The sequence below is a fragment of the Neolamprologus multifasciatus genome, chromosome 19, assembly GCF_963576455.1.
Source record: "Neolamprologus multifasciatus chromosome 19, fNeoMul1.2, whole genome shotgun sequence".
NCBI lineage: Eukaryota > Metazoa > Chordata > Actinopteri > Cichliformes > Cichlidae > Neolamprologus > Neolamprologus multifasciatus.
In genome coordinates, this window is record NC_140457.1 from 27,041,791 (window position 1) to 27,185,969 (window position 144,179).

At 40.2% G+C, this 144,179-nt stretch overlaps 6 protein-coding genes, 1 long non-coding RNA gene and 1 pseudogene across 11 annotated transcripts; 6 read left to right on the plus strand and 2 right to left on the minus strand.

Moving 5' to 3' along the window:
* Positions 1–1,322: 1,322 nt before the first annotated feature.
* heatr5a (HEAT repeat containing 5a) lies at positions 1,323–46,763 on the minus strand. 3 transcript variants are annotated; one of them, XM_085144173.1, is made up of 43 exons: positions 46,601–46,763; positions 40,922–41,027; positions 33,511–33,730; positions 33,210–33,421; positions 32,080–32,188; positions 31,050–31,199; positions 30,671–30,842; positions 29,652–29,812; positions 29,328–29,577; positions 28,243–28,398; positions 26,691–26,941; positions 26,367–26,478; positions 25,272–25,424; positions 24,892–24,991; positions 24,669–24,778; positions 22,936–23,105; positions 22,670–22,833; positions 22,091–22,196; positions 20,140–20,330; positions 19,185–19,344; positions 18,227–18,416; positions 17,968–18,137; positions 15,400–15,426; positions 13,968–14,112; positions 13,394–13,576; positions 12,819–13,058; positions 12,561–12,739; positions 12,305–12,373; positions 11,991–12,170; positions 11,328–11,562; positions 10,690–10,794; positions 10,459–10,593; positions 10,237–10,364; positions 9,696–9,843; positions 8,634–8,807; positions 8,289–8,390; positions 7,937–8,020; positions 7,347–7,523; positions 6,896–7,047; positions 5,236–5,343; positions 4,921–5,023; positions 4,119–4,272; positions 1,323–3,618 (listed from the first exon to the last, which is right to left on the minus strand). In XM_085144173.1, exons 3-43 carry the CDS (start codon positions 33,634–33,636, stop codon positions 3,459–3,461), a joined length of 6,201 nt encoding a protein of 2,066 aa, XP_085000299.1. In that variant the 5' UTR covers positions 33,637–33,730; positions 40,922–41,027; positions 46,601–46,763; the 3' UTR covers positions 1,323–3,458. The 3 variants fall into 3 exon arrangements, with proteins under 3 accessions (XP_085000299.1, XP_085000298.1, XP_085000300.1); XM_085144172.1 differs by lacking the exon at positions 40,922–41,027; XM_085144174.1 differs by lacking the exons at positions 15,400–15,426; positions 40,922–41,027.
* Positions 46,764–52,165: 5,402 nt separating this feature from the next.
* hikeshi (heat shock protein nuclear import factor hikeshi) lies at positions 52,166–53,850 on the plus strand. Its single transcript, XM_085144177.1, has one exon. The coding sequence runs from the start codon at positions 52,437–52,439 to the stop codon at positions 53,031–53,033; it is 597 nt and encodes a 198-aa protein (XP_085000303.1). The 5' UTR covers positions 52,166–52,436; the 3' UTR covers positions 53,034–53,850.
* A 9,866-nt stretch (positions 53,851–63,716) lies between these two features.
* On the plus strand, positions 63,717–67,356 carry LOC146496738 (uncharacterized). Its single transcript, XR_014871275.1, has 3 exons — positions 63,717–63,832; positions 63,990–65,520; positions 65,556–67,356. It is a non-coding gene; the product is annotated as an uncharacterized LOC146496738 (long non-coding RNA).
* A 2,298-nt stretch (positions 67,357–69,654) lies between these two features.
* LOC146496739 (uncharacterized) lies at positions 69,655–76,172 on the plus strand. Of its 2 annotated transcripts, none has more exons than XM_085144176.1 (15): positions 69,655–72,127; positions 72,369–72,432; positions 72,635–72,860; positions 72,973–73,048; positions 73,171–73,454; positions 73,537–73,572; positions 73,680–73,753; positions 73,856–73,933; positions 74,202–74,407; positions 74,489–74,588; positions 74,686–74,848; positions 74,951–75,057; positions 75,148–75,292; positions 75,430–75,556; positions 75,702–76,172. In XM_085144176.1, the coding sequence occupies exons 2-15, from the start codon at positions 72,425–72,427 to the stop codon at positions 76,037–76,039; spliced, it is 1,968 nt and encodes a 655-aa protein (XP_085000302.1). In that variant the 5' UTR covers positions 69,655–72,127; positions 72,369–72,424; the 3' UTR covers positions 76,040–76,172. The 2 variants fall into 2 exon arrangements, with proteins under 2 accessions (XP_085000302.1, XP_085000301.1); XM_085144175.1 differs by having other exon boundaries at positions 69,656–72,127; positions 72,293–72,432.
* Positions 76,173–76,219: 47 nt separating this feature from the next.
* Positions 76,220–79,811, minus strand: LOC146496740 (uncharacterized). The gene is made up of 7 exons (XM_085144178.1): positions 79,291–79,811; positions 78,420–79,096; positions 77,879–77,924; positions 77,435–77,526; positions 77,239–77,345; positions 76,872–77,149; positions 76,220–76,485 (listed from the first exon to the last, which is right to left on the minus strand). Exons 1-7 carry the CDS (start codon positions 79,339–79,341, stop codon positions 76,279–76,281), a joined length of 1,458 nt encoding a protein of 485 aa, XP_085000304.1. The 5' UTR covers positions 79,342–79,811; the 3' UTR covers positions 76,220–76,278.
* A 1,332-nt stretch (positions 79,812–81,143) lies between these two features.
* LOC146496741 (uncharacterized) lies at positions 81,144–88,682 on the plus strand. The gene is made up of 2 exons (XM_085144119.1): positions 81,144–86,937; positions 87,515–88,682. The coding sequence occupies exon 1, from the start codon at positions 81,426–81,428 to the stop codon at positions 82,245–82,247; it is 822 nt and encodes a 273-aa protein (XP_085000245.1). The 5' UTR covers positions 81,144–81,425; the 3' UTR covers positions 82,248–86,937; positions 87,515–88,682.
* Positions 88,683–114,721: 26,039 nt separating this feature from the next.
* On the plus strand, positions 114,722–117,038 carry LOC146496742 (G2/M phase-specific E3 ubiquitin-protein ligase-like; annotated as a pseudogene). Its single transcript, XR_014871289.1, has 5 exons — positions 114,722–115,203; positions 115,319–115,497; positions 115,776–115,945; positions 116,488–116,702; positions 116,802–117,038. The product of XR_014871289.1 is annotated as a G2/M phase-specific E3 ubiquitin-protein ligase-like (transcript).
* A 16,480-nt stretch (positions 117,039–133,518) lies between these two features.
* On the plus strand, positions 133,519–143,962 carry LOC146496743 (protein NLRC3-like). Its single transcript, XM_085143547.1, has 6 exons — positions 133,519–133,706; positions 133,791–133,895; positions 136,954–137,032; positions 141,126–141,381; positions 141,481–143,287; positions 143,734–143,962. Exons 1-6 carry the CDS (start codon positions 133,618–133,620, stop codon positions 143,945–143,947), a joined length of 2,550 nt encoding a protein of 849 aa, XP_084999673.1. The 5' UTR covers positions 133,519–133,617; the 3' UTR covers positions 143,948–143,962.
* The last annotated feature ends 217 nt before the right edge of the window (positions 143,963–144,179 follow it).

Sequence of the window (144,179 nt, forward strand, 5' to 3'; positions counted from 1 at the left end):
GAGCCAACAGGGCTACGCTACCTTTGGCTGCTCCAGCTACAGGGGCCTGGCTAGCTACGGGTTTTTCAAGGGTGCGAAGCCGGTTCAAAAAGTGATTGCAGGAATTTAAGCTGTTAAAATTACTTGTTGACCTAAATTCTGTCAAAAACAGATCAATCATATCTCTCAGGAAGAATGTCAAGTAATTTGGAGCCAGTAAAAGCATTCCTATCATAAAATAGCTGCTGCAACCAGTTTTTGTCAAAGAGACCAATTTATCCTGGTACAATGTGCCACTGACATTAAAACTAGATGATAGTAGTTCTATAAAATTATTTGAAGTGACAAAAAAGGACTGGACTAACGACAATATAGGTACAAATATGCAGAGTCATGAAGATACTTCAAAAACAGGTATTCTTTTTAATTTGATCTACAATCCCTTCATGAATCATGTTCACTAGAGTGTATTTACTAATATTAGTAAAGACAGTAGACGTTAAAAACACATAATGACATCAGAAATCACTTTTTGGCCCAACACTGGGTCTCCAGAGCTCCAGAGAGGAGTTACTAAACACACTGAGCAGGAAAGTGCAGGAGGGAAAGATGAAGAGGCCATGCTGCAGGTAAATCAAATAAGACATTATCAGTAAGTTGTTAATTAAATGGGCTACACAAAAAGCGGTAAAGAGAGCCAACTTGAAAGAGAATCACCTTTGAGTTAACTTTTTATTTCAAAGCTGCGCTATTACACTTTACACAGAGCCACTTTAATGTCATCTGATATTTGCTGTGCTGTTTTTAACCACATTTAGTAAATCGTAATTGTTTTTGGTTCTTTTGTAAATTGACTTGTTATATGTGTAATATTACTTTATATTTTGGTTTAAATGTATCATGTAGAAAATTCCAGTATTTATTTTCAGATGTTTTTACCTTTTTTAAAATATGCGTTTGGTCATATTTGGTCACATTTTATGCATTGCACTATGTACATTCTACTTGTTCTGTCTGCTGGGTTTAGTTTATCTATTGGAAAAGCAATGGTATTTCTTAACCGTAAGATATATTGCCTTACTACTACCGTACTTTGAACTCTGATGATTAGGATGTAGATCTTGAAATGCACCTTCTTTAACAGTTATTTCTGCTGGTAGGGTCAGGGTGATTGAATTATGCTGTGGTCCTTTTACCAAATGTCTGAGCTGTACTCAAATTTAGATTGAATTCATGACTCAGTTCTTTGGAGGACATGATCATTTGGAAGGTTTACATTTACCATCTTTAAACCGTTCATAGTCAGTTTTCTAAACCATAAAAACCTGAAGAAAACAAAGAGATGAATTTAAAGAGTTTATTTGTACATGTTCAGAACATTTAACTGTACCTACTTGTTCATTCAGTTCACACCTGTACACTGCACAAAGGAGATGGCCAGGACAGAGACAAACACTCAATCTCTGCTGCCTTGTACACTTATTGCTGGTCAGTACTTTAGTGTTACCCATCATCATTCAAGAAAATCATGTTAAGAGGACAACATTTACATTTACAAAGTCAAGACTTTTTTCTTTTTAAACAAACTGATGAGATTTAGGTTTAAGTAACCAGTCAATGCTTTTTACTGTAGATAACAACACACTCAAAAAAACATTAATCTGTTAGTGTAGTGTTGTTAAAGGGGCAGTTAACCTCAAAAATCACAAGTATGTGTTTTCCTGTGGTCTGCAGTGCTGTTTCCTCATCTAGATTGCTTAGATTTGGAAATATCTACTGTAGATGTGTCTGCTTTCGCTTGAATAAAATGTATGTGGTGCTCAGAGCAGCAGAAAAATGACATGTGATCAATCCTAGCACAATGTCTTTGAAAAAAAATCATGAATGGGTTCATAAAAAATCAAATGAAAAAATAACAAAGTGAAATTGGCAAGTGTGCAAAACTTATACTTGGAAAAAAAAATAAACCTCAAGCAACTGAATGTTGCCTTTTAGGACATGCACGCTAATTGCTGTTGGTAGTTTTAAAACACCAGGTAGTGGCTTTAATGGTAAAGCAAACACACGGGCAAATAGAAAGGGATACTAACAATATACAGGAGCAGTTATGTCACTTTTTCTTATTGTCCCAGTCTTGACGATAGAGATTGGATTGAGGTCATATGCAAGAGGTGAAAAATTTAACTCAAAAGACTGAACTGATGACCCAGGTATCCCAGGGCTGATCAGTTAAAGTCCCACCTTTATGATGGCATGCTGTGACTTAATTCAAATTAATGCTTAATAACCCAAGAAGTTGCAATACAGCAACACTTAATACAAAATGAATTGTAGTAAACCTTTAATACGCTTTGATCATTAAGATTTAGCTCATAATTCTTATTTATAAAACTTTATAGTACAAATAATTGTTCCCGTGGCAACACCTCAAGAAAGCAAATCTGATCACAGCAGTGTAATGTTCACAGTTCAGCTGTGGGTTTAACAGCCTATCATTGATGGTTTAGGACATAAGAGCGGCGTAAGGCACTATTAACCTGATGTGCGCAACTTATGTTGATTGTTTTTATAAATGATCTGACGAATGAAATCTGGGCAGGATTTATCTCCTCTCCTTTCAGAATGTATCCTCTACTAAAGGGGATAATAAAGGAAGCACCAAGGCATCTTCCCTTTAGCTCTAAAAGCTCTTATTATAGCTGTTCATGTTACTTAGTCAGGAACTGAGGAAAATCTGACTACTTGACATTTCTCGTGTGTGACTCTGGGTCTCCTACCTGTTGGATACACCCAAAACAGCTCATTCAGGAAGCATCTAGGAGGCGTCCGTGTCACATGCCAGGACCAATGAAACTGGTTCCTTCTCTTGTTTGCACACAGCTCTATCTGAATACAATTTAATCACATTCCCTTCTTTTCAAGGTGAATAAAGCTCAGTCGGTTTCACACAAAAAAAAGACTCTTTTTGATATTGTTAGCCATCATGTTGATCATTCACCAAATTACTGACACCGGCATCAGTTCGTTTTGAAGCTGAGTTTGAACTCTTCAAGTTCATTCCCGTAGATATGAACTGAAGCTCATGTGTCCTGGGGAGGAGTCAGTCTGTGATTTGATCATCAGGAATGTATGACGTATGTATGATGCACAGTTCGTGTGATATAATATGCCAACCTGGCAGAATTGATTTTTTCAAATGATATAATAAAGGTAAGCGTCAATGTGAGGTGGCATGCAGTGTGCTGGAGAAAGTAAAAGAAAAAAAAAAATCGAAATTAGATCTAGTTTTTTTTTTCTTTTTTCCAAAATGAGACAGGAAGTGAACTCACAGAATTTTTTTTGGTCTGCTATCACTCTTTCAATATGGTGTACCACAGAACCAGTCAGAATGTCCCTCAGAACAATCAAAGTACCACAGTGTGTTAGTGACGTTAAACTCCAGAGACAGTCTCTGTGTGGCAGATCTAAGCTTGGCTGCCTCACAGGAACTTTGTTTTGAGCGTGATGCTGGGAGAGGACTTCCCAGTGCTGTGGGCAGCTGGGTTAGCACTGCTAGCTTTAATATTTAAACTCTCCTGATTTCCTTTGATGGCAGCTTGAAGACGAGACTTCAGGTGAGGCGATGTTGTGATGAGTGACCTGTAGGAGGAAGGAAAATATATAACCACCTGCTTCATATTCACTGATCCTTTGTCTTTTGAAAACATTAAAAGCAGCATGACAAAACATGGCTTTGCTCTGCATGACATGATTTAATTACTGATGGAGACTGCCAATCTCTCCTTCATAGGTAGGGTGAAACTACAGTGGAAATGATTTTGAACTATATGAAAATCATCAAAAAGTTCCTGGAGATCAATAAAATCCTAAAACCTCAGAGAGGAGTCATACAATGCTTTTTCCTACAGCCTATAATCACATTATTGTAAACTTTTTTCTTACCGAGGAGAAGAGCAGGAAAATAAAATACTCATGAATCCCAGAAATCAACATGTAATCTACATACAAAAACAAATTATGAAAGAGCTAAAAAGGTTGATTGTACAGTTCAGTCCACTGAGAGCAGCAGGAGCGTTTCATACAAACCAAACCAGACCAGACCCGTATGCAACAAATTAACTGCACACATCACTACCAACCTGAAGACAGCTGGGTGCTGAGGGCCAAAGCACATCAGATCCTTGAGGGCCGAATCATGAAGAGACCTGGATGGCAGGGGAGCAGAGCTAAGGGCATTTTCATCCAGGAGAAAGGAGATGAGGAGGGGCAGCAAGACTGCCACCAGCTGAGGACCTGAAGGGAAAAATACACAAAACATGGGAACAAGCTTCAGATGGGGGAGAATGTTTTATCTGTTAAATATCTCAGAAAAAGCTGGATGGACTTGTACCTTTGCTCAAGGAAGCAAGAACAGCTGAAATCACTGACCTTTAAACAAAATAATTGAATGTAACTAGAATTTATCTACTTGTGTATAACATTTTAGTGTTTTTTTTTGTTTTATTGGCTTGACTGTAGTCACAAGGTCTCGTTTACGTTGTCTTTCCTGCTGGCAGCGTGCTCAGTCATACTTGGACAGGGAGTATCAACCCAGAGTGTTTAAACCAGTAATTTAGTCACCTTTAAGTTCTCACAGCAGACACATTCATCTCTCACTCACACCTACAGCCAAATTTGAATCACTGGTTAACCAAACTAACATTTCACAGCTTCTCACTTCAGTGCGTGGTTGTGAAGGGCTGCATGCTGGTTAATCAGGAAAGAAAGGAGAACACATCAGATATGCGAGCAGTAAATACTGAGAAGGATTAGCACATTTAGAGCACAAATCAGGCTGCTGCACTCCACCACTATCCTCCTTTGGACAGAGAGCCTTGCTTTACCTTCTTCCATTCTATCATCTCCTGACTCCACCATGTCTCTGCTACAGACTCTACTCACACTGTGATTCATCAGCTGCCTGGATCAAAGCCTCCATCGCTCGGATCCCCTCCAAGACTCCAAGCAGCTCCTGTGGAGTTTGAGGACGACTCCGCTCCACCTTCTGAGGAGAAAGCAGACAAATATATGCTGAAATCACCTGAACAATGCCTTCTACTGATCATATAGGTTTTTATTTCATTTTCCCTTAGTGTACATGCAAGCATCAGTACAGAACGAAAATTAAACATATTACAAAAAATAATATATATATATTATTAATGAACATAAAGTAACTCAGATACTCATGTATGGTAAATAAGTTTGGTTGGATACCTGGAGGAATCGAATCAATGTCGGACCAAGGGCCTGGATGTATGGGATGGCCACACCGGGCTGAGCCTGAAACACTGTCGTTAGCAGCTGACAACAGTGACTCACAACCTAGAGCAGAGAAGGGAGGAAACACTGTCACAGTCAAACCCCACACTTACTCAAATATCGACTTAGAGGAACATAACTGTCCTTAATCCAGAGTTTTACTGGTCTGGAAGAATATGGCGTACCCCAAACTGTCTAGATTAAGGATGTCAAACTCATTTACATTGTGGGCCCACATTGACTTGAAGAGGGCCAGACCAGTGAAACTATTTTATCTCGCTGTAAAGACGTTTTCCTACATATTTAATCCCTGAGATATTCTAATATAAGAGTTTTATTACATGATAAAGGAATGCCACTATAGTGAATGAAAAATCTGTAGGGACAACTCTTTGATGTCATAAAATTTAAGCACAAGGTGTAAAACTTTGGTAGCTCATTTCCCTAAATGTCCTCTAATCACGAAACACAGTTTTGTTAACTTGCAGAAAATGTCCTGTTTTAATGTGGACCCACTTTAAAAACAAAAACATAACAAACAAACAAAAAAAAGTCTACATTTAATTGTGAAACCTTTCTGCTGCTTAATTCTTTATCTAACCCTTAATTACTTCAGTGCCGTGTGAAACTGGATTTGGGAGAGTTGGGAAATTATAAGGAGCAAAAACTGTGAAACATATTAAATTAAATTACAGCTAAAAGTTTGAAATTTATGCCCCACATTTTTCAAAGCTGTCCAGTGGACTGGATGGAGTTTCTGCTGGGCCAATTGTGGTCCCCGGGCCTTGTGTTTGACACCACTGGGGCGATCGTGGCTCAAGAGTTGGCAGTTCGAATTGTAATTGGAAGGTTGTCGGTTCGAGACCCGGCTCCGACAGTCTCGGTCGTTGTGTCCTTGGGCAAGACACTTCACGTTTCCTACTGGTGGTGGTCAGAGGGCCTGGTGGTGCCAGTGTCCGGCGGCCTCGTCTCTGTCAGTGCGCCCCAGGGTGGCTGTGGCTACAATGTAGCTGCCATCACCTGTGTGTGAATGTGTGTGTGAATGGGTGGATGACTGGATGTGTAAAGCGCTTTGGGGTCCTTAGGGACTAGTAAAGCGCTATACAAATACAGGCCATTTACCATTTACCACTGGTCTAGTTAATGGCAACAGAAATATGTGGCGGAAAAACACTTTGAGGCACAAACTGTATATGAAAGATGGTCATTGCCACACTGTATACATTGTTCCTTTTAAAGAAAACAAACAAAAAGCACTGATTCTCGAAACACAAGGTTGAAATGACTGAAACTGCAGAATGCTGCATGCTCAGTTCATAATGATTTCTCTGTCACAAGTTGTTAGTAAATGAGCAAACCCTACTTTATGCTACTCTCCGAGTCTGAAACAGACCTGAATTAACTTCACGGTGTATTCAGTAAAACTTGAAATTAGTGACTGAGCTCACAAAGTCAACAGGAAAGTGTTTACTAAGGTTAACAGCAAAGGTGCCGAGGGCTGTTTTTATATAGACCTCTATACTACCTGAGGTCTTGCAGACACTCTCTGGCTTTTAGAATGTCCATCTTCTAAGAGTGGTCATGGTCAGAATATAGCCTAACTATCAGATATTACCAGAGGGTCTTTGGAGTCTATGCTGGTGGTGAAGCGCTGCAGACAGAGCTTGTGCAGAGGCTCAATGGTACAGACATCAGGACCAGCAGATAGCAGGAAGACGGTCAGAGCGGTGAGGAGGCTGACCTGGTCTACAACACAGCTGGAAGGCCCTGAAATTACACAAAGAAACAATTTCAGGCATTCTCTTCAGTGTTTGGTAGTTTAGCATTTTTCTGCCAGCGGCTGTAATTTTTAATCAGTCAGTGTGGAGTCTACAGTTCTCTCCATCACCTCTCTGGCCATAGGGAGTACTGCTAATGAGGACTTTATTATTAGCACAGAAATACCTTACAGCTTTATTGCATAGTGCCTGTAGGTATATGGGTGGCAAATTGAAGATTTTTTTAGAAGCACTTGCTAAAACTACAGAGAGCTGCACGTTTGTAAGTTACATTCACACTGTACGTACCACTGTCCCAAAATGTTAGAAGTGTATTTAGAGCTGATTGCAGCAGCAGGTTCCAGGATCCTCGACTTTTCTCTTGTCGGCTCATGGGTGAAGTCAAGACGGACTTCAGAGCCTGAATAGCCGCCTGGATGACCACACTCAGACAAGCCCCACCCGCCGATTCAACTGCTGAAGCACCTGTAAGCAAGTTTAACATCATCATTGATGTCAAACATGATCACTGAGTGGACAAAATACTTATACATTTTACTGAAGTCCATTTCTAAACTTGCAGAAACACAATTTATTGTTATTTTCAGCTCTGACAGTTTGGCTTTGAAGGAGAGAAGATGTGCTTATTTAAAAACTGAATGAGATGCTGTTAACGTCCACCCAATTAATCCTGACTCTCTTTTAGTTTTGTTTTTGGTATCCACCATTCCTAAGAAAAATGTCACTTCAGCAGTTTAATTATCTACTTTATGTTTATAAAATGGTCTTGGTATAGATGTTTTTACTTTGTTACTTCACAGTTAGTATAACACCCACCTTAGCCACATTAATAACATAAATTATTTATGGACATTACAGTCTAAATTATTTGTCTTAACCTGTTTGCGCGCTGGGCTGGTGGACCAACTCTCTCAGGACTCCCAGCAGCAAGTAGAGGACAGTGGGGAGAATGGACACACTGCCTGCAAAGAGGACAGACAGCCATCAAACCAACAACAGACCAATAAAAGGAGATGCATCGCATGTGTGTCCATTTGCATAGATATTTGGCTAGACAAACTGAAGGATTATGGGTATGCAACCTTTGCAGATGAGCTCTCCACCAAAAAACCAACACACAGCCCAGAGCTCTTCAGTAGTAAGTAGCTAAAACTCAAGGGCTCTAATACAACCATGCCAGTCCCTTTATTGTTGTGTTAGCATGAGAAAATGGGTGATTCATGCTCTCACCTTCAGGAGAGCAGATGGACGGCAGCTCAGAAAGCACACACAGAGCTGATGCTACCAGACGACAGTCGCTGTCTGTCAGAGTCCACGCTGAGCCTCCAGGACCTAAATGCACACCCCAAAAATACTGATAGGTTTATATGTGCAGACACTTTTATCAGCAAGAATGAAGGAATGCTATTTTGGATTTTTTTTTTTTTAAATTTTGTTTGTTTTAGACAGTAGCTACAAAAATCTTTGTTTTGTGCTTGTCTAGCCAATCATACACCACTGACAGAGAGTATCTGAAATGAAGTTTCCTTCTCCCCTCTCTGCAGCAGCCCTCCCTGTTCCCATCCATCTCCTTACCAGTTGGACTAGTTCCAGCCAGTTTGGGGCTCAGCTGTGGGATTTTCCGGACCAGTACACAGAGGCAGAGCTCCAGGGCACCAAAAACCAGTGAGTGACCAGGAACCAAACCACCAGTGTCTCGCCCCTCCCCAAACTCTGGAAGTGTTTCCTTCTCTGCTGCGCCATCATCCACTAAGAAACATTAAAGTTAAATAGTATGAAAGGAGCATTTAAATTATTCTGTTTGGCAACAATCTAGATAGGTTCAGACATATACAAACTGGATCTAAAAATTACAGATTACAATTATTAGAACTGTTGAGACCTGATGAGAAAGATTCAATGTAGCTGAAAGTTCCAGAAAAAGATAAAACGTGAAGCTTGCGTTACGATTTTGTTGAGATCGGAAAGGAATTTTTGCCATCTGGTGGCAAAAATGGTTTATTGCTTCCCTTGGTTGAGAAGCTGGTTTTTCTCCTCTAAGAGGATTTATTGAACACAAAAGAAATGATACATAAACGAGTGAGGTATCTCACTATTGGAAGCACTTTCTGGCTTGACTACTACTACCATATCTTACTAAGACAGACCAATCATTTCAAGGACACGGGATCCCCTGATCCCCTTTATAACAGCCCCTGAACAAGACCAGGCATTCTCTGTGTGTTTCTTCCACATCCCAAGGAGGGCATCGCTTATTTTAAAGAGAAAACAGAGTGATGTATCTCCCCTGTGCAAAGACAGTGACTTTGGCTGGCTGTGGAGCAGACAAGCTAGCTCTACCATCCAGTGCCTGCTGGGCCAGTAAAGAGCAATCAAAATTAGAGACTGGTGCTGGTGTCAGTTCCATGTAATTTATATGTGCGAGACAGACTATTTAAAAGTAGTCAGGGGACCCTGTGTCCTTGAAGTAACTGATCTAACTTACATAGATGTGGTAGTAGTAGAGTTGGTGTGGTTAGTCACACCAGAAAGCGCTTCCCGTACTGAGATACCACGTGAGGTTTCAAAAAGAAGCAGCAGAATAATCTTTTTAGAATCAGAATACTTTATTAATCCCTAAGGAAATTTTGTGTTTACCTTCAGCACTGTGGCGTTTCTCCCTGATGTGCTCATGAGCAGCAGCTACAATTCGCTGCAATAAATCCAACACAGCGAGCTGAACTGATACAGACTCTCTGGTTACCATGAGTCTGTGGAGGACGCTGAGTAGCTCCACGCTCAGAGCCTAAACAGACAAAGAAAGTCAGCACTCGACCAATGCAGTTTATTATTAGGAGTTAAATGAGCTTTGAATGACCCTTTCTAGGTGAGCGCATGTAGAGTGAAGCAGTAAACCATGCAACACAGAGAGAGATGACAGCCATTAATATTAATTGAGGTTTTAGGTTTTTGTTGTGCCAGCTAAAAAAACAACAACTATTATTTACACTACCCTATATTGCATTTAACTGTACAGAAGAGTCATAACTTCACGTCATTATTCACTGGGAAATAAATACCGCACATATAGAATTGCCAGTCAAATTCAATCCTGTACAATTTAGTTTGGATTCTAGTGTCGAAAGGCTAATGTTTCAAATCGTGTTTACTGTGAAAACTAGTAAAAGCTGTGCCTCACCTGGTCATTTCCAATCTTTGCTCGGGGCCACGAAACTTCCAGCAGCACCTGCAGAGCTCTCAGACAGGAGGTGATGTTCTCCATCTGGTCCTCTGAATGTGGAGAACAGAGAAACTCCACGCTGATCCCTGAATGCGAGACCAACATGATCAAAGTCAATACAATAGGACAGAATTTAATACATAAACACATTTTACTCAGCAGTTATAACCAGTTTGTTACCAAGTATGAGGTGCAATCTGTCAGTATTAATGTCTTCCGGACTCTTGGCTCCACCCACAGAGCTTCTGTTTCCCATGGAGGTAGGTGTTGCTGGTCTAGATAGGTTAGCAGGTGCTTCATCTGACATCACGAAACCTGCACACACACGTAAAGTAACAGATACTTTTACATGTATCTGCTTATTACAATGAAAGAACAGCGGAATTAAGAGTGAGTAGGAGGAATACTAACCTGTGCTGTGGAGCCAGAGGGAGGTGGCATGGAGGATGGGAGCCCAGGACGATGTGTAATGACGTCTTGCTTGGCTGACAGTCTCTGCTGTGTAGAAGGAACCTCCTGCATGAGAAAGAGGGAGAGGAAAAAAATAAAGAAACACCATATCTCTCAAAATAAAATCATCTAATCACAGCTGTGGTCCTGATTCCTTTATTAGGGGAGAAAAGCTATCTATACCTGGCCCTATATGAAAAAAAGAGTTTATATCAGGACTATGAATAGCAACTCCCCTAACAAAAATGCACAACATGTAACTGAATACATCAGCTCAGTAAAAGGAAGTTACTTTGTGTCAAACACAACACCAGGAAATAGGCTTTTGCGATATCATGACATTCAACAACCCCCAGCAAAGCTCAATACTTTGCAAAACATGGAAGAAAACTAGGGGTGAAAATTAAAAAAAAACTTGTCCAAATGTACAAACAACTGGGTTATGGTTAACAAGGTTATCACGTTTTGATGTTACAATACAGTAGTTATTACTTTTTTAAAACACTGTTTGCCTGGAATATGTGCTGTAGATATGAAATATACTTCTTAGTGAAAAATTATTCGAAATTTCCAAATTTGTGCTGGAAATTCTCTCCCACCTGTTGCAGGTAGCTGTGATGAGTACTCCTGTGGGAGGGTCAGTAGTGCATAGTCCTGTAGTGCTGCCAGCCATAGACGGCTCAGTGTCGATAGCTCTGATTGGACCAACTTCAGAAGGCCCGCCCCTCCTGACTCAGAGCCTGAGCTGTCACTGGCCAGAGAGGAGACCGATGGGTCAGCTGGTCTATGAGAGCTTTCTTTTTGTTTGCTCCTCTGAACAGCTACAATGTAAACCTGACAGAAATGAAGAAAACCACAGAAAATTGCAGCAATAATCTAATTTATTTTCTGTAGAAATATTTACGATTGATACACAATACTCATTATCTAGATAATATCTTGCCAAAAACAAGATGTTGGAGACATTTGGTGCTTAGGGCTGTTATTAAAAACACTATCAAGTCATTCTGCCTAACACGCAACAAGTTGTTACCAGGAGAATATTGAGGTAAGTGCTATTCGAAACATTATCCCGAGCTGTATCATCAAGAATATTTTAGACACACGAATGGACGTTTGGATTCAAGTCTTTGCGCTACTATCGCTGCAGAAAAAAGCAAAACAAAAAGAGAAGTATTTTTGTCTGCAATAAAACATTTCAATAATGATGTAAGATGACGAGAAGATCTAAAAATGAACGACTAAAAAGGGTAAATACTCACCTCAGCCCAGGCTTTGAGAACAGCCAGTGTCTCCATGGCAGCAGCAGCCTCATTGTACAGCTGGCTTGATGCTTCCCTTCCACTCTGGACCTTAGCCAATGAGGAGACAAGGAGCTGGTGGACACGTCGCAGGTCACGGAGGTCACTGACTACACCACTAGCGATCCATGCACTACACACCTGTAGAGGAAAAGGCAGCATTAAAGGTAACACTTTACATCTCTGTTCATTAGCTGACGACCTGCAGGGCAGACAGAATGACCCGAGCAGCGCAGCAGTGAGGATTATGAAAATGATTACTGACAACTGTTCACCTGGCAGGCTTTGGCAGTAATGTCAGGAGGAGCATCAGCGGTGAAGGCGGGTCTGAGAGCAGCTCCAACCTGCAAACACACAAATGAAAATACTACACGACTCTGACACAGCAGATTCTGTAGCATCTTTTCAAATAGAAAAAAAGTCAGGATTTTCAGGAGCCTGTTTACCCCTGTGTAGTGTCACCTCTTCTTTTAGTAACTTGCTGTTGATGGCAACTAAAATCAACAGTTCATATGAGTTACTGATCCTTACATTAGCCTGGTACTGCTCCAGGATCACATGACCAGGAAACTCTGGTTCTGGAATGGCTGAGAACTGTCTGATGATAACCAGGAGTGTTTGAAGTCCTGCTAGTCGCAGCTCATCACTGTGATCTGTTGATGCCATAAACGCCATGCGTACCAGGTCGCCAAGATGGAGGACCAGGAAATCTGAGAGAAACGGGTGAGAGATCAACGAGGTCTAAGACATCCAGAAACATAAACCGAGCAAATCCCTGTCAGGTCTTACCAGTGGAGTCATGCAGGCGTCGTTCCTGAGCAAGAGCCATGTCAAAGTGAGCTGGGTCGGCAGTCTCGCACTGTGCTATGATGCGACACACACACTCCATGGCGAAACAACGTGTGGCTGAGTGCAGCGCTGTGAATGGGCCACCAGACTCAGACCGGGCTCTGAAGGCAGAGGAGTCATCATCTTTGCCAGGGTCTGCGTCTTCATCCTCCTGTTTCGACTCCAATGGGGCACGACCATCTTTAACACAGATTTTTAACGTCACAGACGCTAGCAGTGACCCATTAACTCATAATCACCAGGTATTATCTTAATCCTCAGTAGTTGTCAAACAAACTGCTAGCTTTGCCAGCTTTTTTCATTCTACACATACAAAGCAAGCATCAATGAAATATTTCTTTTTCAGCTGACCCCAGATTCCATAAAATAAAATTCTGTCCTTTAAAAAAAAAAACCAACAACTTATTCTTTATATAATTTAAGCCCTTTAACTTTTAGTCTGAAAACAGAAATGTAAACTTGAGCTTTTGGGTACTCAAAGAAACAGCTACAGGCTGCCAACCCCCTGAGCCCACCTGTAGTTGCAGACAGGACATCTTTGCAGAGCTTCAGCCAGTGGGCCAGTTTGCTGCTGGTGGCACTAGCTGCCATCATATGAACCAGAGTCTCTTGAATGTCCTTCCTCAGACTGAAGTCTGACTCCCGGTCCAGCAGAATGAACAGAGCACCTTCGAGACCGACCTCTTTTATAGTGACATCTGCTCAGACAGATCGAAAGGATTAGGTGAGCAAGGATGTAGAAGAGAGGTGCGCTGCAATAAACTGCTCATATGCTACAAACAGAAGCAAGTAACTGTGTGTAAGTGAAATTTAATGATAAAACAAAATCAAGCAAATTTCACTGCACAAACAGAGCTTCACAAGCAATGAAACACACATCAATAAAAACGTGAACAGAAGTCAGACAACAACAGTGAGCTGAAGGGCCAGAGAATAAAGTTGGTGAAAAAGAAAACACACTCATTCATTTATTATCAATCCAAACAAAAAAAATGGACTGGCAACACTAACAAAGTGAAAAATGCAGTCCTGTTAAAAAAGGAGGCTGATAATAATCATAGTTTCAATAAAATGTCTGTTTCTTCTCACCAAGTTGCGTGTTGTCTCGTCTTGGGAGCTCTTTGACCAGAGCAATGGCATGCTCAGAGACCTCCAGCGCTTCCCGCTGGACAAGCTGGCGCAAACACGCCACCACGGCCCGGCGCAAACATAGGAACGAGCTGCACAGGTTTGCCTGAAACACAAACACACAGTTCACACACACAACAACTCTACCTGACGCTGTACTTTTTCATCAGGGGAAAGCATGCTGTTAAAGACAGTGTTTCATCCAGGAGTTGTTTCCACCAAATCTTCAAGGTCCGCAGCTGCGGACCTTAAAAACAGCCCATCAATATGGAACAGTATTCACTCAAATAATAACGTTTACAAGTTCCTAAAACTGAGTTTGAGTGGAATACTTTTTTTTTTTTTTAAAAGTCTGGCTAACAGCACAAAAAACAAAACCGGTATATTTTTGGGTTTAATATTCACATTAAAAATTCTACAATTATAGAATATTGTGCTTTTAATCAAACTTTGTTGTATGAACAAACAAAAACAATCTACAAATTAATAGTACACTAGAACTAGAACACTTTCTCCAGAGGAAACACTGTGGGGGATAAAAAACAATGGACGAACTTTTTGTCAGAACTGCACTTGAGGCTGTTAATGTGTTAGCTGAAAAGCAAACAAAGTGAGAGTAAATAGTAAATTAAGAATAAACACTCAAAGAATAAGAAAAAAACTTAATTACTACTGTAAAACAGGGAAAAAGGTTAAAATTCTGCAAAACAGAAAACTGAGCTGACAGGATTCATTCCAACAGAATGGTGTGTTCATAAGTGACGGGGAGCTGTGTTAAAACAGAGTGTCAGTGACACAGTGACTCTGGGCGATACGGGCATCTTTTTTGAGATCACATTTAAAACTGTTATTCATAACAAATTTCTGAGCTAGCATACCCTGAAAAATGCAACTGTAAAAGTAGTACAAATAGGCACTATACAACTACTATACTACTGTGTTAACAGCCTGAGGTGTGTCTAAAAATCTCACTACGCCTTCCTAAGATATGTTTCAATACCTAGCTGATGTATAGATATTTCCACTAACAGTTAAGCAGATGGTGATGTTTGTGGAAAATCAATTTTGTGGTTCTTCCTGGATGCAAAAATGTCAGCTAAGGAAGAACAGCCAAGTCTGAATCTGCTAATCAGGATCCTGATTAAACAAAGACACAAAAGCAATCATTTTGTGCTTAAATAAAGAAATAATATAAAAATAATCTAAAATCTTTCCTATCTGTCTAAGTTCTCAGGATATTTATTGTGAAAGGAACTTTGTGTGAAGAGTATTTATATCGCCCAGACCAAGGTCACAGCAACAGAAAAGTCACAATGAAAAAAAGAAAAAGAGATTACAAAGCTAAAACTGAGAGACAGCAGCTGCGGACCTTGGGAAAAAAAAAATAACCTACCAATACGGAATAATCCAACAAGATCTCCTGTAAGACAGAATGATCAAAAACAACACACACTATAAATCTGGACGAACTCTAATTTCGACACAGCAGAGAAACATGGCACGAAATGCAGTATGCAGAGATGAAATATGAATCCAGTCGAGTTTGGACAAGTTGTGTCTGTCAAACAGGAAGCATGATGATGTTTAACAACATTTTATCAAAACTGAACCCATCAAAACACTTATTCAGTCTTTCACCCTCTGTACCCTATAACAGCCATGACCGTGTATAAAACCCTTTTTGTACTCAATGCCCCTCTGCGATTAATAAAGTCTCTCTGATAGAATAGAATAGAGAACAGAATAGAATAATCCTTTAAATTGTCCCACAAGGGGAAATTTGGTTGTAACAGCAGCAAGAAAAACACATACACAACATACACATGCACATTTTTTTTACACATTTATATCAAGGACAATAGTTACCAAAAACAGAGTTCTGTATAGTTATTAATGTTAAATAAAATTAAATACAGATAAGAGGCCCAGGTTGTAGTGTGAATCGGTTGATAAGATGTAAACATCTATGTTTTTTGGGAGCTATATTGATTGTACAGTCTGACAGCTGCAGGAAGGAAGGACCTGCAGAAATGCTCCTTCATGCATCTAGGAGCATGGATAAAGTCTCTCTCTGAAACACCATATTTTAACATATTTTAATAATAAACATCCAGTGACAAATCAGGAAAAAAAATCTGAATATTTGTCAAATATTTTGCAATTATTTGTTCTTTTTACCCCGAGTCACCTCAAATGGGCTGGCATTCATCAGCCTATCAGTCCACTGTTTACCTCAGCTGTCAATATGCTGGGTTTTCACATCTATTTACTCTGGAGGAGGGTGTAAAGCTACATTTGTGAAAGCAATCTGATTTGTGGCAATGACTCAATTAACCTCACTTCTGCCCCATGACAGCGACACTGATGGTGTAATTATGTAATCAAACTGTTTATCATAGGGAAAGTGTCATTTTTAGAACATTTGAGCCTAATGTTAGCTAGTTAGCTTATAAATAGCTGCTACTTTTACACCCAGTACTTTGTCAGCTATCTTCTGATGGGTCACATGTTTTATCTGCTGACAGTAACTAACTGTGACAATATAGTAGTAATAAATAAGTATGTTTATGCACATTTTCTTATGTTAGAGTCTTGATTTAAGTTCAGGACATGAGGCTTGAGGTGAGAAGGAAGAGGAGGAGATGGAAATGATGCAGGAGAGGGTAGTGGTGGATGAGGCAGATGAAGAGAAGGAAATGATAATGAGAAATACAGTGGTGTAATTATTAAGTGGAAAAAAATCCTAACCTTAATGTTCCTGAGTGAAAAACTGATTGCCCTCTAAACCCAATAACTGACTGGGCTACCCTGGAGCCAGCAAAAACTGCTATCAAGCCTTTGTGATAACTGGCTTCTACAGCTGTGGAGGGATTTAGAGCCACTCATCTTTGCAGAACCGCTGTAATTCAGCCACATTGGAGGGTTTTCGAGCATAAACCCCCTTTTTAAAGTCATGCCACAGCATCTCAATTGGATTCAGGTCAAGATTTTGAGTAGGCCAATCCAAAGTTGTCTTTTTGTTTTCCTTAAGCCATTCAGAGGCAGACTTGCTGGTGTGTTTTGATTTCATTGTCCTGCTGAGGAACCCAAGTGTACTTCAACTTGAAATCACTATTTCACACAGAGTAGATTTGGATTTTTTCCCCCTTAACAATAAACACCATTTAGAATCTGCGTGTTGTGTTGACTTGTGTTATTTTTGACTAATATTAACATTTTAGTGTGACAAACATACAAAAAGAGTTATTTGTGACTGAGGCTTTACAGAAGTAGAGTTTTAAGCTTTGGTGTTTACAATATCAATGAATAATCATAAGGTGAGATTTAAAAAATGTACCTTCTTTGCCAGAAAATGTGATAAATGTCAACCTTTTTGGTCCTTGTTTTCTTTTGTAAATACAAAAAAAGGTTTCTTGACCAGTGTTTCCCAACCACTATGTGCCGTGAGAAATGAGTAGGTATGCCTAGAAAGATTATCTGGTTCCAACTGATTAGTACTCTAAATCACCAGCGTGAGTAATAGGCAGAACAATTACATTCTCTTCCACTAGAAAGCAGTCCAACTACCTGCTATAATTAAATAGAATGCCAACTGCCAGTAAAACAGTCATGCTGTGAGTGAGACAACGCGGCACGTAATAGCAATAGATAAATATTTGAAAAGAATCTGACCTGGGTCCTGGAGAAAATCCTGACCCAGATGAAGGCCCTAGCATGAGTAGTGGTCAGAAGAAAGCAAAAAGGGTATCCTGGGGACAAACCAAAACCAATTCTGCTATGCCTGGTGCATAGGGAAAAATGATCAATATGCTTTTTGTGACCTTTTTGTTTGGTGGTGTGCCGTGTAATTTTTCTAACGTGAAATATGCAGCGTGGCTCCAAAAGGTTGGGAAACACGGTTCTAGACAGCTTATAGAAAAGAAAAAGCTATAGAAAGCCATGCCTCCTCAGGTGTACTTACACAGAGTGCAGGTACAAGGCTGGTCAGGTTGACGTGTGGAGGTGAGAACATGTGCAGCTGTTGCAAACAGGAAATGGCCCTGGCCTGAACAAGACAGTCTGGACTGTCTTGCATCACTCCACATGCAACCAGACAGCTGGAGCGCAGACCAGACACTGCTGCGCCATTACCTGGAGTCAAAAACACAAATCCCTTACACATCCCTAAAACATTCTCTAATTTTGAAACTGTCCTTGGGAATGACAAAGGGGTTCCATACCCTGCAGGTCTGGGCCCAAACAGGTGATCAGGCAATGCAGGCAGCGTCCTAGGCTGTAGTGCACCTCAGGGTGGGTGGGTGGAGTGGAGAGCAGCAGCCGGAGCACAAGAGTGAACGACGGTTCCGCATGGGTTCTATAAAGACCACCTGACAGGTCGACCACCAGAGAAAGACTGTGGAGAGACCAGGTCTGGACACAGAGATACACAAAAGGTATGACCAGCAAGAAGGAAAAATAAATAAATAAAAAACCCCAAACAGAAACCTGGTCCAGTCTTAACTTTCTCAGCTTAAATCCTTTATACCTTGAGACTTGAACAAATCAAATGAAGCACCCTTTGCAGAGCAGAAGGAATGCACATCAAGTTGCCTATTAGCCAACCCTTCTCCTGATTTAAGCAACAGTTGGGTGGGGCTTTTGTGCTCACACCTAGAGCTTAGACTTTAGCTTAGCTTGTTATTCTCCAATGTAAACGTGGTTCTTATATTATTTACATTTGTACATATAGAATCAAACATACAGATATTCCCCCACTTGTCCCTAAGCAAGTTGCAGATTATACCAGATACTGCACTTAAAGTCTACCTCTAATTCCAAGTCACTTAAAACAAAGCAATGACTTGCCAATCTCATAAACCAAGATTTTCTTTACAGGAACATAAAGAACATATCAAATGTTTAAAATGAGACATTTTACTATTTCATAATAAACATTTGATATTTCCTAACGTCTATTGTAAAAAAAATGGGTTTATCAGATTTGCAAGTCATTGCATTTTGGTTTTATTTACACAGCCTGCCGACTTTTTCAGAATTGGTGTTGCAGAAATGTAAGCAGTAAAGAAATAGTGCACTTTAGCTTGAAGGTTCCTGTAATGTGGTTTGGTGGAAAACTGAAGCATAATGAAATAATTTACAGACAGATAGATTTAGAAGTGCGTAAGGGTAAGCGTGTACCTGGACCTCGGGTGAGGTGCTGTCCTGGCTCAAGGTGAACAGGACTCCCAGACAGGTGGACAGGTGTTGAGGTGAGCTGATTCCTCCAGTGTAGCGGTATAGCGCCCCCAGAGCCAGGGCATAGCCACTGCGTGATGCCGCATCTCGAGCAGTCTTCAGCCTGCAGACACGATCAACAAAGTCAGCTCTGATATTAACCAACATTATATTCATGAAAAACGTCCAACTGTATTTGTTCTAGTCTCCAGGGACTGCTTTTAATTCATTTAACACAGCCAATATCCAATGCTAGAGTATGAAAGAAAAACTACAAGTTTTGGTAAGGTACAGGTTAGTGGTCATTTAGTGGCCTATTCTGCTCTTGCATGATTTGAAAAAAAAACCCAAACAAACAAAAAACATTTACTGCGTCTATGGTCGATGTTGACATTAAACAGGGTCGTACAGGAGATTAACTGAGGTGTTGCACATAGATAAACATTTACTATTGAAGACTGAAAATCATGCAATAAGATTAGTGAAGTCCAGGAACAAAAATGTGAAATTGGGACACTAAAATCCCACAGCTGCAGTTTTCTTTTTTTAAACAAGAGACATCAACTGTCATCATTTCCTGTCTTGAACACAGTGTGATATCTTTGGGACTCATAGCCACAGCTATGTGAAATTTGTTTTGAACTATTTCTGGCTTATTATGCAACTTCTGTTTGTTTCAGTATATTTTTGTATCATGACCTATTTTGTTTATGCTGTTGCTCTTTTAAAGAGAGCACAGATCCAGATCAGTTTCCTGGACGTTTTTGCCTTTCCCCTGCATTCTGTGGCAAGAACTCCTAAACGAACCAACTAACTAAAAAACTTGAATTTTGGAAAGACTACTATAACTATTTTCATCAGTGTGATGAAGACAAGTGTAAGAAGTGCTACACAAAGCTATGATTTAACATCTGCCCACCTATCAAAGCAGAGCAGGGAGATAGAGACAGTGAACCCTGGATCTCCAACCACTTGAACCAGTCGGGCTAGACCTTCAGCAGCCAGGCAGCGTAGCAGAGGACTGGTGCTTTCCAGTGCCCCCAACAGGAGCGACAATGCTGGGGGCCGGATCTCCTCAGGCCCCAGAGAGCCCCGATTGCTACCTTGATGCTGAGGAGAGTTTAGTTATGGTTATTTCGTGATAAAGTCATGAATTGTGAAAGGTTTATGTTTTCCATAGACTGGAGCAAAGTTATGCTTAAAAAAAAATTTGTGATGCACAATTACTTTTTTTTTTTTTTTTTTAAATGGACATCTTGGTGATGTGATGTTAAAAAAATGAGACTTCTAACAGTCTGTAAAGTAAGTATTGTCTCTCTAAATGTCACTCTCCAGCAGGGGTGTCAAACTCCAGGCCTCGAGGGCAGGTTTTAGATGCGTCCTTGATCCCACGCAGCTGATTTAAATGGCTAAATTACCTCCTCAACATGTTTTGAAGTTCTCCAGAGGCCTGGTAATGAACTAATCCTTTGATTCAGGTGTGTTGACCCAGGGTGATATCTAAAACCTGCAGGACACCGGCCCTCGAGGCCTGGAGTTTGACCCCCCTGCTCTACAGTCTCTTGAATTTTCTACAAAGAGATGCTGTGACCCCTGTGGTTGGCCCTGAGAGCTTTGCCTCAATACCCCTCTACCCTGTCTGTGTTGGCAGACCACTCCAGCTTGTGATCCAGTTGAACTCCCAGATACTTGTAGGATGTGACTATTTCGACATCAGTCCCACCAATGCAGACAGGGTCAGGATCTGTTCCTGCCAAAGTCTACCACCAGCTCCTTTGTTTTGGCCACATTCAGCTGCAGGTGATTCACCTCACACCACCACCTCATGAAGCAATCAATCAGTCCTCTGTACTCCTCTTTCCATCCCATGTCCACACTTCCAATAATGTCTGTGTCGTCAGAGAATTTCTGGAGGAGACAGGTTTCTGTAATATACTTTAAGTCGGCCGTATAGATGGTGACGAGGAAAGGGGACAGAACACTTACCTGGGGTGTTCCTATGTTGCTGTTCAGACTGTCAGACACAGTCTGTTAGATGATCAATGTCACTGCCATGTGGTTCATACAGGGCATTCCAGTTGATGGCTTCCAAAGCCCCACAAAGTGTCTCCCTAGCCCCCTGAGACCACCTCTTCACAGTTTTTACAGTCACTGACGTCCGCTGAACCACTGGCCTATATGCTGCTATGAGCAGTACAAGGTTGTGATCTGACCTGCCCAGTGGAGGAAGGGCAGTGGAGGTGTAGGCATCTCTGACAGTAGTAAAAAATAGGTCCAGTGTTCTATTGTCTCTTGTGGTGCATTTGACAGACAAACATCTTGTTCTCAAATTATCGCAATCACCGGATTCTTAGAAAAACGTACTCTGACCCTCAGGGCGAATTCACTGAGATTTAAACTTGTCTGAGATTTTTAGTAAATGTACCTTGTATTAATTTAAATTGATCAATTTAAAAATCCAAGGTGACTTCCTACTTGAGTTATCACATTCACAAACTTAGGTGTCCACGCCACCTGCCCATCAGCCTTTTAGAACTGAGCGGTAAAAAAAAATCAACAGTAATAGCGAACACAGTTAACCAGCTAACTACACAATATGCATCTTGGTCCTGACAGTGGTATGCTGATCTCTTGGGTACTATACAACACGCATGCATATTGTATAGTGCACTATTACGGAGCATAGAAAGTGCTAGTGCTAGTGTAGTGTGCATCTCACCACTGCCTTGCAAATGCAAGATTGCACATGAAGTGTAAGGATGAGCACAAAAGATTAAAAACAGAATAATGGCAACTGTTCACTTAAACATCAGGGTTTTCATTAAAACCGGTTTTCTGGAAGATACACAGGGGTTAAGCAGATGCAGTACCTTGAGCAGACTGCAGAGGGCAGCACAAAGGTGAGTCTGGATAGTCTGCTGGCGTTGACCCTTTAGCTGGTTCACTGTTTCCACAAACTGCTCCAGTATCTTCACCCTGACACACAGGACTCATTATTCCACAGCTTTCTAAGCTTGGCTTAGAAAGCTTATCTATCTGGCAGAGCTGCACCAAACTGTAGCCCTAACTGAGAACAAAAACCTGCATCTCAGATTAGGACTGTGTCCCTCTAAAGAGTACAAACTTGTTGTAATGTTCAAAGAGAAAGCTGTGAGGGTTAAACTATTATAGCTCTCACCCCCTGGGGGAAGTTTTAGATATAACTGTATAAGTGTTCGTCACTGATGTAGTGGTGCTTATAATGCCAAGACTTTCTTCAAATATAAAGAAAGAAAATAAATAAGAATTGTAAAATGTGCAGAAGTGCTGCCTTTATTGAGGCAGCTTAAATTTTTTTTGCTGTGGTTTGTTATTACAACAACATTAAGTATGCAAATGAACAGCTAAATAAATACACAATGTCCTTCTCGTGTCAGTCTGTGCTGGTTAGGCTGTCAGAGGTCGCTTACCTCTGAGCAGAGATTATGTGAGGGAACACGGCTCCAAAGAGATGGATGGAAGTGGTAGCCAGAGCGACAGGGGATGGAAGAGGAGCGGGAGCTTCGTAGCCCCTCTCACACAGACTGAAGGGGTCATTGTCCAATGATCCTCCTCCCACACTGCTACTGTGGAGCTGCAACATAAAAATAAAGCAGTCTTTCTGATTCTAATCCTCAGGCTTGTCAAGTTTCTCCCCCTTTGAGCCATCACTGTTAAGAGCTGGGCTGAAGCTCACCTGTTCTTCGATGTATCTGTGGTCAGTGTCATGGAGGGCAGGGCCAGCCAGTGGTAGGTCGTCACGATGACAGAGGGGAGGCAGCAGAGAAAGCTCTGAACATGTCTGATTCAGGTTGTCCTGACCTGACACATCAGACACCAGCTGATTCATCACCAGCCCAAAACTCTCTGTAGTCGGAGAAGAAAACCGACTCACATCAACTACTGCTGCAATCTTTAGCTACCCATTAGTGTCTACAGGAACTGTTAGATATTGAAGTTCTGCAGATATGTCAAGTGACAATAAACACTGGACAGTGTGCCTATAAACACTGTCCAGGTACTCTGTTGTTTTCTCATTTTTGCCAAACTTTTACTTTCAGTAATCAGAGCTCAAAGGTTCAGCTTCAAAGTAAAAATTGCACCTTTGAAGGAAACTTCCATTTACAGTTACAGAACACCAAAAAACAATATTCCTGAAGATATTCCTTCACCTTTTACCAGATACATTCAGTGGGGCAATTTAGAATAATGCTGCAATGGCAAAAATGAGCAGATGTGAGTGGAACGTTGTGTCAGTAATATAACAATATGCTGTTGTTGTTTTTTTTAAGACACTACCAGCCAACCCATTTGAATTCTAACAACCCTGTTCCCCAAATAGTTGGGACATAAATAAAAACAGAATGTAATGATTTGCAATATTTTATTCACAACAGAACACAGAAAATGTATCAAATGTTTTAACTGTGAAAAGAAAAAGAAAAAAAACAAAGTAATGTAACTTTGAATTTGATGACAGCAACACTTGTCAAAAAAAGTTGGAACAGTGTCACTGTGTAGCATCCTGTCTTATTTTATGCCCAGTGGTAAACCACTGGGCATAAACATCTGGAAACGGATGAGACCAGCTGCTAGACTTTTGGGAGAAAAATGTTGCCCCATTCTTGACTGCCACAGGATTCTAACTGATCAATAGACCGAGTCTTGTTTATTATATTATTTAATTCAAAATGTTCCAGATGTTTATAACTGGTCAAACATCTGTACTACAGGCAGGCATTTCTTCAGACTCTGTGAATCTTTAAATATTATGAGCTTTATTATGCTGTAATCTTTTGCTACCTATCACTGTCTACAGGAGGTTATACAGATATGTGACCCAAGTTTTTGCAATTTTGCATCGAGGAACATTCCAATGAAATAATTCAAGATTTGTAGATTTCTCAGTTTAAACATTTGAAATGTTTTCTATTGCATCCTCTTTTTTTTAAATTAACATTTTACAAAGTAGGGACTGTTTTCCAACATGGGATTGTGAGAGCAGAGCAAATATGTGTGTCAAAGATGTGTCAAAGACAAAGCAGATCAAAGGAACAAATAATGTACTAACAAAAATAAATAAGTAAGCACACTTTTTATGCTTGTGTTTCTCAGAGTTTAGGGTACATAAGTTACCATGAAAGAAGAATCGATATGTTTTTGATATACAGGTACATACATCCACATAAAAATATATATAACTGAAATAATCAATATTTTTTTGTAGCTTTGTCTATGGGGTTATTCATGGATACAAAAAAAGAAGAAAAATTGTGATAATAAAAGGCAGAAACAAGAGACTTTAATCAAAGAAAAGGAAAGAAGGCAACGAGATACAAAAAGAGGACAACGGGCAAAAAGATGTAAGTCAAAGGAAATGAAAAGAAGAAAGAAAATAAGTGCAAAACAGTATCAGAGGTGAAGCATTACCCTGGTAAGTTTGTGGATGCAGTAGAGCAAGCAGCTCGTATACTCTCAGCCTGTAGACGATGGACCAGCTCTTAACTGAATTGCCATAAGACCTGAATAGAGCAGGCAACCTGGAGACATAAATAAATGGATACTAAGACTATATAACTGAAAATGACATTAAATAAAATTTTTAACATACATTTAAACAATTCTATACAATTAAAACCAACAAGGCACTAACTTGGTAAGCAGAGCCACAGCACAGGTTAATGGTGTGAGTAGACGGCTGATGACTTCATCAGTCACAAGCTCTCTACAGTGCTGCAGCAGGTTCTTCATCGCTGTTCAGACACACAGTTGAGAGAAATTGTAACTTTCTTTCTTTCTTAATTTTACACACACACACACACACACACACACCTACCTTATGGGGACATCTAATTGACATGCTTTACCTAGCCCCTTACCTTAACACTAACAATGAAAAATGAATGCCTAACCCTAACCCCTCCCTAACCATAACCCAAATTTAACCCTGTCACTGAAACCACATTTGGAGTCTCAAAAATGCCTTCCAACTTGTGGAGACACAGATTTCTGTTTGGCAGTGAGTGTACCAACCACTGAGTGCTCCAGAACGTCCTTCGAGTGTAATCTGCCACGTGAAGTAGTCCCCACGTCGGAGCTCCATCTCCTGCTCACGAAGTGAAGCAGGAAACACACATTTCCACAGTAGAAGCAGGCGGGGCAGATGGTGCTCCACCACAGCTGGACCTATAAACACAGATTAATACACAAGGCACTGAAGTCAAAACCTGACACCTTCTGTCTTTTTGGAACTAGTTTTTGGAATAATTATGCACCAAGGTCAACAAATTCCTATCAAATCTTTCATCTCTCCAGATACAAGCTCTCCAATCTACCACAGGGCCTCCTCGGAACACCTCAATGTAGAGGAGCAGCAGCTCTGAGCCCATTCTAAATAACTGAATTCCTTACTGTGTTGCTAAAGGAAAGCCCATCCACCCCTCAGAGAACGCTCATTGCTTGTATCTGAGATCTCATTCTTTGGAACTAACAATATAAAAAAAAAAAAAAAAGTGCTAATACAGTTTGACGGATTTATTGCATTTCTCACCTGAACATTTGAACCACTTTTATAATTAAAAAAAAAAATCATTACACTTATCCGTTTTAATTTAAGAATGTTCTGCTGGTCAGTTACAATAAATTGGAGATTTGGAGCAACAGAGAGAAAAAGCAGGAAGTGGAAGTAATTATTAGGCATGTTTGTCTCACCATCCACTTCCCTGCCTACTTTGCTGGTGCATCAACAGCAAACTACAACCTATAAAAATTTAACAGTCAACAGCTGATGGTAGAAACAGGTTACTGAATAAACTCTCTGGTGTGACAAGGGATTTAATCAAATAAAATGTTAGTTCAAAGTTTAATATTATATTGTTATATTAGAAAAGAGGAGATTTTATTGTGGTACTAGATGAAATGATGTCAGTCATGGGGACCTGTATACCATGAATTTCTTACAGGGAAAGCAAAACCTTTCAAATACTAATATCCCCTAAAGAAGCTGCAATCGGTAAAGGCATGCTTCTACTCCATCTCAAACACAATGGTAATAAAGATGTTTGCAGATCTTCACAGTTTCCTCTGGTATGGTGCAAGAAGATTGAGAGTGTAGTTCAGCAGTTTTACCCAGCGTGATTAAAGAGGAGATGAGCAGCCAGCCAGCCTGAGTCCTCTGGAGAGAAATCTGACTGTTCTGAGAGGCTGAACGGAGGAGGTCTTCTGCCAGATCCAACACCATCTACACACATAGATACACAACATAAATAATAACAAAGTGGAGCTGTCAAACAAACTCATAAACAGGATTTCAGCAATAAAAGTAGTAGCCATGAAACTCTTTCAAAATAAATTGACAAAAGCTTCAAATCACTCTAAGAGATGTGGTAATGCAATACTGAAGATGTGTATGGCAAAATGTTCAGTGTAATAATGTGGTGCCAGTGTACACACCTTGTCCTTGGTGTGTGGAATTCCAAGTGGGCAGTGCTGCACTGCTGCCACCAGGGCAGCAATAGCAGCTCCATACCCAGCTACAGCGTCGGGTGAGGACTTCAGTGCCACTAGACGTTCGACGCAACAGTCCAGGAGGAGAGAGCAGTGAGACGGCATAGCCATGGCAATGCAGCGCAGGCACCAAGCAGCAGCCAGCCTGGCCAAGGTGGCTGGGTGAAGGAGGACAGAGATCACCGTGTCCAGGAGGGCTGGATGCATGAGTGGGAGAGAGAGTCAGTCATACGCTGGGATTTTGCAGGACTTACGTCCACCTTTGTGAATACATTTGTAAATCACATTTCTTACATCACAACAAGTATTTTATTTGCCAGCTACTCTGAAAAGTAATCAGCTGCAGTGAGATGGATGTACTCCAACTTCACCATCTTAAGCTGCGATGGTATTAGGTTCTTCTCTGCAGGTTCAGTGGGCTCAGGGTATAGTGCAGTGGAAATGCTCCCAAAAGATATGTTAGAGACATTAGCCAATATAAAAAACACTGCTGTGCTTTGTTCTATCTCCAGTATGACCATCTCAAAGTCTTGGGAACATTTCCAGCTAGAAGAGGAGCACCGCTCATCAGCAATGTACAACTGGAGTTAGTATCCACCTCACAGCAGTGTGGAAGATGTTGCATAATATGTGATGCATAGAGACACAGAGGTGGTTACAAAGAAAGAAACAAAGACAAAGATAGAAATATCTAAATTAAAACTGCAAGCAGTGATAAGAGGGCTTTTGCACTTTGGTGCACACCCTGGCATGCAGTGGTGGAGCTGTGTTGCGATCCACCTTTGCTATAACTGAGCCTGGGAACTCATTGTTGTGGGCAGACTGATGGTCTGCTATGGCCACTAAATGGTGGTGGAGAATACCCACTAATTATGCATCCGCTCCTATATATCATGAACAGAACTACCAATGAATTTTATATACATGGGATGATAAGATGTTCATTAAAGTACAATAGAAATGTTTAATTTTTACTGTGACACATCATCAGTGTTTGAAGTTTATTCATGGTATCACGGACACGCCCTTCAAAAAAAACTCTTAAATCCCAGGAGGAGTTTGAAAAAGTACAAGTGGTGGGAAATGCAAAAGAGATGTCAAAATCAACTATTAAATTCAAAATGGGGGACTTATGGCTGGTCGGGTTTAGGACATCAATCCAAAATTTTTGTGTGTCTTAGGATGTTACATGGGTGTGCCAAATTTCGTACATGTATGTGAACGACAGAGGTGGAGTTAATTGTTTGCAAATTTATAGGCGCTATGGAAGCATTCTGCACTGCACATATCTAAGACCAATAAAATACACAAGTTTTCACAAGACCTGATGTGTGTGCAAAAATTTTTAATGGGGTTTTGAGCATGGTTAAACTGTCAACAGGGTGACTCGTTTCCCTGAATAACAATAAACGGAGCAGATACAATAAGCCTTTTGCACTGTCAGTGCTCAGGCCCTAATGAGTGTCTTTAACACTATAGAAAAACACATCTTGCAGACCTGTGGTAGTGTCTGTGAGGAGGGGGGCCACAGAAGATCCCAATCCCTGAACCAATGCTCCCATTTCCAGCAGGCAGCAAACCAACACGTGCTGACTGGCTGAGACATCTGCAGACGAGACTTTGGTCTCCACGTTCCTGTCAGTCAGAGCAGCATCTAAACACACATCATCAAAAACATGCATACTTTTACTAACACTTAATAAATAATGACAGTGTAAATCAAATGGCTTCAGAAGCCAGTTACACCAAATATGGATATGGACGTTATTTCCTTTTTTTTAAAAAGCACATTTTACTAAATAAATCTGGCAAAACAATACCCCAGCAACCCCAGCCCCATTTTCACCTATATAAGGTGATTCCTGTGCATCCTACAGGAATTTACAAGTTGATAATAACTTCACTGAAAAATTTGATAGGTGGTGTGTCATAAAAGCTCAGATTCTCCAACATTCAGAAATGAAGGTCAAGATTATCACTGTAAGACCGTCAACGTTGGGGGGAAAAAGTGTTGCTGTTACTTTGTTCTAGCTACTGGCTGTAATTTGGAATACAGTTGTTCTCACATCAGGTTTCAGGGGTGTTGCTCCCAAGAGACAGTTGTATTTGTTTGAGTAACACAGTGAACTTAGCTCCACATTTGGCCTAAACGTACCACAAGGTTGTTATTTCTAATACTTTTCATTATCAAAATGGAAAATATTCATAATATTTGGATGATTCTTCAGCTTCAAATGTTCAAAAATAGTGGGAAAAAAGAGTTACTCCCAAAAGTCAAAATAAATTCTAGAGTTCAGAAAAAAATAAGGTAACAAATCTGATACAGCAAAAATTCACATCTGAGAAGCTAGTACCTGTAAAATTGTTGATATTCATATGCAGTAGCTTTAGTAGCTTTAATTGGCACAAATGATATTTTCCTATATGCATAATAATTTAGCATTATTTCCATAATGTTCCTTCAGGAGCTATTCTAGCAATCATAACATGCTGTTATTGAGTGAATTATATATATATTTTTAATACATTTGTCTATATACACAGAAGACAGCCATATACAGAATTTCCTTTCACCAAGCTCACCAACTGCTCGTTTCTGTGTGGCCACAGCGAGACAGAGCTGTTTTACAGCGTTGATCTGGGCCTTCTCTCCCAGCAGAGACCCCAGAGTGCTCCTCAGGATAAAAGAGACACAGCGGCGGGTCACTGCAGCATCAGCTGGTGTCTGCGTTGCCCTGACGTGTGACGCCAGCTCCATCAGCAAGGACAGGAAAGCAGGGAAGTTGGCTTCAAGCCAGGAGCTGCCCAAAGTGGAGACAAACACCACGTAGGCCTGAGAGGCAGGGGAGAGTGAGTTCACAACAAACATCTAAATAGCAATTATTCCATGCTGTCACTGTGGTTCACCTGTGTAACTCCGATGCGGACGTCCTTGCTGACAGAGCTTGTACCCTTGAGCATGTCTCCACTGGCTCGGAGAAAACCCCCTCCACCCCGCAGAAACCCTCCAGACAGTAATTCCATGACCTCCTCCAGGGAGCCTTGACTCCGAGCACCCTGCCTGGGGGCTGCGGGGGAGGAGGGGGGCAATAGAGTTTATTGATCTCATAGATGTGCAAATAGCTGTCTGAACATACATGTAAATGCCAACGTGGAGGGTTGGTAATTCAACTCACCCAGCAATTACAGTGTGAGACTGCAAATCTAATAAACACTGGAAGCTCTAACTGCAATTGTACAACTCCAATAATGTAATCTAATGACCAATTAAATTACATTATAATATGTAATCTGTGAATATGTCATCACTGAGATGCTGATTGTTGAACTTGTCATCTATTGGCATAACCTGATGCAGAGAGCTGCTTATTTATAGGTACAGTGCAGCGGGAGGGAAAAAAAATCATGTTTTGTAAAAAATACAAAGTAGCTTTATTTATTTTTTGGGAAGCTGAGTTCAGTTTCACACCCAGTAACACCCAAGAATGATTACTGCTAGATTGGTAAATAAAGAAATCACAAAAATAGAACGGATTTGACAAACTGGAATAGGATGAAAGACCTGAAAAAGCAAAGCATGATTCCATAATCTAAAGAAACAGATGAAAGACAAATTTATTAATATTCATCAGTCTGGAAAGGGTTACAAAACCATTTCTAAGACTTTGGGATTCTAGTGAACCATGGTGACAGCCATTATACTTGGCAAAAAAAAACGTCTTTTATGACCCCTAAGCCTTTTGGGAAAATATTCTGTGGACTGAGAAGAAAACAAAAGTTGAACTTGAGTCCCACTAAATCTGACACAAACCTAAACACAGCATTTTATTAAAATAACTTAAAGCATGGTGGTAGTGTCATGGTCTGTGGCTGCTTTGGGTTCGGATAACCTGTACATATTACAGAGCCCTATTTTGGGGTCATACCAGTGAACTGTCGCGGTTCCACAGCAGCAGCTAGGAGAATTCCCAGCAGCTTGGATACAGACACTCTGACGTTGTAGTTTGATCCTTCAAAAGCTCTGAAGCACACAGTGGCCACATTCTCCAGCTCACTGGTCCACAAGAATGCAGCCTCTCTCTGCAGCTCCAACAAAACCTGACCGGATGACACACAGAAGTACTTAGCTATCCAAACATCTGAGCCGAAAATGAGCAGAAACCAAGAGAAAGTTTCATAGCCCTCCAGATTCAGATTGATTTTTAAAACTAGCTGCATGGAAGGAAATCAAAACTAAACTGACAGGGTGTTACAAGAACAATAAATAATAAATAATGTCAAATGAGACATGACGGCTGCTGTTACCTTGGCAGCAGCACAGCGTACAGCCATGGACCGGTCTGTCAGACAGGCTCTCACTACCTTGTAGATGTCACGGTGACATGACACTGCACTGACACCCAAACCTCGAAGGATCCTCTCCATGCTGAGCATGATCTCATAGCGACCCTGAGACTGAGAGCAGCACAGAAGGTTATTTGTGAAAAATCATCTCACAAATCTGCAGCTGTTCTGATTAAAATCTTTCTTTATCTTATAACTACTTTGACCTGTTCAAGTGAGAAAAGCCCTTTAAAATCTCAATCAGAATATCTAGGTAACATTTTCAGCATTTATCACTACACAGTTTCAGGGCACGCAGAGATGTCACACATATGAGCCAGAGCCAGAATTAGCCTAAAGGTGGTGGTGTCAGAAGTCCATTCCAATATGCTGGTTTTTTTCAGTATTTCCCAAAATGAAATTAATTACACACACAAACACATGCACGTTTTCTTTGAAATAACACAAATTACTTGGATAATGTGGAAAATATTATTATAAATCTATTATTGCAGGTATTTGTCCTAGAACATCACAAAGATCCAATGTATAATTAAACTTCTTTAACCTGAAAAAAAGGGAAATAATTTGGAGGTGTTTTTAAAGGTTGCCGGGCAACAGTTTTAGAGTTTTAAACTAGACCCCTCTATATAGTGTTAGACAAATATTCAGCCATACTTGTGCCAGAGCTACAAACTTGATGATAGCTACTAAAAGCTTCTGGTTGAGGTAAAACTTAAGTAAATATATAAATGTCCCTGTGTTATATATTTGACCCAGATCCAAAATGAATTCAAACCCAGTTCTTGTTATTTAAAGCCGGATGTGTGCTGTACAATCATTCTACCTTGGAAAGAATTACATATTAATGTCTGAATAAATGTCTGGTTTGTGGTTAGTCTGCATGTGTCCCTTTTTTGTTCCAGCAGAATCACTGACAATTTGTTAAAAGTGCTTTAGTCTTTTCTACATCTTTCTGAAACTTACAAAAGCAGGAGATAAGTGAACAAACCTCAGCACTCTTCATAGCCTTCAGCAGGCAAGCTAACGTATCTTTGAAGCAGCTGATGAGCATCCGACCAAGCTGTTCGTATAATGTGCCAAGACATGCAATGGCTGCCCTGAAAAACACATAAGAAAACGGTAAATGGACTGGCACTTATATTGTGCTTTTCTACTCTGAAAGCACTTTCTTACTGACACGTCTTATTCACCCATACACACACATTCATGCAGACACTTTTTTTCTACTGTATGCCAAGGGGCTTTTTAACCTTCACGCACTCACACTTCAGTGGATGTAATTGCAGCTCAAGGTTCAAACATCCTGCCTAAGGATACGTCAACATGCAGACTAGAGGAGCCAAGGTTTGAAAAACTGCATAGGGACAGGGAGCGTGTTCAACAAACCCTAAACATCAGCAAGCATGAATTTCCCATTTCGTAACAGCATCTATTTTGTGGTGGAATATTAACACATGTCAGCATGATATTTATCTTAAAAAAAAAAAAAAACAGGAGGGCAAGAAAGAGCCATATATGGGGCGACCGTGGCTCAGGGGGTTGGGAAGCGTATCTGTAACCGGAAGGTCGCCGGTTCGATCCCCGGGCTCTCTGTCCTGGTCGTTGTGTCCTTGGGCAAGACACTTCACCTACCGCCTACTGGTGTTGGCCAGAGGGCCGATGGCCAGAGGGCCGATGGCGTGATATGGCAGCCTCGCTTCTGTCAGCCTGCCCCAGGGCAGCTGTGGCTACAACCGTAGCTTGCCTCCACCAGCTTGATAGCATTTAATGACTCATTTAATGTGAACAAATATCAACAAGCAATGTTCAGAGCGTAAACGGCCTACAGACTGCATTTAAAAACTAGCTTGAAAACTGAACTAAACATATTTTAAGTCTTAAAAAGTTTTCAGCTTCATTTTCATTCAAATAATCACATCATAATAACATTTCCAATTGTGACATCAGTGAATAGAGATTTATTCTTTAAATTTCAAGCTTTCAAAAAAATAACACTGTTGTTATTAACACTGTCTCACATGCTCCCTGAATGGGTACTGCACCCACATTTTTAAGGGGATGGAAAAGAGGAAACGTTTTTGTTTCTTCCCTCATGATCATAAATGTATCTAGACTTACAGCCGGGTTGGAAGGGCTGACGGCGAGTCATCTTTGCTGCGTATTATGTCGTTACACCTCTCCACCATTAAGTTGGATGGGATGGGGTCTCCTAAGCGATAGAGCACAGCCAAGCAGTGGGCCAACAGCCAGCGGGTAGGCCCGCTTGGAGAGTTAATTAGAATTTCCCACAGCTGGTCAACCAAACACCGCTGGTTGTGTCTGATATCGACCTAATGGGTAACAAACATTAATAGAATTACCACTCTCAGAGTTACACAATTAATTCCTTTTTATTTTCCATGATCATATGACCTCTTACCCTGTCAGTGACTGGGAGGAGCCTCTTTAGGTGGTTAAGCCATTCCAAGATGAACTCGGCCTTCTGGTGTTTGCCCACCTGATTACATGCCTCCTCGTCCAGGAGGAGGCTGTGAGCACGCTCCATCACACAACACCAGTAGTGCTCCTCTTTCACCTTCTGTCTTTTTCCTGTGCTCTCCCAACTGCTCAGTGTGGATGACCTGCCATCCTCCAAAATTCTTTTAGACATAGGATAAAAAACAAAAAACAAAGGCAGTTTAGTTTATCTAGCGTTAGTAGAAAGACAGCACTAAGGCACACAAGATTTGGCTCAGACTTTAATCCAATCAAGGACCCCAGCAGTGGATACTGGGAACAAATATTCTCATTCGGTGAATACTGTGGGTGATGTTAACAATGAGAGTAATATTTTCTAGCATATTTCTTTAAGTTTCCAAAAATTTATATATATAAAATTAGAGCTGGGCAATAGAACGATAACGATATGTATTGCAAAATAACTTTTTCTCGATAGAAAAGTTAAACTATTGCGATAAGCCTCATCTCTCTTGTCCTCTTTTAAAAAAAAAGAACAGCCAATCCAAATTAAGTAGCGCAGAGCCGAACCAATCACAGCCGCAGCATCACGTCACGTGACTTGTTACGTACAGCACAAGTGCCAAGCCGCACATGTGTATTTGTTTGGGAAGCAGCCAGCCGCCGTGCCGCCCGGGTAATGGAGGAAATGAGTGTGCCGACTAGAGAAAAATCAACTGAGAGCGTGACCGAAGGTTACCGAAGAGAAAATAGATGATGGTTCCAATGCCGGAGAAATTGTCGAACGGAAGAGCCACAGAAGTTCCGTAGTGTGAAGGTATTTCGGCTATTTCAAGTCTGACAAAAAACAGAGCAGCCACTGTAAGTTGTGCCGAAAGCAAGTGTGGAAATACAATAAACCGGTGCATGCTCAATCTCTGACTGGAAGCGCTAATTCGTCATTCGGCTTTTGTCAGACTAAAGTAACTGTTAAAACTGTTTGAAAAGCTCAGCTATACAACAAGGAGAGATCGAGAATTCCCTTTTAGTTCTCAGTTTATTTGATAAGTTAGTCAATTTTGTCTGTTCTTCTGTAAAACAAACTAAGATTTATTTTTAGAATTAATATTTTGTTTCTAAGTGGAATTGACAATTTAGTAGTCTGTTTCGTTTGTTCTATTTTGAAACGTAAACGCTTTAGCGGCTGCCTTTTGTGTAGTTTGCAATATTTGCCTTTATTTATCTGAAAAAGTCTCATGTTCCTTAAGTATATCTACCCTGTTGAACTTATTATGGGAAATAAATATTTAAATCAAAACAAGCTGCTGATTATTTCACATTTTACTTGTGAGCAACGGCACATTTAAATCTTACAAATATAATTATTTGGCTTATATCGTGATATATATCGTTATCGCCTGAAATGAAAAAACATCGTGATATGAAAAAAAATCTTATATCGCCCAGCTCTATATAAATTATATATATTATTATATATATTATTATATATATTATTTTGCTGTATTGCATTTAAGATTGTGGTTGGGTTTTTTTTTTTTTTTTTTTTTAATGGACGTACAGATCAACTTGACATTGAAACTAGAGGATTCCCAATAGCCAACAGCTGCCTTTGGGATCCTGATGGAGAACTGATGAACACTATGGTCTCCCTGTGCCCTAAACTGCAAAGCAAGCCAGGGCTGCGTGATATGATGAAATATGCCGGATGACGAAATTAAAACATCTATTGTTAAAGGACCAGTTAAAAAAAACAAGTCGAGGACCTTATTCCTAAATGAGTGGCTACCTATGTAGCTTGGACATGGTTTGGTTATAAAAAGTCTGACATGGACCAGAAAACTATACTACGTAAATTATGCAGGAAACCGGTACCCACCATGGACTCAAAACACGACAAACCTTTTCTACCACCTACAGAAGAATCACGTGAAACTGAATGGAGAGAGTTTACGGATGAGAAGCAAAAAGGAGTCATCGGGTGCTCAAAATAAAAAACCTTAGACTCAAATGATAGAATAGGCTTTTCCCCACAGCAAGCCATGTAATAAATACTCACAAAGAAAATGGCAGCCGTTACAACTTATATCTAAAAATATAATTATTTTCTTGCATTGGTCAAAACACTCAACTCCAGGTACAAAATACCCAGCTAAAAACACTTCATATACAGTGGGGCAAAAAAGTATTTAGTCAGCCACCGATTGTGCAAGTTCCCCCACTTAAAATGATGACAGAGGTCAGTAATTTGCACCAGAGGTACACTTCAACTGTGAGAGACAGAATGTGAAAAAAAAATCCATGAATTCACATGGTAGGATTTGTAAAGAATTTATTCGTAAATCAGGGTGGAAAATAAGTATTTGGTCAATAACAAAAATACAACTCAATACTTTGTAACATAACCTTTGTTGGCAATAACAGAGGTCAAACGTTTACTATAGGTCTTTACCAGGTTTGCACACACAGTAGCTGGTATTTTGGCCCATTCCTCCATGCAGATCTTCTCAAGAGCAGTGATGTTTTGGGGCTGTCGCCGAGCAACACGGACTTTCAACTCCCGCCACAGATTTTCTATGGAGTTGAGGTCTGTAGACTGGCTAGGCCACTCCAGGACTTTCAAATGCTTCTTACGGAGCCACTCCTTTGTTGCCTGGGCGGTGTGTTTTGGATCATTGTCATGTTGGAAGACCCAGCCTCGTTTCATCTTCAAAGTTCTCACTGATGGAAGGAGGTTTTGGCTCAAAATCTCACGATACTTGGCCCCATTCATTCTGTCCTTAACACGGATCAGTTGTCCTGTCCCCTTGGCAGAAAAACAGCCCCATAGCATGATGTTTCCACCCCCATGCTTCACAGTAGGTATGGTGTTCTTGGGATGCAACTCAGTATTCTTCTTCCTCCAAACACGACGAGTTGAGTTTATACCAAAAAGTTCTACTTTGGTTTCATCTGACCACATGACATTCTCCCAATCCTCTGCTGTATCATCCATGTGCTCTCTGGCAAACTTCAGACGGGCCTGGACATGCACTGGCTTCAGCAGCGGAACACGTCTGGCACTGCGGGATTTCATTCCCTGCCGTTGTAGTGTGTTACTGATGGTGACCTTTGTTACTTTGGTCCCAGCTCTCTGCAGGTCATTCACCAGGTCCCCCCGTGTGGTTCTGGGATCTTTGCTCACCGTTCTCATGATCATTTTGACCCCACGGGATGAGATCTTGCGTGGAGCCCCAGATCGAGGGAGATTATCAGTGGTCTTGTATGTCTTCCATTTTCTGATGATTGCTCCCACAGTTGATTTTTTCACACCAAGCTGCTTGCCTATTGTAGATTCACTCTTCCCAGTCTGGTGCAGGTCTACAATTCTTTTCCTGGTGTCCTTCGAAAGCTCTTTGGTCTTGGCCATGGCGGAGTTTGGAGTCTGACTGGTTGAGGCTGTGGACAGGTGTCTTTTATACAGATGATGAGGTCAAACAGGTGCCATTCATACAGGTAACGAGTGGGGGACAGAAAAGCTTCTTACAGAAGACGTTACAGGTCTGTGAGAGCCAGGGATTTTCCTTGTTTGAGGTGACCAAATACTTATTTTCCACCCTGATTTACGAATAAATTCTTTACAAATCCTACCATGTGAATTCATGGATTTTTTTTTCACATTCTGTCTCTCACAGTTGAAGTGTACCTCTGGTGCAAATTACTGACCTCTGTCATCATTTTAAGTGGGGGAACTTGCACAATCGGTGGCTGACTAAATACTTTTTTGCCCCACTGTAAGTCAAGTTGCCCGAGATTCACAGAATTTACAGAAAATGCACCATTTTGTGATATATAGGGCTGTGCAATATGACCACAATCTCATATCCTGATCGCAATATATTTCCAGAAATAGTGCATTTTCTGTAAATTCTGTGAATCCTTCACACTCGACTTGTGTGAAGTGTTTTCAGCTGGGTGTTGCTTGACAGAGGCATGAAGCTATACATTTTTAGATATACAAGTTGTAATGACCGCCATTTTCTTTGTATTTTTTACATGGTGTGCTGCAGGGAAAGGCCTGTTCCAACATTTAAGGTTTATTTTGAGCACCTGAAGGCTCTTTTTTGCTTCTCAACTGTAAACTCTCTCCATGCTCTTTCACATGATTCTTGCATAGGCGGTAGAAGAGGTTTACCGTGTTTGAGTCTGTGGTGGGGACAGTTTGCGGCATAATTTGCATAGTACAGTTTTCTGAGAAATAAGAATAACGTATTCGTCATTCGGCTTTTGTCAGACTAAAGTAACTGTTAAAACTGTTTGAAAAGCTCAGCTATACAACAAGGAGAGATTGAGAATTCCCTTTTAGTTCTCAGTTTATTTGATAAGTTAGTCAATTTTGTCTGTTCTTCTGTAAAACAAACTAAGATTTATTTTTAGAATTAATATTTTGTTTCTAAGTGGAATTGACAATTTAGTAGTCTGTTTCGTTTGTTCTATTTTGAAACGTAAACGCTTTAGAGGCTGCCTTTTGTGTAGTTTGCAATATTTGCCTTTATTTATCTGAAAAAGTCTCATGTTCCTTAAGTATATCTACCCTGTTGAACTTATTATGGGAAATAAATATTTAAATCAAAACAAGCTGCTGATTATTTCACATTTTACTTGTGAGCAATGGCACATTTAAATCTTACAAATATAGTTATTTGGCTTATATCATGATATATATCGTTATCGCCTGAAATGAAAAAACATCGTGATATGAAAAAAATCTTATATCGCCCAGCTCTATATAAATTATATATATTATTATATATATTATTATATATATTATTTTGCTGTATTGCATTTAAGATTGTGGTTGGGTTTTGTTTTTTTTTTTTTTAAATGGACGTACAGATCAACTTGACATTGAAACTAGAGGATTCCCAATAGCCAACAGCTGCCTTTGGGATCCTGATGGAGAACTGATGAACACTATGGTCTCCCTGTGCCCTAAACTGCAAAGCAAGCCAGGGCTGCGTGATATGATGAAATATGCCGGATGACGAAATTAAAACATCTATTGTTAAAGGACCAGTTAAAAAAAACAAGTCGAGGACCTTATTCCTAAATGAGTGGCTACCTATGTAGCTTGGACATGGTTTGGTTATAAAAAGTCTGACATGGACCAGAAAACTATACTACGTAAATTATGCAGGAAACCGGTACCCACCATGGACTCAAAACACGACAAACCTTTTCTACCACCTACAGAAGAATCACGTGAAACTGAATGGAGAGAGTTTACGGATGAGAAGCAAAAAGGAGTCATCGGGTGCTCAAAATAAAAAACCTTAGACTCAAATGATAGAATAGGCTTTTCCCCGCAGCAAGCCATGTAATAAATACTCACAAAGAAAATGGCAGCCGTTACAACTTATATCTAAAAATATAATTATTTTCTTGCATTGGTCAAAACACTCAACTCCAGGTACAAAATACCCAGCTGAAAACACTTCATATAAGTCAAGTTGCCCGAGATTCACAGAATTTACAGAAAATGCACCATTTTGTGATATATAGGGCTGTGCAATATGACCACAATCTCATATCCTGATCGCAATATATTTCCAGAAATAGTGCATTTTCTGTAAATTCTGTGAATCCTTCACACTCGACTTGTGTGAAGTGTTTTCAGCTGGGTGTCGCTTGACAGAGGCATGAAGCTATACATTTTTAGATATACAAGTTGTAATGACCGCCATTTTCTTTGTATTTTTTACATGGTGTGCTGCAGGGAAAGGCCTGTTCCAACATTTAAGGTTTATTTTGAGCACCTGAAGGCTCTTTTTTGCTTCTCAACTGTAAACTCTCTCCATGCTCTTTCACATGATTCTTGCATAGGTGGTAGAAGAGGTTTACCGTGTTTGAGTCTGTGGTGGGGACAGTTTGCGGCATAATTTGCATAGTACAGTTTTCTGAGAAATAAGAATAACGTATATCATTTCAGTTTATTTTGAAAAGTCTCAACAGGATCTTGAGGTTAATTGTGAAAGGCTTGTGTGGAAAATAAACAAGCGGATGGCGGAGCCACATGACGGTTTTGCCATCATTGTTGTTAATGAAAGTAACCAGTAACTTGCTTTCGACTAATTAGATCTGGTGTTATAACCTGGTAAAAAGCAAACCACCTTATAAACACTGAAAATCCAGGATTAAATTGAAAGTTTCATAGTACAGGCAACATCCCTCTGTCAGGCAGAGTAAATTCTGATCTGTGCTAAGATCGCTCCAAGTTATCCTTACAGAAATCTAAAGCATAACATCAGAAACTAAAACTTTGACAGAGGGCAGTGCTGAGCTCTGATAACTATTGAATGATTGCACTTGTTAGAAACAGTGACTCCACTGTGATTCCAAAGTATAACATGCAATGTTCATAATGCATGATGCGAGATGACGCACAGTTACGCATTGTTGATGAATGTGACTAATGGTTTCAAATGCCTTTGTTTAATGAGTTTTTGACCTTAAGTAGTTCTCAAATTTAACATGATATCTCATGTCAGCATGGTGGCACGGTGGTTAGCACTGTTGCCGCACAGCAAGAAGGTCCTGAGTTCAATTCCAACATCAGGCCGGGGTCTTTCTGTGTGGAGTTTGCATGTTCTCCCCGTGTTTGCGGCTCCAGCTTCCTCCCACCGTCCAAAGACATGCAGCTTGTGGGGATAGGTTAATTGAGTAATCCAAATTGTCACTAGGTATGAATGTGAGTGCGAATGGTTGTCTGTCCCTGTGTGTTGGCCCTGCGACAGACTGGTGACCTGTCCAGGGTGTATCCCGCCTCTCGCCCTATGACTGTCATGGGCTGGGTCGTGTGACCCAGTGTTTGAGTTTTATGTATTTTTGTATCCATTTTTGATCTAGTTCATTTCTTAGTTGTTTCTGTCATCTCTCATTGATTTGTGCATCTACCTGTCATGTTTCATGTTATGTTAAGGTCATGTCATGTCATAATTTATCTTCATGTCTCTGGGTTTCCTGTTTTATTTTGAAAGCGTCTGGTGTTCTTTACTCACTGCATTTAGGTTTACTCTCCCCTGTGCTATAATTATGTTTCATTCTATTCAGCTGTGTCCTCATGTGTCTCCACTTCCCCTGATCACCTCATGTGTGTATTTAGTCCTCAGTCTTGCTGTGTTCAGTGTCGCGTCGTCTGTGTTCTCACCTCCATGTTTTCACGGTCAGTCTTTGCAGTGATCATCATAGTCTCTGAGTCTTCTTAGTTTGTCACAGTATTAGTTTTCCTAGTTTAGTTATAGTCTAGTTTAGTTACGCTATCCCTGCTTTGTTTGTACACTTTGTCTTCAGCCATAATAAAGGCTCGCTTTCTGTTAAGTTCACTCCCGTCTACTCACTTGTGTACGCACCTGGGTCCATCACACACACCACCGCACAGCCTGTCTCCGCAGACCGTGACAATGACAGCTGGGATAGGCTCCAGCGCCCCCCCCCCCCACGAGCCTGAAAAGGATCAGCGGAAGCGAATGGATGGATCTCATTGTTTCTTAGTTTTAGACTGCCTTTAAAAAAATAAAACCGTTAGTCATGGTTAGCCTAATTTTTTTCCTTGTTTAGTCGGCTAAGAACATAGTTGCCAAGAAAATCCCTAAGACGAACTAAGGCTGTTCAATATAACAATATATATTGGATGACGATATAAAAATCTATCGTTTCATTTTACGCTACCGTTTGTTTCGTGGTGTGCCAAAATGGATGATCTGATAGCGTCGTGTTGGTGTTGTTCCCAGATCATCATGAAAATGTTGTTCCAGGTTCAACATTGCAAGTGACCAATCTCATTGTTGTGACGTTATTCTTTTGCGAGCCAAGCCATTCGTGCATTATGAAATTCCAATGTTGCAAGGACAATATCAGTTCTGCTTACCGTTTATTAAAGGGTTACGGTTAGGGTTAGGGTCAGGATCCGTTGATCGGAGGACAGAGGCGGTTTCTTGCAGCTTAAGTACAGTTTTTTGTTTTCCGGCGGTTTTTCCCGAAGTCGCAAAAGTATGACATCACAACATTCTGATTGGTCACTTGCAATGTTGATCCTGGAACAAAATGTCTTAGTATGATGATCTGGGAACAACACCAACACGACGATATCAGATCGTGCGTCGCAAAATAAACTGTTTACGGCAATATTTTTTCACCGTTTTGATGGTCACTGTAGTGGCTATATTAATTTCTTAAAGCTCTCTCTTTCTCTTATATTTAATATAACCACACTAAGGACGGACAAGCGCCTGTTTTTATGCGTTGTGATTAGCAACAACTACGGTAACACCATTGCGTGTCCGCTTGTTTATGTTCTACATAAACCTTGCACAATAAAGCTCAACATCCCGTTGAGACTTTTCAAAATAAACTGAATCACGTGAAAGAGCAGATTATTTACGGATGAGAAGTAAAAAAAAAAAAAAAAAAAAAAAAAAAACGCCAGGTGCTAAAAAAAATAAACCTTAGACTCAAATGTTAGAACAGGCTTTTCCCCGCAGCACGCCGTGTAATAAATACTCACAAAGAAAACGGTGGCTGTTACAACTTATGTCTAAAAATGTATCATTTCATGCATCGGTTAAAACACTCGACTCCAGGTACACGACGCCCAGCTGGAAACACTTCCCTCAACTCGAGCTGCCCGAGAGTCACAGAATTTAAAGAAAATGTTACATTTTTGTGATATGTAAAGCGCTATACACTCTCAGAAATAGAGGTACGAGAGAAGAACATTTTTGTACCTATAGGTACATTTTTTTTTAAAATGTTCCCTTAAAAGTACAATACTGGTCTTTAAAAGTCCAGAAATGCCCCTTTAAAGATTCAATTTGAAATAAAGTACAAATCTGTACCATTTTGACCTGTACTGCAGTGACAGTGGCAGAATGTGGTAATGGGTCAGCATGGGAAAATCTGGATGGGCCTGGTTAATTGTAAAATTCATATGAGATGTGAGTGTGCTCATAAAAGCTACATGTTATAATCAAATCTGTTGGTCCTCTCCTCTGTACGTAAATTATCCTATGATGCAAAGAATATCTGTAACCTACCTTTGTGTAAGTTATGTTAAATTATATTAAAAAAAAAACAAAAAAAACACACAATGACATGCAGGCACAACTAAATGATGTTAAAAAAACTGGTCCATTTCTATTTTATTAAGTTCCAGTTATAATTTTTAATGTTTTAAATTTTGGTTGTAGCCTTCAAAAACGTGAAATCATTTTACTGTTATGTTTGGCCATTTATTTTTTCGCTTTTACTACATCCTAGAATTGTTCATTAATTGTGAGGTTTTTATGGAATTTGCAACATCAAGTTAAACCGAGGTTCTTTGGAAGTTAAAATGTCAAGCAGATTTTTGTGTTACGGTGACTACATTTTGTAAGTTACAAATATAGTTCGCCAAGACAGCATAACGGTTTCTAAACAACTGCGCATTAATACCACAATGTTGTTTTTTCATGTGTCAAGTTCGCAACGCGCATTAATCCCAAAGGCTGAAAAGCCAGCAGCGATGAGTGTTCCGCCTCCGCGCTGACTAGCGTTGACGCAGAAAATGACTCTCAGGGGGTTATCAACGAAGGAGCTCCTTAAAAAGTTGATGGAAGAAGGCATTGATGTGTCAGACGACGAGGCGCAAAGGTTTAGAGGTAAGTCGGGTGTGATTTGTGTTTTTATAAAAATTACAACGTGTAATTTTACAGTAGAGTTAGCAAAAGTCCGAAGAGCTAGATTTAACATGGGTGAAAGCTAGCAGTTAGCTAAGTTTTAAACAAAGAAAGGTACAAATGTGGACTATTTAGACTGTTGGTGGAATGTTCAACGTCTGTCTGCCCGCCGTATTCGAGTGTTTTATCAATAAATAGTGACTAACCGTGTACAACAATGTAAAAAAAAATCAATAATTTCTCAAAACATGCTAGTATGTAAATATAGCTATTAACAAAATCTTTTCTAAGCAAAATTTATCGCATCTAACTTGTTTCCCGCTCAAAGGGATTTTAAACAATGGAAGGTACACATTTGTACCATTCCACCTACTTAGTGGGATTTTCGAATATGAGAGCTGTAAGCTCTGCGCAATTCCTATTCAACATTTTTGCATTTTTTTCAAAGCATTTGGTGTGCAAATTACCGCATTTCGAGTAACATTAACTTATCAGATTTTACTTATGATAATACTGAAATCTGCTTTGACAAAGGATTCGTGCTTTGTGGGGGAAGATGCAGCCTCCGTTGATGCTCATATCAAGGTGCTAAATGATCAGCACAAGAAGCTACATCCTGACACAGCACTGGTGAAAGACCGCATGAAAAAAACCTTTGCATGGAGACGTCGAGAGGTAGCTGAAGGAATGTGTACTGTGGACCTATTAAAGAGATATCCATTCCTGGGGACATCTGCAGGGGTAAGAATTGTTAAGATGATTGGGGAAACAGCTAATGATTTTTTTGTCTCTAAATCTGATTATTATTTTCTGTACTAACTGATTAATCAATCTGTTCATTATCTTTAGAATTTTTGTTCAAGGGTTAAAGCACTTCACATGTATCTCCAGTCTGTGTCTTTAAAATCAAGTATATTTTGAATGTTGATACTTGTTGGGTATTGTGTGGGAAACTGTTACTTCCTTGCACTTATGAATGTCATTTCCATGCTTACCAAGTGGCAGTTGACAATGACTGGATCCTGTTCAATCCAGGAAATGAATTAGACTTTCAAGCTCTAGACACCTATTTAGTTGATGATAGGCCGTTTGTGTCCTTGAGGTATTCTATGTGATGTGATTGCAAGCACATTTTCCACTTTGTCTATATATATGACATATATATATTCTGCCTTGATGAAGTAGAGCAAAACATTTGTGTGGACAGTTTTTTAAATACATGCCATCTCTGTGATCCGTCAAAACATTGTGTTCAGGTGTTTAATGTCTTTATGTGATTGTTTACTTTTTTTAAATGAATGTATTTTTCTTGACATGTCCTATGGCAATATATGAATGTAATCAACAATGTATTCCTGTGGTTGTTTAAATGCTTTGATGTGATTCTATTATCGAAAATAGATGGTTAAATAACCAAATATTTTGGACTATTGGGGGTACATTTTTGTCTCTTTAGGTACGAAATAGGATGTCGCTGGGGGGGTACCCTCATAGGTACCCTATTGTACCCTTTTCAAGGGAACATTTCTGTACTATAATTTGAAGGTACATTTATGTCTTAGGAAAGTACATGATTGTACTTCACATGGTACAACTTCATAAGGTACAAAAATGTACCAAGCCTAAAGGGTACAGAAATGTCCCTCAAAAAGGAACACCCCCAGCGACAAGCATTGGAACCCTTTTTGGTACACTTTGGTACCCCTATTTCTGAGAGTGTACAAATACAGACCATTTACCATTTATATCGTTATGGGGACGATAGAATATGAGATTTTGGTCATATCGCACAGCCCTAAGCCGAACTACGGTTTTCACTGACAGTTCACTGAAGGATTTTTCTATTTTTAAATACACTTACAGATGGTCACGCTGCTATAAACCCACTGTTCCCAAGTCTGGATCTTCAGAAAAAAAAATAATTCAGAGCAACATGGATACCTCCTCTCTGAGTGCCTCTATATAGATCTGGCTCCAGTCCACACACCCTCAAATATCAAAAGTTCTCATAAAAGAATCTCATACTGTGAGCCTGTAGTGCATATGTGGAATATATTTTATCAATACCTATTTTTTTCTGCATCTTGTTACATCTTATTTCAAGCCTCTCTCCACTGCTAAAGCACCTCTGAGCTCTATTCAGCCTTTGTCTCTAACAGAGTAGATTAGACTGGAAAAGGAGGAGAAAGATGCAGAAGAAGAGAGAGCAGCTCATAAATTATTGAACAGCACAACTTGGTCTTCTTCGTTAACACACACAGTGTTCACTGAAGTGCATGAAGACTCTAAAAATAACTACTGTCCCACAGAAAAGAGCAGACCATGTCCCCGCTGAGCAGCTCCAGTCTGAATCAAAGTGAAAACATAGACAGGACCTACTATTCGGAATTCTAACACCAGAATTTGTCAGGACATCATGGGGACAAAACTGAGCTGCCGGACATTCAGAAATAAATTGGGTGTCAGCAGCTTCATGCTCATTGTTTTATTCACAAAAACTAAGACGTTTTGGTTTCCAATACACCAGAACACATTGATAGTCTATCTTACATGACATACACCCCACATCTTAGTAGTAAAGGACACAAGCAGCACTGACTGCACCTGCAACCACACCCCACAGAGACATCACACTTCTCCAAGAGTGCCAGGCAAGAAATAAAACCATGAATTTCAGCTGCTGTTCTGCTGCTCTTTAACCTTGGTGCCTGAACTTCATTTCCAATCCTAAATATATCAAAACTGCCAGGGTAATTAAAAGAGAAACCTGTAATGAGTAAGGTGTTAAAATAATAAATAAGGAATTACAAATCTCTTTTGAGGGAGTGGTGCTGCCATCACCGTCTACTTCAGGAAAGGTTTAAAGGAACCTTTTGTTGAAGAGGTTTAAAAGGTATTCTGGTTAGAATTCTAATGTGCAGCTGTAGCAACACATTAGTCTGGTTTGGCAAAACTCCCCAACTTGTTCTATTGTATTCTACTCTGCGATCTTTCTGTTTACATGGACCATGAATTCGAAATGAAGATAGACTGACTGATTAAACCCAACAGCTTCAGTGAGGATTCTCAGAGGGATTACGAAGTATCTGACACTTTTAATCACCTGAAAGTCACATACTCTCTCCTCTATTTCCAAAGACAACATTCCACTGAAGTCACCCACATGTACCAAAGTAAGCTAACAATATGAGCCGAAAAAATTTTTTCTCTCCACTTAAACATCTATTAAACAGTGTCGTCATTTAGCTTTAACAGCTACATTAAGCAGAGGCTAACAGGTAACAGGCTGCTAGCCTGGGGTGGCTAGCGAATGGGCAAAAGTTTGCACAAAAACTGGAGGAAAAAATGAAGGTGATCATTTACCTGGTCGTTCCGGCTACAACACGTTAGTCCTTATAAGAAAATGACAGTCCACAAAAGCAAAAGGGAAAAATTTACTTCAGTTGTGTTCAAAAGCTCTGCATTCTCACCGCTGCTCCGTCTGCCGCAAACCTGAGTCGGCGACAACTCAAAGGGAACTGACGGAACGGAAATATCCTGCTACTCTTCCGGCTTTTGTTTTTTCAAATTAAAACATATGCAGTTAATTTTCAACAAATAAAAACTAAATCGGGTGAATAACCCAATCAGTTTTGTTTTACAATTAAATCTTGTGTGTGCCAGAGCAATGACATTGAAGCATGCAATTTATTATTCGTGAGATTCATTAGTCATCAGTGTGCAAATCCAATAATACTGAGCCACACTATTTATTATTTATGAGATTTCTTCTAATTATTATTATTATTATTATTATTATTATTATTTGTTAGATCTATTATTATTAAGTTCACTATTTGAAATCTTTATTAATGTAATTACTACATTGTTATATTACTATATTTTTCAGTAGGTTTTTTTTTTAACTACTTCCACATGCGTTACAGAAACTGCTCTGGTATCAAAACGTTGAATTTTAAAAAAAAAATTTGAACACTTAATGGAGTGTTTCCCACATGTTTCATATTTCATATTCATATTTCACATTAGAAAAATCACACGGCACAACACCGAAGAAAAATATCACAAAAATCATATTGATCATTTTTCTCCGCCACCAGGCAGAGTGGAATTGGTTCGGTTTGTCCCCAGTGTAACTGGGGACAAACGTGTAAAAAGTGTAACTTTTTTGCTTTGTTCTGACCACTACTCATGCTAGGGCCTTCATCTAGGTCGGGATTTTCTCCAGGGGCCAGATCAGATTGATTACGTTTTCTTTTCAAATATTTATCTATCGCTATTATTTGCTGCATTGTCTCGTTCACAGCATGACAATTATGTCATTTCTTCTTCGTTTTCTTCTGTTTTATTGACAGTGTGCATTCTATTTAATTAGAACAGGTACTGGCAGTGGAAGAGAATGTAATTGTTCTGGCCGTTACTCACGCCGGTGATTTAGAGTACTAATCAGGTGGAACCAGATAATCTTCCACGGCACACATAATCATTTCTCCAGTGGTTGGGAAACACTGTTCTAGTCAGCTACAAAAAAAAATGAGATTTCATTGTGTCGATCAAAGCTGACTTCAGAATTAACATAAACCATTCCTGGTAACAACTGTAAGGTAGGGAGGAGTTTCCTCACATAGGACAAGACCCCTGGAGGTTAATGAACGTTGCCATGCAGAAGGACCCCGAGCAGAACAAATCAGGGAGCACTAAGTCTAAACCATGGCATCTCCCCATCAATAGCCAGTCACAATTATTTCCTGTTTTCATGTGTCTAATATATATTTTGAATTTTGAACTGTACTTCACTTCTCTGTGTGCAGACTGCCTGACATTGAGAAGTCCACACCTGTGTCTTTAACGAATCTTTAACTGCCTGATTACAAAATAGTGTAAACTGCTAGATTGTCTCCCGAACTTCTCTCAGGAAAAAACAAACAAAACAAAACAAAAAAAACCACACAGCATCAGTCCATTTTTGGCAGAGCCACAATATCCTGTACAATACCCTACAGTAGGGATTTGAAAATACTCTTACTTTTATATAAAATCCAAAATCACTTTGAACCTTCTTACCTTCTTACCTTCTTATGTTTCTGAAACTCACTCTGTATTCTAACTCACTGTTTTAGATTTCCATTGCCAAACTGTGGGAAAGCAGCCTTCCTGGCTGTTAATTTTAAATACTGGTAAATGTTACTAAAATGAGGCACAGACTACCAACTATCCAAATGCCTCAGACCTTTAACAGTTACAATTAAATGTATAATTAAATGTGACATTAACAGTCATCTCAAGATGCTTTATAATGCAAGTAATGACCTTATAATATCAGAGAGAGAATTCTATTTATTCAACGAAACACTATAAACAAGCTCTTGGTGACAGTGGGGAGGACGAATTCCATTTAAAGAGGAAATGATCTCAAGCAGAACCCTGTTCAGCAGCCTAAGTTTACAAGCAGGATAACTATGGGCTGGTTAAATTAACCTGAATGAAGACTTCATTGTTTCATATGTGTTTTAACATTATCTTGATTCATTATCTAGATTCATTCAGATTAATGCTGTTGTCACGATCAATCAGGCAAGACTCAAACGATTGCAACCAGGTGTGTTGGCCAAGGGCGGGGACCTGGAATCGAGTGGCGCCCTTAAAGAGAGGAGTGAGGAGAAGAGAGAGAAACACAAACAAACGGAGCACTGGAGAGGACTGGAGGAACATGACAGCAGATCATTCACTATAATAGTGATAGGTTTGTGTAGCACACACCTATTGCTGGAATGACCAAGACAATTCTACTACAACAGCAAAAACAAGACGCAAATCACCAAAGATCTTTGTGTTGCTTGTGCATGAGGGAGAGAACTGTGACGAGCGCTGTTCCTTCCCCTCGAATCCCAGTCACTCTCAGTTAGCTCCCCCGTAGCACTGCTCTTTATTGTGGTAACGTCTTTCACAGGCATACATATGAACAATGGTTACCGTCTGTTTGTATGTGTAAGTATGTGTGTGTGTGTGTCAAGATGTGACCCTGTGAATGACTCCCCAAAGCTGGTGCCAGGAGTCCAGCGGTCCACCTAAACAAAGGGCTCTTATACTTAAACAGATACAGAGTAGGTGTCCTCCTATACCATAAATCAGTAAGAGAAGGTACGACCTCTCTCATGACCTTAGGATGTGTGTATGCCAGAGTGATCTGGAAGGCACACAGAGTCTTTGCAGACTGCTAAGGATCAGACATCCTATCAATATGCAATCGATTATGGGTATCATCTGTATAGCAGATTCATTTCCCTTACCTGTATTTTTATTCATTTGAGGGATTGGTATTTTTAAAAACTACATAAAACAGAATTACATTTGTGGGTTAGTGATTCTTTATTAGGTTTATCAGGTTTGATATAGTATTTAAGTGACTGTTTGTGGAAGATGAGGAGGACTGGCCATCCTACGTGTGTGAGGAAAAAGAACCTGAGTTAGAGCTGTTCAAAATGTATTATTTGTTTTGTAAACCTAAACTCCTTGTACATGTATTTGAGAGAAGAGTGTTAGCAGTATTCACCTTTTCCTGGTTGCTTCCTTCGCTGTATATGGAGCAAAAGAATAAAAGGAGCTCAATTACCTGTTTATGAGCTCCACGAGTAAACTAGTGTGCCAGGTTAGGAAGCTTTGGTTATGGTGTTCCTAATTTATATATAAGTGATTGAAGTATATATGTTATTGAATTATTTATAGGACTTGGTGCAAATATAAAAAACATCTTCCATGTGCTTTATTGCAGTTTGAGCTTTGCTTATGTGGATGTTTATTTTCTCCTTTGGTTTGCTAACCCCTGACTTAGGCTATTCAGATGCTCACCTGAATCAGGTATCATATAAAAGAGACCATGCCCAGAACTTTTTTTTTTTTTTAAAGTCTGAAGTTCTGGTTTCGAAAAATAATGTGCACCAATTGGACCAATTAGAGGGGGTGGGGTCTTTCGTGAGTAAATTCATGCTTTCCTTAATAAAGAGTACCATTTGATGGATACATTTTATTCCAGCCTCAGCCATGTTGGATTTACTTGATTCAATAGTGGACATTGAAGCCAGGGTACACCCTGGACAGCTCACCAGTCTATCACATAGACACAAACAACCATTTGCACCAGATCGTGGATTTGAACCCGGGACCTTCTTACTGTGAGGCAACAGCACTAACCATCAAAAATAGGAAAGCTATGATTTCAAGTCTTGATGCAGAATTTACTTTACATTTTTGTCCTTGACAGGTTAAACCATAATAAAAAGCAATAACATACATGTGGTGTGTAGTTGTCTGCCTCTTATAACTCCAGTGATTTTTCTGCAGTTTGAAATCTCATGTGATCTTGTTAATTTCATGAGTCCAGCAACTAAACACTCATACTACAGTAGATTGTATAATGTCATCTCTACAAGAACAAATTAAGTTGTTGAATTTTGTACAGATCCTACGTGATTTAATTCAAGATAGAACCATAACATTTATGTGTTCAGATTACAAGGTAGACTTTTTGAATGTAACAACCACCCAATTTACTTTTTTCGGTATACCAAAAAAGTGAAGGCGGCTACTCAACTTGACTGAGATGGATGCCTTCCTCAAACCACGATCCAAAGCACGCAAGACTGAAATCCCGTGCGGTGTCGCAGGATTTAACATTGCTATATTATTGACTTACTTTACTCAAACATGATATGAACAACTTAATCTACCCGCTCTGCATATTATGTAGTTTCTACACTATATAGTTACACTTAACTTTAAAGCATGAGGCACTTGTGTTAAATACACGCAAGATGCTTACATATTACCAAGAGCTGGCCAATCCCTTTTTTTCAGTGTGGTAGCGGTACTTCTGCATATAACCTCTGGTAAAGACCAGAATAGTATTTTCTCAAATACTGAGATCTTGAAACCATATATTATCAAAAGACAGACGAGAGTTATAGCAAGCGGTGTACTTCTGTCAGAATGCAACCATATGGCTTAGTATGTGGCTGTTTATATATCCATATTGTTGAACACGCCGGTTATCTTCAATGCATGGTAAATGACCTGCATTTGTATAGCGCTTTTCTAGTCCTTAAGGACCCCAAAGCGCTTCACACTACATTCAGCAGTCATTCACCCATTCACACACACTTGCCACACTGGCGATGGCAAGCTACATTGTACCCACAGCTGCCCTGGGGCGCACTGACAGAGGCGAGCCACCACCAGTAGGCAAACATGGGGTTAGTATCTTGCCCAAGGATATTTGGCATGCAGCCAGGAGGCAGACTGGGATCGAACCACCGACCTTCTGATTAGTGGCTGACCTGCTCTGCCACCTGAGCTACAGCCACCCCCTTTATTCAAACTATGTAGCATTTTGTAACTTTGAAAGTGCTATACAAATAAAATTATTATTCATTTATATGGTTGAAAGGCTGAAAAAATGTTGTGCATGATTCTCTGCTTTGCTGCAAATACAAATTTAAATTATTTTGGAAAATTGTGGACATGATTGAGGCTTTGCCTCATGTTTGATAACTAAGGTGCTCAGTTTGAAACTGGTGTATTACACTGACAATTGCGATTATTCATTTTGAATCATTCTTAGACACTACAATAGGTCATCCAACTAATTGATTGCTTTTGAAAGAAACATTTGCATGTGCCCCAGCTGAATTTGGGTTTGTAAAGGAAAAAGAATTGAAAATGTTTGCAAGCTGCTTATTCCAATAATATTAATTGCACACACTGAACACATGACATCATGTATGGCGCCTCAGACCCCTAAATGTTTGATCCTAGCTTCGTCCTGTAAAAGAAGAAAAACAAATTCACTTTTATTGGGTGTATTTAGTGTTTAGGCTAATGAAGTAATTATTCCAAACCAGTCGGTGGCGCCCAGGCGTCGAGTTTGCCATCGTCACATGAAGAAGGAGAAGAAGAAGAAGACGCCACAAGAGGGCAGGGCTAGTATAACTGTAGAAGAAGTTTCTGGTAACCTTGGGAAGCTACGCTCATGTTTGCTGTCCAACACTTTTCTGTGTGTAATTGAGTGTCTCAGTAACTCAGTAATTCCGGTTGTTAGACCGCGGGAGCTACAGTACTGACTCTAACCTGGTGCAGGCTAAGCCGAAGCTATAGGCTGTTTACTCTGGACGCAGGCTACGGCTAGGACTAACTGTCAGCAGTGATGTTCGGGTGTTTGGTCGCAGGGAGGTTGGTGCAGACAGACGCGGTGCAACTTGCCCCGGACAAGTTCCTATTTAACCTGTCGGACTACGAGAATGTGAACCATGTGGTGGTATTCATGCTAGGTACCGTGCCATTCCCTGCCGGCATGGGCGGTGCCGTATACTTCTCTTTCCCTGATCCGGCGAGTGGCGGTCCCGTGTGGCAGCTACTCGGCTTCATCACCAACGATAAGCCAAGTGCCATCTTCAAGATCTCTGGGCTGAAGGCTGGGGAGGGCGGGGCGCACCCCTTCGGTATTATGACCTCTTCTGCGTCTCCCTCCGTTGCTCAGGTCGGCGTGTCAGTGGAGACTCTGGAGCAGCTGGCTCAGCAGATCCCGGTGTCCAGCGCCGCCGTGTCCACCGTGGACACCTTCCTGCAGTTCACCCAAAAGATGTTGGACAGTCTGTACAACTTCGCCTCTTCCTTTGCTGTGTCGCAGGCCCAGATGCTGCCAAACCCCACAGAGACTTTTATTCCTTCCAGCTGCATTCTCAAGTGGTATGAAAACTTTCAGAGGAGGATGGCGCAGAATCCGAATTTCTGGAAAAACTGAAGTCATTAAAGACCAAAGAGCAAACCTGCTAAGACAATTCCCAGGGTGCCTAACAAAAGCAGTGTCGACCTTCATCTCTGTCACAATGCCTCTTCACCTACAGAAAAACTGCTGCTCACAATGACTCCATCCCATCTTTTATCGGTCTGAACAATAAAGCACTTGAATTTAAAAGGAAAACACAATTAAATTGAATCCATTCAGTTGGTTTTCAATGTCTTAGTCTTGCTTAATAGTTTTCCTCCCATGAGAGCTTTTAGTTGTTTTGTTAGGGCATAGGGCATTTCTTCAGTATGGTCAAGACCATGTCTTTGCAAGACATGATCAGAAAAAGGAAATAAGGAAACATTTGGATTTTTGTAATGGGCATAAAAATAAGAGGGAAAAGCAAAACAAAAAACAAGTCAGTATTATCCAAAGAGATACACAAATGCAAGAACAAAACTAATTAATTAACATACATGCTGATATTTAATTATCATAAACTGTATAAAAACTAAAATGGGGCAGGCTCAAGAGGTTTGAGAGTGTGTTTGTGATTGAATTATTAGTACTTGTGTTACAAGATTGCAGTGCTGTGCTCTCAAAGCTTCATTGAAGCTTCAGTTTTTATTTGAAGTTATGTTAAATAGTGCATTTTAATTTTTGTCAGTTTATTATATTTATTTCTTCAAAAGAACTGTGTTTTCCATTATAAAAAGTCCATTCTCAAAACTGTTTTCTTTTTATTTTTTTGAAGAATGAATTTTGATATTTTACAACAAGATAAGTTTTTGATTCTTTTATTTTATTTGGAATAAAATACATTTGGCAAGTGCTGTGCAGTTTTGCATCACTTTTTATCACGTGCCAAATCTGACAAGCCTTTGGAAATCTAAATAAAATAGAAAATATGCTCTATGGTTTTCTATTGGCTGGCTTCTTTGAACCAGTCCAAAAAACCCCCAAAACAGTTGGAACAATTGCCAGTAGGTGGGGCTACTGCACTGTTTCATATCTTAAGTGAATTGTTTTTCTTCATCTTGCATGCGGTTGTGTTCAATGTGTATTCAGTGTGACACAGGCACGTGCAGAGGGGGGGGGGGCTAGAGGGGCTTGAGCACCCGCCCCTTTCCTGATGGGTGCCCAAAGTGCCCTTTTGTTGAGGCAACTTTTTAAAAACATTTTTTTTTAATGTGTGTGTGCGTGCGGAGTCCTGTCTGTGCCCCTCAACAATAATATTTAACTATTAATCACAGTTTTGCTAAATAAAAGGATCTGGATTGCATCAGTCACATGATCACATTTAACCAATGATCGCCCTTGACGGCAGAACGCGCTGGTTACGAGCCGGGAACGAGCTCACAAAGAGCACGCGCATTTTTAGCGGTCCGGAGCTGTAGGAGAAACACAAGTTAACTCAGAGACACAGACTGATGCGACAAAACCAGTAAGTAGGTGTACAGCGTACACTGTAGTGTATAGCACACAGGAGTATTAGCTTATTACGGACACGTTGGTAAGGTGTCTTGTTGCAACTGACGAACTGAAACAAACGAGCGTGCTGTGTTTGCAACAGCGCGACATTACCTGTCCTTTTATTAACTGCACAAGTAGTGCTGGTCATAGCTGCTGGCTACCTGTGTAAGGCTGTCATGGGTCTGTAGCTCTGTCACCGTTTTAGGGAACATGTTTAGTTTTAAAGTAAGTTACAGAGCTTTTCCTGCCTTTCTGGGGGGATTATATTTCACTAAAAACGATCTAATATGCATGTCCACATAATTATGCATTATTATAATATTTTAAAAAACACACGCTGTATTTTAAAGACCATACATTAATAAGAAGCAGATTATATTAGATGTATATTTTAAATAAGACAAAATTTGGATTTTACAACAGTAAAATTATTGTATCTCTACAGTTTAAAAATGTAATAAGCTTTGCCCCTGCACAGAGTGGATAGTGAAACAAATGGAATCATCATAAATACATTATTTCATATTTATTACTTCCCCCTCCTCATTGCTTTATTATTGTAGCTCTAGTAATAAATAATAATGTAAATATTCTGGATCAGCACAGTGATGCCCATAGTATATACAGTATTCTGAAGAAGGTCTAAAATGTCACTGTGTGTGTGTGCATTTGTGTGTTTTATTTAGGTGGATTTAAAAAAAATATTACTCATGATATAACATTGTCCAGACATGGCTGGTAAGGACATGAGGAGGAAACTAAAAGCAGTGCTATAACATTTTTGTGTCATCATTTTATTATAGATTAAGTGCAAGAGTTGTTAGGTGTGGATAATTAGATTATAGTTTATTGCAATAGCAAGTTGTGCCTTGTTCTCAGATAGACAGCAAGTGGAGAGTGATATATGAAATGATGGGATGGAAGGAAGAAGAGAAGCAAAGAGTGATTCATAGGCAGAGCCTAAATTATTTCTCAGGTTTTGTTGCCTTATGGTTCCAAGTGCTGTCACCAATCTTTGCATTTGGTTATTATCTCATGACACTTGTTTAATCAGCTACCATCTCTCCTATGGACTTTTTACTGTCTACAGTCTCAGATCAACATAGCCCTGCCCTTCCCATATTAGATTCTTGATGAATGTGTGTTGTTGTTATTCAGCCTGGTTCAATGTGCCCCTTTTTAACTTTGAGCACCCGCCCCTTTAAACCTCTCTGCACGGCCCTGGTGTGACATATTACCCAGGGCTCGCAAAATTTCAAAATCCCTGGTAGCCCTACGGGCAGGGACTCTTCAGTTTTTGTTAGCCCAAAATAAATTTAAGTAGCCTGAATAAAAAAGAGCAATTTTTTTGATTGATGTTAATCAAAAAATTGTTGAAACACAAATTACAACATTGTATAAAAATTACAATCATCAACTCAAATACTTGGTTCTAATTAAACAGAAATTTCTATGAACATGAATCAGTCTGTGTCAGATCCTGAATTTGAATTTTCCACTGAAGTCACGGGTTTTTGAAGTTTGCAAAGACTGCTAAATTGTGCCAGTGGTAGTTCACTCTTTGCAACATAGTACGCTGTTCTAAACAGATTTTTCAGGTTTATTTTTAGTATGTTATTTGCAATTGGTGTTTTTTCTGTGAAAGATATTGCAGACTGAGCAATAATGCATTTCTTGCATTTCTCATGGGTTCTAATGGGGGCCTTTCTTAAAATTACTGGTCCCAGTAACAAAGGCGCTTGTCGACTCAGAAATCGAGGGAAAACCAACAACACACCCGCCAGAACATTATGTTATTTACACGGGTGCACATAAGTGGTCCGCATGTGCGCATTCGCTGTCAAAATAAAAGACGCGCACCAGATAAGAAGTTGCAACACGCGTTTGCGTCCATATAAAAGGCTGTTTTTGTCTGCTAGAGTGGGATTTTCACGGCACATTCCGCACCACCTCTCTGTGCGTTCATCATTTGTTTGAAGCCAGCTCACCTCCTGCAACCACTTTTCCGAGAATACGCGCTTCTTATGTGGTTCGGACTTCTTCTGACATTTCTTTGGAGGTGGAGGAACACCAAAGTAATTGCTTAAAGGTGCTTGCTTCTTCGACATCTTTAAGAGTTCTAAACAAATGTCTGTCTTCCTCCAGAAAATCCTATGTACGCAAACACGCGTTGCAACTTCTTATCTTGTGCGTGTTTTGTATTTTGACAGCGAATGAGCACCTGTGGACCACTTATGTGCAGCCCTGGTTATTTAGCTCGTCATATTGCAGCCACAGAAATTCTTTTGTCCATGAAACCATAAAGCTACACTTTATTTTTGCCTTATAGTCTGATTTGTCATAACTTTTCTGTTTTGTGGTAAGCTTTTCTTTGGCTGTCACTTCTTCACCCTGAGCTGTCTTATTTGGCTCAGCAGAACTAAAATATATATCCTGCTGCTTTTACACACACACTCACATAACGCTCAGCGATTCTCTGCGCGATCAACCTCTCACATGTTTAAGCTTGCTGCGGGAGATTTCATTTGTCATGTTTGCATAGTAAGCTAACGATTGATAAGACGATGTCAGAGGAATTGGTGTGCAAATTATCGTCACTCACCAATCAGTACTGTCGCTCTCTACACACAGTTCGCGCGATTGCAAAGTGAAAGCAAAAAACAAGCGCAAATTCAAACGCAATTTCAATATGTCACATATTGACAGTGGCTCACAGATGCCAATGACATAATTACCCAGCTACATTTCCGAAAGAATGCAAAAGCATTGACATACATTTTTCCTTCCTATGATAGCCCGACGGGCAGGGCAAAGATAGATTTTGGTAGCCCCGGGACGTCTGGCTAGCGATTTTGCGAGCCCCGCGCCATTTAGAAGTGAAGGTGACATTTTGGCTCTAATTTTGCCATTTCCATAACACGAACTTTTTCGAACTCCTCCTTGGGATTTGGTCGTATAGCTTCATCTTTGGTCAGTGTCAACTACACACCTGGGCCATGTTAAATTGCGGAGCTTTTGAGTTTTCGTGATACGGTGATGCGGTGGCGCCACGGCGAATTTCGATGACTCGCCATGAAAATCTTATTGCCTCTCATTCTGTCATACATTGTCTGATCTGGACCAAAGAGCACACATATGATAAGGCGCCACCCCTGAACATATTTCAACTGCCATATTTGACATCAAGGACAGCGCCACCTAGTGGGAACAGGAAATGTCATGTTTTACACTTCGGGATACAGTATTGTGATGGGTGACATCTGCAGCCTCAAATTTCTCCAGGAAAGCCTTAAAGAGTTGGTCTTGGGTTACAGTGAAAAGTGTGAGTTTTCACGCAAGGGTGTGACCCCGAAAGCATGGCGAACTTTGATGTCTCGCCATGAAGAAACAAAATAGTATAACTCAATGAAATCAAGTCTGGTCAGTACCAGACTTTACAGGCATGATATCACACCTCCCCTGAACAGATTGATGTGCCCATTGTCAGGAATACACAGAGCGCCACCTAGTGGCAACAGGAAATGTCATGTCTTTCACTTTGTTGTACTGATTTTCACAGGTTCATCATGGCCACCTCAAATGCGGTGAATATCACCATCAGTCCCTCATGATGCTTCAGTGAGAAAATTGTGACTTTAAACTGAACAGCGCACCCTGGTGGCAACGCAGTTCACCATGAACAATAAAATGGCTTTTGAGGGGCTTGGAAAGTTTAAAAAGTCTTGAAATTTGGCGCACACCTCCAATGTGATGAAGGCTTTGTTGTTATGTGATCATTTTCCTTGAATAGCCCAAAATGGCTCCACAGCGCCCCCTACAAAATTTCAAAACATCAGCCCCTGCTCTGTGTTGTATCTATGAGTCTGAAACCTGGTAAGCTTATAGGAGATATCAAGATGTACAAAAAAGTCTCTTGGAGCAATATCCCAAATCCAACAGGAAGTCAGCCATTTTAAAATTAATGTGTAATTTTGGCGACATTTTCCCCTCTTTTCAGGCACTGTTCTTTGACGAACTCCTCCAAGGGATTTCGTCAGATTGACGCGATATTTTCTGTGTGTAATCTAAAGACCTTTGTGATGTTAAATTGCGAAGCTTTTTACGTTCAGGGAAACAAGATGGTCATGGCGGCACGTGGAGTTTCAATCACTCACCAAAAAGCAGTAATCTGCTGTCACTCAAAAACACAAAGTTGAATGGTGTGCTATGACTTTTGGTGTTTATGACTTTTATAGTTTTTTAAATATTAATATTTTAGTGAAAAAAGTTCCGCGCTTATGTGCCGCACAGTTTTGAGACAAGGGTTACATATGTTATATCATTTTGTGCGGCTGGATCTGGACTAGTATGCTATGACTTTTGGTGTTTATGACTTTTATAGTTTTTTAAATATTTAGATTTTAGTGCAAATTTTGGCCCATTTCTAGGCCCATGAGAAAGAATCAACTTTTGGCCCCATAGAAACAGATTTCAAACTTCATTTGTGGTGTGTTGGCTCTCTCTAGTGGTATGTCGGGAGTGGTACAGGCCGTACCACTCCCGACATACATGTCTACCCGTATTTGGATTACCGTAATGACGAGAATATCAACGGCGCGCACAGCATCGCTGCTTTCAGGAACTATTGGAATTTTTAAGGTTGCACAAACCATTGAATAGTTACGGTAACCGCAAGGGTGTATGCTTGGTGGAAAACGCCATATCCCACAATTCATAGCACGCCTCTACCGAGTGAAACAATGGCGGCTGCCACCTCGTTTTTATATTCCTCTTATTCGTGTTTCTAGGTCACAAAATAAACTTTTAAGATATTTTCAGGCGAGAATGTAGTTGTGTAAACTTCAAATATCTGCTCGTTTTATCAAGAAGTCCCATATTAGCAACAGTTCTCTCACAATGTTACTGCTAGCGGCTTGGCTGACACCCAGGCCGGTGTTGTGCCAAAAAGTGATTGTCTGCCAAAAAGTGATTTCCGGTATTTGCCAAAAACTGATTGCTCGTATTTAAACTGCTATAAGTAACTTGTTGGGCTATAATATGTGAAACATATGTTAAATGCATCCCTCATGGATGACAAAGTCATATTGAGCCACAAACAACATTTGTGTAACAAGGTACAAGCCGCAATCAGTTTTTGGCAGTGACTTTTATATAACCTTTATTTATGCAGTTAAAAAAAAATCTCATTAACATTAAAAATGTATTTTGTCAGAGTAAGCTGGCCAAGAGGACAGCAGAAATGGCAGCAAATATGACAATAGTTCTGTAAGAATATTTTAAACGAGAATAAAGGACCGGATTGGTTATAATGTAAGTACAATAACACAGAGCTGTAAAGATACTTGAAAAAACAGATAATTTTTGAATTCTATATATAACCCCTTTGTAAACGCTGTTCACCGAAGTCTATTTACCAACATACATAAAGATATTACACATAAAAAAATACACGGAAACATTGGAAATCAGTTTTTGGCAGGCAATCACTTTTTGGCACAACACCGGCTCACGCTCTTGTTTCACCCCCTAGTCTTTCGTGATTACTCTTGGTTGGCTGCTGGACTTATTTTTAATTTATATGGGCTGGTGATTCATTTATTCATTTTAGTAATGGTAAAAAACTGAAAGGTGGTGGATTGTCCAGATGCTGTTCGATGTGGAAAAAATAACTCAGTTGTTTGGTGGTGGCTAACGCCGAGCTACAACAGAGGGCAGCTAGCCACCAGTGTATGACAGAAAGGAGATGGGGGGAAAAAGAGAGATGCGAGGCGGCCGCCGAGCGACTGGGCCTGGCTTACACCGAGAGCGGTTCTCTGTCTCATTTCACCTCTCTCTCTCTCTCACGCCACCGGTACGAGTGTCCGGTGAACTGAATGTCAGGTAAGACGTTATGTATATTTTGGTTGTGCTGAATTTTTTACAATCAGTTACAATAAGTCGTACTGCGCGCTAGTTAGCATGACAGACTTTCTATACAGCTGGGTGGGTGCTGTGTTACTGATGGTGAACTTTATTGTATTCATAAGGTTAGTTAGTAGAGTTGCCAACCGTCCCATGCAAACGGAATCGTCCCGCATTCAGAGAAAATATTACGCATTTCGTATTGAGCTGAAAAGGAACACAGTTTGTCCCGTACTTGAGGTAGAACAGAAGAAGACACAAAGCTGGATTTATTCTGTCGTTACGCAGCCTTCCCCTTCATTCGCTCGCCTGTTGCAACTTCAATCATGAAACTGATCAATTAAGGAGTTTTTCTCTCTTGTTTTTTTTATCGCGCTAAACAACAGCAGCACGTTTAAGCTTGATCAGCTGCTGTTAGAATTTATTTGATATTAATTTCTAGTATCAGCTGATGTTTGCTGGAGCCACAGCTGTAAAGGTGGCTGGTTGGAACCAGGAGATGTCCTTACTGAATTATCAGAGCTGAACTGGTGATGGAAAAACAGGTGACATGAATGAGTTGAAGGGAAGTTATGAACTGTTTCTGAGAGACAGCTGGTAACTGTGCAGGGGCGGATCTAGCAAAGCTTTTGCCAGGGGGCCAGGTAGGGCATTAACGGGGAAAGGAGGGCACAAAGATATACTTTTCTTTCTTACTCTCATATAAAATATTTAGCTTTTATTAAATAGTTATCTGAATCTTACAACCAAAGTTTGTATAATAATACACAAGATTGGCTGTAGACCATTGTTAATCATTCAGAACACTGTGTAAAAATAACAAAAAACAAAGTGAATGCAAAAGTGCACAAATATTTATTTTACGTGTTTGATGTATGTGGCGGGGCGTGGTCTGCAGTGCCGCTTGCAGGGGAGGTGGACCCACCTCAGCGGCATCTGAAATCACGCCTCTCAGGCGTAAAGTCTGTGCTCTCTCGGTTGTTTTTTTTTTTTTTTTTTTTGTATGTGTCGGGCTGTGAGATGAAAAGCTACAGCCGGCTGTGTGGGTACAGAAACCATGTGTGAAAAGTGGTCCATAACGTAATGCTTCAAAGCGTGTTCATGCAAACATTGTCGGGTCTGCCGTGGTACAATGGGACTTCTGCTCATGAACCTCTGCGCACAGCGGCTACAAATCAGGGCTGTACGAAGTCACCTCATCTTTACCATAGTTAATGGTGGAGAATGGCTGCTCTGCTGAGTTTTGCTCTCTGTAGCCGTTTGAATGGCAAACTACACTGATTAGCGGCGGCATAGGCACACTTAAAATTTGCTTTCTAGTTATTATTATTATTATTACGGCAAATGAATTGGCTTTTTGAGGGCTTTAACATGCTCAAAAACTCATGAAATTTTGCACACACGCCAGGTCTGGTGAAAAATTTTGTATTTTAATGGTTTTACATATGAGCACTGGGAAATGGCTCTAGAGCGCCACCTATGCCTTGTTAAATGATGCCCTATGACCACATCGTTTGAGCTACATGTATGAAATCTGGCACAGATGTGTATCATGCCGAGACAAACAAAGTCTGTGGGCCCATTGACGCAAATCCAACAGGAAGTCAGCAATTCAGAAGTGAAGTTGACATTTTGGCTCTAATTTTGCCATTTCCATGCCTCGAACTTTTTCGAACTCCTCCTTGGGATTTTGCCGTATGACCTTCATCTTTGGTCAGTGTCAACTACACACCTGGGCCATGTTAAATTGTGGAGCTTTTGAGTTTTCGTGATACGGTGATGCGGTGGCTCCACGGCGAATTTCGATGACTCGCCATGAAAATCTTATTGCCTCTCATTCTGTCATACATTGTCCGATCTGGACCAAATTGCACACATATGGTAAGGCTCCACCCCTGAACATTTTTCAACTGCCATATTTGACATCAGTGACAGTGCCACCTAGTGGGAACAGGAAATGTCATGTTTTACACTTTTGGGTACAGTATAGTGATGGGTGACCTGTGCAGCCTCCAATTTCTCCAGGAAAGCCTTAAGGAGTTGGTTACAGTGAAAAGTGTGACTTTTCACGAAAGGGTGTTTCCATGTTCCGCATGGCAAATCCGTCTACATTTGGCACGATCGAGGGTGGCATTGAGGATCTTCATGTCTTCCTTAATTCTATCCATCCACCGTTTCTTCGCCCCAACACGGGGTCACTGGCCACTGGGTTCAAGCCTCATTGTCGTTTTCGCCACTGAGCTGTCGTCTGAGCGTAATACGTGTCCGTACCACTGTAGCCGTGCCTCGCGCATTTTCTCCGTGATTGGCATGCCGAGCCGCCTTCTGACGTCTTAATTCATGACTTGGTCCCGACGTGTGAGGCCTAGACACCACCTGAGCATTCGCATTTCTATTGTGTGCAGGGCCTGTTCGTGCTTGGCGATGGCTGGCCAGCACTCTGATCCAGGAGTCCTGGATCAGAGAACCTCTCTGAGGTCAAAGAGTTCTTAAAATGTGTCTCTGTTTGGAGAACTGATAAATGTGTTTTGTTGAAAGCTTTAAAAACTTTGACTTGTTGCTCAAATGACTGGGGATATTTTTCCGCCTTTAAGTCAGTCACATGATCACTTGACCTGTGTTACCTTGGAGAAGCTCTAGCAGCAGTCTGTCGGCCACAAACTGCTTCACCACGTCGCAGTTCATCCCGATCAGCTTCACAGGCAAGAGTGACTGCACGCAAACCAGTAAACCCATTAATGGGTTGATGTTGATGTTGATTGCCTGTCTGATGTTCAAACATCAAACAGACAAAGTATGCGCACACACACACACATTCAGAGTGACATCATCATTGGATCGATACCTGCGATCTGACACAGCGCCTCCCCTCGTCTCTGCCAATGAGCTCATTGGAGAAGGTCACGCCGAGCATCAGGCTTCTCTTCTTCAGCCAGAAAATGAACGAGCTGGAGAAGATCCCCTGCACAGCAGCGAAGGTGCTCTTCTGCAGATCGTTAAAAAGACAATCAATGAAGTTGCAGGAGGCGGAGCTATTGTGCCAGGTGGCCTAATGGGCAGCAGTTCATTTACCATAGGTGGCATTCTTATAGGGCTTTGGAGCGTGATGTCACGGGGGTGGGCGTGGAAAGGATTTTGGCCTGATCCGCCATGTTCGGGGTCTAAGCGCAAGCGACGAAGGAGCGAAGGCACACACAACAGCCACGGTTCGTATTTGCTGTGTGGTCGGCTGCAATGTTCGATCGCACGACCGGCAAGAGAATAAGCTTGAAAATGGTTTATCTTTTCATTCTTTCCCAACCTGGAAGCAACATGAGGCAGCTCATGTATCGATGTTAGCAAACGAAGGCGTCTAGCCTGGATAGCAGCTGTGAGACGAGCTGATATCTCTTCTCTTCCATCTCCAAATATCTGTTGGTGCTCCAGACATTTTCATTCCGGTAAGTTTTAAATATGTTCATATCACTCTTTATAGCCTATTAGTTTTATTTTCGATGCGCTCTGAGCTCATAGCAAATTAGAACAAACATCCTACTGAGTGATTTTGCATAACAACCTTCTATTTATAGAGTTGCTAATTATTTGGCATTATTGCAGCAAACCAGCCAATGAAATGGATGAAACATCGTGACTGGGTTCCAGCGCTACACAAGGGACCTGCTTCAAACAAACCACCATGCCAATCAGATTACTTCTTCCATGTGAGGGTGAAGAGGTGACCCTTCTGGATAAGCTGGTGAAGGTTTGCTGCGTTTGTGAACAGTGTGAAAATAAAACCAGGGAAAAATGAAACCTGCTCCTGTTAAACATTCCTAAGTCTTTTGCTGTATAAATAGCGGTATTTTTTTTCAAAAGATACAGTAATTAAAGTAATATTAGTAGTGGGTGATATCATGTAAACACTGTCATGATTTTATGTAAACATTTTGTCATTTGTAAACTATAAATGATATGGATTCTACACTGTAACTGATGTGATGTTCTATAAAGTGGTTTTAATAATAATAAAAAAGGCAAACATTAGTTTGTTTCTTTATTCAATTTTTGAACAGTGGGACTCAGTCATTACATATTCAGTAAATGCAAATTATTTACACGGCAGTGCACTACAGACATAAATCTAGACCCCTAGATAAAACATTATGGCATTATAGCAGTGACAACTCCTCCACAGTAGCAGGTGGGATTTTTCTTTTTAGAGGACGGCTCCTTTTGCCTTTCAATATAGATGGTCTGTTTATGTTTTGATCAAGAGCCTTTTTTGGGCAGCTGAAGAGGAGAAGTCTATCTTATGGCCAACCACTGACTGTATCTTGGTCACATTACCCAGCAAAACCCAGTATGCAGGTTCATCTGTAACAGTCCTTGTGCCATGATCCGCACTGTTGCTTCTACTTTAAACAGAAAAACAGCGACATGGCTGCAGGTCTCCACGACTCCGGCCTTACAGGTGCAGTAGGCGGCTTCAACCTTCCCTGTGATGCTCACAGTGACCCATGGCTGCAATGCTGGTTCATTCAGTCTTTGAGAGTGCAGGACCTGAAACACACACAGACAAAGTTAATTTAAAGACAAGAATGAGCCCAGGCCGACATAAATGTGTTTAATCTACTTTATCATAAATGTAACAAAGTGTTTAGAAAGTTAGCACATACATGTAATTTTTCATTTCTTTATGTGTCCATCTATAGAACGCTATTGTTATAGTGTTAATCTGCCTGTTCTCTCTCAGAAACCTGCCTGCAGAAAATGAACCTAAAGTATGTAATGCAAGGATGTCATCACTTTAGAGATGGAGAAAGCATAAAGTGACAATTATGAATCACTTAATATGATAAGGAGATTCTTCAGGTCATTAATCAATGTATAAAATTAAAATAAAATGTATTTTTAGTGACACAGGATACAAATATGGAAGCAAGATGTATAATTAGAATAATTTATAATAAATATGAATAAATAATTGTACGGAGCCCCGCAGGGGACATGGGAGAAAAAAAAATTAAGACGGACTTTTGCGAGATCTCGCAAAAGTTTTGCGAGATCTCGCAAAACAAACTCGGGATCTCGCAAAACTTTTGCGAGATCTCGCAAAAGTTTTAGCCGCATTCTTCCCATTAGCTTGAAGGTAACGCGAGGTCGAGACGTCCCGTTAGCTTCGAGCTATCGGGAGGTCGAGACCTACTACAGCCGGGAGGAACACCGCTTTCCCGGCACATCGTGCCTCGACCTCCCGGTCGGCTTCGAGCCAGCGTCCGAAGAATGCGGCTAAAACGTTTGCGAGATTTCGCAAAAGTTTTGCGAGATCCCGAGTTTGTTTTGCGAGATCTCGCAAAAGTTTTGCGAGATCCCGAGTTTGTTTTGCGAGATCTCGCAAAAGTTTTGCGAGATCCCGAGTTTGTTTTGCGAGATCTCGCAAAAGTTTTGCGAGATCCCGAGTTTGTTTTGCGAGATCTCGCAAAAGTTTTGCGAGATCCCGAGTTTGTTTTGCGAGATCTCGCAAAACTTTTGCGAGATCCCGAGTTAGTTTTGCGAGATCTCGCAAAACTTTTGCGAGATCTCGCAAAAGTCCGTCTTAATTTTTTTTTCTCCCATGTCCCCTGCGGGGCTCCGTATAATTGCAATTTCTTTAACCATAGAGAATAACTAAATCCTTCAGGACAATGTCACATCAATGCACTGAACTCACCATGTTTTCCCTCTAACAGTCTCCACATGTTCTCACTGTAATTTCCCCTCATGAATGAATTTATGCTGCACTAATGTGATTGTTTGCAGGGAAATCAAATGCATTTCACACGCAGTACTCGAGCTGACTTACCTTTGTTTGAATGACGATTTGTACGCGCTGACTCCACAGATAAGGTACGAAAATATGTCAGGCTATGTCAGTAGCGGTTGGTCTTCAGGGTTTCTACTCCACGGCCGCATTTCATACGGGTCCACATTTCAAATGCACGCCATTTTCTGCAAGTACCACCGCTTCGCCTCTGAACGAAATCGGTCTCTATACCGTCCGTTTCTTTGGAGCTGCTTTTAAGCATCTTGTAATCCTCGTTCCAACACAGTCGCTGTGTCCCATTTCAGGGTCTGCACGCTTTTTTTTTTTTTTTTCTCCCATCATTTATTTAGACAATTGAACAACAAACATACATAGTAATGTAGAATATAGAAAGGGTATGAAAAATTCCACAGCTTGCAGTGTCTTGAACAAGTTACGTATACAAGTACGTAAACAAAAAGGTATACTTTAGAAGAAAATAGATAAACAAAATAACTAAAAAAAAAGAAAAAGGGAAGTGCTCAAGGTATAAATAAACAACACGTAAGTCAAGTGAAATTATACATTTGACACAGCTCTAGTGTTTTACATGCTTTGGAGTTAGTACTGTTCTTAAGATTCTCCAGATAAATGGAAAACAAGGCTTTAAAAGCAAATATGTTTGGACGCTGTTGAGAAAATTTTGTACAGTGTATGTGAAATTTGGCAAAAATAATCAGAAGATTAATAATATATTTTTTCCCTGGATTTATTTTATCGGTATGTGAGAGTCCAAATAGAATATGTTGAAACTTCAGTTTACATGAGGAATCAATTTTGGTGTTTATAAAATTATTTAGATCCATCCAAAATACATGTGTATAAGTGCATTCCCAAAATAAATGACATATTGTTTCTTCTGCATTGCTGCAAAAAGTACAAAGAGTATCAATATTTTTTTAAATTTAACCAGATATGTCTTTACAGGATAACATCTATGGATCAACTTAAGAGTAACTTCTCTTATCTTATTAGTAATAATAAATTTCCTTGATAGAATCCAAGTGTTTTTCCAGTCTATATCATTGTAAATATTGTTCCAGTAAAATACAGCTGCAGGTTTGGAAACAATATCTCTTTGAATGATTTGTCTAATACATTGATTTGTGGCTTTATCACTCAATAAAGGACAGATGTTACCGATGTATATGCTACCGGGATTTAGTTCTGGAATAATACAATTTCTACCCTTAGGAGCAGACACCAATAACCTTCTCACTCCATCTGGTATCGCATCAAAAACTACAGCATATTCTCTTGGAGTGACAGGAAAATCATAAACAGACAAAAATTCCTTATAAGAAAATAATTGACCATTATCATTCAGTAATTGACTCACAAGTAAAATATTTCTATCAACCCATTTCTGAATATATAATGATTTGTTCTTAAATTTAATATCCTGATTGTTCCAAATTAGATATTTATGGGGAGAAAAGTTGTGAGAGTATATCATTAACCAAGATGATAAGAGTTGACTATGAAAGTTGGAGAGTTTAATCGGTAATTTAGAGATATTGTAATTGCATCTTAGCAGAAAGTGCATTCCTCCAAGTGAGTTAAAGATATGGTTGGTAATAAAATTCCAAATTGAACTGGGATTTTTAAAAAAGAGTTTGATCCATTTGATTTTAAAAGACGCATTCAAGGAAGTGAAATCTAAAGAATTTAGGCCACCAGAACACAACTTGTTTATCATTACATTTTTTTTAATATAATGTTTCTTTTCTTTCTTTTTCCAAATGAAGTTAAATAATATTTTATCAATTTTTGTGCATAATTCTTTCGAAACATCAAGTGCCATAGCTGCATAAATAAGTCGGGAGAGGCCTTCGACTTTGGCTACCAAGGATCGTCCAGTAATGGACAAATCTCTTTGAAGCCATAGATTAAATCTTTGTTGTATTGCAGTTATAAGAGGGTCGAAATTTTCAGATAATCTGGCATCTTGGTCTTTTTGAATGATAATACCAAGATATTTAACCTTATTTTTAACAGGAACACCTGATATAATAGCATCTGTGCAGAATTTAACAGGGAGAAGTTCACATTTTGGGATGTTGAGTTTAAGACCAGAGGCTATTGAGAAATTATTGACAACTTTGAGAGCTTTATCAACTTGATATTTATCTTTTAAAAATAGTGTTGTGTCATCCGCTAGTTGAGTAATAGATAATGCTCTGCCAGCAATAGAGAGACCCACTACACTGCTGTTTTTAAAATGAATAGAGAGTAACTGCATAGGAAGAAGGAAAAGATATGCAGAAATTGGACAACCTTGCCGGATCCCACGGTTGATATCAAATCTTTTCGTTGTACCCAAAGGGAGTTTGATTGAGCTATTTGCATCTGTATATAAAGTTTGAATTGATTTTTTAAAGATATTTCCAAAACCAAAAATATCAAGTGCTCTGAACATGAATTCATGTTCAATGGAGTCGAAAGCTTTATAAAAATCCAAAAAAAGAATGAAACTATTATCTGTGATTAAATCTGAATGATCCAAAATATCAATTACCAGTCTTATGTTGTTAGTTATGTGTCTGCCAGTCATAAAACCAGACTGTGTTTCATCAATGATATCATTAAGTGCATATTTTAACTTTTTAGCCAAACACATAGCAATTATAATCGTTATAATCGTTTATAATCGTTATTCAGCAGCGAAATAGGTCTCCAATTTTCTATCAAAAGGGTGTCTTTTTGAGGTTTCGGAATCAAAGTAATTAGCCCCTGAGTCAAAGAAGGAGGGAGTTTTTCCATTATCAATGCTTTCAATATATACTTTATGTAAAAAGCGTGATAAGTCCTTTGAAAATAATTTGTAAAGTTCAGAAGTCAAACCGTCATTCCCTGGACTCTTATTAAGTTTCATTTTATTAATAGCACCTTCAATGTCTAGTATTGTGATGGGGGCATCACACATAGTTTTATTATTGTCACTAATTTTTTTAATATTACCTAAGGAATTATAGAATTTTTCCATGGCTTCTGTAGAAAGATTAGATTTATATAAATTTTTATAGAAAAGTTCACAAGTCTTGGAAATCACTTGAGGGTCTTGTGTGATGACTCCATCTGAACAAAGTTTAGTCATGCTGGCAAAAGCATTATGGTGTTTTTCTAATTTGAAAAAATAGCTAGAGTTTTGTTCTCCCTCTTCAAGCCATTTCCTTCTTGACCGCACAAAGGCACCTTTTGCCTTGTAAATATATATATTATCTCATTTTAATTGTAGAATTTGAAGTCTGTTCCGGTTATCTTCAGATAAATTATCAGGTGATCTAGACAAAGTGATAATTTCAGAAATTATTTCTGACTCTTCTTTTTTTCTATTTTTAACTGTTTCAGCTCCCCTTTTCATTAAAAGAGACCTCAATTCAAATTTCATAAGCTCCCAATTTTTACAAAAAGCATTTTCAATACATGCCTTGTGCCAATACTCATCTATTTTTGTTTTAATTTCCTTTACCAAAGAATCATTCAGTAAAAGAGAATTATTTAATTTCCAATAAGCATTCACTCTTTTAGACGGTTTACTGGCATACAAACATATCTCCAAAAAAATTGTTTTATGATCTGTCAATGGTGTTGGCAACATTTTTGATGTAGAAACATATTCGGATAAAGGATCAGAAATTAGCCAATAATCAATACGAGACTGTAAAGAGCCAGATCTATTTTTCCACGAAAATTCCTTAGTTGTTGGATTATTGAATCTCCAAATATCAATTAGGTCTCTTTCATTTATAAAATCCACCATATAATTACTACTTTCCTGACTTTTACTTGGCCATCTATCTATCATGTTATTGAGTGAATGATTCCAGTCTCCTCCTAATATAATCTTTAGATTAGCAAATTTACTTATTAAAGACTCAATTTTCTCATTTACATCAAGTATTAGGTCAATATTCTCCTGTTTGTTATTATAGCCGTAAATGTTACCCAGTAAGAGGGTCTGATCATTAAAAAAAACAACTAGCAAAATAAAATGTCCTTTTTGATCAGTTTCTGAAGATATAATTTTTCCATTAAATCTGTGGTTTAAAATCAGAGTTCCCGCTGAATGGTTTGTGCCATGAGACATCCATAAATCTTCGCCCCATTGGGATTTCCAGAAGTTAGCATCCTTAGATTCAGAATGGGATTCTTGTAAGAAACAAAAGTCAGTATTCAAACTTTTAGCATATAAAAACAGAGCTTTCCTTTTGGTATTGTCTCTTAGTCCTCGAGCATTGAAAGAAATAAAGGATAAAGATGAAATTTTGAAAAGTAAATTAACTTTTTACCCTGAGAAGAGTGTGTAAGCTTCAGAGAGAGCAGAACTACTCTGTCTTAAAAAGTGCTTCACAAAACATTTTAGCAGCAACAGCATACTATAAGTCTTCAGAACAATAGGGAAACGAGACCTTGAGGTATATCCACAACAGGACTGGAAGAGATTTCAGTGAATTTCTTTTCTGTTCACGAAAGCACGGGCTCCCACGAAGTAGGCAATTTTCCCTTCCTTACGTGCTTTCTCCACCTGTGGCCATAGCTGGTTGCGTCTCTCTCGGTCCTCAGGAGAGAGATCTTCTTTGAAATGGAGCTTCCTTGTCTTCAGGTAGTCAGACCGCTTCGCCGCCTTCCAGATGATGTCTCGAAAGTGTCTCATGGTAAATTGCAAGATTATGGCGCGATGCAGTGGCGCAGAAGAGGTCTCACGTCGTTGACCGATCCTGTGGACTGAATCAAGTACCTCCGGGAACTTATCACGGTGGTCAGGATCCATGTTTTGGCAGATTTCAATAACCTTACTGCGTACGTTTTCTCCTTCTTCTTCAGGTAGCCCGTGAAGTCGCAGGTTCCATCTTCGTTTATACCGAGACAACTCCAGCACTTTGCTTTCCAGTGTTTGAATTTTCTCTTCTGCTTTATCCACCCTTACTTCAGTACGAGACACTTTTCCTTTTAGCTCCCTGAGATCTTCTGAGATAAAGTTAATAGTAACCTTCAGGTCGCTAATACTCTTCTCGATGCTAGCTCCTTGCTCTTCGATAGCCATCTTGAGCGTCGTAATAATGCTTTCCGCCGTGTCAGTTTCCATCACTCTTTTCTTACCAGAATGTTTTGACGGGGAGGAAGTAGGAGTGATAAGAGCTCTCTTATTTGAGCCCAGGTTTTTTGCCATCACATACAACTAGAAGTTTGCACCTTAGAGGTTGCTTTGCTGCTTATAAAGGAATTTTAAGACAGAGCAAGTTCTGTAACAGACCGTTCACAGCGCCGCCATCTTGGCCCCCCCAGGGTCTGCACGCTTGAAGTACGCATTTTAAGTGCGGTTACGTCACCGCCACGCGACGACGGCTGTCCCAATTCGAAGTGTACTTGAAATGCATACTCCAAATCTATGGCGTTATTTTTGTGCCACTATTCTGAGCGCACGTAAAAAAAATTTGAGCGCACGTAAAAAAAAATTGCAGGTGCAAGTGTTGCATTTTGAGGAGAAATTTATTTTGAGCGTACAAAAGCTGAATTTGAGTGAACAAAATTCATTGCTGCGTGCAAAAAACGTATTTCAGTGTTTGCGCTTATCCATATACACACACAATAGCACCCCCTCTCGCTCAGTTTTTTCATTTGCGCTTGCTCGCAATGTGTTGCTTGCGCTCACAACATTCTCTGCTTCGTACGCTCAACTTTCTGTACACCGTTATAAGTGTGCCACAAATCCAACCAATCACAGACTTGGTTTCAAAAATTCTGATTGGCTCTTACGGTCTCCAATTAGCTCGCTAGCTACTGCCTTCCGGAAACACTGTCCACTCAGCCTCGCTTCTTGCAGATCGAGGGATTTTTGATTTACTCTGCAGCTAAAGAAGAGATGGCAGAATCAAACAATGGCTCCAATAATACTACACCACAGTATCAGGTGAGTTTAATTGTTTTTTGCGAATTTAGTAATTTGCTGTCCTTTCTGTTTAATATGCTGTAAAATTGTAGTTACAGATGCAGCTGTAGAGTTTAAGCTAGCCTTATGGGTAATTACCAGCGTAGTTGTCTTACTGAGGCAGTGTATCCTAATCATGTTTTTTAGGGTAATGGTGCAGTTGAGTCAGCAGTAAGAAATCTGGTGTCTTTGCTGCTTAACAACATATCCACAAATCCTTCAGGGAGGCCAACAGAGAGTGGGCAGCCGGAGCCTAGAAATTTGACTATCCAGCAAGAGATGACAAGGTTTTTGCTTTTTTTTTAATTTTTTTTTTACTTTTTGCAATCTTTTCTGTTAAAGTTATTTGGTTTGTGGATTTATCAACATTGATTTTTAAATTAAAATGTGCTTTTAAGGACTGATGTCATATTTAATAACTTTATTAAACAATAACCCTTATGTTATGCAACACTGCATTTTTTAAACTCAAGCATTTTCATCCCACAGATCATTTCCAGGATATTTCAAATCAAACTTGAGGCGTGGTAAAAAGAGATGTTTAACATCTACTAAGCAGCTTGTTAAGGCAGGCAGTAAGACCACAGGCCTCAGTTTTTATTTGCTGTCAAAAAACACATCCTACACACCTTTGCCAGCTGATGAGCTTGAACTCCTACAAGCTGGCATGGGGAGACAAACAGTGTCTCTTCCAGAAGATGGTGACCATGCAGAGGTAAGTTTGTATAGTCAGTATTAAAATTAGTCATTGGCAAACGCATTTAGCCTGAATCATATGCCACAGTCCATTTAGTGTTCCATTCTGCTTAACTGTGTTTTTAACTAAGATTTCTAGACTTCTGGAAGAAACCTTTCCAAAAATGGAATATCTTTGTGGAGGATGGCTCTTGCATAAGGCAACAGGTTTGTTGTTAATTCAGTTTTTATGTGTGTTTTTGGCATTCTTGCGTGCTCATACTGCATTATGATTATGTAGTTGATACTTTTGCTGCTTGATTGTTTATGCTATCTTTCTGTCAATAAAGGTGGCGGTGGTCGACGAAAGCTCACTGTAATTCCACCTGAAACAGAAGGCTATTCTGTCAAAACACTGAAAGCTGTGTCAGGAGGTGGCAAGTCCACTTTTTACATAGTACCTCTTCAGGAAACATTAGACACATCTCCTCTACCTCCCGACTCACAGCACTTTTCAAAGATGCCAAAGAAGATATGTTACCAGTGTAATGAAGTTATGCCTCTGCAGATGCTTGCAGTACACATCAATACGTGCAAAGGAAAATTCTCTCCTGATGAGACTGATGATGATGAGGTGAGACAATTTTGATGAAATCAAATTGAGCAATTTTGATTAAATAATATAGTATCACAATTACAGTTTTTTGATTCTGCAGGAATCTGAGTTATGCATTGTGAAAAGCAAATGCAAGGTAAACCTAGCACATTACTAAAAACCATAGTAACTACAATGAATTTTGTATTGGTAATGATCTTTTTCCCACTATGCATAACATGTACCCCTTTTTTGAAATTGTAGGTTATTTGTCCAATATGCACTAAGGACTTTCCTGAAGATGAGATCACAGTCCATGCGAGTCTGTGTGGGGATAGGTAATCTATTTTCAGCCGTTTATGAAAAAATGTTAATCAGTAACAGTCCACGCAAACATATGTAGTTTTTTTGTTTTTTTTTTAACTTTGTTTCGTCAACAGCTTTCAATGCATGGTGCCTGAAGAAAATGACCAAACTACAGGGACACCAGCGCAAACTTCAGTATGCACAACAGACAGGTACTTTTTGCTCTATTATAGTTCATATACACACTATTATGCAGAACCATTTGTTAAAATTATGTGTAAGATCTTTTACACAATAACTGGGGTTTAATTTCATATAAAACATTTTATGATCACACTACTTTAAATTATTGTTAAAGGTTGTTGCACAGAACATGCTGCAATAATTTATAATCATGTTTAAAGTGGTAGCCTCTTTTAATCTAAAGATGATTATTTTTCTTTGAGAACTTAGGATGTTTTCTACCCTGTTTTTGTTAAGCGTGGAAGATGTATTGCGTTGCCTTGAACAACAAGTCGACACCACAACAGAATTTAAGTTGTGTGTGGACAGAGAAGACCTTCCAGACAGAGGCATTCTCCAGTGGCAGAGAAAAAAATCTGCATCTCCCACCAGTGTTCTTAGGGTGGTTTTCATTGGAGAGGCAGGTGTGGATACAGGAGCACTTAGGAAAGAGTTTTTGAGTGGTGAGTTGCCTATTACCTGTTTTGTCCTAGTGTCAATAAATAATGGATAACTTAAAAATGCGGATATTTTTTGTATGAAAGACATGATTTCAGGTATTGAAAGCAGATTCTTTGAAGGACCTGAGAACAAGGGCAAAAACCCCAAGTATTCTCTGACCGATCTTGATAATGAAAACTTCAGGTTGGTTACATACGAGCTTTGTGTATCACATTTAATACACATCCGATATTTTTGTAAATGTTACCTGAAAATGAATTATAATCATTTGTCTACACAGAACTGTTGGTGAAATAATTGCAGTCAGCCTTGCCCAAGGAGGCCCATCTCCTGCCTTTTTCAAAGAATGGTGCTACAATTTCCTCTGCTCAGGAGAGGTTGATTTCAGCTGTCTGTCTAAGGAGGACGTTGCAGATGTGGAATCTTCCCTGCTCATCTGCAAAGTGAGCACCTGGTTTAGCTCTGGCACATGATATATTATGAGTATGGTGTTTTTAAACACTTTTAACCTTCTGTATTTCCTCTTTCACATTATACATTTCCAGGTTGAAGATGCAGCAGACATACAGTCTCTGCTGTTGTGGGCTGATGAAATTGTCAGCTGTGGATACACAAACCAGATAAAGATGGATAGTAAGGAAAGCATGATCCGGTAAGGGAGAAAACATCAGAGAGATCATTAACCCATCCCCCCATCCCCAACTAGTTTTTCATTTTGTTTTTTTTGTTTGTTTTTTTTAAGTGCCATTGTCTTACACTCTACAACAAGACTGATTCCAATGCTACAGCAGCTCAGAAAGGGCATGGAACTGTATGGTCTTGTGAACCTGCTGGCTGTAAATCCTGAAGCTTGCCACAGTTTGTTTGTTCCTGGGAAAATCCTCAAAGTAAGTATTAACATAGCAGCTTCAGTCTGATCCAAAGACAGTCCACTTATCTGTACTGTAGTTATCCTGTATTTATTTATTAGTTTTGAATGAATAATATATCTATAATATAATCTACTTTATTTCCTTATTTACAGCCAGACGCTGATTTCATTATGATGAGCTGCCAACCACGTTTCAGTGAAAAGGGGACATCTAGGGAGAGAACTGAGAGGAAGATCATAAATTTTTTGCAAGATTTCTTGCAGGAGATTGAAGCATCAGGTACTACATAGTATTAGCTGTATATACCTATAGTATTGTATATATACACCGTATGCATCTGTTAAATATTTTTGCTTTAACATGCAGGGCACTAGAAAGTATTCTTAGTTGTTAATTTAAAACATTGTAATTGCTTTTTATTTAGAAAAGACTTCAGAAACATTTTCAAACATCACAGATGGAAACACAGGCGGTGCAGGTGGTGAAAAATCAGAGTCTCTTGCTGTCCACCATGTGCTCCAGTGGATGACCGGCCAGTCCCATGTTCCCATCCTTCCTGATGAAAAGAGAAATTTCAAAATAACATGCAAGTTTGACCACGAATGTAAGAAGCGGCTGGGAGATCACTCCATTTGTTACCCAGTTGTGAGTGCATGCACTTGTACTGTGACTTTTCCAGTGCAGCATCTGGACACTTACACAGTGTTTAAAACCATAATGAGTGCAGCAGTTAGATATGGTGGTGGATTCCACAGAGTTTAACACATTGTTCTCTTGTAATTTGGAAACTAAATGAGTAAAAATGTTTCTAAACATTAGCTGTTAAGATGTTTGTAGCTGTTTCATGAAAATGACAAGACTTCAAAACTTTGTGTAAGGTCCTACGTTGATAGATAATAAGTGCTTTGTTTGCTTGTCTACTTGTAATCTGAATGTTTTAGCAAAGAAATCCAGTATTTGAGAACTTAAAAGAGCGTTGACTTTCACGTCCATGTTAAGTGTCACTGTTGGTTTGACACCTGTAGCAAGAATTGTATGTACAGGTCACGACCGTGTGACTCAGAATGTTCCAAGGGATTAATTGTTCTCTGAAGTCCCTCCAGGGTTTCCTCATCCAGTGGGCATTCAACTTCAGGAACCACAACTGTGCTGTTAGATTCTTCTTGCAGTACAGCACTCTCCCAGTCAATGTCTGGATCCTGAAGCTCCTTCAAATCCACAAACATATATAATGGTCATTATTCCAGAATATATATATATATATATATATATATATATATATATATATATATATATATATATATATATATAAATACTTTTGGGAGGAATGTTATTTTGTGTAAGCGTTTTTTCCATTAAATACAACAATTTAAAAAGAATGCCTTTGTTTTCATGTTCTTCTTACTGTAATTTAGATTAGTGGTAATTGATAAGCAAGAATGTATAAAATCACCAGAAGCATCTCCCAGATGTGCTACAAGGGTTTAATTTGTTAATTTTAGAAGAGCAGCGTTAACTGCTAACTAAAATTTTGAAATTCAACATTTAAATTAAAAAAAAAAAAAAAAAAAAAAATCAGATTATGATCTGGTACCTCAAGTCTCTCGCCCTCGTCCAGCTCTTGTAGATGTCCCATACACCAGAGCTGTTCAGGAGTGAGACCACCTTCTGTCCTGAGGGGATGATTATTCCATCCTCCAACAAAGGTGACAAGATCTGCTCGGAGTCGAGGGACAAAGATGTAGTGGACACCAAAGAGATGAATGACATCTGAAATGTCAAGCAGGCCTTCCTCCTCGAGTGAGTGAAGAATATCATGGTACTTGCTAGTGACTGCAATCCAGACATCACGCCAAAGTCGTTCTACTCTGTAAATACATTTGAATTTCAGGTATTTCATGCTTCAAATCAATATCAGAACTGCTACAACAACCTACCCATGCAGTCAGTAATAATATATAGATTGTGGACACTCTTTCCAGATATGAAACTCGCTCTCCCTGTTCCTCTTGTGGCAAACATGAAATGTGCAATGTCCAGGTTTTCTACTCCTTGATCTGCCCTAACCCTATGATAAAAATACATTTTTAAGGAATTTTTAAAGTTTTCTTTAATGAAACTTGTTGCTGGCATATAAATTTAATCAGGGCATAAAACCTTGATGGCAAGCCGTGAAGCTGGGCTGATCTCAGGAAAAATGAGAATGCAGTTTTTGCCCTGTTGTTAGTTGCTGCATCCAAGTACAGGACCTGCAGTAAAAACAAATGGAAAATTAAAGATCTGGTTTCAGATCATGTATAGTTTTCAGTTAATAATGCAGTTTCATAATAAGTGTTCAAGGAATATTTTACGGTTCTATGTTCATAACCATAATTCAAAGCTTGAGTAGTCTATACATCAATATTGGTAGTACTTATCAAAAAATGAAAATGGCCTTTTAGTTGAACCTTTTTTTGTAAAGAACTGATTATAAATTTAAAAAAAAAATTGCAAATCGTCTACTATGTTGGCTTACTGAATAATTGATGTTCATAAAAAATAACCTAATAAAGCTCTCATTTCAAAACTACCAAATATTCTACATAACAGTTGAAATTTTACCTTCCTTGAGTAGCCATCCACTCCACCAAAGATCACAACATTGTACCTGTTTCAGAGGGAAAACAATCTCACTAAGGCTTGATTTGCAGAACATGTAAGACATTGAAAAAACATTTTTCAGTATGCACACTTGCCACTGACTTAAACTGGACACTTGTCAGGTGTGCTGAAAATAATACCAACATTTTTATATGTTTATAAGTCCAATGAGACTAAATATTTTAGTTCTCTTGTCATGATTTTTTTTTTTTTAAGTTTTCTGGAGCACTTACCATATTATGTGTTGATAGGCTTGTTATCATGGAAAATATTGATATACAAAGTGTAAATAATTGCTCAAGAAAATTTACAATTAACAATATTACTGGTTATCTTACACATCCTGTAATACTTTTACTCAATATTACTCTATCAAGTGTTTTTTAAAATATTATAAATACACTGAAAGACCTATCAGATAAAGTTGATTAAAGCAGATTTAAAGTATAACGTGCATCTTTCTGCCCAACTTGTGTTAGAGCTATATGAGTGGGTATTTTACCTTATTAGCTTGTGATTTGTGTCTATGTGGACCAGGGAGAGAGGGCCTCGCACCGAGTAGCTTCTTCGCACAACACAGCCTAGTTCTGTGATCCGTTTGAAGATCCCTACAGCATCAACTCGATGCATGGAGGCCATCATTCTCCACCACTGAACACGGAGACCCATAGAAACCAAATGTCCTTGAACCATTCGATAGCCAGCATTTGGCATCTGACTTTTGATAGCCGATATGATGTTGTCCAGCTCTTGGTCATTCATTGTGCTGTATGTTCCTCTCACAGACAAGTCAAATTCTTGCATCCTCCTGTAGATTGTTCTTCTTGAAACACCAAGACATTTAGCAATGCAGCTGACTGGCAGCTGAATGTCCAACAAGTTCTTGAGTTTTTCTCTCTCTAGTACGATTTTGGGGTGGCCAGGTCCCAGACCAACTTCTGTTTCCAGTTCAATAATGGCCACAGAGCTGATGTTAATTTCACACTGAACCAGATGATAAACGTTTTGTAGAGCCTCTGTAATCTCTGACAGACCGCCTATTTGCTGAGAGAAAGATTCAAACAGAACAAGCTCATGACACGTCAAGAACTCCAAATAATCCAGATTTAGTGGTTGTTGGTTTAAAGCAGCTTCCAGTTTAGAAAGGAGTCTATGCATCATTTGCTGTCTCAGTATGTCCTGTTAAAAGCAGCAAAGAACATGGACAAGTAGTTAGAAAAATACAATGAAATGATGTATCTCAGACAAAAATAAACAACCCATAAAACAAACTACATGAGGTACATCATTTTTCAAGTTTGCATAGTTTGCAAATTAGCTAACGTCAGTTATCAAGCGAATAATAATGTACAAAATGATTTTATATTACTTACATGTGGCCGGGACATGCTGTTTTCGTGCTGCTGCTCAGTATTCGACGACATAAAAGAGAGCTACTCAAAGATAATTTGGAAAAATTAGTCAGTTGGCATGGTTGTATGATGCAACTACATTACACCAACAATAGTCTTAAAAAATAATATATTTTAAATTAAATAATTAAAGATATTATCCGCAAATTGGTGTTTGATAGAGTTTAGCTGGATTTAGCTACATTTCGGACAGTGTTTCCGGAAGGCAGTAGCTAGCGAGCTGATTGGAGACCGTAAGAGCCAATCAGAATTTTTGAAACCAAGTCTGTGATTGGTTGGATTTGTGGCACACTTATAACGGTGTACAGAAAGTTGAGCGTACGAAGCAGAGAATGTTGTGAGCGCAAGCAACACATTGCGAGCAAGCGCAAATGAAAAAACTGAGCGAGAGGGGGTGCTATTGTGTGTGTATATGGATAAGCGCAAACACTGAAATACGTTTTTTGCACGCAGCAATGAATTTTGTTCACTCAAATTCAGCTTTTGTACGATAAATTTCTCCTCAAAATGCAACACTTGCACCTGCATTTTTTTTTTACGTGCGCTCAAATTTTTTTTACGTGCCCTAAGAATAGTGGCACAAAAATAACGCCATACAAATGCGCCGTCGATTTCCCCAAATATCAAGCGTGGTCCGGTGCACGCTTCGTGGTCCCATATATCCCACAATTCATAGCGCGGCGGTGGGTGTGGATAATTTTGCCGCAAAATACGGCAGAAGGGAGCGGCTGAAAAGTGAACTGTCAAAAGTAAGTACTGAATATGACGTCACTTATTCATGTGCGAATTTTCAATAATGAAGAACATTACAACATTGCTGTTGGCCACATGTCGGCAAAGTTATGTGACACTAGTGATGTTTGTACTTTCAGCATTAACTTGGTTTTAAAGCCTCTACTTCTAAATATACATATAGTCGACCTTAATCTTACAGAGAATCTGATGATTTTATGGATAATTAAAGTCAGTCATATATCCACAAACACAACAAGCTGAAAGTCAGTGAGATATATATATATATATAGATAGATATATATAGATATCTATATCTATATATCTATATATATATATATATATATATATATATATATATATATCTATATCTCTATCTATATCTATCTATATCTATATCTATATATCTATCTATATATATATATATATAGATAGATATATATATCTATCTATCTATATATATATCTATATCTATATATCTATATCTATATATATAGATGTATGTCAGCCCTATGTCAGTCTAACCCCAGTCCTTTGTCTTATCCTAACCCTAACCCCAGCCCTGTATGTTAGCCCTAACCCTAACCATTTTATCCCCACATCTTGACCCTAAATTCATCCTTAATCTTAATCCCAAACCCAACCCTTTTGATTTTTCATATTTAATATGAGGGTTGCATATATATTATTGAATAATGGGGAATTAAATTAGTAAAAATTTGAATAATTGGCTTAAAAATTCTAAAAAACAGGGTTCATAAATTTATCAGCACAATTCATAGGGTTGGCAAGACTATTTACAGTTAAAAATGGATTAAAAACAAATTGGGGAGAAAAACAGTGATTAAATTAATTTGGCTTTAAAATTCATTAAAAGTAATTTCATAGAGTGCAAATATGTTATTTTTGGCTAAAAAACAGTTAAAATGTAATGTAGATTAAAAAATAAAGACCAAATTCATTTTTACCGAACGAAAGTTAAAAAAGACAAATGGGATTTTACACAGCCGAGGGGAGAATATAAAAGGCGCAGCTCGCACAGGAGCTCATTTTCCACTCGGCACTCGATGAGAGCTGCCAGTCCAACTGTTGCCAGCTAACCTAGCTTACAGTTTTTTGTGTGCCACACCTGAAGAAGACCGTGTACGGTCGAAACGTTGTGGTTTTTTTGTGTTTATTTTTAAATAAACAGGTTTTTTTGGCACACCTTCCTTTGTTGTTTATTATTTTTTCGTGACTTTTTCCTTTCCACATTTTGGAAAGTGTTTTTGTTCATAGTAAAATTAAATAGATATTTTTTGCAGCACATTTTATTTTTTGAAAAAAAGAAAAGAAAAGAAGAAAACAAAAAAAGACTGGACGCCATGGAAGACGGCTGGACGGTGGTGCGTTATGGCCGCCGCCGCCAACGTGACCGCCAAGTCTTCTGGGACAGGTACGGAGGACCGCAGGGAGGGATGGACCGTGCACGCTCCTTTTCCTCCCGGAGAAGGGATTATTTTCCCCATCCTAACCCGCCAGTGCCTCCCCCCCGGGTCCCCTGGTACTTTGGTCCCCAAGTCCCATTCCGCGCGTATGCAGCTGTGGTCCGGCAGGGACGCTTCCAACCAGCCCGAAGAGGGAGCTCTTCCAGGACCAGAGATGACGATGTGATAAGAGAAGCGGCAAGTCCCGATTTTGGAAGACTGATTCGTAAGCTGCATGGCATCTTAAAGATGGTGCACCATCTCCAGAACGTGGCTCCGAAGCCAGGTAGGCTGGAGCCCAGGATGATTGTTAAGATGGTGGATATCCTAGCTGGGATGATTAAGCCGGCATACCCGAGGCAGGATACCACAGACATGATCGTGGGGAATGCAAGGAATTGGGGTCAGATGACCGTCCAGATTTTGATGGAACATTATGAAGGAAGCTTGGAGAGGTTTCTGCAGGAACTCTCCAGCATGGACACTCGTGAATGGAAAAAGGCCTTCGAGGTGGCATCCCGCTGGGCCAAGCGGAACCTAAGACGGATCACACGGAGTATCATTGACCACGCTGAGGCTCTCATCTCAACCCAGCTCGAGGGTGAACCAGTCCAGGTGCGAAAACAGCATGGTGTGGATTCTTCAAGTGGGTCTGCATGTACGGTGCAACCTCGTCAGCGGGTAGACCTCGGTGGCTACCATGACAGACCGGGTCCCTGATGAGGGGGCTAGATGGTCAAGCCCCAACGTGGCTGAATGGATGCCATCTCCCCTAGCAAGGAGGGAGGTCCAAAGAAGGACGAGGAGACCCAAAGGGGTGGTTCTTCCTGAAGAAGATCTCTTGCTAGAAGAAGTACAGGAGGACCACCTGCCAGATTTCGAACCCCTGTTTCCTCCAGAACGTACAGCCTCCCAGTTGGAGTTGGAGGCCATGTTTGATGAGATGCAAGCGGAGGAGGAACGAGATGAGGCCAGGGCTAGAGCGGCAGCGGAGGCCGAGAGAGAGGCCCAAGCAGCAGAGGAGCAGGGACAATCTTCCCAGCTTTCAGCACGAGTTGTACAGGTTCGAGCCCAGGTCCCTCATGAAGGCTCAGAGGACGAGGAGCCGTTGTTTGATCTTTCAGGGGATTTGTTTGATGAGGTCGAGAGTTCCAGGGGTCCTCGGTTCCGGGTGAATCGACATCAGAACACCACAAGGAAGATGACTGACTGGGACTGGGTGGCAAACCGCAAATGGATCTTCTTGGGAGATTCGAACCTCACCAAATTCCCGGACTTCTCCAACAAGAACTTGCAGGTGGAGAGTTTTCCAGGGGCGGACTTCCGCCATGCAGAAGCCTTGTTGAAGAAAACGGTACCGCCACAGGATCTGGTGGTGGAGAAGATGGTCTTGTCCTTCGGGCTCAATAGCAGGGCCAACAAGCCTAAGGAAACGACCATCAAGAATGTGCAGGCGGCAGTGAGGGCTGCGAGGAAGCGGTTCCCATATGCAGAAATTTGGGTTCCTCAGGTTAATTTCTCGGAGAACCTGTCAGCTGAAGACAAGTCGAATCTGCAGGTCCTGAATGACTATATCTACAGGAACAGGGTCCACATTCCCCTTTTGGACGAGGACTTGTTCCACACCGAAGAAGATGACATCCATTGGACGGCGGAAACGGGCAAGGCCATGTTTCATCATTGGACGTCCTTTTTAAACTGCAACACCCCCTGAGTCTGGACCAGTATGGGGGCGACAGTGGACTAAGCCTTCAAGGTCAGGACGTGGTGGTCTTGGCAAAGAACTTTCGACTCTCGAGGCCACAACGGGAACTGTTGAAAAAAGGACTATTCTTTGTTCCAGCATTATATATAGGTAAGAATGAAAAGCTTAAGTTTGAGTTTGATATGCAGAATTACCATAGAAAAGTTAAGTTGGCTACGTATTTTAGGAACTCAAAAAGGAGTGAGAAAATGCCTTTCACGGGTCCGTCAGATTGGACGCCGCCTTTGCACGAGCTTCCACCAGAAGTGGAAACTTTAATTCATAGAGATTTGGACAAGTTTAAAAGTTGTTATAAACCAATTAGAGAAAAACAGAATATTTCATTGATGGAAATTAGAGCACTGCGAGAGCTAAAAAACACTAAACACATAGTCATAAAGCCAGCCGATAAATGGTCGGCGGTTGTAATCTTAAGTCGGGAACAGTATACATTCGAAGTAGAATGACAATTACAGGACACCACATATTACAGGAAATTAGACAAACCATTGTATTTGGACACAATTCCAATTGTTAAAAACATACTTAAATCACTAAAGGACAAAAAATTCATTAATTCTAAACAGTACAAATACCTACTGGGCAGTTCCCAACCTAGAGAGAGGCGGTTTTACATACTGCCGAAAATACACAAAGATCCAGACAAATGGACCATCCCGTACGAGATCCCCCCGGGGAGGCCCATTGTTTCAGATTGCGAGAGCGAGACTTATCGTACAGCGGAATTTCTAGATTTTTATTTGAATCCATTATCTGTAAAGCATCCCGCGTATGTGAAGGACACATATCATTTCATTGACATTGTTAAAAATTTAAAAATAGTTGAGGACTTTTACTTTTTCTCCATGGACGTAGACAACTTGTACACTAATATTCCAATTGAGGCGGGGATTGCTACTGTAAGGAATATTTTTCAGAAATTTCCGGATCCTAAAAGGCCTGACCAGGAATTGCTACAATTGCTAGAAATTAATTTGACAAAGAATGATTTCATGTTTGATGAACAATTTTATTTGCAAATTAAAGGAACCGCAATGGGCAAGAAATTCGCACCGGCTTATGCAAATATATTTATGGCCAATTGGGAAGCGGAAGTGCTTCCAAAGTGTAAAAAGAAACCGGCCCATTATTTGAGATATTTGGATGATATTTGGGGGATTTGGACCGGATCTGAATTGGAATTTACAGAATTTGTGCAAACGTTGAATTCCCATGATCCATCAATTCAGTTAAAATCTGAAATCAATAGGGAGGCCATAGACTTCTTGGACACCACAGTGTTCAAAGGGCCCGCGTTTAACATCACCCGTAAACTCGATATCAAAGTTTTCTTCAAAACTACAGACACGCACGCCCTGTTGCACAAATTTAGTTTCCATCCAAAACACACTTTCCGTGGTATTGTTAAGTCGCAGCTTCTCAGGTTTCGGCGGATTTGTACCCAACCAACGGACTTTAGAAAGGCAGTAATCACCTTATTTAAGGCATTGCGTGAAAGAGGATACTTTCGACCCTTTTTGAAGAAATGTCTTAAGACCTTTCAGGAGGACAGTGAGAAGGTCAAGGGGGACTTAATCCCACTCATTAGTACATTTTCCTCCAACAGCAGGTATTTTAACAGACATATGAAGAATCATTTTGATGAGGTCATAGGTCAGGCAGCTCTTATCCCAAATTCAAGAGTCATTTCGGCCTTTCGGAGGAACAAAAATTTAGCTGACCTGCTTGTAAGGGCAAGACTTCCACGGCTCGAATCGAGCAAACCGAAGTCCTTAGAGGCCCTGTTTACAAAGCTTGAGTTTGTTAGGAATGTAAAGGACAGGACTATTATTTCAGTTACACAGAGTTTCAGCCCACAAACAAAAAATTGTGTTTATGTTATTTTTTGTTCAAAGTGTGGAAAGAAGTACGTGGGTGAAACTGGAAATGATTTGTACAGTAGATTGTACCAACATGTGTATGACATCAGGAAAAAGAAGGAACCTGATGCACCTTTAGTTGTACATTTTCTTAAACATCGCTGGGATTCGCTGAGAATGGCTGGACTACAACAAGGCATGGATTGGAAAGATTGGGAACAAAAAAAGAGGGAGAGATATTGGATTTACACATTGGGAACTAAAGAACCATTGGGACTTAACGTAAAATGGAATTAGGCTTTTATTGGAGGTTTTGGTTAATTTCCAACCCTTAATCCCACCCTAACCTTAACCTCCTCAACTCCATTTGTGTCAGTATGTTCATCCAAACCCATCTTAATTTTGACCCCAACCTTTTTTTCCCAATGTTTCACACTACCCTAACCTCAACCCAAGTCCCATCCCTAAACCTAACCTCAATGTCAGCCCTATGTCAGTCTAACCCCAGTCCTTTGTCTTATCCTAACCCTAACCCCAGCCCTGTATGTTAGCCCTAACCCTAACCATTTTATCCCCACATCTTGACCCTAAGTTCATCCTTAATCTTAATCCCAAACCCAACCCTTTTGATTTTTCATATTTAATATGAGGGTTGCATATATATTATTGAATAATGGGGAATTAAATTAGTAAAAATTTGAATAATTGGCTTAAAAATTCTAAAAAAACAGGGTTCATAAATTTATCAGCACAATTCATAGGGTTGGCAAGACTATTTACAGTTAAAAATGGATTAAAAACAAATTGGGGAGAAAAACAGTGATTAAATTAATTTGGCTTTAAAATTCATTAAAAGTAATTTCATAGAGTGCAAATATGTTATTTTTGGCTAAAAAACAGTTAAAATGTAATGTAGATTAAAAAATAAAGACCAAATTCATTTTTACCGAACGAAAGTTAAAAAAGACAAATGGGATTTTACACAGCCGAGGGGAGAATATAAAAGGCGCAGCTCGCACAGGAGCTCATTTTCCACTCGGCACTCGATGAGAGCACATCTCTGTCAGTCCAACTGTTGCCAGCTAACCTAGCTTACAGTTTTTTGTGTGCCACACCTGAAGAAGACCGTGTACGGTCGAAACGTTGTGTTTTTTTTGTGTTTATTTTTAAATAAACAGGTTTTTTTTGGCACACCTTCCTTTGTTGTTTATTATTTTTTCGTGACTTTTTTCTTTCCACATTTTGGAAAGTGTTTTTTGTTCATAGTAAAATTAAATAGATATTTTTTGCAGCACATTTTATTTTTTGAAAAAAAGAAAAGAAAAGAAGAAAAGAAAAGAAGACTGGACGCCATGGAAGACGGATGGACGGTGGTGCGTTATGGCCTCCGCCGCCAACGTGACCGCCAAGTCTTCTGGGACGGGTACGGAGGACCGCAGGGAGGGATGGACCGTGCACGCTCCTTTTCCTCCCGGAGAAGGGATTATTTTCCCCACCCTAACCCTAACCCTTCGGGAGGGACAGGTTTATTTTCCTCAACCTAACCCTAACCCTATCCTAACCCTAACCCAAGTGGCAAGCCTTAACCATAACACTAGGGGAAACCAGTGGGAAAACCTAAGAAAACATCACCAAACACTAGGGAAAACAAGGGCAAGTCACTTCCTTTGACTTCACAAAACATGTCAGAAAAGTTAGCAAAAATGCTAATGCTAAGCTAGCCCAATGCTAAGCTACCACCACAGGAAACAGTAGGGAGTCAAGTGGGAAACACTAGGGAAAACAAGTGCAAGTCACTTCCTTTGACTTCACAAAACATGTCAACATTTTACATCCTGACATGTCCTTTTTACTAAACCTAAGGTCCGTGAAGGTGCACTAAGACACCAAATATCTTTTGACTTTAATTCCAATCAAGAAAGTCCCAGAACCACGAGTCTCACACCATCGGACTGGGGGTTGGATTCCGCATCCGCATCCGCAGACATATTTTGTCACATGTTAAGTCACCGATCCCTGCCATGTTGGGTGTCTAAGGACACGGCAGGGCCTGAGGAGTACAGTGGTTGTCGAATCAGCCCGATCAGACACTGCTATCTCAGACTTTGACCTGTTTATTTCGTTAAATTTTGACCGATTTGGCCTACGTCCAGAACCGTTGGTGCTATCGACATGGGGTCTTCACCAGGGTGTCCGGAGGACCCCAAAACCCCCCTATAGACACCACTTTCATCCCTCTATGACACTTACTTTTCGAGTTATTCCATTTTATTTAGTCAACTATTGGCTATTACCCCCTAACCCTAACCTAACCCAACCCTAACCCCTAACCCCCAACCCTAACCCTACCCTAACCCTAACAGTGGGAAAACCTAAGAAAACATCACCAAACACTAGGGAAAACAAGTGGGAAATACTAGGGAAAACAAGTGCAAGTCACTTCATTTGACTTCACAAAACATGTCAGAGAAGTTAGCAAAAATGCTAATGCTAAGCTAGCCCAATTATAGGGATGAGAGAACAGCAAAGCATCATGGGAACAAGGAAGTAGGCTCCGTTCCATAATTTGCATATATCGCCCATCGTGCATCTCAAAAACCAAAAACACACAAAACCATGATACTGAAGGGCATGTCTAATAGTGACCTCTGCTGGCAGCCAGCAGCAAGTCATACCCTGACTGGCCACCAGGGTACGCTTTACCCTTGGGATAGGAGCCTAAAAGGCAGCCCCCTGCACTCACTGCCTTTCTGGTTCTGGTCCCAGCTACCGTATCTGCCCTCACCCGTCGCTAGGACAGATAAGGATCGCATAATTGGCATCCTGGTTCGATTCCGCATCCGTCGATAGGTCACATGACTATGTTTGGTCACCTGAACAAAAATATTCGGTCACATGTTAAGTCACCGTTCCCTGCCATGTTGGGTGTCTAACGACCCGGCAGGGCCTGAGGAGTACAGTGCTCATCGAATCAGCCCGATCAGACACTGCTATCTCCAACTTTGAACTTTTTATTCGGTCAAATTTTGACCAATTTGGCCTAAGTCCAGAACCGTTGGTGCTATTGACATGGGGTCTTCACCAGGGTGTCCGGAGGACCCCAAACCCCCCCCCCATAGACACCACTTTCATCCATCTAAGACACTTACTTTTCGAGTTATTCCATTTTATTCGGTCAACTATTGGCTATAACCCCCTAACCCTAACCCCCCCTACCCCCTAACCCTAAAGGAAAAAGGAGAAAATAAGTAAAAGCAAAAGAATGTTTCACAAAAACTAAGAAATAATTTTTCAACTAAAAACACAAGTGGGAGGAGCTAACAAAAGTATAAAAAGCCAAGGGAGGCAAACAGAAAACAGAGAGACAAAGACAAGACACACTGGGTCGGCATGAAGAAGGCAAAAACATGCGGAAACGTCGCGAACGGCCCAGTGATGCTGAGAGTGCACTAAAACCCTAGATAAGGGCAATTTTTTGAACCAGGGCAGGGACACCACCCACCCAGGCTACCAGCTTGCTGGTGGCCTGCTCTTACACAAAACCCTAACCCCTAACCCTAACCCTAACCCCCTAACACTAGGGGAAACAAGTGGCAAACCCTGACCCTAACACTAGGGGAAACAAGTGGCAAGCCCTAACCATAACACTAGGGGAACCAAGTGCCAAACCCTAACCCTAACACTAGGGGAAACAAGTGGCAAGCCCTAACCATAACACTAGGGGAAAACAGTGGGAAAACCTAAGAAAACATCACCAAACACTAGGGAAAACAAGTGCAAGTCACTTCCTTTGACTTCACAAAACATGTCAGAAAAGTTAGCAAAAATGCTAATGCTAAGCTAGCCCAATGCTAAGCTACCACCACAGGAAACAGTAGGGAGTCAAGTGGGAAACACTAGGGGAAACAAGTGGAAAACCCTGACCCTAACACTAGGGGAAACAAGTGGCAAGCCCTAACCATAACACTAGGGGAACCAAGTGCCAAACCCTCACCCTAACACTAGGGGAAACAAGTGGCAAGCCCTAACCATAACACTAGGGGAAAACAGTGGGAAAACCTAAGAAAACATCACCAAACACTAGGGAAAACAAGTGGGAAACACTAGGGAAAACAAGTGCAAGTCACTTCCTTTGACTTCACAAAACATGTCAGAAAAGTTAGCAAAAATGCTAATGCTAAGCTAGCCCAATGCTAAGCTACCTCCACAGAAAACAGTAGGGAGTCAAGTGGGAAACACTAGGGGAAACAAGTGGCAAACCCTGACCCTAACACTAGGGGAAACAAGTGGCAAGCCCTAACCATAACACTAGGGGAACCAAGTGGCAAACCCTGACCCTAACACTAGGGGAAACAAGTGGCAAGCCCTAACCATAACACTAGGGGAAAACAGTGGGAAAACCTAAGAAAACATCACCAAACACTAGGGAAAACAAGTGGGAAACACTAGGGAAAACAAGTGCAAGTAACTTCCTTTGACTTCACAAAACATGTCAGAAAAGTTAGCAAAAATGCTAATGCTAAGCTAGCCCAATGCTAAGCTACCACCACAGGAAACAGTAGGGACTCACTTCCCTTTACTCTAGGAAGCACCTCAGACAAGTTAGCAAAAATGCTAATGCTAAGCTAGCCCAATGCTAAGCTAGCCCAATTATAGGGATGAGAGAACAGCAAAGCATCATGGGAACAAGGAAGTAGGCTCCGTTCCATAATTTGCATATATCGCCCATCATGCATCTCAAAAACCAAAAACACACAAAACCATGATACTGAAGGGCATGTCTAATAGTGACCTCTGCTGGCAGCCAGCAGCGAGTCATACTCTGACTGGCCACCGAGGTAGGCTTTACTCCCTGCACTCACTGCCTTTCTGGTTCTGGTCCCAGCTACCGTATGTGCCCTCACCCGTGCTAGGACAGATTTTCTTACGATTCTTACGATTACATGCATTTGAATGGGGACCTCGCCCGAAACAAAGTATAGGTTTTCATTATGTGAATAACTTGAAAAATCTTAGCTCAAACAGCTGCAAAACCTGTTTGCCCAGCACGGGGATATTGAATCTGATAAGATAAAGCCATAAATATGTGTGTCTGAGTCTTCTATCAAAAGTTACAGCTATTTTATACGAAGTTGTACAAAAACGCTTTATTTCGTCAAGACAGTGCGTTTCTTACGATTACATGCATTTGAATGGTGAGCTCGCCCGAAACAAAGTATAGGTTTTCATTATGTGAATAACTTGAAAATCTTAGCTCAAACAGCTGCAACACTTATTTGTCCAGCACAGGGATATTGAATTCTATAAGATAAAGCCATAAATACGTGTGTCTGAGTCTTCTATCAAAAGTTACAGCTATTTGTATGACGTTGTACAAAAACGCTTTATTTCGTCAAGCCAGTGCGTTTCTTACGATTACATGCATTTGAATGGGGAGCTGCCCAATACAAAGTATAGGTTTTCATTATGTGAATAACTTGAAAAATCTTAGCTCAAACAGCTGCAAAACCTGTGTGCCCAGCACGGGGATATTGAATCTGATACGATAAAGCCATAAATATGTGTCTGAGTCTTCTATCAAAAGTTACAGCTATTTATATGAAATTGTACAAAAACGCTTTATTCCGTCAAGCCAGTGCGTTTCTTACGATTATATGCATTTGAATGGGGAGCTCGCCCAATACAAAGTATAGGTTTTCATTATGTGAATAACTTGAAAATCTTTGCTCAAACAGCTGCAAAACCTGTTTGCCCAGCACGGGGATATTGAACTGTATAAGATAAAGCCATATTATGTGTGTCTGAGTCTTCTATCAAAAGTTACAGCTATTTATATGAAGTTGTACAAAAACGCTTTATTTCGTCAAAGCCAGTGCGTTTCTTACGATTACATGCATTTGAATTGGGAGCTCGCCCGAAACAAAGTATAGGTTTTCATTATGTGAATAACTTGAAAATCTTAGCTCAAACAGCTGCAAAACCTGTTTGCCCAGCACGGGGATATTGAATTATATAAGATAAAGCCATAAATACGTGTGTCTGAGTCTTCTATCAAAAGTTACAGCTAATTTATATGAAGTTGTACAAAAACGCTTTATTTCGTCAAGCCAGTGCGTTTCTTACGATTACATGCATTTGAATGGGGACCTCGCCCGAAACAAAGTATAGGTTTTCATTATGTGAATAACTTGAAAATCTTTGCTCAAACAGCTGCAAAACCTGTGTGCCCAGCACGGGGATATTGAATCTGATACGATAAAGCCATAAATATGTGTCTGAGTCTTCTATCAAAAGTTACAGCTATTTATATAAAATTGTACAAAAACGCTTTATTTCGTCAAGCCAGTGCGTTTCTTACGATTACATGCATTTGAATTGGGAGCTCGCCCGAAACAAAGTATAGGTTTTCATTATGTGAATAACTTGAAAAATCTTTGCTCAAACAGCTGCAAAACTTATTTGACCAGCACGGGGATATTGAATTCTATAAGATAAAGCCATAAGTACATGTGTCTGAGTCTTCTATCAAAAGTTACAGCTATTTATATGAAGTCGTACAAAAACGCTTTATTTCTGAAAGCCAGTGCGTTTCTTACGATTACATGCATTTGAATTGGAAGCTCGCCCGAAACAAAGTATAGGTTTTCATTATGTGAATAACTTGAAAATCTTAGCTCAAACAGCTGCAAAACCTGTTTGCCCAGCACGGGGATATTGAATTATATAAGATAAAGCCATAAGTACGTGTGTCTGAGTCTTCTATCAAAAGTTACAGCTATTTATATGAAGTTGTACAAAAACGCTTTATTTCGTCAAGCCAGTGCGTTTCTTACGATTACATGCATTTGAATGGGGACCTCGCCCAATACAAAGTATAGGTTTTCATTATGTGAATAACTTGAAAATCTTAGCTAAAACAGCTTTAAAACCTGTTTGTCCAGCACGGGGATCTTGAACCGTATAAGATAACGCCTTAAATATGTGTGTATGCTTCTTCTATCAAGACTTACAGCTATTTATATGAAGTTGTACAAAAACGCTTTATTTCGTCAAGACAGTGCGTTTCCTACGATTACATGCATTTGAATGGGGAACTCGCCCGAAACAAAGTATAGGTTTTCATTATGTGAATAACTTGAAAATCTTAGCTCAAACAGCTTCAAAACCTGTTTGCCCAGCACGGGGATCTTGAACTGTATAAGATAACGCCTTAAATATGTGTGTATGCTTCTTCTATCAAGACTTACAGCTATTTATATGAAGTTGTAAAAAAAGGCTTTATTTCGTCAAGACAGTGCGTTTCCTACGATTACATGCATTTGAATGGGGAACTCGCCCGAAACAAAGTATAGGTTTTCATTATGTGAATAACTTGAAAATCTTAGCTCAAACAGCTTCAAAACCTTTTTGCCCAGCACGGGGATCTTGAACTGTATAAGATAACGCCTTAAATATGTGTGTATGCTTCTTCTATCAAGACTTACAGCTATTTATATGAAGTTGTACAAAAACGCTTTATTTCGTCAAGCCAGTGCGTTACTACGATTACATGCATTTGAATGGGGACCTCGCCCGAAACAAAGTATAGGTTTTCATTATGTGAATAACTTGAAAATCTTTGCTCAAACAGCTGCAAAACCTGTTTGTCCAGCACGGGGATATTGAATTCTATAAGATAAAGCCATAAGTACATGTGTCTGAGTCTTCTATCAAAAGTTACAGCTATTTATATGAAGTTGTACAAAAACGCTTTATTTCGTCAAGCCAGTGCGTTTCTTACGATTACATGCATTTGATTGGGGACCTCGCCCAATACAAAGTATAGGTTTTCATTATGTGAATAACTTGAAAATCTTAGCTCAAACAGCTTCAAAACCTGTTTGCCCAGCACGGGGATCTTGAACTGTATAAGATAACGCCTTAAATATGTGTGTATGCTTCTTCTATCAAGACTTACAGCTATTTATATGAAGTTGTACAAAAACGCTTTATTTCGTCAAGACAGTGCGTTTCCTACGATTACATGCATTTGAATGGGGAACTCGCCCGAAACAAAGTATAGGTTTTCATTATGTGAATAACTTGAAAATCTTAGCTCAAACAGCTTCAAAACCTGTTTGCCCAGCACCGGGATCTTGAACCGTATAAGATAACGCCTTAAATATGTGTGTATGCTTCCTATCAAGACTTACAGCTATTTATATGAAGTTGTACAAAAACGCTTTATTTCGTCAAGACAGTGCGTTTCCTACGATTACATGCATTTGAATGGGGAACTCGCCCGAAACAAAGTATAGGTTTTTATTATGTGAATAACTTGAAAATCTTAGCTCAAACAGCTTCAAAACCTGTTTGTCCAGCACGGGGATATTGAATTCTATAAGATAAAGCCATAAGTAGTCACAAATTTAGAGGATCATCATTTAGCCTGGAGAAATAGTTTGTTGCTTTATAAGAAAGCCCTCCGCAAAGCCAGAACAGCTTACTACTCATCACTGATTGAAGAAAATAAGAACAACCCCAGGTTTCTCTTCAGCACTGTAGCCAGGCTGACAAAAAGTCAGAGCTCTGTTGAGCCAACCATCCCTTTAACGTTAACTAGTAATGACTTCATGAACTTCTTCACAAATAAAATTTTTATCATTAGAGAAAAAATTACCAATAATCATCCCACAGATGTAATATTATCTACAGCTACTCTTAGTTCCATTGATGTTAAGTTAGACTCTTTTTTTCCAATCGATCTTTCTGAGTTAACTTCAATAATTACTTCCTCCAAACCATCAACGTGTCTTTTAGACCCCATTCCTACAAAACTGCTCAAAGAAGTCCTGCCATTGATTAATTCTTCGATCTTATATATGATCAACCTATCTCTAATAATCGGCTATGTACCACAGGCCTTCAAGGTGGCTGCAGTTAAACCTTTACTCAAAAAGCCATCTCTAGACCCAGCAGTCTTAGCTAATTATAGGCCAATCTCCAACCTTCCTTTCATATCAAAAATCCTTGAAAGAGTAGTTGTCAAACAGCTAACAGATCATCTGCAGAGGAATGGTTTATTTGAAGAGTTTCAGTCAGGTTTCAGAGTTCATCACAGCACAGAAACAGCTTTATTGAAGGTTACAAATGATCTTCTTATGGCCTCTGACAGTGGACTCATCTCTGTGCTTGTCCTTCTTGACCTTAGTGCAGCATTCGATACTGTTGACCATAATATTCTATTAGAGCGATTAGAACATGCTGTAGGTATTACAGGTATTGCACTGCAGTGGTTTGTATCATATCTATCTAATAGACTCCAATTTGTGCATGTAAATGGAGAGTCCTCTTCACACACTGAGGTTAATTATGGAGTTCCACAGGGTTCGGTGCTAGGACCAATTCTGTTTACATTATACATGCTTCCCCTAGGCAGCATCATTAGAAGACATAGCATACATTTTCACTGCTATGCAGATGACACCCAGCTCTATCTGTCCATGAAGCCAGATAACACACACCAATTAGTTAAACTGCAGGAATGTCTTAAAGACATAAAGACTTGGATGGCCACTAACTTTCTGCTTCTTAACTCAGATAAAACTGAGGTCATTGTACTCGGCGCTGAAAAGCTTAGAAATATGGTATCTAACCAGATTCTTACTCTGGATGGCATTACCTTGGCCTCCAGTAACACTGTGAGGAACCTTGGAGTCATTTTTGACCAGGATATGTCCTTCAACGCACATATTAAACAAATATGTAAGACTGCGTTCTTCCATTTGCGCAACATCTCTAAAATTAGAAATATCCTGTCTCAGAGTGACGCTGAAAAACTAGTTCATGCATTTATTACTTCCAGGCTAGACTACTGCAATTCATTATTATCAGGATGTCCAAAAAACTCACTGAAAAGCCTTCAGTTAATCCAAAATGCTGCAGCAAGAGTACTGACAGGGACTAGAAGGAGAGAGCATATTTCTCCTGTTTTGGCTTCACTTCATTGGCTTCCTGTTAAATCCAGAATTGAATTCAAAATCCTGCTCCTCACATACAAGGTCTTAAATAATCAGGCCCCATCTTATCTTAATGACCTTGTAGTACCATATCACCCTATTAGAGCACTTCGCTCCCGCTCTGCAGGCCTACTTGTTGTTCCTAGAGTATTTAAAAGTAGAATGGGAGGGAGAGCCTTCAGTTTTCAGGCCCCTCTTCTGTGGAACCAGCTTCCAGTTTGGATTCAGGAGACAGACACTATCTCTACTTTTAAGATTAGGCTTAAAACCTTCCTTTTTGCTAAAGCATATAGTTAGGGCTGGACCAGGTGACCCTGAATCCTCCCTTAGTTATGCTGCAATAGATGTAGGCTGCCGGGGGATTCCCATGATGCATTGAGTTTTTCCTTTCCAGTCACCTTTCTCACTCACTATGTATTAACAGACCTCTCTGTATTGAATCGTATCTGTTATTAATCTCTGTCTCTCTTCCACAGCATGTCTTTATCCTGTCTTCCTTCTCTCACCCCAACCGGTCGCAGCAGATGGCCGCCCCTCCCTGAGCCTGGTTCTGCCGGAGGTTTCTTCCTGTTAAAAGGGAGTTTTTCCTTCCCACTGTCGCCAAAGTGCTTGCTCATAGGGGGTCATATGATTGTTGGGCTTTTCTCTGTATCTATGAAGCGCCTTGAGGCGACATTTGTTGTGATTTGGCGCTATATAAATAAAATTGAATTGAATTGAATTGAAGTACATGTGTCTGAGTCGTCTATCAAAAGTTACAGCTATTTATATGAAGTTGTACAAAAACGCTTTATTTCGTCAAGCCAGTGCGTTTCTTACGATTACATGCATTTGATTGGGGACCTCGCCCAATACAAAGTATAGGTTTTCATTATGTGAATAACTTGAAAATCTTAGCTCAAACAGCTTCAAAACCTGTTTGCCCAGCACCGGGATCTTGAACCGTATAAGATAACGCCTTAAATATGTGTGTATGCTTCCTATCAAGACTTACAGCTATTTATATGAAGTTGTACAAAAACGCTTTATTTCGTCAAGACAGTGCGTTTCCTACGATTACATGCATTTGAATGGGGAACTCGCCCGAAACAAAGTATAGGTTTTTATTATGTGAATAACTTGAAAATCTTAGCTCAAACAGCTTCAAAACCTGTTTGCCCAGCACGGGGATCTTGAACTGTAAAAGATAACGCCTTAAATATGTGTGTCTGAGTCGTCTATCAAAACTTACAGCTATTTATATGAAGTTGTACAAAAACGCTTTATTTCGTCAAGACAGTGCGTTTCCTACGATTACATGCATTTGAATGGGGAACTCGCCCGAAACAAAGTATAGGTTTTTATTATGTGAATAACTTGAAAATCTTAGCTCAAACAGCTTCAAAACCTGTTTGCCCAGCACGGGGATATTGAACTGTATAAGATAACGCCTTAAATATGTGTGTATGCTTCTTCTATCAAGACTTACAGCTATTTATATGAAGTTGTACAAAAACGCTTTATTTCGTCAAGACAGTGCGTTTCCTACGATTACATGCATTTGAATGGGGAACTCGCCCGAAACAAAGTATAGGTTTTCATTATGTGAATAACTTGAAAATCTTAGCTCAAACAGCTTCAAAACCTGTTTGCCCAGCACGGGGATCTTGAACTGTATAAGATAACGCCTTAAATATGTGTGTATGCTTCCTATCAAGACTTACAGCTATTTATATGAAGTTGTACAAAAACGCTTTATTTCGTCAAGACAGTGCGTTTCCTACGATTACATGCATTTGAATGGGGAACTCGCCCGAAACAAAGTATAGGTTTTCATTATGTGAATAACTTGAAAATCTTAGCTCAAACAGCTTCAAAACCTGTTTGCCCAGCACGGGGATCTTGAACTGTATAAGATAACGCCTTAAATATGTGTGTATGCTTCTTCTATCAAGACTTACAGCTATTTATATGAAGTTGTACAAAAACGCTTTATTTCGTCAAGACAGTGCGTTTCCTACGATTACATGCATTTGAATGGGGAACTCGCCCGAAACAAAGTATAGGTTTTCATTATGTGAATAACTTGAAAATCTTAGCTCAAACAGCTTCAAAACCTGTTTGCCCAGCACGGGGATCTTGAACTGTATAAGATAACGCCTTAAATATGTGTGTATGCTTCTTCTATCAAGACTTACAGCTATTTATATGAAGTTGTACAAAAACGCTTTATTTCGTCAAGACAGTGCGTTTCCTACGATTACATGCATTTGAATGGGGAACTCGCCCGAAACAAAGTATAGGTTTTCATTATGTGAATAACTTGAAAATCTTAGCTCAAACAGCTTCAAAACCTGTTTGCCCAGCACGGGGATCTTGAACTGTACAAGATAACGCCTTAAATATGTGTGTCTGAGTCGTCTATCAAAACTTACAGCTATTTATATGAAGTTGTACAAAAACGCTTTATTTCGTCAAGACAGTGCGTTTCCTACAATTACATGCATTTGAATGGGGAACTCGCCCGAAACAAAGTATAGGTTTTCATTATGTGAATAACTTGAAAATCTTAGCTCAAACAGCTTCAAAACCTGTTTGTCCAGCACGGGGATCTTGAACTGTATAAGATAACGAATTAAATATGTGTGTCTGAGTCGTCTATCAAAACTTACAGCTATTTATATGAAGTTGTACAAAAACGCTTTATTTCGTCAAGACAGTGCGTTTCCTACGATTACATGCATTTGAATGGGGAACTCGCCCGAAACAAAGTATAGGTTTTCATTATGTGAATAGCTTGAAAATCTTAGCTCAAACAGCTTCAAAACCTGTTTGCCCAGCACGGGGATCTTGAACTGTATAAGATAACGCCTTAAATATGTGTGTATGCTTCTTCTATCAAGACTTACAGCTATTTATATGAAGTTGTACAAAAACGCTTTATTTCGTCAAGACAGTACGTTTCCTACGATTACATGCATTTGAATGGGGAACTCGCCCGAAACAAAGTATAGGTTTTCATTATTATCATGCACAGAGACCTCCCATCTTCAGAAGTTTTCTGATGACTCTGCGGTGGTTGGATGCATCAGCAGGGATGATGAGACAGAGTACCGGGCTGTGGTCGACTCCTTTGTCACGTGGTGTGAGCAGAATCATCTGCAGCTCAACGTGGCAAAGACCAAGGAACTGATCGCGGACTTCAGGAAGACCAGGAAACACTTGACCCCTGTTTCAATCCAGGGGGTCAGTGTTGACATTGTGGAGGACTATAAATACCTTGGAGTACACATTGACAATAAACTGGACTGGGCTAAAAACACCACATCACTTTACAGGAAGAGCCAGAGTCGTCTCTATTTTTTGAGGCAACTGAGGTCCTTCAACATCTGCCAGAAAATGCTCAGGATTTTCTACGAGTCTGTTGTGGCCAGTGCGATCCTGTATGCTGTTGCATGCTGGGGGAGCATGCTGAGGGTAGCAGATGCCAACAGACTCAATAAACTAATCCGTAAGGCGAGTAATGTTGTGGGGATGGAGCTGGACTCCCTCAAGGTGGTGTCGGAGAGGCGGATGTTGTCCAAAATAAAGACAATGTTGGATAACACCTCCCACCCAATCCATGACATGCTCGTCAGTCACAGGAGCACGTTCAGTGAGAGACTGAGAGTACCGAAAAGCACCACTGAACGACACCGGAAATCTTTCCTGCCTGTGGCCATCTCCCTGTACAACGCATCCATTTAACACACTGGTTACTGCTACAACTACACGTTTCTTTTCCAGCTATTTATTAATGAGTGACTTATGTATGTATATATATATATATATATATATTGTACTATTCTTAGTTAGCATATTGTCTGTCTTGTTAATGTTGGTTTATGTTGGTTTATAATGGAACACTGTAACAAAAAAATAATTTCCCCCAGGGATCAATAAAGTATTCTGATTCTGATTAAACATGGTGAATGGTTGCTGTGCGATTCATTAGCTGGAATGTGAAGGGTTTGAATGCGCCTGTCAAAAGAGCTAGGATATTTAATCATGTTAAGTATCTAAAATGTGACATTGCATTTCTCCAGGAAACCCACCTGTTGGTAAAAGATCACATCAGTCTTTAAAAAGAATGGGTAGGAAAACATTCCATTCGAGCCTCAACTCAAAAACATGTGGAACAGCCATACTAATCCGTAAAAGAACTCAATTTAATACATCCACTGTTATCTCAGACCTGCAGGGGCGATTTGTGATGGTTTCAGAACTCCTATAACATAAGCCTGTGGTTCTGATAAATATTTATGCCCCGAACTGGGATGATGATAAGTTTATTAACAAAAATAATATCATTAATTCCAGATATGAACTCAAAACAGCTAATTTTTAGTGGAGACTTGAACTGTGTGATGAACGTAGCACTTGACCGTTCCAGCTGTAAACCTACAAATCTCTCAAAAAAAGCCAAGTTATTATCCGTTTTTATGGCCCAAATAGGATGTGTTGACCCCTGGTGGTTTTTATTTCCACAAAGTAAATCATTTTCTTTTTTCTCTAACGTACATCATTCATATAGTAGAATAGACTATTTCTTCATTCGCCAGAATCTTCTCGCCTTAGTCAAGAAAACTGAATATTTAACCATTGTAGAGTCAGATCATGCCCCTTGCGTTTCCTCTTTACCAATCAGAACACCCACCCTGGAAATTAGACAGGACTCTCCTGGCATGCTCAGTACTCTGCTTCTCCTTCTCCTGAGCTTTATAAAAGGAAGCTAGACCTCCAAACACAATACTTTTTGCTGTCAACTGAAAAAAACTGAACGTCTTCTGTTAAAAATCACGAGGTTATGTATATGAGCACGGCGACGTTTAGTAGCACACCTACTTAAATGCTGCTCAGCCGCACAACAAATCACACAAATACGAAAAGATGATGGTGAGCTAACAATTGACCCTTAAGAAATTAAAGAAACTTTCACTACGTTTTATTCAAATCTTTATTTGAGACTACAAGTGACTGCTCTGATATGGAGCATTTCTTTAACAATCTTCAGGTTCCTCTTGTAACAATGGCCCATAGGACTGAAGCTGAACTTCCACTCAGTCATGTAGAAATAGGTACTGCAATAAAGGCGATACAGAATGGCAAGGCACCGGGCCCTGATGGGTATCCCATTTAGTTTTATAAAAAATTTTTTGACAAGCTAACAGCAATTTTACTTGACGTCTTTAATGATTGTTTGTCCCATGGGTCACTTCCACAGACAATGACTGAAGCATCTATTTTCCTTTTGCTGAAATCAGGTAAAGACAGCACAGAGCCTGTTTCATACCGTCCCATTTCACTCCTAAACTGTGATACAATACAATACAATACAACTTTATTTGTATAGCACATTTAAAAGACCAGTGGTACACCAAAGTGCTTTATAATAAAAACAGGAAAATTAAGACAATAAATAAAAGACTATTAACAAAGTACCACATATGTCATCAGGTTAAGGGCACTAATTATACAACAATAAAAGGGAATATAAGAACAAAGTTACTAAGAACAGATATAGCTAAAAGATAAAGTACATAAATAAGAAATTGAACCAAATATAAAATAGGGAGACTAACTAGTAGGGATGGGTATCGTTTAGGTTTTATCCGATACCGGTGCCAAACCGGTACTTTTGAAACGGTGCCGGTGCTTAAACGGTGCCCAAACCGGTGCTTAAAGAATGGAAAACACAAAATTGGTCCAAAAACCTCTCATGTTCAGCTGTTTTTTTGTAAAAAGATAACAATGTTAGTCTTTTCTGCAGGTATAGGGCATATATGGTATCACTCTGGGCTGGAAGCAGTGCTTAAACAATGGAAAAAAACACAAACTTTGTCCAAAAACCTCTCATGTTTAGCTGTTTTCCACTTTTTCTTCGGTCATTTTAGCCTTTTTGGCCAGGGTGAAGGGAGTATCTGCCATCAAACAAGAAGACAGCCGCATGTAGCTATGATGGTGTTTGCTAGTTCACGTTACATGCATTAATTTAATAACGTGGTTAGCCTACTCAACGTAAATTACACACGAACAACATTAAGCTACTCACGCAGAGAAGAACGGCTGCTGCTGCCATCATCATTTCTGCTACACTGGCAGGGCTAGGTTCATCGGATTTAAAGTGTGACCTCCTTTGACAGTATCAGCTTAAAGCACTTGTTGCAGGCTGCTGAGTTTGCATCTTTTGCTGTGAAGTACAGCCAGACTTTTGACCGCTTTGCCTTGGGCATTTTTAATCTGTAGCTCTGCTCTAAAAGAACGTACGTACCTGGACCCGCCTACTATCCTCGAAACGTAAAATGATTGGCTAGAATCTAAAGTGTATCATTCCATACCAGTTGGTGGCGGTAATGCACCTTTCAGTTGTTTGCCAACCGCCAATAGAAATGTAAGGAAGAAGAAAGTGTATCACAGCTCAGGAAAAAAAAGCACCGAAATAAAGCACCGAAATGTGCGCTGCTTTTCGGTCTGGTTACTACCGTTTATGTCAGAACCGGTGCCATGATGGCACCGGATACCGGTACCCATCCCTACTAACTAGATGGAAAAGCTATGTTGAATAAATGAGTTTTTAAACGGGATTTAAAAGATAAAACAGAGTCTGACGCATGGATAGCGATAGGAAGGTTGTTCCACAGATTCGGTGCAACCAGGGCAAAAGCACGGTCACCGCTAGATTTAAGTCTAGATCTAGGCTGAGCCAGGAGTAATTGGGCTGAAGACCCGAGGGCTCGCCCAGGGACATATAGACTAAGAAGATTGACACGATAACGAGGGGCTAAATTATTTATAATTTTAAAGGTGAGCAACAATATTTTAAATTCAATGCGATATTTTATGGGTAACCAATGCAACTCAATAAGAACTGGGGTGATAGAGGCATGCTTTCTAGTGCCAGTCAGAAGGCGAGGCGCAGCATTCTGGACAAGCTGAAGTCTGTGAAGGAGAGCGGTTTGAAGACCAAAGTAGAGAGAATTACAGTAATCCAATCTAGAAGTCACAAAAGCATGAATGAGCTTTTCAAGATCTTTATGAGGGACATAGTGCTTAGCCTTAGCAATAAGGCGCACTTGGTAGAAGCTAGATTTGATTACTGAAGACACTTGTTTGTTAAATTTGAAAGAGCTGTCCAGCAGGACACCTAGGTCACTAACTGAGTCAGAGAAAGAAGTGGCAAAGGAACCAAAGGTATCAGCTGATAGGCCCCTAGGGATATGGTTGCCAAACACCACAATCTCCATTGTCTTTTCATTCAGGATAAGGGAATTGTCTGAAAGCATTCTCTGACTTCTCTCATGCACTCAAGGAAGCAGTGCAACAAAGGAGCAATGTCGTCATCATCTAATTGAAAATAAATTTGTATATCATCGGCATAGAGGTGGTAAGAAATGTTATATTTTTCAAAGATTAAGCCTAGGGGTTAGCATACATAATGAGAATAACATTGGGTCAAGCACAGAGCCTTGGGGCACACCACAGCATAAGGATGCAGTTGAGGAAGAATAAGTACCCAAGGTAACAGAGAAAGACCTGTTCAAAAGGTATGATTTGAACCAATTAAGGGCTTTACCCCGAATGCCCACAGTGCATTCTAACCTTGTTAATAAAATATTATGGTCAACCATGTCAAAGGCTGAGGACAAATCCAATAAGACTAATACAGCAGAATGCCCTGAATCAGTAATTAAGAGAAGATCATTAAGGACTCTCAGCAAAGCTGTTTCAGTGCTGTGGCGTGGTTTAAAACCAGATTGAAATTTAAAACCAGATTGAAATTTGAATGTAAAAATCCTGGCAAAGGCTCTTGCCCTATGCCTAGAAACCACAATCCATGATGTAATATCTGCTGACCAAACTGGCTTTATGCCAGGCCGTCACTCATTTACGAATGTCCGTCGCCTCCTAAATGTCATCCACTCTCCTGCATCCAGCGTGGTGCCTGAGGTGGTTATCACGCTGGATGCAGAGAAAGCATTTAATATTTGCTTGTTTAAAAAAAATTGGTTATGGCCCAAATTTTATTTCATGGATAAGACTTTTATATACATAACCCAAAGCCTCTATAATCATAAATGGTAAATGTTCATATTATTTTAAGTTGACAAGAGGTACCCGTCAGGGCTGTCCAATCAGTCCATTGTTATTTGCCCTGGCCATAGAGCCCCTCTCTATTACACTCAAAACCTTGCCATCAATTCCAGGTATCCATAGGATGGATAAAGAGCATAGAGTTTCCCTTTATGCAGATGATCTGTTAATGTACGTATCTGACCCTGTTTCATGTGTCCCCAATATTATTCACACCTTAAGCAGCTTTGGCTCCTTCTCTGGGTACAAACTGAACTTCAGTAAAAGCGAATGCTTTCTTGTTAACGATCTGGCTCTTCAAATACAGAACAGTGCTATACCTTTCAAAACAGCCAAAAATGGCTTTAAATATCTAGGCATAAATATAACAAGAGATTTGCATAATCTCTATGAAGAAAATTTCTGTCCGTTACTTGAAAAGGTCAAATCAGACTTAAAGAAATGGAAGCCACTTCATTTATCGTTGGCAGGGAAGGTAAGTATAAAAATGAATATACTCCTCAAGTTTCTTTATCTTTTTCAGTGTATCCCACTTTAGAGGAGGAGACCTGGGAGAGCGCTCTTTTAAGAGTAAACAACAGCACTTTTTGATTAAACATCATACAGTTCAAGATTCTATACCGCATTCATTACTCCAAGGAAAGACTGGCCAAAATATTTCCAAACATAGATGCAAGCTGTGAGAGATGTAGAAATCCCTCTGCAGATTTAACACATATGTTTTGGTCATGTCCAACTTTAAAAGCCTACTGGTCAACAATTTTCAAAACATTGTCCGAAGCATTGAATGTTGAGCTTCATCCCAATGCAGCTATGGGTATATTTGGTGTCACAGATAGAGGACATAGAACATTAAGGAAGAGTCATAAAAACATAATCGCTTTCACTACACTGCTTGCACGCAGAAGGATATTGTTGCATTGGAAGTCAAAGAAGCCACCCAAAGCGGCTTTGTGGTTTAGTAACCTGCCACAATTTATACAGTTGGAAAAGATAAAGTATGCTCTCAAGGGGTCAAAGGAGAGATTCTTTGCTGTTTGGGATACATTGCTAAAACATTTAGAGAAAATTAAAACCATACCCACCTGAAAGATGCTTGACAACTGCCGAAAATCCTTTTTTTTGTGTGTGTGATTGGGATTAATTTTGTGCAAACTATTCGCCTTTAAGTGCACATCTTCAAATATGGTGAATTTCCTTGTACCTCATTTAAATTCACTTTATTTATTTATTTATTTATTTTTTTTCCCCTCTGGATCGGTGTCCAATATGTTCTTGGGGTGGGGTAAATATATAAAAAGGAGCATTGTGGCCTTGCTATATGTATGTCTTTGTACTACATTGTTGATGCTCAATAAAAACAAAGAAAAAAAATTTAGATCCTTGAAGATTATTTGAGAAATGGATCAACAGCTATCACTATTTAAAGCACTCTAAATCCTGCAGTGGAAAAATATCACTTATTTCACATGTGATCACACACTTTGGTTTTCCAGTGCAGAGCAATGGCCAAGTAAAGGAAAGACTTCACCGAGTGGAAAAAAGATGAAGATACAAGCTGTTGATGACCAATGTTCCCTCTAATTTTTCATGTGTCTGAGCGAACACACAACCTCCCTGAGCGGCCCCTTGGACCACTGTGAGCAACATTAGACGTGTGCACTGTGGTCACGCCAGCATCGAATCCATCCAAGTTACATGGTTTATTAAAATAATCAAATTACAGCATTTACATTTATGTTAGACTAGTTTTAATTAAGTTCTAATGAAAATTTTTAAAAAAAATCTTGTTCATGACCTGTGTAGTATGTTAACACTATTGGAAGTAAAAATAACTTGAACTCCATCCATCCATCCATTCGCTTCCGCTTATCCTTTTCAGGGTTGCGGGGGGCGCTGGAGCCTATCCCAGCTGTCATAGGGCGAGAGGCGGGGTACACCCTGGACAGGTCGCCAGTCTGTCGCAGGGCCAACACACAGGGACAGACAACCATTCACTCACACATTCACACCTAATGGCAATTTGGATTTTCCAATTAACCTATCCCCACAAGCTGCATGTCTTTGGACGGTGGGAGGAAGCCGGAGTACCCGGAAAGAAAACCCATGCAAACACGGGGAGAACATGCAAACTCCACACAGAAAGACCCCAGCCTGATGTTGGAATTGAACTCAGGACCTTCTTGCTGTGCGGCAACAGTGCTAACCACCGTGCCACCGTGCTGCCCTAACCTGAACTTCAATTTTGAAAACACAACTTTCTTTTTTTTTTTTTTTTCTTTTTTATAAAGCTCTGACTTGTATTATGAGTGTGAGTCTGTGGTCTGGGACAGAGTCCTGTAACTCTGTCTGCAAAATACAGTATATAATGACAAACATTGCATATATTTTTTTCATAACTCTGGTTTTACGTGGCCTATCAACACAATTTAAAAACTGGTATAAAGTCCACACTTTTTCCATCAGTTGTTCCATCTGTCCTGCTCACATCTCCAATGGTTGTACAAGTTGTCATTAACGTGGCTTCACTCCTCATCAGCCACGCCGGTTTGCTTGCTAAAACACCGGTGTCGGCACATAAGAACGCTGTCATAGCCTGTCAATGACGTTGATTGGCTTGGTATATACGAATGTAAATCGCATTATTGGCTGGACTATAATGATAAGGTGGCATCGTTCTAATCCCATATGGGAGCAGCCAGTCACTTACTAACACTGCAAAACAGAATTATTAAAGTTTTAATTTTAATTGAAATTCAGGTCAGATTTTTTTGTGCGCAACGGTGATATTCTGTGCGCAGAGACCGTGCCAGCAGTACGCAATTGCGCACGCGCGCACCTTAGAGGGAACATTGTTGATGACCCAGAGCAGCTGGTCTCAGGAAATGAAGAAAAAGCCTGATTTAACCTCCTAAGACGCAAACTCTTCCACGGCAGGTATTTTTAATTTCTCTTTGATATTTGGGCTGATTGGTGATGAATGTAAAAACAAAGAATTACCAGATTTTTTTAACCTAATTTTTGTTTCTAAGAAAAATGAGAGCCACGTATGAGGATATTCGTTTAAAATTTCCATAGAACAGTAGCAGTATAATGTCCTTGTAGGTAGATATCAGGCCCTTGTAGAGCAAAACTTAGTAATTTGGTCTAAATAACCCAAAATGTGATGTCCACATATGTGGACGCCATGTCCTAGGAGGTTAATGTTGTGATTGATTTAGTTTTTCAAGGTATGTATGTTACTTTAATTATAAACTGCTTATGTTGCAGCAGAATGCTGTTATATGCAGCTCTACGTGTATTATAATCCTTTGTAGCGCTGTGTGATATGACCAAAATCTCATATTTCGATATAAGACATTTCTCATCCAGATAACAATATATATAGCAAAATTTTACATTTTCTGTAAATTCTGTTAATCTCGGGCAACTCGACTTGTTTGAAGTGTTTTCAGCTGGGCGTTGTGTACCTGGAGTCGAGTGTTTTGACCTATGTTCTGTTGTTCCAGGCGGCAGCGTTATGGTTGCCGTGGTTACAGGGTGACGCTCTCTCTCTGCGTGTTTTCTGGGTGAGAGAGGCCTTTTTGTTGTTGTTGTGCTAAGCTAATAGGCAGAATGCTACCGGTATAGCTCTAAAGAATGTAGCATCATAGGCAGTGTAGTCCGTGCTGCAGGGAGAATGGACTGCCATACACGTTATGTGTCTGTGAGCGCGAGGAGGGAGAAAAAGGAAAAGTACGAGCTGTCTTTGAGCAAAAATGGGAGCTGGAAGCATGTAAATATAATAATAACCACTGCAGCCAAGAAGAGTGCCTGACGAGCCCAGTTGTAAGTAAGCTATTAAGACTCGACTGTACACCGTGTTCGTGTTTTCCTCCAAAACAATAAGTTCTGTTGGAGCAGCCTTTCAACACCTCTGTCTGTCTCTCGCTAGCAAAGTTGACCCAGACAACAAAGTAAAGCTAGTTTTCGGCTACGAGCCCGACACAGGACCCACCATATTAGCCAGAGGTCCCTTTACTATGGTTTGGAGCCGCGGACCTTCAGTAACAGTAATAAATCACAGCAATAGTACATTCATGTAGTTCTAAACAGCATGATAATATATTAAGTAATCCAAAGTATTCAGAATACGTTACTCTCATTGAGTAACGTAACGGAATACGTTACAGAATACATTTTGGGGCATGTAATCTGTATTCTGTAATGGAATCAATTTTAAAAGTAACCTTCCCAACACTGGTGGTTATCCACCCGTCCTGTTCTAATAAACCCAAATTTCATAAACACCTTCTTTAGATCTGTTCAGTTTCAGCACCACTTAAACAGTCAACAAATTTTGACTCAAAGTATTTTATATTGTAAGGTAAGGACCCCAAAGAGTGAATCTTAGACAAATGTTCACACAAATGTGAATTGCATTCACTTCATTGATGAAGTAAATGCAATTCAGTAATCAAAGGTGAGTGGCTATAACTGACTACATGTGTATAGTGCAGGGGTCAGCAACCTTTCACATCCAAAGAGCCATTTGGACCCGGTTTCCACGCAAACGAAAACACTGGGAGCCGCAAATACATTTTGACATCTAAAATGAAGATAACACTGTATATATTGTTTTTTACCTTTATGCTTTGTGTGAACAACTAAGATGTGTTGCTTATGAAATCCTTGAAGTGCTAATGAGAAAACACCCAGCACCTATCTCTAATAATCGGCTATGTACCACAGGCCTTCAAGGTGGCTGCAGTTAAACCTTTACTCAAAAAGCCATCTCTAGACCCAGCAGTCTTAGCTAATTATAGGCCAATCTCCAACCTTCCTTTCATATCAAAAATCCTTGAAAGAGTAGTTGTCAAACAGCTAACAGATCATCTGCAGAGGAATGGTTTATTTGAAGAGTTTCAGTCAGGTTTCAGAGTTCATCACAGCACAGAAACAGCTTTATTGAAGGTTACAAATGATCTTCTTATGGCCTCTGACAGTGGACTCATCTCTGTGCTTGTCCTTCTTGACCTTAGTGCAGCATTCGATACTGTTGACCATAATATTCTATTAGAGCGATTAGAACATGCTGTAGGTATTACAGGTATTGCACTGCAGTGGTTTATATCATATCTATCTAATAGACTCCAATTTGTGCATGTAAATGGAGAGTCCTCTTCACACACTGAGGTTAATTATGGAGTTCCACAGGGTTCAGTGCTAGGACCAATTCTGTTTACATTATACATGCTTCCCCTAGGCAGCATCATTAGAAGACATAGCATACATTTTCACTGCTATGCAGGTGACACCCAGCTCTATCTGTCCATGAAGCCAGATAACACACACCAATTAGTTAAACTGCAGGAATGTCTTAAAGACATAAAGACTTGGATGGCCACTAACTTTCTGCTTCTTAACTCAGATAAAACTGAGGTCATTGTACTCGGCGCTGAAAAGCTTAGAAATATGGTATCTAACCAGATTCTTACTCTGGATGGCATTACCTTGGCCTCCAGTAACACTGTGAGGAACCTTGGAGTCATTTTTGACCAGGATATGTCCTTCAACGCACATATTAAACAAATATGTAAGACTGCGTTCTTCCATTTGCGCAACATCTCTAAAATTAGAAATATCCTGTCTCAGAGTGACGCTGAAAAACTAGTTCATGCATTTATTACTTCCAGGCTAGACTACTGCAATTCATTATTATCAGGATGTCCAAAAAACTCACTGAAAAGCCTTCAGTTAATCCAAAATGCTGCAGCAAGAGTACTGACAGGGACTAGAAAGAGAGAGCATATTTCTCCTGTTTTGGCTTCCCTTCATTGGCTTCCTGTTAAATCCAGAATTGAATTCAAAATCCTGCTCCTCACATACAAGGTCTTAAATAATCAGGCCCCATCTTATCTTAATGACCTTGTAGTACCATATCACCCTATTAGAGCACTTCGCTCTCGCTCTGCAGGCCTACTTGTTGTTCCTAGAGTATTTAAAAGTAGAATGGGAGGGAGAGCCTTCAGTTTTCAGGCCCCTCTTCTGTGGAACCAGCTTCCAGTTTGGATTCAGGAGACAGACACTATCTCTACTTTTAAGATTAGGCTTAAAACCTTCCTTTTTGCTAAAGCATATAGTTAGGGCTGGACCAGGTGACCCTGAATCCTCCCTTAGTTATGCTGCAATAGATGTAGGCTGCCGGGGGATTCCCATGATGCATTGAGTTTTTCCTTTCCAGTCACCTTTCTCACTCACTATGTATTAACAGACCTCTCTGTATTGAATCGTATCTGTTATTAATCTCTGTCTCTCTTCCACAGCATGTCTTTATCCTGTCTTCCTTCTCTCACCCCAACCGGTCGCAGCAGATGGCCGCCCCTCCCTGAGCCTGGTTCTGCCGGAGGTTTCTTCCTGTTAAAAGGGAGTTTTTCCTTCCCACTGTCGCCAAAGTGCTTGCTCATAGGGGGTCATATGATTGTTGGGCTTTTCTCTGTATCTATGAAGCGCCTTGAGGCGACATTTGTTGTGATTTGGCGCTATATAAATAAAATTGAATTGAATTGAATTGAATTGAAATGATCCATGTAGCAAACAAAAACTGTTGTGAGCCGCCACCCTTATATCGCCTGTGGGCTTTTGGAGCCTTGACTTGAAAAATAATTGGAAAAAAAGCACTATGCTGCTAAAAGATGAAAAATAGATATTTAGATATTTACAAAATTCTGCCTAAATATGTATTTTACCTGGTTAATGTGTGTGGCAGGGCGTGGTCTGCAGCGCCGCAACAGGGTAGGCAGACGCACCTGAGCGGCACCCGCAATCACGCCTCGCCGCCTTAACGTCTGTTCCGTCTATGCTGTTGTGTTGGTATGTGTCGGGCTGTGAGCTGAAAAGCTACAGCCTATGGTGGCCCTGAAGTGCAAATCACACCAACAAATTGCTAAACACAACAACAAAATTGAGAGGCTCTGAAGTGCAAATCACACCAACAAATTGCTAAACACAACAACAAAATTGAGAAACACAAAAACAAATGGAGAATCACAAAACAAAATTGAGAAGCACAAAAACAAAATTGAGAAGCACAAAAACAAAATTGAGAAGCACAAAAACAAAAGAAGAATCACAAAAACAAATTAAGAAGCACAAAAAAAAAATTGAGAAGCACAAAAACAAAACTGAGAATCACAAAATCAAATTAAGAAGCACAAAAACAAAATTGAGAAGCACAAAAACAAAACTGAGAATCACAAAATCAAATTAAGAAGCACAAAAACAAAATTGAGAAGCACAAAAACAAAAGAAGAATCACAAAAACAAATTGAGAAGTACAATTACATTAAGAAAACCGGAAAGGGTAGGTACCAGTCGGCAACAGGAGACATCACTGATTGGATGTCCGCGCTGTTCGTCTTTGGAACCGGAAGTTACTCTGCCTGTAGCGCATTTCGTTTGAAGAAGAACGGCGGAATGTTTTGTCCTAGCTGTGGGAAAAAGCTGGTTGAGGAGTCACCGAACTTTTGCAGCGGCTGTGGCGAGAGGCTTTATCACGCATCTTGCATCGGAGACACTTCACTCCCATTGAGTAAGTTAATAAGCATAATAAAATGTTTGTTATTTATTGATTTATTAGCCTAGCGTTAGCTGTTTCCAGACCATAGCAGACCAGAGGGCTGTTCCACTAAGCGAGCTCAGAAAATCGAGGCTCATTTGAAAATGCACGCAGCTGTCAAAATGACTGCTCAAGACCTTTCTAGTAGTGAAGGTTTGAGGGCAGTTCTAGTGTCAAAAAACCTCGCAGCTAGGGTGCCACGGACCAGACTTGTCCAAAAGCATATTGCATAATGAATGAGCAGAAAGACTGCAGGTTAGCCTCGTTCCTGGAACCGAATTTGGGGCAATCGAGCCTGGATTTTCAGAGTGAGCCTGGCTTTTGGGATTAGCTTGCTTCGTGGAACAGTCCTCTGAGCATTTCCACAACTGAAACGATAATAAATTAGTTCATTTATTATGTTTGGTTAACTTTAGGAACTAACACTATTACGTGTCTATACATTAAAACTTACTGGTGTAGAATTGTATTGGTCAATAGTATCAGTTGCATTGTCATTCCTTGGTAGAAATTTTCTAGTGAGATTATTCAGTGTTGTCCTTATTTGCGTGTTGTGTGGACAATGGAATGTCACATGAATGAATGTCTTTAATGTGTGACATTGTAGTACATTTTTCCTTTGTTTCCCTTTAGCATCACAGACTACCTCAAACTGCCCGACTCCAACCTTCAGCACCTTCATAGAATACAGAAAAAAGAAAAATGAAGAGAGGCAAAAGTTTTCTGAAGGGAGGAAGGGCTTAAAGAAAAAGGAAAAAAGAAAGGTTCAGGTAGTTTGGCTAGCTCAGTCTGAAAACAAGTTGAGGTTAATTTTCTAATGACATTCTTTTGTTATTCCTTAGGGGAGTTGTGTAAAAAATGTTCAGTGTAGTAAAGCTATCCAGAATAAGAACAATTGTTTACGAGTAATTGTACATTTAGGTTGTCAGGAAGATCCCTCTTTTGCAGTTAATAAATATTCAAGTTTGAATAGATCTGCTTAGAGTCATATTAGTATCTACTTGGCCCATTGTTCATGTCTTTTTCCTTACAGATAAATGTCGGTTTGATGACCATTAAAAAGGGTGGTTTGAAGCCATACCGTGGAAAAACTATTTTCCTAACAACAGACCCTGACGCTACTGCTACTGCTCAATCAAGCTATTAAAAAAATGAAGGACTTTAACAAAGATCTAAAAGATGGACCTTTCCTTCTTCTGTATCCGGATGGCACTGAGGTCATTACTGTCCCTGGAACACAAAGAATTCAATTCAATTCAATTCAATTCAATTTTATTTATATAGCGCCAAATCACAACAAAAGCTTCATAGATACAGAGAAAAACCCAACAATCATATGACCCCCTATGAGCAAGCACTTTGGCGACAGTGGGAAGGAAAAACTCCCTTTTAACAGGAAGAAACCTCCGGCAGAACCAGGCTCAGGGAGGGGCGGCCATCTGCTGCGACCGGTTGGGGTGAGAGAAGGAAGACAGGATAAAAGACATGCTGTGGAAGAGAGACAGAGGTTAATAACAGATATGATTCAATACAGAGAGGTCTGTTAATACATAAAGAGCGAGAAAGGTGACTGGAAAGGAAAAACTCAATGCATCATGGGAATCCCCCGGCAGCCTACATCTATTGCAGCATAACTAAGGGAGGATTCAGGGTCACCTGGTCCAGCCCTAACTATATGCTTTAGCAAAAAGGAAAGTTTGAAGCCTAATCTTAAAAGTAGAGATAGTGTCTGTCTCCCGAATCCAAACTGGAAGCTGGTTCCACAGAAGAGGGGCCTGAAAACTGAAGGCTCTCCCTCCCATTCTACTTTTAAATACTCTAGGAACAACAAGTAGGCCTGCAGAGCGGGAGCGAAGTGCTCTAATTGGGTGATATGGTACTACAAGGTCATTAAGATAAGATGGGGCCTGATTATATAAGACCTTGTATGTGAGGAGCAGGATTTTGAATTCAATTCTGGATTTAACAGGAAGCCAATGAAGGGAAGCCAAAACAGGAGAAATATGCTCTCTCTTTCTAGTCCCTGTCAGTACTCTTGCTGCAGCATTTTGGATTAGCTGAAGGCTTTTCAGTGAGTTTTTTGGACATCCTAATAATAATGAATTGCAGTAGTCCAGCCTGGAAGTAATAAATGTATGAACTAGTTTTTCAGCGTCACTCTGAGACAGGATGTCAAAGGAGCTTGCAAAGAAAAGCGTCTGGACTTCTTTAAGTTACTTGAAGACGTTTCACCTCTCATCCGAGAGGCTTCTTCAGTTCTGAACAGAACTGAAGAAGCCTTGACCTGGATGACTGAGAACCTTCACAGACATATCTGAGACAGGATATTTCTAATTTTAGAGATGTTGCGCAAATGGAAGAACGCAGTCTTACATATTTGTGCGTTGAAGGACATATCCTGGTCAAAAATGACTCCAAGGTTCCTCACAGTGTTACTGGAGGCCAAGGTAATGCCATCCAGAGTAAGAATCTGGTTAGATACCATATTTCTAAGCTTTTCAGCGCCGAGTACAATGACCTCAGTTTTATCTGAGTTAAGAAGCAGAAAGTTAGTGGCCATCCAAGTCTTTATGTCTTTAAGACATTCCTGCAGTTTAACTAATTGGTGTGTGTTATCTGGCTTCATGGACAGATAGAGCTGGGTGTCATCTGCATAGCAGTGAAAATGTATGCTATGTCTTCTAAAAGACCATTTACACTTGAGGCTTATAAGGCTGAAGTCTTCTGGCGCTGATCCGTAGCCATGAAACTCATGGAACGGGAGGAGGGAGAGTCACTCGTTTGTTTATAAAGATAGACTGCAGTACACAAATTTAACCACAGGATGTTCTTCTTATTTCATTCTTACTTATTGTACCTTTAGATAATCTATTGGGATAGGGAACCTAAGGTACATCCATCTACTTCCGGACTATGGGTCCCCTACTGCTAAAAAAATAGGAGTCTATGAGCCAATAAAAATTATTTTGTGATCCCGTTTGATGTGTGCCATGGATTTAAAATATGATGTCCGTGAAGTATATAAACACATTTTGATGCCAAAAAGTGCTTAAGTGACAGGTGGCAAAGGTTATTTTAGGTTTTGTTTGAAAAGAAGTGGCGAAATGTAAATGTTCGTCTCACAAAATTGACATCATCGAACCAGACACAGAGAAGAGGAAAAGCTTAGTTTTGTTTAGCGAGCTTCGAATCCTTTTTCCAGGATGATGTGGAGAAAACCACTATAAATCTGGCCATGTGATAATTAGCAGCTACGCTGGGGGAGAAAAGCTTCTGAGGCGACGTCATATTTGCGACATCTGACTTGTAGTCATTTTAATGACGAATTTTTACAAGCTAACAAATCTCAAATTACATTACAGACATAGTCGAAACACAATTATTTATTATTTAAATTGAAGTACAACATATGTGTGATTCAGAGAGTAAGGCAAAGCAGACCAGAAAATAACTTTTATAGCTCCATTCACTTCCATTCATTTTTCTTTTGTTCAGGGACCCATGAGCAGACCAGAAGGGATAATTAAAATAATTATCAATTGGTCAAATATAAATTTTCATTCATCCTCATTTCTGTATTTCCAGGTCATAGATTTGGAAGAAGAAAACGATACAGGCACTACTGAATGCCTCACTGTCGAGAGCTCCTGTTACAGGTGCGTTGTATCTTGAGTAATTATTCCAGAGGGTTGCACAAAATATATACACACAATTATTATAAATGTATGTAGTTTGACTCTTTTACATTAGATTCTTCAGGAAAAAAAATAGTAGAATCGTTCTATAAAACTGGAACTGCATGTTTATGCATTTGTCTTTTTGCATCTACACTTTGTGTACATGTTTTCACTCTGCAGAAATGATTGATGATGAAGATCCTACTCCTAACGAAGCCAAAGCTGAGCCCCCAGAAGAACCTGTGTTAGTAATTTAAACATTTGAATCCAATTAACCGCCATCTTGTTCTGTACAAGACATCATGCAATCATGAGAGAAGTATATACACCTTTAAAAAATAAGTTTCCCTTTTTTTTTAGAGACACCAATTTGCAGGCACATGAAATGATTGCAAATTTGGCACTGGAACTTGACCACAAGAAGGTCAGCAGATTCAATATATCAAGGTCAGCTGTATGGGATGGAGCTGTTAGAGGATTTCGACGCAGCACATACTCTGACAACTACGACATGTTCATCAAGTTTAATGATGATGCTGGCAGCTTTGAAGAAGGTTTGGATACAGGTGGCCCGAGGCGTGAATTCCTCACACTTCTTATGGGCAGTCTGAGAAATCGCCCCATCTTTGATGGACCTCCAGAGAGCCGTTATCTTGTATATAATTCAAGAGGTGGATGTTTTCTCCGTAATTATTACAATGGAAATTTTAATAAAAATTGGCTTATTTTTTTCATTAGCATATTTAATAGCAATTAACCATGATAATTATGTGCCCTGTATAACAGCTGCCAGGCAAGATGAGTACTTTTTAGCAGGAAAGATGATCGCTGTATCCATTGTGCATGGGGAACCAGCACCACATTTCCTCTCCAAGAACCTGGTCAACCACATCACAGGGAATCAGAGTTTCAGCGCCACTGTAGAAGATGTGCAAGATGAGGAGATCACAAAAGTTCTACATCAGGTAGAAAATTACCTAGGCTCAGGGAATGGGTTTACTTAGAAGACACTTGGGGCCAGTTTAAAAGATTTAATCAGGATAAAAGTTATCCGGGTTGGATCATATCTTGAAAGTAGGTTCAAGGTAGATTCTGTAATCTGAAAGGACAGATTTCCACCTCCCAACAACACAAGTGAAATAACAAATTGATTATTTTTTTAATCCAATTTTTGAATGAATCGTAAAAGCAGTGAAAATTATATTTTTGTTTTTCTTACAGTAAACCTTTTTTTTTTTTATAGGTCCTGAAAGCTGAATCAGAGGAGTCTTTGCATAATCTTATTTTGCAAAACAGCACAATCTTCCAAACTGCTGGATGCCTCAGAAACGTCAAGCCTTGTGAGAAACAAGCATTTGTGGAGGAGTACCTCAGATGGTACATCCTTGAAAGAAACCAAAGTGTCATTCAACGGTAAACTCATTACTCCTTTTAAATTCAGGATGGCCAGTTGCTCATCACAGCAGCCACAGACATTTTCAGACCTTCAGATGTATATGAAAAAACTGATTCAGTAGCATCCGTGTGATCTGATGAACAACAAGTTAATTCCTGAGCCACTGTCGCACGCTATTAACCTTTTGACACTAGAACTCTAATTTAGTATACATTTATTGTTCACAATGACCCATAATAATCATAGTCATGCAACATGATTAATTTTTCAGTTATTTATAAAAAGAGGTGATCCCTTGTTTGACACACTTGTTTATTCCAGTGTGAAAGCACTATTTTTTTTTAAATGCTGAAATCCCAATGAGCTCTTCTTTTTTTGCTGTCACAGTTAATTTCTGAGCACTATGAATTGTTTTTGTGTATGAGTGATTCTATGCATTTGAAATCTGTCCAAATTTATAATGAAAGATCTAGTAGGTAAAGACATTTAAACACAATTTAGAAGACTGCAATAGTTATAGCTATAAACCAATTATTAGTTATTTGTCTATCCTTTGCAGATTTAAAGATGGACTGGAAAGTCTGAATTTTTTAAGTGCACTGCAACAACATTCCAGTGTGCTGGCCCCACTCCTATGCTTCTCTGCCAAGGCCCTGACTGCTTCAGAACTGGAGAGCATGTTCAGACCAGATCTCAGCCCAGCAGGAAGCAACAAGCGGCATAAGGAGGTCCTAACACTTGGCTTTTGGGCAGATTATCTCCTTGATTGTGAAGGTTTGAATGGCCGTTTTTATTTGTTTATAGTTTTATGAAAGGAGAGGTAAGGAAATTAATTTTCTGTAATGTACTACAGTGTTTACTTTCTTCTTTCAGAGAAGGCAACAGCAGTGTGTCTGGAAGATTTGATGATGTTTCCCACAGGGCTGACGGCAGTTCCACCGGCAGGAATGACACCACCACCATGCATCCAGTTTTTAAGTGATTCGCCTTTTCCAGTTGCAAACACCTGTGCAAATACTCTGAAGCTACCCATCTGTGACTCATACAGCATCTTTAAGGCCAACATGGACTTTGGAATTCAAAAATGCTCCAGGATTTGGATGTTCTTAAATCAGTAAGGTCATCAAGTTACAGTTACTGAGTTACCCTGTTAGGTTCAGCTGCCGTTGGCACACTACTTAACACATTCATGTGGCAAGCAACTTCCATATTGTTAAACATTTAGTTGTTTTATTTATTTATTTTTTAATATTGTGTATGTTGGAAAAGTGACAGAAATGCTGGACACTATTTGTAAATGGTTTTATTAAAGAAAATTTTAAATGTTTCCTTGTGGTTAAATGTTAATATTTAAATCCATGCCAGTTGCTGTATATTATGGACAATATTATATTCAATTTAGCAAGAGGGAAAGGAAACACTACTAACATTAAAAAATGAAGGAAAAACAGAAGGGCTGGAGCACTCAAGTAAGTCCAAAGGTTTTATTAGGTGCAAAAAAAGGAAAGAAACTAACGTTTCGACACCGTGTGTGTCTTCGTCAGAGTAACTCTGACAAATGTCATTACAAACTGAAGTTCAGTTGGTATCTAAAACCCAGCTATGTCCTTCAGGGCCAAATACAGTTCTGTGGCCGATTCCCAGTCTTGTGGCTGCTGCAGTGTGTTTTGTTGTACAGCCTGTTGTAAATATTCCTCAATGTTTGGATCACCACACAATCCAACCGGTAGCCCCTCCTCGGGAAACACATCCAGTTCCCTCTCCTCAACAGCAAATCCACAGTCTCTTGAACCATATCTGCAAAATGAAAATAGAACAGTGAAGGATTTTTTGCTGACAATATGGAACTATATAAATCAACGCATGCAGTGACATGTTATAAACTGCTCTATGATACTTATGTGTAAAATTATGAATATATATTAACCAACTTAAGCAATAACAACACCTTGCATTTAGTTTGATGCAAAAGGTTAATTCATTTTGTTAAGAACTCAAATACCTGTGAGGCAAGAGATAGAGTTCGTTTGGAATCCCCCCCCGGACACGATGCAAGTCTGCTTGGCCGGATCCTGTGTTTGTTCCAGAGGTCTTTGCATTCATCCAGGTCTTTCTGTAGAACCCCTCTAAAGCAGAATCTCAGCAAGCATTGGTGTTCGTGGCTTCCATTTAAGTTTCCAGAGTCTCTTAGGTCTCCAAAAAAGTCCATCCAAAACTGAGACCTGGGTATATAATTAATATTTAAGAATCAATTTAGCTTTGTTCTTGGTCATTTTATAGGGTTTGTTACATTTTGGTCCCATTTAAAACATGCCACAAATGGATGTCAAACAAAGTAATGCATATTAGTTTTCCATAAATATTGTAGCGACCCTGCAGTAATGTTCTTGTTAATAATGCTGTATTCTTTTCACTCTGTTCTGTGTGTTGATTGTGAGGAGTGGAGAGTTTGGTCTGAGTTTTTCATTTTGTATTGGCGTCGTTAAATCTAGGCAAGCATGCTCATTTCGGCACAACAGCTGACAGTGACCATTTTGAGTTCCTGCAATAAAGTGACGGCTGTTAACATCTATCTCATCCAACTTTTCAACACGTCCAGCAGGACGCTACTCTATTTTCTTAAATGCATGTAAAAAAAAAAACCGATCTGATCAGCTTTCACTGTAGCTTACACCTACCAGACACAAATGTACCCACCTTCCTCTTCTGAAATAAGACCACCATGACTCGATGCGCTGATTCCCAGTAGATGATCCGTAACTGTGGCTTGACGATCCAGCATAATAGTCCGTGTGCGCGTGACGGAGGGTACACTGTATTGCTGCCATAGTCCCATTCTCAGTCCCGAAGTCTGTTCGTAATCTCATTGGTATCACACCAAGACTCTTTACACAGTTTATATAATTGTGAGCTATAACAGCCGGGTTGTTGTTTGTTGCTCCACACACAAGCCGCATCAGTCTTCTTGAAAAGCCATCTATACATCGTGACAGGGCCAAGCCAAAGAGTTTCAGTTTATCATAGCCATCTACATGCCATATGTAATTGGGCCCCATGGAGTGATACGTGCGTCTTGTGAACCTCCTTCGAGTTCTCAAAGCGATTCCTTGAGGATTTAGTTGTCTCAACAGCCTCATAACTACATCACGCTTGACACGCAGCTTGTGTTTTTGTTTAAGAACTTGCCACATGGTCCGATATCCAAACAATTGTCCTGGTCCTCGAAGCTCGGACAAAATGGCACGCCTCACCTCAGGAAGTGGAGAATAGTTGCCTCGTCTGTACAGTCCAGATTCTTTTAAATGCGTTTTCAGTGTACGCATACTAATTGAAATGTCACGATTACACTTGAGCATATCCAGTATCACCTCGTATGTATGTCCTGAATCAAAATATTCTCGAATAGCGACAGCTATGTTTGGGTCACCGCTAATGTTCATGTTTGAAAAAAATGCGCTACAGGCAGAGTAACTTCCGGTTCCAAAGATGAACAGCGCGGACGTCCAATCAGTGATGTCTCCTGCCGACTGGTACCTACCCTTTCCGGTTTTCTTAATGTAATTGTGCTTCTCAATTTGTTTTTGTGATTCTTCTTTTGTTTTTGTGCTTCTTAATTTGATTTTGTGATTCTCAGTTTTGTTTTTGTGCTTCTCAATTTTGTTTTTGTGCTTCTTAATTTGATTTTGTGATTCTCAGTTTTGTTTTTGTGCTTCTCAATTTGTTTTTGTGATTCTTCTTTTGTTTTTGTGCTTCTTAATTTGATTTTGTGATTCTCAGTATTGTTTTTGTGCTTCTCAATTTTGTTTTTGTGCTTCTCAATTTTGTTTTGTGATTCTCCATTTGTTTTTGTTTTTCTCAATTTTGTTGTTGTGTTTAGCAATTTGTTGGTGTGATTTGCACTTCAGGGCCTCTCAATTTTGTTGTTGTGTTTAGCAATTTGTTGGTGTGATTTGCACTTCAGGGCCACCGTAACAGCTGTATGTACAGCAACGGTGTGTGAAAAGTGGTCAATAAAGAGATGCTGAAAAGCGTGTTCATGCAAACATCGTCGGGTCTGCCGTGGTATGTTTACAATGGAACTTCTGCTCCTGAACCTCTGCGCACAGTGTCTGCAAATTGGGGCTGTACAAAGTCACTGTCTTCTTTACGCAGGGACCTTTACATCTGTCATCTGTGAGGCGTGAGCTGTGTTTTTTAACATAGTTCACGGTGGAGAATAGCTGCTGACATAATGTGTATCCGAAGATCCATAATTGGCCTTCCTGGGGTTGAAAGTCTCGATAAATGCACGGCGTTTCGGCGGGTATACCGGCTTCCGCGAGTGTGACGCTTATTTTGAGCGATGAAAAAATAAAAGAATATAATTGTATTTTTATATTTCAATATCACAATAATCTTCAAATTTAGAACTACAAGTTAAAAAAGAGCTAACATAAATAAAATATACTTCAGCTAAATACTTCTAATTTATTTTCCCAAACCACGAGGAGCTGCAGTATAAGGACTAAAGAGCCGCATGCAGCTCCGGAGCCGCAGGTTGCCGACCCCTGGTATAGTGTATCATAAGTGGACAGCAGTGTTGGGGAGTAACGGAATACATGTACCGCCGTTACGTATTTAAAATACAAAATATGAGTAACTATATTCTGTTACAGGTACCGTTTAAAAAGGTGGTATTTAGAATACAGTTACTTTGTTGAAATAAATGGATTACACGGTGGTACTTTCCTGCTTCATATTGTGGCGGGTCAGGACTGTTTGGGTTTTGTTTGACAGCTATGTTCTGTTGTACATTCATGTAGTTGTAAAATGCATGATAATATGTTAAGTAATCCAAAGTATTCAGAATACGTTACTCTCATTGAGTAACATAACGGAATACGTTACAGAATACATTTTAGGACATGTATTCTGTATTCTGTAATGGAATACATTTTAAAAGTAACCTTCCCAACACTGGTGGACAGACATGGTTTTAAACCACACCTTAACTGTTTGACTGAGGTAAAACAACCACAAGGCAGTGATTCTACTCTGGATATTATTAAATGTGGACATATTGTTAAATTTGACATTTTTTGGTTTGTTAGGTATCCTGTTTGAAGAAAACACTTGGGAGCTACTTGAATGAATGTATATAAATACATTTACATGAGGGCAACTTGATTTCAAGAAAATAAATATGCTCAAATTTGAAAGTTTGTGAGCTATTTTGTTCATGTATTAGCTGTTTAGTTGTTTTATGACGAGATGGATGCTGTCATTATACAGGGTGGGCCATTTATACGGATACACCGTAATAAAATGGGAATGGTTGGTGATATTAAAGTCCTGTTTGTGGCACATTGGTATATGTGAGGGGGCAAACTCCTCAAGATGGGTGGTGACCATGGTGGCCATTTAGAAGTTGGCCATCTTGGACACAACTTTTGTTTTTTCAATAGGAAGTGGGCCATGTGACACATCAAACTTATTGGTAATGTCACAAGAAAAACAATGGTGTGCTTGGTTTCAACGTAACTTTATTCTTTCATGAGTATCACACTGCATATGAACCTCTTCCGTCTCGCATTGTGAAGGATGGCATTGATGTAATTGGGCCCAGTATTCTGTTTTTAATGAACTTATCATTGTCTTCTGGCTATGTTCCCTCTGTTTTTAAACATGCTATAGTGCAACCTGTTCTTAAAAAAGGTGTCTTGATCATTGTGATTTCGTTAATTATAGGCCAATATCCAAGCTTCCGTTCCTCTCCAAAATCCTAGAGAAGATAGTTCTCTCGCAACTCCAGACTTACCTGGATGCACATGACATCTGTGATAAATTTCAATCTGGTTTTAAACCACTCCACAGCACTGAAAAAGCTTTGCTGAGAGTCCTTAATGATCTTCTCTTAATTACTGATTCAGGGCATTCTGCTGTATTAGTCTTATTGGATTTGTCCTCAGCCTTTGATATGGTTGACCATGATATTTTATTAACAAGGTTAGAATGCACTGTGGGCATTCGGGGTGAAGCCCTTAACTGGTTCAAATCATACCCTTTGAACAGGTCTTTCTCTGTTACCTTGGGTACTTATTCTTCCTCAGCTGCATCCTTATGCTGTCGTGTGCCCCAAGGCTCTGTGCTTGGCCCAATGTTATTCTCATTATGTATGCTCCCCCTAGGCTTAATCTTTGAAAAATATAACATTTCTTATCACCTCTATGCTGATGATATACAAATTTATTTTCAATTAGATGATGACGACATTGCTCCTTTGTTGCACTGCTTCCTCGAGTGCATGAGAGAAGTCAGAGAATGCTTTCAGACAATTCCCTTATCCTGAATGAAAAGAAAATGGAGATTGTGGTGTTTGGCAACCATATCCCTAGGGGCCTATCAGCTGATGCCTTTGGTTCCTTTGCCACTTCTTTCTCTGACTCAGTTAGTGACCTAGGTGTCCTGCTGGACAGCTCTTTCAAATTTAACAAACAAGTGTCTTCAGTAATCAAATCTAGCTTTTACCAACTGTGCCTTATTTCTAAGGCTAAGCACTATGTCCCTCATAAAGATCTTGTAAAGCTCATTCATGCTTTTGTGACTTCTAGATTGGATTACTGTAATTCCCTCTATTTTGGTCTTCACTCCGCTCTCCTTCACAGACTTCAGCTTGTCCAGAATGCTGCGGCTCGCCTCCTGATTGGCACTAGAGAGCATGCCTCTATCATCCCAGTTCTTACTGATTTGCATTGGTTACCCATAAAATATCGCATTGAATTTAAAATATTGTTGCTCACCTTTAACCCTTTAAAACCGATCGGAGTGGGCACGCTCTGTTTTGCGTAACTATTTTTAAATCCCGGTAGCACTGCAACCACGTAAGCTAGCACAAATTTTTTTTTGCATATGAAACCGGAGGACTTGTACTTACATCTTATGCCATCAGCTTGTCCTTCTTTCCTTCCACATATAGCTTTGCAAAAACTGCATAAAAAGCGCTTGCAGCAACACAAACATAATATTCCAGAAACAGGCTTGCCGATCCGATCAGCTGTTCATAACACATCCTATGTTGGAATAGACGTCAGCGCGAACTTTCACATGTCCGCCATGACCTGCCTGAAACCGGAAGTGATGTCATTTTTGCGGAAATGTAGTTTTTTACCATCAGGGCCTCATGAGCCTATACTGGTGTTTTTAAAAGTTATCAGAATCAGAATCAGAATACTTGATTGATCCCTGGGGGAAATTATTCTTTTGTTATAGTGCTCCATTATAAACAAACATAAACAAGACAGACAATACGCTAACTAAGAATAGTACAATATATATATATATATATATATATATATATATATTTACAATGAACACGCTCAGACAAAAAACGGTTCACCCGAAAGATAAAACTCTAAAACACAGACTTAACAATGTGGTGTATGCTGTACAGTGCAGCGAGGAATGCCCAGACCTCTACATTGGAGAGACCAAACAGCCACTTCACAAGCGCATGGCACAAAATAGAAGAACCACCTCCACGGGACAAGACTCAGCAGTCCATCTGCATCTTAAGGATAAGGACACTCTTTTGAGAATGCCAATGTTCACATTTTCAACAGAGAGGACAGATGGTTTGAAAGAGGAGTGAAAGAAGCCACCTATGTCCACTGTGAGCGACCATCTTTGAACAGAGGCGGTGGTTTACGACACCAACTGTCTGCTATCTATAATCCAGTTTTGAGTTCCCTCCCCAGACGCCTTAACGCCCACTCACATCCTGGGCCATCTGACCTCAGGAATTCACATGATAAGGTGGGGCCAGGTTTCACAATGAGCTCACCCGAAACCCTGGCTGATTGGGACCAACACCCATTTTAACACCTTGGCTCAGGCAATTAGAGGATCATCAGGGGGTCCTTTTGTCCCTCTGTGGGGGGAAACTCCCACTAGGTTTAAATCTGGGACTCCCCACCATTTGACCTTAGAACCGAAGAAGAGAGAGCTCCATTCAAACTTTGCTGCCATTCATTCATCCATTTTCTTCCGCTATCCGGGACTGGGTAGCAGGGGCAGCACCCCAAGCAGAGAAGCCCAGACCTCCCTCTCCCCAGCCACCTCCTCCAGCCTGTCCTGGGGAACACTCAGGCATTCCCAGGCCAGCTGAGAGATATAATCTCTCCAGCGTGTCCTGGGTCTGCCCCAGGCCTTCCTCCCGGTGAAGAAGCGGCTCTACTCTGAGCCCCTCCCGAATTGCCAGACTTCTCACCCTAAAAGTCCTAAAGGAGAGGCCAGCCTCTAAGGGAGAGGCCAGCCACCATTTGTAGGAAGCCTATTTCTTCCACTTGTATCTGCAATCTCGTTCTTTCAGTCACTTCCCACAGCTCGTGACCATAGATGAGGGTAGGGAAGTAGATCGACCGGTAAATTGAGAGCTTTGATTTTACACTCAGCTCTCTCTTCTCCACAACAGAACAGTGCTTCAACCGCATCACTGCGGCCCCAGCACCAATCCACCTGTCGATCTCACGCTCCCTTCTCCCATCACTCGTGAAAAAGACCCCGAGATACTTGAACTCCTCCACTTGTTGCAGGAACTTGTCCCCGACCCGGAGTGGGCACTCCACCCTTTTCCGGCTGAGGACCATGGCTTCAGATTTGGAGGTGCTGATCCCCATTCCCACCGTTTCACACTAGCCTGTGAACCGTTCCAGTGCGAGCTGTAGGCCATCACCCAATGAAGCCAACAGAACTACATCATCTGCAAAAAGCAGAGATGAGATCCTGAGACCACACAAGTGAAAGCCTTCTACCACTTGGCTATGCCTAGAAATTCTCTCCATAAAAATTATGAACAGAATCCATGACAAAGGGCAGCCCTGGCAGCCCTTTCATATATGGACCAAGCTCTCGCAATGGTTGGATATGGACCGAATGACCTGTATCAATGGCCCAGACACCCCATACTCCCAGAGCACCCCCCACAAGACCCCCAAGGGACAAGGTCGAATCCCTTCTCCAACTCCACAAAACACATGTAGTCTTGTTGGGCAAACTCCCATGCACCCTCAAGTATCCTTGAGAAAGAGACCAACAACAAGAGACATCATCATCACATTAGAAAGGTACAGTAAGTAAAATGAGTGAAGCAACCAAGAAAAGTAGAAAAATCTGGAACCATTTCAATTTTATTGACAGTACAAATGCAGAGTGTATAGTTTGCAAGAAAATAATTTCATGTAGAGCCGGCTTCACAAACAACATGCATAGGCACCTGAGAACAGTCCACCCATCAGTGCAATGGGAAGATAAAACACAGTCAGTTGAGGGTGATATAAATGAAGGTGCCAGTGTGTCTACTGCAACTGTTGCTGCTCCTTCTTCTGTTGCAGTACCTGAAGCGTCATTCAGTATACCACCAAAGACACCTAAACCAACCCAGAGCTCTACACCACATTCTAAATTATTATGTAAATTATGTTTAAGTGTCATAAAAATTAAAGAAGTTGTTTTTCAATTAAACCCATGGATGGAATTATGTCTCAGGACTCTTTGCATGACTGAAACCAATCTCGGACACCTATGATCATTAGTTTGCCAGGTCAGCCCAATTAAAGGAAAAACTACTAAAGAAGGATGTTCCACATTATTAAGCAGACCACAACTTTCAAGAAATATAGGAAGGAAAAATTATGTTGCTGAAAAGCGTGAAATAGTTGAATGCCTTGGACATGTAATGAAAACCTTAGATATTTCATGAAAACTTAAGCGTGATCAACATGATGTTAAGAGATTTGTGGGTGAGTCCGAGCACACACGGGTTCATGCAGATAAAGGAACAATGAGGAAGGTTTCTGCCAGACAAATACATCAGATTAAGAAAGCAGCTGCTAAAAGGCCATTGCAAAGCAGCAAACACATATTTGAAGCTGCTGGTGCCTCTGGAGCCCTGAGAACATCAAGGTGTAGGAGTCTCCAGAGACTTGGAGTTGTGCATATACCTTCTATTCGGCCACCCCTAACCAAGGCTCACAGCAGAAATGGTTGCAGTGGGCCCAGAACTACATGAAGAATAATTTTCAAACAGTCTTGTTCACTGATGAGTGCAGTGCAACCCGGGATGGTCCAGATGGATGCAGTGGTAGATTGTTGGTGGACGGCCACCATGACCCAACAAGGCTGCAACATCAACGTCAGCAAGGAGGTGGAGGAGTCATGTTTTGAGCTGGAATCATGGGGAGAGAGCCTTTTAGGGTCCCTGAAGGTGTGAAAATGACCTCTGCAAAATATGTGGAGTTTCTGACTGACCACTTTTTTGCATGGTAGAAAGAGAAGAACTGTGCCTTCTGTAATACAACCATCTTCATGCAAGACAATGCACCATCTCATGCTGCAAGGGATACCTCTGCATCATTGACTGCTATCGGTGTAAAAGAAGAGAAACTCATGGTGTGGTCCCCATTCTCTCCTAACCTCAACCCTATTGAGAACCTTTGGAGCATCCTCAAGCAAAAACATATGAGGGTGGGAGGCAGTTCACATCCAAACAGCATCTCTGGGAGGCTCTTCTGACATCCTGCAAAGATATTCAAGTAGAAACTTACCAAAAATGTACAAGTTCCATGGATGCAAGAATTGTAAAACTGCGATCAAATAAGGGGTCCTATTTTAATATGTAACTTGACCTATTAAGATGTTTTTGATTAAAATAGCTTTTGATTTCAGTGAAATTGATCTACTAATGCTGCAAATTCAACAAATGACCATTTTCAATTCTCTACAACCTATAAAATCTTTTGAAACTCTGTGTGCGTAATAATTTGGAACAGTACATTTTAAGTTTGTTATTTTTGAAAAACATACAGTTTTCATTGGGAGTTTTGTTCAGTAACATTTGAATTATACTCTCTTGGTCGATGACTCAAAAATTATGCTGACTGTCATTTGAATCGACTATTTAGGAAAAACAGAGAAAAATATCATTTGGATAATAATTTGGAACGCGGTGTATGAGACAGTTTTTGCAGAAGCCTGTAACCCCAGCAAGACAGAACACAATTGATGAACTGGGAAAAATGATAGCACTTAATTTCCAACCATTTACTGTTGTGGATGATAAAGGATTTGGGACATTTATACATGCACTTAATCCCATGAATATAATTCCAAGCAGGAAGACACTCTCCCAAAAAATCATCCGAGGTTTATATGACAGAGAACGTGCATCACTGCAAGAGAGGGTTAAAAAAGCCACAGCAGTCTGTCTAACAGCTGACAGCTGGACATCCCAAACCACCACATCCTTCTGTGCAAGGGTCTGCAGAGAGTGACAGCTGAGCACCAAAACAGAGTAAATACAGGAAAAGTGAAAGAGTTGGTGGATGCTCTCTGTGCATCCGTGGACAGAAAATTCCACATTATGTAATATAACACTGTTCTCTCTGAAACCCCCATTCTTGATCCAAGATTAAAGAAGCTGGTCTTTAATGACAACAGAGCGGTGGATGAAGCTCTTTAGAGAATAACTGCAGCAGCAAGATCCAGCCAACCAAATCCACTGCCAGCGGACCAAGAGGGAGAAGAGGCAGAAGAAAGTAAGCAAAAGGAGGAACAAACATCTGCTGTTTGGAGGTTCTTTGAAGAACGAGCAAGTAGAGACACTACCAGAAGGAATCCCTCAGCAGATGCAATACTGGAAGTGAGATCCTACAGACCCTTTGCCAGAGAAGCGCAGATCCACTGAGCTGGTGGGAGACCAAGGCTTCAATTTATCCATTTCTTACCCAGGTGATGACACGGAGACTGTGCAATGTGGCAACATCAGTCCCTTCTGAGAGAATCTTCTCCAAAACAGGAATGATAATTAACGACAGAAGAAACCGGATCAGCTCCTCAAAGCTAAGGCAATTGGTATTTCTTAATGCCAACCTTTCACTTAATTAAAGATCTGGTTGTTCATTTCTTCCTTCTTTCTTTTTGCATATTTTCATTGATATTTTATTGTGTTGTTGTTTGCTGGGTGTTTTGTGTTGTTTCATTTGGAATTGGTTAAAAAAGCTGAAAATTTAAATAGTTAAAAGTTCAATTGTAAATAGTTTGTTTTTGTACTTTATATATATTTTTTTTACATTTTGTGTGCTGTGAATAAATAAAATAATATTTACATGATAAACATTTATAAATAAAAAACATTTTTTACATTAGTAATTCATTTTGTGCATAATTATATTTTGTTGTTGATAATAAACAAATTAAAGTAATTTAATAACTGTACTGTACTCACTGTCAACCAAGACAGCCCTACAACATCCAGAGCCTTCAGGAACTCGGGGCAGACCTCATCCACCCCAGGGGCTCTGCCACCAAGGAGTTGTTTAACCCTTTTAGACCGGTCGGATTGGGCACGCTACGTTTTGCATAACTATATTTAAAGCCTGGTAGAACTGCAGCCACATAAGCTAGAGCATTTTTTTTTTTTGCATATGAAACTGGAGGAATTGTACTTACATCTTGTGCATTTAACTTGTCCTTGGTTTCCTTCTACATATGGCTTTGCAAAAGTTACATTTGCAGGAACAAAAAAAAAATTGGTGTATCTCAAAAATAAAACTATGAAGACACTCAGAATAAATTTCCTGTGGTTGGAAATTATTTTGTGCAACTTTTTTGCATTTACAGTTTTGAGGGATATCCCTCTAAAATTTCTCTAACTAGAATTATGTGTAAAAAATAAAAAAAACAATTTTCATTATTTTTAATAGTTTATTGCACTTTTTTTTGCAATTTATCTAGTTACTATGGACTTAATCCATACGTATTATTACAATTTGAGATATAACAGTTGTATTGATGTATAGAATCTTGACATACTCCCAAAAATGGCACTACAGCTTGTAAAAATATAAAGATAAGCTCTGGAGGACTTGGTTCTACGGTACGTCTTAAAGGGTTAACTGCCTCAGTGATCTCGCCCCTAGAGATTGGCAGGTCATTCCCTTCATTCCCAGACTCTGTTTCCTCCACGGAAGACGTGCCAGTGGGATTAATGAGGTCCTTGAAGTATTCCTTTCACCTCCCAGCAATATTCTCAGTTGAAGTCAGCAGCACTCCACCCGCACTATACACAGTGCAGGTAGAGCACCGCTTTCCCCTCCTGAGTCGTTTGACGGTTTGCCAGAATCTCTTCGAGGCAGTCCAAAAGTCTTTTTCCATGGCTCTCCGAACTCCTCTCACACCCAGTTTTTGCCACCACTGCCCGTGCCGCATTCCGGCTTGGCTATTAGTCCCACAGGCTAACCAAGCCCAGTAGGACTCCTTCTCCAGCTTGGCGGCTCCCCTCACCTCTGGTGTCCACCATTTGGTTCAGGGATTACCACCACGACATGCACCAACTACCTTGCGGCCGCAGCTCAGTGCAGCGGCTTCGGCAATGGAGATACTGAACATGGTCCATTCAGACTCAATGTCCCCAATCTCCCTCAGAATGCTGTTGAAACTCTACCGGGGGTGTGAGTTAAAGATCTCGCGGACCAGAGCCTCTGCAAGGCATTCCCAGCACACCCTCACTGTCCGTTTAGGCGCGCCAGGTTTGTCATGTGTCCTCCTCTGCCACTTGATCCAACGCAGTTCAGCCCCTCTCTTTACCCGAGTGTCCAAAACATATGGTGGCAGGTCTGGTGATCTGTTTACAAAATCGGTCATCGACCTGTGGCCTCAAGTATCCTGGTGCCACGTGCAGTTAAGGACACTCTTATGTTCGAACATGGTGTTCATTATGGCCGATCCGGGAGGCTGGATCCGGGAGGCTGTTCCTCCCAATCACGCGCCTCCAGGTCTTGCTGTCATTACTCAGATGAGCATTGATGTCTCCCAGTAGAACAACAGAGTCCCCAGGAGGAGCACCCTTCAGTACACCACCCAGGGACTCCAAGAAGGCTGGGTACTCTGAACCGCCACACTGAGGTGTCAGAGTTCAGACGACGGTCAGGACCAGTTCCCCAATCCGGAGGCAAAGGGAACAAACCCTCTCATCCACTGGAAGAAAACCCAACATACCAGCAACAGTCCGAGGGGATACCAAGATACCCATCCCACCCCAGCTCACCCTCTCACCAGGGGCAACTCCAGACTGAAACAGAGTCCAGCCCCTCTCCAGGAGGCTGGTTCAAGAGCCCAAGCTGTGCATTGAGGTGAGCCCGACTATATCTAGTCTTTTTAGCTGGGGATTGGTCCTCCAGGACCTCTGCTCCTGGCCGCCGCCCGGAGGCTGCCATCAGTAATAATTCTTCAAATATACTCATCAGTGTTTGAGCAGTTATGATATCAGGGACAATCTATACATGTGTGACAATGCTGAACATCTCACATGACACACCTTAAACACCATGTGACATAAAGCTTTCATTACAGGATTCACGTGAGCACCAGATGAACTTTGTACTAACAACATCTTCAATAATAGAGTCTGAATGAAGCTCAGGTGTTGATGCTGCTCAATCATTGGATGGTTGGTTTCAGCTCTGTTCTCAGTCTTTATTGTACAGGTGAAGGTAGAAAGTGTGACTGGATCTATAGACTGGAAACAGAGAAACATGCTGACTTTGGATGTTTGTAGTATAAATATTTATACTCAAAACAAAGTAAGCAGTTTATTTGGCTTAATCAAATGTGTGAAAACTGTCCAATGCCAACAAAGCAAGCATTCCAGCATTAAATGGCTGTTCACACTGGCATGTTAACAAGTGGAATTTACTCTGAACCAGCCTGAACTCAAACACACTGATGAGATCCACTAAAAATGTCAGAAGGATGTTGTTTGTCTACTACTATTTTTACAACATTTTTCGTTTCCAGAAATCTTGTCAAATAATGACTAATTTTAGTTGGAGAAACTCATTATGAGTCAGAACTTGTTAAAACTGTTGTGATTGGTGTGAGGGTAGGGACAGGCTTGGGACGTCGGGGGATTCCCCAGGAGCATCTTCCTTGGAGGGCTCAACCCGGGGTTGCGGTCATGGCCTGTTAACCCTACGCTCCGTTTTGCGTAACTATTTTTAAATCCCAGTAGCACTACAACCATGTAAGCTAACGCAATAAAAAAAATTTGCATAGGAAACCGGAGGAGTTGTACTTACATCTTATGCCATCAACTTGTCCTAGGTCATGGTTTCCTTCCACATATAGCTTTGCAAAAATTGCATAAAAAGCACTTGCAGCAACAAAAACATAATATTGCAGAAACACGCTTTGCCGATCCGATCAGCTGTTCATAACACTTCCTACGTCCATCAGCGCGAACTATCGCATGTCTCCCATTACCTGCCCGAAACCGGAAGTGATGTCATTTGCGGAAATGTAGGTTTTTTTTTTTTACCATCAGGGCCTTGTGAGCCTATACTGTTGTTTTTAAAAGTTATATTTGACTTTATGGCTTTCTGTACCGTTTTTGGGATGCTTAGGACTCAAATTGCAGTGCTGGAAATAGTTTATTTTGATGCACATCCTGTTTTTTTGCAAATTTGCATAATAATATTTATTTTCATTTTTCCTGCAGTCTATAAAAATTTGTGTATTTCAAAAATGAAACTATGAAGACACTCAAAATAAATTTCCTGTGGTGGGAAACTATTTTGTGCAACTTTTTTGTATTTAATGTTTTGAGGGATAAGCCTCTTAAATTTCTCTAACTAGAAATATATGTTAAAAAAACAAAAAAGATTTTCTATTTTTTTGTAGTTTATTGCACTTTTTTGCAATTTATGTAATTACTATGTACATAATGCATGCATATTAAAATTTGGGCTATAATGGTTGTATCGATGTATATCAACTTGAACTGCCCCCAAAAATGGCACTACAGTATGTAAAAATATAATATAAGCTCTGGTGGACTTGGTTCTATGGTAGGTCTTAAAGGGTTAAGGGCTCTGTTGGCTCTTAGGTGATGGTTTCCTCGTGGCTGCGTGCTGCTGGGCTAGGGGAGGGTCTGTGCTGGCGGACGTGGGTTACTGACCTGGTAGCCTGGCTGCCCCTGGGTGGGTCCGGGACGGGTGTGGGGTTCTGGGGGTGCTCCGTCTCCGGGCTGGGCCCTGGCTGGGCTTGGGGGCTTGGGTCCTGGTTGGTCTGTCGCCGGGGTCGTGGGCGGATGGATGTATGGCGGCCCAGCCCTGGTGCAGGGTGCTGCCAGTGCATTGAGCCACCTGGGTGACTTCTCAACTTGGGGGGGGGGGGGCTATTACATCTTGCAGGAGGTCTCCTCTCTCCAGGAAATCACTCTGCAGGAGGGGGAGATATAGGAGAGGTGTAGGAAGATCTCAGCCTGGGTGTCTATTGTCTTGTGTAGTTTGGAAGATGAGTGGATGACGGGGTGGGTGCGGTTTTCTCTGTGGTGGGGTCGCTTGGGCTGTCCCGGGCTCTGTGGGGCCAGGCAGCGCTGCTTAACTGGGCCCTGGTCCGGGTGGGCCTGGGCACCCTTTCCCTCGTGGGTTGCAGAGTATGGGGGTGCCTACTGGGGACAGCGGGGGAGCTGGCACCAGGGAGGGACCACTTGCCCCTCCCTTCCTTCCCTTCTCATCTCCATCTGCCTCCCTCTTCCCGCTCCACCACAATCATCCACACATGCAGGGCCTTGGGGTAAAGGTGTGTCACCAGGGTGCAGGGGAGGCATCCCCCCCTCTGTCCCCTTCTGGCTGCCTGTGCCTCAATTTTATGCCACAATTTAGACATTCACATTACTCACACTCTCATAACACATACATATAGGATCTTGGGGGTGGGCACGCTACATGGAATCCAAAAGACCATCAGGGTGTACAACCTCACCCCTTGCGTCGTTGCCCAGCTCAATTTTAAATACATGTAGACATTGGGGGCTATCAGGAACCTTTTAAATACAAGCGCGCTCATGCTCACAGGTGTACACATGGGTGCTCACACACACAAACTACACCCTTTTTGGCTCCTACCTCAAAGCACACTGTGCGCTTTTGATCTTACGTGCTGCAAAATAATATTTAATATTTAGTATTTAATGTTACATTTACATAGATCATCGCGATGATGTTGTTTATTATATTGCTCTTCTTTTTTTTTGTGTGTTTTCTCTTTTTTCTTTCTCAACATGTGATGCCGGTGATTGATATATGTATTTTTTTGGTCTGTTTGTTTTGTTGGTTTTTGTTTTTGCCCTTTATCACCGTTCCTCTTCCCCGCTGTTTTTCTTTCCCTCTTTCTTTCTCTCCTTTCTTTTCCCCTGTCAAGTCTGTCCCGTATGTAGCAAGTGAAAATAAAATAAAATAAACAATAAAAGGTGAATCATTAATAATTCTGATGGCAAAAGAACCGTTTCCTTTTTGAATCATGGATCAGCTGAAATGTTTGAAAATGTTGCTCACATATGTTGAACCGACTGAATATTAATGGACTGATGCTTCAAGTCACAGTGAACCAGTGTGTGTCAGTGAATGCATCGTGTGTGCTTCATGGCTCCATCTAGTGGACTGATAGTAGAGCAGCTGATGGCAGCTTCCTCTGCCTCACACTGTTGTCTGACTGCATTCAGCTGACACTGAGATGGAGCAGGGAAGAAGCAGCTGATATTGGGACACCACACATGATGGAAAGGATGATTTCAGTTGATGTGCACATGAATGATTTGTGTTTCCTCTGCAGGTGAAGGTAGAAAGTGTGTGTGAACTAATGTGAATTCAGCAGCATGGATCAGTGTGAGGACAGAGAGGAGGGAGTCCCTCCCTCTCAAACCACTCTGTGTGGGGAACATGAGAGCCAGACCAAAGCTCAGAGGTGAGATGACCATCTCTAACTGTCCATGACTCTTCTCCATGTCACAGCTCAGCACTCACATCACTGCTCCATCATTATTCACAGGAACCAACCTCAACCTCCACCCAGCTCTGTGTCCTTACAGAGTGACACATCCAAAGATAACACGATCATTACTTTTAAGGTCCAGCCTCCGTCTGCTGCAGAGAGGTGAGCTGTTAGTAACATGAACTCTTTGATTTAACTGCTTGATGTTGTTGGATATCAACTTCAGTGCAAACACGTCATTCCCTCAATCCCATTTAAACTGTCTCTTAAAAACAACTGAAAATCTACATTAGCAAACAGGAAGTGAAACATGTAAAAAAACCCATTTTATTTTAACTATTTTAACTAAAGCTGTAAACAACTGACTGAAATACATCGTATTTGGTCTCCTGGAAAGTGGTAAATACTAAATCTTTGAAATGCTTTGAAGAGGCTTTGTTTGGTGAGAATACACATCACAACTATTAACACTGCATAACATCCTTGAGAATAAACATGTTAGAATAGAAACATAGCTTTGCTTTGTACGTAAACACCGGTCAAACAAACTCATAGACTTTAAGTCAGGCATGTGTCCTCCCGCAGAGAGGTAATGTGTGTAAATGTTGTTGTGACTCAGTGTTTGTGAATAAGTCCTCCATCATGTTTAATGTCAGCTCAGCTCTGCCAGCTTCTCCATCAGGTGTCTCCTTTGTGCTTTTCTTCAAACACAGTGTAGGGAGGAACTACACCTCAGGAGAACAAATAGTTTAGTGAGCGTGACTCCACGTGAGCACGGCTTTGATGAGAAGTTTGTCTTTATGGAGGTTTCTGGATTCTTGGAGTTATAAAATGAAGGCCATGAACTGTGAGCACTAAACTTTCAATCTGAAACCACAAGAAAGAGGTCTGTACTTTGATTTCTCTGAAACTAGTGTGCTGTTGTAGAATTAACACCTCACTTCAAGCCAGTTGTGTAGTCATATAGCCAAAAAAGCCACCAGAGGCACGTTACAGTATAAACACCGACTCCAGGTGGAAACCAGGAGGAGTGATACACTTCCTGCTGTCAGGCCTGCAGATATCAGTGTTGTGATGTGCTTCTCTGTTTTATAGTGGAGAGAAACCTATTTTTTGTAGCACAAATAATTTGCAGCCAGTGCCTTCATATAACTATTAAATTCTTTTGAAGAAAAAACATGCTAAACATGACAAATCTTTTGCATCTCACTCTCACCGCTGTCACTCCTAACACTTCCCCCCTCTCCAAACAACCAAATGCCACATGTTCCCATGTCATTTTTGTTGACCCACATAGTACATTTTTCAACCAATGGGAAGGTGGGCGATTTTCCTTTTTCTTTTTTTTTCTTTTTTTTTTGCTACCAAGCAGAGAGTGCTTGCTAGTGCTGTTATTAGAAAATGCTGTAAAAATAACAATAGTATTCAGCAAAAAGCATCTGGTATAGTTTTTAACATAACTCTGGTTTTAAGTGGCCTATCAACACCATTTAAAACTGATATATAGTTTGTTCACTTTTAAAATAAAAATGGAGACTCAGGGTGGCTGCATCTTGTTACTTCTGTTGAGAGCTATGGTTTATTCTAACAGTCATCTAGTCAGTCTGATTTCCCAGCTGCTCAGAACAATCTGCTGGTGGGCAGCTTGTGTAATAACAGAGAGACAGCTGTTCTGAGATGAGATTTTATTCTGCAGTGTGCAGGTGGAAGACAGTCTGGAGAGGTTGAGGTATGCTCTGGAGCGAAGAAGGAGTGACAGGAATAAGCTGCAAGAACCAATTATAGTAAGGATGAATGAGTTTAAAAACCTTGGATCAATCATCCAAAGGAATGGGTGGTGCACTTCAAGTTGAAAAAGAGATTTGAGGGTGGAGTGGGTGATTCATAACTGTAAAGGGTGATTTGTCACAGAAGAATAGCAGCAAGAGTGAATGGAAAGGATTTTAACATGGTAGTGAGACCATGTTATATGGTTTAGATATGGTGGCACTAACCAAAGGACAGGTGGCAGAGTTGACATTGCTAATATTGTCACTGAGTGTGACCAAAATGGACAGGATAACAAATGAGTATATTTGGAGGACAGCTCAAAGTAGGAGCCAAAACAGGAAGAAGCAGGATTTTTTGTTCTCAACAATTCCCCAGTATTAAAAAGTCTCTCATCTGTAACAGTTTCATTATCCAATAAATATTCCTAAACTAAATATATCCATCATTCTGTTCTGCTTGTCTGCTCATGCAATTCAGGGTCACTTAATCAAGCCTACCCTGATATGGATTTTTGCTTTCAGTTTCAATTAATAAAAATTAAGGTTACAAGATCTTCTTTAGGAGTAAACTCCTAGAGAAAAGAAAGCACTGCAAAACAGTCATCAGGGTACACAAGCTACTGCTTTTACTGAATTCAGTGTATAAGAATACTCTTGGACCAAGTTTTGATGCTTTTAGTACTTAGCCCACTATAATAATAAAAAAAAAAAAACATAATCAAATCATAGTCAACGTGTGCTCTCCCACAACTGCCATACAACTGTGAGAATACATGTTGATGTTTATTTGATTAAAGGGACCTAGAGGACTGTACACATAATGTGTTTATTTATACGTGCTGTGCAGAGTATGTTACAACTGATCAGTATATCCAAACATTTGCTCCCAGAAATCCTGGATGACAATCAAGGTTCAAAGACTCCTTAATATTTGAAATATCTTCATTGGATTCAGAGATGACACAAGGGGAGGTATTAAGAAGGAAAAGTAAATTTTAAAAAAATCAACCACCATCTGACAGAAAATGATCAATCTTCAGCAAAATCCATTTCTTGGAAGTGTACACAGTGTCTCATTAAACAAAGCCAGCTCTCTTTAATAAAGAAGTTGTCTGTATTTTTTTTACTCCTGCACAGCTGGCGTGGACCACAACAATCCATTGTACATGTATAATAACAAAAAAAAATCATTCTATTCTATGTTAAAAGTATTTTAACAAAAACAAAAGTCTCTATAGAACTTTTGTTCTGGAGTTGCGTACTGTTAATGTTCAGATAGTGTCACATAAGGTTGGTACCCTATCTTATTAACAAGTGGTAGCTGGGTTTTTTTTTTTGTTGTTGTTGTTGTTTGTTTGCTTGTTTTTTGTGTATGTGGAGGAACACCAGCTCTTAGGTTGCATTTAGGTTATGTTTGGTTGTATTGTTCTGACTCTATGATTTCTCCACAGAGTGGACGTGGAGAGCTCAGAGGTTCCCAGTGGTCAGTCTGCCCAGAAGCATCAAGCACACCTGGACTCCATATTTATGGTGTGTAGATGTAACACACCTACTCCAAGTACAAATTTAAAAAATATGTTTTATGGCTGGCTGTAAAGCTAGGGAGAAAATGAATGTTGTGAATGTGGTGCAGCAGTTCCAAACACAAGTGTCCACTCGGCTGAATTCTCCAAAGCCATGATGGTCAGACAAGCAAATGGTGTAACAACAGTAGAAGTGGAGAAGGATCTTAGACTGTGGTAGGTAGTGGCAACGTGTCGAAGACCAGAGAGATATAGAGGTGCAAGCTTATGAAGAGACATGAAAGGAGGAAGCATAATCTTAAAATTAATGTGCTACTTTATAGGAATCCACTGAAATGGTTGAAGTACAGGAGCAATGTGCTTTATGGAAGGCATTCTGGAAAGTTTGCGTGGTAATCTAGAAAGAATAGAATTACATTAATCAACATGGAATGTAACCAGAAACCAGAAGTGGGTTGTTGAAGTTTTAAATAAACTGTAAACACTTGGTGAGCACCTTTTTAAATGGAAGATTATTATATTCACTGCAGTGGAGAGAGCATTCAGGTTTGACAACAAAATGGTCTCTCATGATGGCCACTGCCCTCATATCTTATTACACACACAGAAACACAGAGACAAAAGGCATTTCAGAGCACATCACGTGGGTATATACCTTTAGCTCAATTCATCCTTGAAACCTTTCCTTGAAAGAGAGAGGTGCCTTTGTTTTTCAATTATCCATCACCTAGATAGCTCCTCCTCAGACCAAGCTGCAGCTCTCCTGCTGCCCGCTCAACATTACCACAACAACCCCCCACGCAGGACCACTACAGTATTTAGACTCATCTCCACAAGAGGCCGGCGCACCAATTGATCTTAGGTCGGCCCAGCCACCTGTGAGCCGTGACCACCTGCCACGCAGCCGACCTCCGGACCAGCTTTGCCAGCAATGCTGGAGCGGGCGACCACCTGAACTCACACCCCCCTGTCACTGGACCTGGAGCTGGGGACGCCAACGGTCTCTCTCCCGCTCGCAGGGGGAGGGGAGTAGGTTCGGCCGGATGGGTCCCCGGCCTCAGTCGTGCGATTGGGGTATGTGGTGGGGTGTGGCTTGCGGTGTCGTGCAGGGAAGGCAGACGCACCTGCATGGCATCTGCAATCATGCCCCGCCTACTTAAATACTGTAGTGGGTCCTGCATGGGGGGTTGTTGTGGTAATGTTGAGCGGGCAGCAGGAGAGCTGTAGCTCTGTGTGCATTGTAAACAGCAACTGTTGAAATATTAATACAAAATTATTAAAATGCCACTGGGTCTGCCGTGGTCGTTTACAAAAGCCTTCAACCAATATTTAATCAACAATCAGTAAGGGAAGAAGATGGGAGAGTTAAATTGGTTGTTTTTTTAACAGATAGAACTGGATGTCGTCAGCATATCAGTAAACATGTATTTATTATTTTTATAAAATAAAAGATAAGTAAAAAATAGATGGGGAGCTAAGGCTGACATAGCTCATGATTTTTATTGGTAAGGTGAGAATACAAATCTGTACAGCAACATTTTTCTAAGCGACAGCCTTTTGCTTTGAAGTCAGTATAAATCCAGGGTAAACAAGGAAGTATCCCAACACGTTCTCATCCCAAAGCATAAAATACTATGCTATGTGACACATCGTCAGTATGTTATGCTTTTGGCCACCCAACACCTCTCTATATTACACGTTTGGAAACATGAGAACCGTTTGGACTAAATCTACAAATAGTAAAATATTTATTTTACCATGAATCACTTTGTGAAAACACGATTAAGATTGTGGTTAAAGTTAGGGATAAGATGATGGTTAGGGGTTAGGATTAAAGCTAGGGTTTGGGCTAGAATACACAGCTGGAACATGTAAAACTGTAAAATGTGCCTTACACAGAGTTTCTGTCTGATTTCTCAGACTTTTTATCTGATTTAGTGCTCAGCTCATTTAGCCTGGAGAAATAGTTTGTTGCTTTATAAGAAAGCCCTCCATAAAGCCAGAACATCTTACTATTCGTCTCTGATTGAAGAAAATAAGAACAACCCTAGGTTTCTCTTCAGCACTGTAGTCAGGCTGACAAAAAGTCAGAGCACTGTTGAGCCAACCATCCCTTTAATGTTAACTAGTAATGAATCCTTGAACTGCTTCACAAATAAAATTTTAACCGTTAGAAAAAACAAACAAACATAATCATCCATCAGATGTAATATTATCTACAGCTACTTTTAGTACCATTGGTATTCCTTTAGACTCTTTTTCTCCAATTGATCTTTTTGAGTTAACTTCAATATTTACATCCTCCAAACCATCAAAGCTGTAGGTATTACAGGTACCGCGCTGCAGTGGTTTGTATCATATATATCTAATAGACTCCAATTTGTTCATCTAAATGGAGAGTCTTCTTCACACGCTGAGGTTAAAATGGCCTGTATTTATATAGCGCTTTACTAGTCCCTAAGGACCCCAAAGCGCTTTACATATCCAGTCATCCACCCATTCACGCACACATTCACACACTGGTGATGGCAAGCTACATTGTAGCCACAGCCACCCTGGGGGCGCACTGACAGAGGCGTTCCACAGGGTTTAGTGCTAGGACCAATTCTGTTTACATTATACATGCTTCCCTTAGGCAGTATCATCAGAAGAAATAATATATATTTTAACTGCTATGCTGATGACACCCAGCTCTATCTATCCATGAAGCCAGATTACACACACCAATTAGTTAAACTGCTGGAATATCTTAGAGACATAATGACCTGGATGGCCACTAACTTTCTGCTTCTTAATTCAGATCAAACTGAGGTTATTGTACTCAGCCCTGAAAATCTTAGAAATATAGTCTCTAACCAGATTCTTACTCTGGATGGCATTACGTTGTCCTCGAGTAACACTGTCGGGAAACTTGGAGTCATTTTTGACCAGGATATTTCCTTCAATGCACATATTAAACAAATGCTTTTTCCTTTCTTCCATTTGGGCAACATCTCTAAAATTAGAAATATCCTGTCTCAGAGTGATGCTGAAAAACTAGTTAATGCATTTATTAGTTTTAGGCTGGACTATTGCAATTCATTATTATCAGGATGTCCAAAAAAACTCATTGGAAGCCCTTCAGTGAATCCAAAAGTCCTGACAGGGACTAGAAAGAGAGAGCATATTTCTCCTGTTTTGGCTTCCCTTCATTGGCTCCCTGTTAAATACACAATTGAATTCAAAATCCTGCTCCTCACATACAAGGTCTTAAATAATCAGGCCCCATATTATCTTAATGACCTTGTAGTTCCATATCACCCCATTAGAGCACTCTGCTCTCGCACTGCAGGATTACTTGTTGTTCCTACAGTATTTGAAAGTAGCCTGAAAACTGGGAGGCAGAGCCTTCAGTTTTCAGGCCCCTCTTCTGTGGAACCAGCTTCCAGTTTGGATTCGGGAGACAGACACTATCTCTAGTGTCTGTCTTCCTATGAGATGTGACAAATCAACACTAGTAGTAGACGCATCGGGAATGAGAGTATCCAGCAGAATGCATTAGAACTATTTATTTTTGAGATAGCTAGATGTGTTATTAACAAATCCTGCAGAGGGGAAATAAAATACAACCAGGGGAATACCTGGATATCATGTCATATGTTCGTAATACTTTATTATCTCTACAAAGTACTTCTCTCTCAGACTGCAGGCGTAGCTGTGGTTCCAAGTTTCTAAAATTAGAATAGGAGACATAGCCTTCAGCTATTAAGTCCCTCTCCCGTTATACCAGCTCCCAGTTTGCTTAAAAAGTTTTAATGAAGGTTACAATTAAGGCTGGATTAGGTAATCCTGAACCATCAGCTATTTGGAGAGAGGCACAGTGTGTTGGGGAACTTCCTGTGATGCACCAAGTTTTTTTTTTCTCTACACCCCTTCTCTACTACCCATGAGTTTGTATACTTTTGCTGCACGTCATTGTCTTCTCTCCAGTAGTCAGTGTTTTATACTGTTTGTTGTTCTTACACTCTTTGTGCTCTATTTTCTCTGTTCAACTTCTCTTCAATCGAAAACCAGTTGATGTTGTAGTGTGATTCGGTCATTCATAAATTATTTTGTTCCAGCTACTGGAGGACAACATCATCACTTTTGTGAAGAGTGAGCTGAAGAAGATCAAGAAGGTTCTGAGACCAGATATCCCAGAATGCTTGGAGAGTCAATGCAAGGATGACAACATATTAAAGGGTGAAACTGAGGAGCCTAGTAAAAGCAGCAGGGAAGCATTTGTCAAGGTAACATTGGATTTCCTGAAGAGAATGAAGCAGGAGGAGTTGGCAGAGCATCTGCAGAGAAGTGAGAACATTTCTCTAATTTTTTTTGGTGCTCAATAAATTAAAAATTCATTCTGTTTGAAGAAACAGACATTACATTCACAGTATATGCACTTGATTGTTGAATATTGTCTATTGGTTCGTTTAGGAATCTCCCCTAAAAACCTCCAGTGGTATCAGCATAACTTTAAATCTGCCCTGAAGAAAAAGTTCCAGTGTCTGTTTGAGGGGATCGCTAAAGCAGGAAACCCAACCTTTCTGAATCAGATCTACACAGAGCTCTACATCACAGAGGGAGGGACTGGAGAGGTCAATGATGAACATGAGGTCAGACAGATTGAAACAGCATCCAGAAAAACAGACAGTCTAGAAGCAATAATCAGACATGAAGACATCTTTAAAGCCTCACCTGGAAGAGATGAACCAATCAGAACAGCGCTGACAAAGGGAGTGGCTGGCATTGGGAAAACAGTCTTAGCACAGAAATACACCCTGGACTGGGCTGAAGACAAAGCCAACCAGGACATCCAGTTCATATTTCCATTCACTTTCAGAGAGCTGAATGTGCTGAAAGAGGAAAAGTTCAGCTTGGTGGAACTTGTTCATCACTTCTTTACTGAAACCAAAGATGCAGGAATCTGCAGTTTTGAAGACCTCCAGGTTGTGTTCATATTTGATGGTCTGGATGAGTGTCGACTTCCTCTGGACTTCCACAAAACTACAATCCTAACTGACCCTAGAAAGTCCACCTCAGTGGATGTGCTGCTGATAAACCTCATCAGGGGGAAACTGCTTCCCTCTGCTCACCTCTGGATAACCACACGACCTGCAGCAGCCAATCAGATCCCTCCTGAATGTGTTGACATGGTAACAGAGGTCAGAGGGTTCACTGATCCACAGAAGGAGGAGTACTTCAGGAAGAGATTCAGAGATAAGAAGCAAATCAGCAGGATCATCTCTCACATCAAGACATCCCGAAGCCTCCACATCATGTGCCACATCCCAGTCTTCTGCTGGATCACTGCTACAGTTCTGGAGGATGTGCTGGAAACCAGAGAGGGAGGACAGCTGCCCAAGACCCTGACCGAGATGTACATCCACTTCTTGGTGGTTCAGGTCAAAGTGAAGAAAGTCAAATATGATGGAGGAGCTGAGACAGATCCACACTGGAGTCCAGAGAGCAGGAAGATGATTGAGTCTCTGGGAAAACTGGCTTTTGATCAGCTGCAGAAAGGAAACCTGATCTTCTATGAATCCGACCTGACAGAGTGTGGCATCGATATCAGAGCAGCCTCAGTGTACTCAGGAGTGTTCACACAGATCTTTAAAGAGGAGAGAGGACTGTACCAGGACAAGGTGTTCTGCTTCATCCATCTGAGTGTTCAGGAGTTTCTGGCTGCTCTTCATATCTATCTGAACTTCATCAAGTATGGAGTAAATCTGCTGAAAGAACAGAAAATGACCTCCCAGAATTGTGAAACAAAAGACTCTGCAGAAAAGTACTTCTACCAGAGTGCTGTGAACAAGGCCTTACAGAGTGCAAATGGACACCTCGACTTGTTCCTCCGCTTCCTCCTGGGTCTTTCAGTGGAGATCAGTCAGACTCTCCTACGAGGCCTGCTGACACAGACAGGAAGTAGCTCACAGACCAATCAGGAAACAGTCCAGTACATCAAGGAGAAGCTCAATGAGAAACTGTCTGTAGAGAAAAGCATCAGTCTGCTTCACTGTCTAAATGAACTGAATGATCGATCTCTAGTGGAGGAGATCCAAAAGGCCTTGAGATCAGGAAGTCTCTCCACAGATAAACTTTCTCCTGCTCAGTGGTCAGCTCTGGTCTTCATCTTACTGTCATCAGATAAAGAGCTGGATGTTTTTGACCTGAAGAAATACTCTGCTTCAGAGGAGGCTCTTCTGAGAACTCTGCCAGTGGCCAAAGCCTCCAACAAAGTTCTGTAAGTCAATATTCGATCATTTTTTTTTTTTTGTTAAAGTATCAGTGCAACGTATTGTAAGGTTAAAGTGTTAGTAGTTCTGAAACTTTCTGTCTCAAACAGAAAATGAATGTGGGGTTGGATCAAGATTGAGAATGTTATAAATAAATAAGATAAATTATTTTGAACTATATCCAGCAACAAAAACTGCATATATTCCAATTTGGAGAGTATGTATACCTGTGTCAGGAGATGCTGATCTTTTACTAAATGAACATGCTCCATGCTGGTTTAGATACAGAGAATTAATACTGTCATTACAAAGCAAATTAAAAATGCATAGATATATATTATTTCCTGACTTTAAGGTTCATTCTTATTAAGTTAACATGGAAATATTTGTTTTTCTTGTAATAGGATAAAACAAAAAGTAATGTCATTTGATCACAAATATAATTGATTTTCAGACTGTCTGGCTGTAATCTCTCAGAGAGAAGCTGTGAGCCTCTGTGCTCCTTTCTCATCTCCCAGTCCTCTACTGTGATAGAGCTGGACCTGAGTAACAATGACCTGCAGGACTCGGGAGTAAAACTTTTGTCTGCTGGGTTAAAAAGTCCAAATTGTACACTGGAAAAATTAAGGTCAGGATTCGTTTTTTGTTTTTCATTTATGTACATTTAAAATAGTTTATATATCATGACACAAAGAAAAACTTTGTTGAATTGAATTTTTTTTATTTATTATTTCATATTGGTGACTCTGTTTTTAGAAATGTGAATTTAGACACTCTAGCAACCATAGCTCATTTTATTCCTGGGGCCATATCAAGTGACACTGAAACAAATTTGAAACTCCAACATGGCCTTAATAGATATTTGAGAGGGTTTTCTGAAAAACCTGGTCTTGTCATGAG

Bases quoted from the DNA above. Each gene is read 5' to 3' on its own strand.
- heatr5a (XM_085144172.1), bottom strand. From the start codon at position 33,636: ATGGAGCGTGCTCACAGCCTCCTCCTGGACGAGGAGGCATGTAATCAG. The intron at 28,399-29,327 runs GTGAGCTTGGTG...ATGTGTGTTTAG, and splicing joins CACACAGAAACGAGCAGTTG to ATGCTGCTCTGACTGACAGG. The intron at 26,479-26,690 runs GTGTGTACACTG...CTATGTGTGTAG, and splicing joins TTCCACACACCAAGGACAAG to ATGGTGTTGGATCTGGCAGA.
- hikeshi (XM_085144177.1), top strand. From the start codon at position 52,437: ATGTTCGGGTGTTTGGTCGCAGGGAGGTTGGTGCAGACAGACGCGGTG.
- LOC146496739 (XM_085144175.1), top strand. From the start codon at position 72,080: ATGGCAGAATCAAACAATGGCTCCAATAATACTACACCACAGTATCAG. The intron at 72,128-72,292 runs GTGAGTTTAATT...CATGTTTTTTAG, and splicing joins ATACTACACCACAGTATCAG to GGTAATGGTGCAGTTGAGTC. The intron at 75,058-75,147 runs GTAAGGGAGAAA...GTTTTTTTTAAG, and splicing joins AGTAAGGAAAGCATGATCCG to TGCCATTGTCTTACACTCTA.
- LOC146496740 (XM_085144178.1), bottom strand. From the start codon at position 79,341: ATGTCGTCGAATACTGAGCAGCAGCACGAAAACAGCATGTCCCGGCCA. The intron at 79,097-79,290 runs GTAAGTAATATA...TGCTTTTAACAG, and splicing joins ACAGCATGTCCCGGCCACAT to GACATACTGAGACAGCAAAT. The intron at 77,150-77,238 runs TATATATTATTA...TCAAATGTATTT, and splicing joins TGGAAAGAGTGTCCACAATC to ACAGAGTAGAACGACTTTGG.
- LOC146496741 (XM_085144119.1), top strand. From the start codon at position 81,426: ATGGAAGACGGCTGGACGGTGGTGCGTTATGGCCGCCGCCGCCAACGT.
- LOC146496743 (XM_085143547.1), top strand. From the start codon at position 133,618: ATGGATCAGTGTGAGGACAGAGAGGAGGGAGTCCCTCCCTCTCAAACC. The intron at 133,707-133,790 runs GTGAGATGACCA...CATTATTCACAG, and splicing joins AGCCAGACCAAAGCTCAGAG to GAACCAACCTCAACCTCCAC. The intron at 141,382-141,480 runs GTGCTCAATAAA...TGGTTCGTTTAG, and splicing joins CATTTCTCTAATTTTTTTTG to GAATCTCCCCTAAAAACCTC.